General features: G+C 46.5%; 2 protein-coding genes across 4 annotated transcripts; one reads left to right on the forward strand and one right to left on the reverse strand.

The window, feature by feature from the left end:
* Positions 1 to 1936: 1936 nt before the first annotated feature.
* On the forward strand, positions 1937 to 50092 carry BMP2K (BMP2 inducible kinase). Of its 2 annotated transcripts, XM_005531746.3 has the most exons (16): positions 1937 to 2322; positions 19151 to 19269; positions 19614 to 19719; positions 21383 to 21525; positions 21796 to 21917; positions 22918 to 22999; positions 23636 to 23768; positions 25971 to 26074; positions 27488 to 27567; positions 28372 to 28532; positions 29815 to 29975; positions 30584 to 30679; positions 31365 to 31546; positions 32361 to 32518; positions 35525 to 35638; positions 44908 to 50092. In XM_005531746.3, exons 1-16 carry the CDS (start codon positions 2175 to 2177, stop codon positions 46335 to 46337), a joined length of 3339 nt encoding a protein of 1112 aa, XP_005531803.2. In that variant the 5' UTR covers positions 1937 to 2174; the 3' UTR covers positions 46338 to 50092. The 2 variants fall into 2 exon arrangements, with proteins under 2 accessions (XP_005531803.2, XP_014115871.2); XM_014260396.2 differs by lacking the exon at positions 35525 to 35638.
* Positions 50093 to 50724: 632 nt separating this feature from the next.
* Positions 50725 to 57430, reverse strand: PAQR3 (progestin and adipoQ receptor family member 3). Of its 2 annotated transcripts, XM_005531764.3 has the most exons (7): positions 57152 to 57430; positions 56906 to 57068; positions 55734 to 55889; positions 54827 to 55024; positions 53390 to 53480; positions 52935 to 53083; positions 50725 to 52525 (listed from the first exon to the last, which is right to left on the reverse strand). In XM_005531764.3, exons 1-6 carry the CDS (start codon positions 57334 to 57336, stop codon positions 52941 to 52943), a joined length of 936 nt encoding a protein of 311 aa, XP_005531821.2. In that variant the 5' UTR covers positions 57337 to 57430; the 3' UTR covers positions 50725 to 52525; positions 52935 to 52940. The 2 variants fall into 2 exon arrangements, with proteins under 2 accessions (XP_005531821.2, XP_087913070.1); XM_088056944.1 differs by lacking the exons at positions 56906 to 57068; positions 57152 to 57430 and adding an exon at positions 56595 to 56878.
* Between the last annotated feature and the right edge of the window lie 83939 nt (positions 57431 to 141369).

Raw genomic sequence — 141369 nt, forward strand, 5'->3', positions numbered from 1 at the left:
GCTCCTGGAGATTCCTGACAGGAGACCAGCCAGCCCTGCAGCCACGACACACTCACAAGGGCAGCTCAGTGTGCACTGCTGACACACTTATTTGCCAGCTATGCCCAGGAGCAGACCTCTGTGCTCTCCAGGATGCCAAGACAGAGATTAGCAGTGTTAATCCCAGTGTAACAAGAGGGTTCATTTTCTCCGGCCTATAAATAACTCCGGCAATAATTCAACCTCTTTAAAAAGAACACATGGGTGGGGATGGGGACCCCAAAGCCAAATAAAAACTCACCAGGTAACCTAAAAGTCAGTCCTACTCTCAGTCACAGTGGCTTTTAGCAAATACGTTATTTTTACTGAGGACCAGCAAACTCCTAGTGGTCAGTGGCACCAAATGCACGTGCTCTTAACCTAGCTGCATTTTTTCTCCAAGAGAACACTAAATATCTGAGAGGCACAGGCATATCTCACTGTAGGAATGCCCTCATTAATACAACACTGCTGTTTATGTCATCCCTCTCACAGAACTCTGTTCCTTTCATCTGCACTGAAAATACCTTTCTCTCCCAAGGAAAACAGCAGATTAATCTCTGTGTGCTGTTGAAAAACTGATCTGCTGTTACTGAAAGGCTAGCAGCGACCTCAGAAAGGGGGCTGCTCATGCCAACAGCTTATCAGCACTTTCCATATGTGACAAGTTGTCTCTTTGGTACAGAAACAGTCATTTTCTAACCTACTAAGAGTGTGGTAACATGATTAAATTTAAACTAATTTGGTTACCAAAACACCATCCTGAAGATTTGACTTTGGATCTCTCTAAAGTTTTTACTGAACCAATGGCTGTGATATCCATCCAAAACCTACATGTTCAGTGGGAAAGGTTGTTTTGTTAAATTACCACCGTCAGTACCAAAAATCCAGCTTTGTTCATTCCTGTGAGAGATTAATAGATTGTCCCTTGCCTGTTTTGGTCTTACTGTATGTTTTCATTTGGTAAGGAGAAAAAAAAAAAAAAATCACAGAAGTACCACATTTTTATTTGCATGGGGTTGGGGGACTCCCAAGGTGTGATATCAGCCTGGGCACTGTGAATCAGGGCTGGGAAATTCCCTGGTTTGTTTTGTCAATAAGTAAACTGTATCTGATCAGTACACTTCAACAGTAGGGAAATGCAAATTTTAAATTTCACTGCTGATGGTTTCCTGTCCAGACCCATTCTTTTATCCCTTCTTTTCAATCACTTTCAAGCCTCTGCATAGAGTATATGTGGAGACATACCACTGGAATTCATACTAGTCATCAACGAGGTTTTTTTGTTGTTGTTGTTTGTTTGTTGTTTTTTGGGTTTTGTTTTTTTGGTTTATCTCTGCCAGATAAACAGATTTTTAGGCTAGGTTTGTGAGAGACCTCTGGTGATCATCCCTCTGCCAGGGCAGGGTCACCTCGAGCAGGTGATACAGGAAGCATCCAGGTCAGTTTGGAATGTCTGGACGAGGAGGAGACTACACCACTCCCCTGGGGTTTCCCTTCTGGAAGCACTCCACAGCCGCAAGAGGCTGTACAGCCCCGGGCCTGCAGAGCCATTTTTACCACCGCGATCATTACCACATTGTCCCCACGCCGCTTTGCTACCCGCAGGCTCCTTCTCGAGGGCATGTCCCGGTCCGGGCTGGGTCGGTGGAGCACGATCGGCGCCGTGAGGGGCCAGGCTGAGGGGGTGTCTGCGGCATGCGTGTCCCCCCGGGCGCGTCCCCCTCAGCGCTTCCCGCCATTTCCCCTCAGGCGGCGCGCGGCGCCCCAAGAGCGGGAAGCCGCGCGTGAGGGAGGGGCGGGCCGGCGGTCTCGCGCCGCGCCTCGCTCCCGCGGCACGTGCAGGGCCGGCCGCACTTCCGGCCGGGCGGGTGCTTCTGTGTGGGGCGGCGCCGCGCGTGCGCCGTGAGGCCGCGCGCCGGCGGGGCGGCCGCTCCCGGCGCAGCGCGCGGCGTCCCCTCAGCCGCCCCGGCCGCCCGGTGCTCTGGCTGCTCCTTCCTCCTTTCCCCTCCTCCTTCCTCCTCGTCCTCCTCCCCTCCAGGAGCCGGCGGCGGGAGAGGAGAAGAGGGTGCCGCGGCCGGCATGTGAAGCGGAGCACCCCCTCACCGCCGCTTGCCTCCGGTTCCTCCCCGGTTCTTCCTGGGGCTCCGCTCGCCATGAAGAAGTTTTCCCGCATGCCCAAGTCCGAGGGGAGCGGCGGCGGCGGCGGGACGACGTGCGGTGGCTCCGGGAGCGGCGTGGCCCTGGGCAGGGCGCTGCTGGTGGGGCGGTACCAGGTGACCCCCGAGGAGGCGCTTGCCGAAGGTAAGAAGGGGCCAGGGGCGGCGGGGACGGGCCGGATCCAGGCCTTCCCGGCCCCTCGGAGCCGCTCACCCGAGGTGAGCCGCCTGCGGGGCTTCGGGCTGGGCTGCTTCGGCCGCTCCTTGGGCCAGCGGCTCGTGAGGGCGCTCGGAGTTCCCCCGCTCGCTGCCTCGGGTGAGTGAGGCGGGGTGAGGTGTCACCGGCGCCTCCGTCAGCCTGCCTCTTTGGCTTTTGCCCCTTATTCTGGAAGAAAGGAAAAGAAAACAAAATAACCCACCCGACGAAATGAAATTCCTGGTCTTCCTTGGTGTAAGGCAGCAGATTGGTGTCACGGTCACGAGTGGAGGTGCACTGCTGGGAGGTTGTGCTGTGGAGCCTCCCCTCGCTGCAGGGTGCTCGGCTTGTGCTTCTTGTGGTGAACTTGCACTTCTTGTCGTCGGACTTCCACCGGGACCGAAGCAAGAGTTGTGTGATTTTTTTGTAGCCACAGGGTTGGCTGGACTTTCTTAACTGTACTGCTTCCTTAGGTGCTGGCATGGGACACCGCCAAAACAGCCATTTTTGAGTTTTGCTCTGTGTGTGAGTGAAACAGCGTGGTGTTCATTTCCCAGAGCTGGTAATTGATGTGATGTGTGAAGTGTAATTCACTTCCCAGGTCACTGAGCTCAGGGCTTGTCCTCTATATTTCATAGTTACAGAATGTTTGTTTACAGCACACTGCTTCGGGTGTTGTGGGTAAAATAATTCATCTCTGTCCCTTTCGTCTGTGTGTTGCTTAGTCTGTGCCTAAGTATATTTATGCAGCGGTATAGTGGTGAACTTTTCACTGATCATGTGCATTTCTTGGTGGAGATTTAAGACACAATTTTAACAAGTGCATGCAGATGATATTACTAACTGGAATGGGAGCATATGAGTAGCATTTACATTTTCATTGTTATCTAGAAATGATTTTCATAGAAAAGTGGATTTGGTACTCAATATTTAGAATACAGTATCTTGTTTTGGGGGTATGAAGATGGTGTCGGGAATTAGCCAACTGCATACCTGGTTGCCTAAAGTCTGGCTGGTCCTTGCTGGGAACTACTTCCAAGTCATTATGGTCTGATAGAAGGTCATGTCTAGGCAGGGCTGATGGCAAGATAGAGACTTAAAAAAAATAAATAAAAAAGAAGACAATAGGCTCTTGAACAGTTTGAGGAGGGAATACAGAAAACGTATGTGGTGGAAAGGAGAGAAATTGCATAGTGCTTTGTTTAGTGTAGCACATCATTAAAAGTTTTCTTGTAATGTTCTGTGTGTAGAGTCACTATAGATGATGTTTTTTTCCCTTTCTTCAGCTGGCAGAAACAAATTGATAGCCCTTGGGGGCAGGGGAAGTCCAGATTTTAACATGTGACGGTTGGGTGAATTAACTTCCTACTTTTGAGTCTGAAAGATGTTTTCTACCGCTTTTTTTTCCTAAGCTTTTATGTGGCCTGTCAAATATGGATGCTTAGGATGGGAACTGATAATGCTTGTGGCGGTGCAAATCTGCCGCAAAGGTTGTCTTGAGAAAAGTCTCCAAGCTCCCCCTGGAGCGGGTCAGTAGGCCTGGAGGATAAGAAAATAACAGGTGGCACAAGTGCAGGGTTGGGGAAACCGGGACACACGGGGCAGTCTCTCCCAGCTCCCTGAGGGTCGGGGAGCAGCTGGGCTGTAACAAGGTGTGTGTGCCACAGGTGTGAGGGGAAAAGGGCGCTGTGACTGCGTGTCCAAGTGGCACTTGTGTGCTCCTAAGTGACACGAGGGTTGATGGATCAAGAGAGAGTTTTTTTGTTCAGGAATTGCTTGTTGACAGTCAATCCCTTGCCTCAGTAACAATTAATAGTAAGAATTGTGTGTTACTGCTGTTGCATTAGTCATATCGCTACCTGTAATTAATGCTGAACACTTTTTACAAATCCCCTGCTTCATAATCTTTCTCTTGGGAGGAGAGAGGAGAAAACTTTTTTTTTCCTGTCCTTTTTGCGCAAGGCGTTTTTTTCTTTCCGTTTCTGAAACCCAGTTTAGCTGAGGCTTATAAACTTGTCAGGTAGTTCCTGTTACTCAGTGATGATGAAATAGCGTTTAAGATGCTAATATACAAGTTAGAGCTTGTGTTATGAAGCATTAATGATAGATTAGATGAATTAATCTAAATAACTTAACAAATGTATTCACTGATTTTTATTTATTTATTTATTTACACAGTGCTCTGTTAGAAGAAGTGTGGTATATATTATCTTTATTAGCTGTGAGAATTAACAGCATTTTATGTCTGTTTTATGCAAGCTGTTTAACCCCCATCCTCTTTCCATATTTTGTTCTGAGTAGTGTTAGGAAGGCAGCTGCTGGCGTTGTCGAGAATTGAGGCTCAGCTCCTGGTAAGTAGAGGGCTGGCAGCAGTGATACCAAAAAGCTCAGGTTATGACCTTCCTAGGCTGCAGTGATGAAGCTTTGGGTAGGTTTCTCATGTTGCCCTCGAGATGCTTTTCTGTAGTTTTTTGACAAAATGGTTTTATTGCAGTGTTCTAAAGGCAGAAGTGCGGAGCATTATAATCCAGTTGTTTTGAATGAAGAATAATGGTATTGAAAGGAAATGCATCCTTTTGATGAAAGAAGGTGTGAAGTTGAAGAGCACTAGTTATTAGGCTGTTAGATGGTTTCGTTTGTTCTAAACACACCTGTTTTGTGGAGACTTCTTGGCCTCCATAACCTAGTGGTCAGTATGTTGTTGGATGGAGGTATTTGTTTTTACTTTTTACTTCTCAGGGATGGGGGAAAAAGCAGGTAATTCAGTTTAAGGTTTGATGTAAAAAATCAATTCCTGTCCATTTTGAGGGCAAGGTAGAAATATGTGGAATAAGTGACTGATACAGAGTGAAGGCCTTGTCTTTCCTTTTATTGAAGCAGAGTGTTTGCAATGCAGCTGAAGTTTGGAAAGTGAAATCTAATAAAAGTATGGGGAGTTCTCTGTTGAAAGTTACAGATGGTGCATGGGGAACTCCAATATTGGAAAAGACTTTACAGTTCAGAAATTGCAGCAAACTGGAAGTGGCCAGATATAAAACATGTTCTAAAAATTATCTCAAATGCCAATGCAGAATGGTTTATGTTGTCAAGTGTGAAAAGTGTAAATTAGCAAGTTTGCAAAATATTTTTGTCTTATAAGGGGAGGAGATAGAAAGCTGTGGCTTGACATAGTGATGCTACTTAGTTGTTTGCCTTGACTTGGACTTCACTAAGTCCTTTTTTCTTAATAACTGCAGTAAAAGTGATTTTTCTGCTTTCTATAAAGGTAGGCATCGGAAGACACGTTACTGGTCTCGTGCTATGACTTTTCTTGGCCCTGGTGTCTGTGGAAAGAAGGTTTGTCTGTGGGTACAGCGGTTTGTGTCTCACCAGCCGGGCTGATGAAGCGGCGAGTTCGGAGCTGTGTGGCGTTGAGCCTTTGCTGCTGTAGCTCAGGAGGATGTTGCTTTTCTAAGTGACCTTGTGTCTAGGACTAGAGAGGCAGGGAAAAAGCCACTCAAGTGGTGTGAAGTTCACTTGTTAGGTGCTTCATTTAGTACTTACAAGTTCATTAGTTCATGTTTATGTAATAGAATGTTTTTAAACGGTAGTTAAAGCATAGTTTTCTGTGAAAAGGGGCCTCTCAATAGGAAGAGAAAGTGAAAAAAGCTTAATAAAGCTGGAAATGGCATGCTGTCTTTCATATTTTTTCTTACAGCACAACCTCTTGGAGTCATTACTGGAGAAACAGCTAGAAAGCCCCAGCCCACTTGGTAGGTTTAGGGGAAGGTAGCTTGATGCCTTCTGTGGTGTGTGCAGAGAAGCAGCCAAATTCTCAGAAGCTTCAATAGCAAACTGGTTATTAACCCACAGAGGGTCCGTGGCTTTCTCCCCATTTACCCACTCTGGGGGTCAGCTTGATTTCCTGTCAGAGAAAACCTTTCAGCAAGTCTGTGTCACCATGGACTGTGGGTCAGTCACAGCCATTTTGGGGCAGGGCGGGGAGGGAGTTGGTCAGTGCCATTGTAGTGTGGACCAGAGACTGACAGAGCCTCAAAGGGGCAGGGGGGGAGCAGTGGCTGGCTTACCTATGCTGAGCTCACCCTGTTACCTGCATGCTTGCCACCTGGTTATTTTGGGCCAGTCAGCCATTCCTCCAGTCTCCTACACTGGTGAATAAATGAGCTTCTTGCAAGTTTGACTGTCCTACTTTAATTGTGTATAGTCTTTGCAAGTACTTGATAACTCTTATGGTTTGGTTTGCCTCTTGCATTCATCCTGTTCTAGGCCTAAGTGAAATGTCACCTTAATGGAGAGGAATCCAGGTCCTGTTTTGTGAGCTCTTGTGCTGTGCATTTGTAGACAGTCGTGCTGTTTACTTAAGTTCTTCCAACCTCTCTTCATATTAGGGCAGTCTTGAACGTTCTGTTGTGTTTTTTGTTTTTTCTACCTTATGTCTCAGCAATAACAGTTCAGTTTGTAATCCAAATTAACAAACTTTGTGTTGTGCACAAGATTGTCTTTGCTTTTGTTAACCCCCACCTCAATTAACCTTCATACCATCATTTTTGATCCCCAGAGCGAGGTATGGTGAGGATTGGCAGCGCCAGCAGCTGCTGTAAATTCAGAAGCAGGCTGCTGTATAGCTGACACTGCTTCATCTCCTGTCAAGGTGGGGCTTGTTTGTTGTTCTTTGTTCTGGAGCGGTAAATAGAGAGAGGTGCCATTGTAATGGGTCTGTGGACTTTAGTACTTCCAAGTGTTTCCACATGGTGTGGCCCTGGTTTTTAACTCTGGGAGAGCCTATTTGTGTGCCAGGTGCTATGAATGTGCGTAGTGTGGGGTGACTTGTGTTGTGACTGTGTTGTGCTAGTTTTCTCCTGTGAGCCAGGGTGCTGTGTACAGTACTGGTTTTCATTAATTTGGTTGGTGCATGTGACTTGCTGCTCTGCGGAAGCTGCTGTTTTATTTTCAGTTGTTTAGGTGGATTATGAGCTGGAAGGCTGTCTGGAAAACTAACTTGGGGAATTCAAGTTGGATTGGGTCACGTCAATTTTTTTTCCAGAGTGTAACATTTCTGAATCTGTTTGCACATGACTGTAAAGGTCAAGCCTGTCATTCTGTCTCAAACAGTTTTGCTTTGCTAATATTGGAGTAGCAGATACCATTTGTTCCATTTCAAGATATGAGGGAGAAAAAGCAGAGTGAGTACTTGAAACTGACTTTTGTTTTGGCTGAAAGTATAATACAATACATGTGAATCTCTTCTACACTCTCCAAAATAGTCACAGCTGCCTTACACCGAGTATATCTGCAGACTGGAAGGTGCTAAGATCCTAGACCAGCTTTTGATTTGTGGTTGGTGAAAGACAGGAAGCCTGTGCTGTCATGTGGGGGCATTTTTTTGGGACTTCCCGAGCCTCGTGCAGGCAGCTCACGGCATGAAAAAGTGTTTGGCTCAGCACGTAGCTGTGTTCTGTGTAATGACCAGGCAAACCAACCAAAAGCAGTTTGGGCATTAGTGTGTGACCCTTGTATTACACCAATAGGCAGGGAAATGTCTCTTTTCCTGTAACATAGCTCACAGAATGAAAGCTCTAACTCGATCACAGTACAGTGTGTGACCACTGTGGTGGCACTTGGGTAGAGCAGTGGCTCTTGCTGTGCTCCCCAGGGCTCCTGCGTGCCTCTGGGACATGGGTGGAGAAATGAACAGGTTGGGAAACATCTGTAGGCTGACAAAGGCATCCATTGTACAGCTAGGGCCAAGTTCAGCTCCTAGGACATGTGGTCTAATGCTCTTTGATTATCTATTTATTAGTCATTGCATGCCCTGCGGATGCTCGTTCCTGCATCGTGTGTATAAGGACGGGTTGTGTTACACCTCTCTTAACTGCACACAGTCATATTCTCTTTTGAGAATGTTGTCCCTTTAATTTTTGTGTTGCCAGAAGTAGTTAAATAAAGAGGAAGTACTTGGGAACCTAGTAATTCTGAGCTAAGTTTTCAGGCTAGTGGCCAAGAGTTGGATGGTTGCAGGAGAAGGAGCTTGATTTGTAGCAGTATCATGTTAATATCACACACAAACTGAGGCCATCTTTCCTTTGCCAAATTTTGAGGAAAGACATGTGCCAGTGCATCTGCCATCTACTTGCCTTGGATTTTGGTAAAGTATGCTAATGTTACAGTAGTCATAGGAGGAGGGTATGTGTGCAGATGTGTTGCAGGAGAAAGCTCTTGGACACCCTCACAGGATAAGGCAGCATGGAAGAATGAAGGCTGTGTTAGCTGTGTCTGAGAAGGACATGGCATAGCTTTGAAAGAAGCTGCTCAGGATCTTAATGTGTTTTTGGTGTGCTTTACTGGTTTAACTGAAAATCTGGGTTTTTTTATTACATCTCAGTGTTTTGCATGTCAGCATGGAAAAGAAAAATTGTTGGATAAAAGCGGTAGAATTCCTTTTCAGACACACATTAACTAGGAACCAGTAATTGTGGGCAGAGGGTGTGTGTTTCTCTGGGCTGTTGTTAGGGTAGTGGTGGAGCTGTCAGTCAGTAAACCTGTATGTTTCCCATGGGAAAGGGGTCCTCCAGTGGGTCTGTGCATGGAGTGCTGTAGTTAACACCAAGGGATGGGGCTCAGTGTCTAGGGAGCAGCACAGTCACTGCCCCGCTTGGCTTTTGTAGCAGGGAAGAAGGAGCATGTGGTATTGCATAAGCATGTTAACTGTGTGAGCTCAGCTGCTTTTCCAGCTGTACATGTTGGTTTCCTCTGTAAATGTGCACATGTGCTCTTGGACGGGTGTCTCGCTCGCAGCTGAGTATTCATCACCTCTGGTTCAGAGGGGAGATGCTAGAGGTGCTCAAATAGGTTGTGCCGCCTGTCTCTGGCATTGCTTTGGTTTACAGTGTTTTGTTTGTCTTCATTCTCCTAATTCCTTAACCTTGTGCTATATTTTACTTGCTGCAGCTATTTTTTGCCTCTGTGATATTCTGGCTAAGCAGGCTGCCGCAGTCGAAGGAATTGGTGTTTGTAAGCTGAGCTGTGTTAAGTGACACTATGAATGCTCTGTGCCTGCCAAAGGGCAGTGTGAGAGCTGGGTGACAGCTCGGGGACTAACCCAGAGCACAGCTAGGGTCAGTCACTAGCCGGATGGTAATTTGATTGCTTCAGATGCTGTCCTTCTCCAAAGAAGCTGTTAGATTTGCAGGCATCTATTGTGAAATGGAAGGTTTTCCTCATTTGTGTTCATAGGCTTGGTTTAAAAACAGTTGATGGGCTGGACGAACAGCTGTTTCATGGTGTGTTTGGGATATTTGCCTATTAATGATGCCTGGAGCTGGAGTCTGAGGGTAGTTTGCAGGTCCCACTGGTGCAGGTGGCATCATCTCTGGGCTGTTGTTGCGCTGTGGCAGAGACGGCCTGTCCTGCGTTTTCTCCTCCAGCGGATGGAGATGTGAGGCGATCCTGAAACCCTTGCTCTTCCCCATTGAAGGGTCTGTGTTTCTCTGCATCATTGTCTAGCTGCTGACAAGAAAGGAGCCTGAATTCCTCTTCTCCTGCTTTTCTGGTTGTCTTGGGAATGGATTTCAGTCTCTTTCAGTGTTTGTCTCCTGATTAATAAGGTAGGAACCTTTCCCTGCCTCTTCACATTCACATGCTCCTTGCTCACACTTGTCTAGGTTGGTTACTTGTTTCTAGTTCCAGTGGGATGTCTTGGGTATGGGTGGGTTCATCTGTGAAACTGGGTCTCTGAATAGAGGCAGGGTGGAGGAAAACAGCAAAGTGAGGGGTGAAGAATAGAAAAGTGGAAATAAAACCCAGCTTTGATCCTAGGGGACTGTCTTAATGAAATAAGGAATACTGATTTTGGTTTGATGGCAGAAAATATGCTGCTTTGTCCTTGAGCATCAGGTGTTAAAGCACTCTTGTCTAATGGAACTGGAAATTGGCAACCTTGGTGTGTTCTCCTTGTTAAAGGTAGAAGAGTCTTCCCTTAGCATTGCTGGTCACTAGGTCTGCTTTGCTCCTAAGGCTAGCGGTGAGAGCACTGAAGGAATGATTTGTAGAGACTCAAGTGAGGGTCAGCATCTCTGAGCAGTCTTAAACTTGCTGTTCAAGAGGTGTCAAAGCTGGTATTGCTGCGAAGAGCTTCATCAATCTTGGGAGAGTCTTCACTCCACAGATGGAGAAACAAAGATGAAAGGATTTTCCCTGAATCGTGAGTCTGTACAAAAGATAAAGGTAGAGTTGGGAACATCCTGGCTCTGTGATGGCTTCTTCCTCATGCCTTCTGTAACATGCTGTGCCTAGCTGCCATACGCAAAACTAAAGTAGGAATTCTGATGTTACAGGGCTTGAGGAGTTTTTATTCAGACTTGAATATGGTAGGTTTCCTTCTAAACTTCCTTGTTCTTTTAATGGGTGGATTTGCTCCTGTGGTGCCTAGAAACTTCAATAGGCGAGTCTCTACCAATTAATGTACCAAAACATAGGCATGATCCTATTCCTGGTTTATTTCAGTTCTGTTGAACTGACTAATTTTAAAACATTTGTTACTCTGGCTGTGGTTTTTATCTGTGCATCTTGTCTTTCAGTAGCAGTTGTAATGAGTAATTGTTGCAGCATTTTGCTTCTTATGAAACAAAAAATAGCTTTGGAAGTCAGTGATTAATATGACATTTTCTTATGTTCTTTTGCAATTCCTGCAGGTTGAAAAATTGAATGTGCTTTTATTTAGAGAAATTGTTGCTGAACAAGTTTTTTCTTGTTCTGGATAATTAATTCGCATAAAACTGTGAAAGTGGTGCAGAGCAAATAGATCATTAAAGAATGTAAGATGCTGCATTGTACTCTGATGACATGTGTGTGTAAGAACCTGACCTGAATACCTGTGTTCATGAGACTAGAATAGGAAGAGTGAATGAAATTACGTGTGTCAGCATTAGAAATGGGATCAGTTCTGGTTTGTGTGTGATGTGCAGGAAAAGGAATTGTTTGGAGAAAAGCAAATGAAATAATTGCATCCTTTGAGCCTTGCTATGTCTCCCTAGAGCTCAGTGGCACAGTCTGCATCTGTAGTGTTGAGACCTTCAACTTGGGGTGAGTTTAGATGGATTGTCACTTGGCTTTTACTTTGTGAGAACTTGTGGAAGCAACAGGAGGAGAAATTGATCCCAGGAGCAATCCAGAGTCTCCCTAGGCAATCTGAAGATAGAAAAGCCAGTTTGTGTTGTTTTGGCAACTCAAAAGGAAGCAGTGTACTGCATCTTATTTGGTTTAGTCTTGTAGTCTTCAAGTTCCATCCATCTTGGTGTGACTTTACAGTATTATCCTCCCAGCTTTGTGCTTTCTTCAGATATTTGATTTCTCTGTTAGATGTTTTATGCTTTGCTTATTACTTGAGGTTTTATTAAACTGACTTCAAGTTTTAGAGCTGCATTTTTAAGAGGAGGCTTTTGCTCAGGGACATCTTTGAGTTTAGACGGTAGTTGGGTCCTAACACTTTCATTGTCTGAGACATCCCCAAACCCACGAGTTCCCAGATCAGGCATTTAATAATTTTATCATTTAATAAATAACTGCCTTGTTCTGAGTTATCTCTGTTGACTGGCTCCTTGAAACATTAGAGGTATATGAGAGATACTAAGTGATTTTGATAGTCTTGACTCTGCTATCTGGAGTCCTGTTGCCCTTGCAGCATAGTTTGTTCATTTAAAATTATTAAGCTGCTTAGACTGTTATGAAATTCCAGTGTATCTTTTAAAATTGTAAATGTTACAGTGTGAAGTTCGGAATCCCAAGCACAGAAGTGCTACAAAGGTTTGAGAGATGCTTTATATGCAGTTCGAAGTATTCAAATATTTTCAGCATGTACCAGATAGAGGTTCAGGAACTGCCCGTCCCCATACAGGTGCCAAGGAATTATTTTTGCCTAAAATGGCTTACAATTCTATTTATTGGTGTGAGCTGCTTGGATCTCAGATGTTGTGCACTTAAAGTTTACTGGTCCCCTGTTGTTCTTGTGCCGGGTAAGTCTGTATCAGCATACTCCTTTGGTTTGCCAGAGTTTAAACATGCACATAGGTACACACACATATGGATCTGCAGACAGCTAAAGACTATGAGGTAAGATAATGAAACTCCTCCTTAATTATTCATATTGGGTGTTTTAGCACTAATTCCAAGCAGTCAGTCTAATTCTAGTCATGCTTCTGGATGAAATGGTCAGTGAATTATGCTCGGATGTGAAGGTGAGTGAGACTGCAGGCTCTCCCTAGCAGTGAAGAGATGGGCTCCATCCTACTAATTGATATGTGTAAGGTGTCTTAGAAGAGGAGGGAACCAGAGAGTGTTCCTGTGCCATGTGCCTCAGTCTGAAGTGCCGCCGGCATTCTGAACGGCTTGGTTTGTGTCTGCACAGCCTGGTGGCTCTTGTCTTTGTGTGGCAGCCAGGGGTGGCACTGGGCCAGGGCACCATGAACCAGCCGCTGCGCCGGAGCCGGGCACTGTGTGCGGGGCCTTGTTCCCGTGCCACGGCGGCTCAGGGGCCTGCAGAGCCCTGCTTTGCTCTGCAGGCTGGCCTTCCATGTGGAAATCACAGTTAAAGCAGTGATTGCAAGGAAGGTGAAAGACCAACTAGAGAGCGAGTAAGAGTTTGGTAAAGACGTGGTGTTTGTTTTCTCAACTGGTTGGTAAATGTATGGTATGACAGTTGAGTTCAGTTCCAAAAAAGTCATGGTATCTGCACATTGGCCATATAATATCTACCTACTGATTTAACTAACTGGTAACTATATTTGATTTTTTGATTATACTGTTCCTAAAATCAAGTTTTATACAAAAAAAGGTAGGGAATGATATTTGAAATTCATCTATAAAACAAAATGAATTTGTGCTCTTAACCTCACCGTTGTAGAATGGCAAACTCTGTGTTGGTCTGCATGCACAGATGATGTCATTGTTGTGGTTTTTCAGCTCACTCTGTTTTCAGGTCAGACCAAGTTACAGCTGCAGCTGAGTTCAGTGAACAAAGACATGAGGTGGGGAAGACATGTAAAAGATAAAACTACTGTTTGAAGTTTTCAGGTTTTGGGATTTTTTTTGTAAACTGCGCTAGTGGATTCTCATTGTAGGTGTCTTATCAATGTCTGGGGTAAGTCAAAAAGCTTTCTCATGAAAAGCACTGGTGATTAAGTAGAGGGTAACAGGAATTTTCACAGTCAGTAAATTGAACTGTTGGTGATCTCCTGGTCATGTTCTGTGGTCTTTTCCTTACAGACAGGAAAGGAAGTATTACTTGACTTAAATACAAACTTCTGGTAAATGTAGTTGTAGAGGTAAATGCATTAGATTATCTTTTTTCAGTGAAGAGAGAGAGGTGGTGATGATGTAATACATGAAAGTAGTACAGTGGTTGTGACAAACTCTCAAGGAGCTTGATTAGAAATACAGAGAAGTATTTGGTCTTTTTCCAGCCAGACTATGATAAGGCATCAGCTTTACCCTAAGAAATAAAATCTTTTGTCTTGGGTGCATAAGATCTATTCCTTGAAGGGTGTGTCAAATCCTTGGATTTTTTGATGTTAGTTTTTTTGGGGTTTTTTTGGGTTTTTTTGTTTGTTTTTAAGCATGCATTAAATGAGCTTTTAAATCTTTCATCTTCCTTAAGCTTAGATTACTGCTGGAATTGCATGTGTGTTAGGAGATGTATCTGCTTTAGGGAATGGGTGTTTTATGTTTCTCTACCAGCCAAGTAGCCAAGGCTGTCAGGCAGAAGGTGCCATGGAAGCAGTAGCCAAGCATGGCTAACAAGTCGCCTGGACATGAAGAAGCAGGTGGGTGATGCTGGGCTGCACTGCAGGACACAGAACTCTGTTCCTGTTGCTGTTCACTGGGCCATATCAAAAGCATCTCAAGTTTGGCCCTTGGGTGCACCGGTGTTAATAAGAACAGCTCTTTTCACAAAAGTCTATAGCAGACCTTAATTCAGCTTTCCCAGCTTGCTCAGTAACTTAAATGTGTTGGACTCCCCCAGGCAGTCTGTGGTGCTTCTGTCAGAGCTTTTCCGTGAGGCTGACCCACAGCTGCTGCTGGGAGAACTGGAATCCAGCATACATGCCTGTGGCAGGGTAACAGTGCCATTAGCAGAGGAGTGTGTGGCAGACCTGCCTGCTGTGGCTGCACAGGGATGTCCTGCTGGGATGTGATTCACAGCTGCTGTTTTCCCAGTGCTGCCGTAGGAGCGGATACTGATTTGAGAAAAACAGTGCTGCTTGTCCAAACTAGCCCTGATAGGCAGCTTGTTACATGGTGGGAATTTGTGTGGGCAGTGGGAAAGGGAGCAGTGGTATGTCCCTTGGAATGCATTGTCTGCATGCTTAAAATAAAGTGGAGAAATGCTGAACACTGAAATGTGTGTGTAGAAATATGGAGTATTTTAGGGGTAGGGAGCTATTTCTGGTTTTGGTTTGGGGAATGGGAGCAACATCTGTCAGATGTTCTTCCGGGTGGAGCTGTGTCTCAGAGCCTTCATGCCTGAGGCTTGTGAGGTAGGCTTCAGTAAAAATATCCATGCCCGTGTGCAGGCACACAAAAGCAGAGATGTGAATGTACAGAAAGGTGTATATGTGATGGGTGTTAGTTAACGCTGCCCTTTTTCAGTGAGATGCAGTGAGCACACACACAGGTGTTATGGCTTGGCTTGGCAGCCCCCCAGCACGATGGCACCTTCCCAGGGTCTGGAATATTCAGGGCTGCCAGGGAAAGGGCACTGAGGCAGCGGTGTTGGAGCAAGCAGTGTGGCAGTGTTCTGGGATGGTGAACACTGGGTGCTCCTCAGCCTGCAGTGTGGAAGCTGGCATGTGGCACGAGGGACCCACCAGCTGCTGCAGGAAGATGTGTTGCACTGTAGTAGGACAGCCCCTCATATTGTCATGTGGAGGCCCTTCAGGAATTGGAAGACATAACTGTGGCTTCGTTCTCTGGTGAAACTTGGGACAAAACCTAAATGTTTCATGAAAAAAAATTCATAAAGCTTGTAAAAGGCATTTTAAGTTTCAATTGAAGGGTTCTCCCTCAACAATCACACAGTGTTTGGAATCTGATGAGAAATTCAAGTGTTTCAATTCTGTGCATTTTTAAAGGTTTTGCTGTCAAAAATAGCTGCACAGCTTCAATCTGGAACGCCAAAAAGCCTGACCTGGTATTTTAAAGGAAATTAGCTTGTGGATGGATGGCTGTCTTGGTGCAAAGTTGGGGAAGAAGAGAGTGAGCAGGATATGTGTGGGTAAACGGGTCACAGGGAAATAATTGCACTTGACCCTGTTTCTCTAGCTTTGTGGTGAGGGACACAAGGCTATCTCCCTGACCAAGGTCATGTGAAGCTGAGAGCCTCACTTGGCAGCAGGCTTCATAGATAGAAATAAACTATCCTTTAGGTTGTTGTTGGGCTTTGTTAAGAACAGCTTTCCACAGGGACTGTAAAGCCAGTGTGGAACTGTGCTCTGATGGAGACAGTCACGTTGGCCTTGGAACCCTCTTAGGGCTCACAGCTCCATGGCTTTATGTCTTCAAAAAGTGTCCTCCTGAACACAAGATTATATTGAGTTGTTGAGGAAGTTCCTAAATACCTAATTGTATATTCATATTGCAACTTAATATTGTGTAGGCACATGAGATTGACTAGGATCTCTCTATGTTTATGCATTTATTTCTTCATTCATTTCAGAATGACTTTCATTCATTCTTTCGTTTGTTTCAGAATGACTGAAATGTACAGAAAAAGCAGTTGTAAATACTGTATCTGAAAATGTAATTTTATATAATCATTAGCTTTATCAAAACATATTTTTGAGTATTTATTTGTCTGAATGGGAATGGATGCTAAAACTCAGTCACCTCTCCGAAACAGCCGAGTTGTGATGGATGTGTAAGGAATCATTTATAGTGTAGTAGCTACCATTCCTGTTTCAGCCGTTAGAGATGTGGTTGGTGGTTGCTGTGTGTTACTGTAGAGGTAAAATCCTTCTGTGCCAGAAGTTGTGTACTGTTTGTCTGAGATTTAAAGAAGTAGTCAAGGGATTCACTGCTTGGAGAAACAGCATTTGGTGCTTTTGTATGTTTCAAAAAAATGTGTATGATTTCAAAACCAGCATTGTCTGCATATACGTAATATGCCTAACTTTATCGGAAGTATCTTTGTTAAAATGTTTCTAGACCGTCTCCACAAAATGGCTCTTGGCAGTCTGAAAGATGGTGAAGTTCCTGGAAGATTTTTTGGCCTTATTTTGTTTTACCTGAGTAAGCAAATAGGGTAGTTAGAATTCTGACAGCTCCGCTCTTTCCTGGTTGGAGTTTCAGGAATGTAACATGATAAAGTGTAAATGGCATGTTGCAGCCTGTGAAATTAGTCAAGGTTGACCTTAAATACACATAGGAAAAAACCAAACATGTGTGGCTGATGTAGAATTTCATTAAGAACAAACAACATAACTAGCCCAGAAAAAAGCCCAAATCCTTGCTGGTTAGCTGATAATAAGATCCCAAAAGCACGTAGTTAAGGTGACAGAGAGACAGTTCAAGGAAAGAAAGGCGTGTGAGCTTTTTAAGGAGTTTAATTCTGCTGAGTGTTGGCTTACATAACTATAGATGCTGTAGAGAGGCTTCTTACTAAGCATTCCAGGGGCAAGTGCAGTGTGGCTGTTGTTTGGAGTGATCTTGGTGGAAGTAAGAGACTGAAAGATGAAGCTCCTTGTTGTGTTGAACACCAGACAGCAGCTGAGCCCCATGCTGGGCCCTGGGATGGGGGGAGAACAGGAAGGGGAGCAGTGAGAAAGCCCCACGAGCTGATAGCAGGACACTTCACCTGCTATCAAGTCGGGTCTTGCTCAGGGTTGTGCCACTTGTCTCCTGGAGGAAAGGATTTTTATAGCGGCGGTATTTACTGATGGAAAACCATTCGAGGTCAGGGGTCTGCTTCCTGCCAAAACAGCACCAGGTCTGCTTTTTCAGTCCCTAGGGCTCAACTGCTGGCTTGTATCGCCACCTAATGGCAAGAGCAGCACTCGACGGAGCATTTAGGGGCTTTTTTCTGCTTTCCACTGATGGGCTCTGCCTAGACACGTCTGCTCAGGCTACATCAGAACAGGTACACAGGGAAACTTGAAATCTGGAGTTCTGTTTCGTCTTACTGCTAGTCAGAGAGAATTTCAATGCTATAAAAACTGGTTAAAAGTCAAGAAGTGATTATTACCTTATAATCATGCGTCTCTTGCTTTATCTGACTACTGCTTCATCTTTTTTGGTCAAATATTAGTGCTTAAAAAACAGGTAGTTTTATTGTGAGGAGAGTACAAAAACTCTTCTGTTAATGAAGGTCTGCATATCACTCTGGCAGAATTCCCCAGGCTGGAGCCCTCTTGGATCATTTCAGTCCCAGCTAGAGTTCAGTGCCAAGAATTTGAGCTATTAAGAGTGGGTGTCCTGTGGATTTTTTAGGAAGGCCCTATATAAACTAGGGTGAGGCTGTTGAATTCAACTTGGCAGTAATTCTGCTTTGATAGCCCAGCATGTCATTTGACTAAATGAGAATTAAGTTAAGAAATAATAAATACTTAATCTTCAAGAGAAATTATTTAATAAAATCTAGCTTCTTGACTGGCAGTGATTACGTGCTTGTTTGCTCAAGCGTGTGAGGCTTGCATCAAATGAGGCACATTATACTTAATAAACACAGCTTGCAGGTGCTACTGGGTACCATGAAAGTGTGCATTTCAATTGGCTGCCTGGTTATCTGAGTAGTTAATCGTTTTAATTCACATATTTGTGTCCTGATGATGTACCCAAGTTCCTGCCCTAGTACAGAGTTCCTATGGAGCTGGTTGGCTTGGGATCAGACAGCACTTAAGCTGGGATTTACATGAGCCCTCCTGTGAGGTGGATTTCCTGTAACTGTGGGAAAGCTGTGCATGTGAGCCTTGAGGTGATGCAGTGTGGCCTCCTTGAGCAGCAGGCAGGACTAACAGGAAGCAGCTGAAACAGCAGAGCGTTGGGTTTCCTGAGCATTGGGAAGTACTTTCTGTGTAGGTTGTTTCACTTGTGTATTTCCTGCCTCCTGGATTCTTCTCTACCAGTGAAGAGAGAAAAAAAACCTCATACTGGGAAGTAGGCTCAACTGTGTGGTTCCCAGTTCACGCCACTTTTGGACTGAGAATGTTCCTGGTAGGGCTGGTTGTAAGAAAATGCTTAATTCTACTATGCACACATTCATTGTGGTTTAAATAAAAACAGGTCTCTAGGGCTGCTTGCTTACGGTGTCTGGGGCTCCAGGGAGGCGATTTAAGCTAACCTGAAAAGTCACATGACTTATACAGTGTCTCTCAAGTCTTTTTCTAAATATTTTATTTTTTATATATTATAATGTGGGTTTAGGGAATTAATGTACCTTGACTTGATTGAGGTTTTTGAATGACTCTTAAGTGCTGCAGGGTTGATGTCTCAATGCGTAGTTTTTCTGTGCTTTATGAATTCATTTGAATATGAAAATGCTTTTCTAATGCTTTCATGTAATGTTGTAAGAAAATAGTAAGACTTGGGTGGTTTTGTTATGAATAGTTGGTTTCAATGAAATAGGTTGAGGTAACCAATATTTAACTTCTGAGGTGTTTGTGACTGGTCACTCAATGACAGACGTAGTCTTTGTTGTTCTACTGTTGTACTACTTAGCATGTAGTGATGTTGACTAGAGAAATACCAAGAAACTCAAGCAGCTGCTTCTTTTTGCACTTGTGTTCTCCAGGTGGCTTCTCAACTGTGTTCCTGGTGCGCACCCCCAGCGGGACCCGCTGTGCCCTGAAGCGAATGTGTGTCAATAATGTGCCAGACCTCAACATCTGCAAGAGAGAAATCACCATCATGGTAAGAGGGCCAAGTTATCTGGAACTGGAGAATGTGTCGGTTTCTAGTGTACGCACATCAAATGCCTCTCCGATGTTTCTAGACACCTCTTGGTCTCGATCCTGTGGTCCTGATTTTACACCAGTACTTACAGAAGCTAATGTTGGCTTTAGGTTCATGTATCATTAATTTCTGAAGGGATTACTCAAATATGTATTTGATACCTCAGATCCAATGTGTATATTCTCTTTGGTCAGTACATCTGGTTCCCAAGCAGAAGCAATTTATTCCAGTGCTGCAGCAGCAACTGAAAATGGCTCTTTATTTTCCCAGTACTGAAGTGTAATGTGCATTTTCTTTTTCAGAAAGAGTTATCTGGGCACAAGAATATTGTGAGCTATTTGGATTGTGCTGTCAACTCGCTAAGTGATAACGTGTGGGAGGTGCTCATCCTCATGGAGTACTGTCGAGGTAAGAGTCATTGCCTAGGTTTCCAGAGGAAAATGTTTGTGCTATCACCTGTGGTTTTACTTAAAACTTCCCTTAATCTAACAGGTTAACACCTGTGTGTCACAGCTGGAATCCAGCAAGTTCCTTTCGCTTTCCTGTTGGCTTTGCTACCTTACCTAGGCACTGGGCAAAATGTAAAAGTTCCACAAAGCTTCATAATGAAGTATGGTTACAAACAGGGAAATTAATTCTCCAGGTATGAAGTGCAGTTGTGCTGTTCTGCTGGTGGTGCTAAATAACATGTACCTGGAACACAACTCGATAGGGAAGATCAGCAGATTTTCACCACTCCTCTCCCTCTGCTATTTTTGTTTTAGATGACAGCATTGAAGAAGCTTTACCTGACAGGTGATTTGCTACAAATGCGCATAATCAAGGTTGATAGTGCTGTCCAAAAAGATGTTAGCCCTTTGTTTCTGTTAGACAATGTAACTTTGTTTGAAACAATACCTAAGTCAGGGACTGTCTGTTTAGGGCTTTTTTTCCCCCCAGGTCACATATTTGTGGAATAAACTTGCCAGTGAGTTTAACTTGTGGAATTGGTTTAAAATCTAGGGAGACTGAGTGCTGCTAGTATGAGATGGAAGTTGTTCCAGTATCACCAATTACTTGGGTTAAGTGCTGCAAGTACCAAGTAAATACTTTGAGCCTAGAAAGAACCCATCCCATGGTCTATACTGCTCAACAAATACTGAGCTGAGGTGTACGTGGGTTATATTTGCTGCAGCAGCAGTGAGCATTACAGTTTGTGCAATCTGTACCACGAGGAGCCGAAGACAACCCTAATGTACGTCTCGGGGAATGGAATAAAGAGTATGTGATAAATAAGGCTGCATTTTTGGTCCTTTACCCTGCTTGTATTCGTGAATTTCTGTATCTTTGTGGGAGCTCAGTTGTGACTCCTTGTTGGTAGTACTCTTTCCCTAATGATCCTGGTGAATAGCCCCATGGATGTCAGCTGTCTGATCATTTGACAGTGATTGGCTTTCAGTGTTCTAAGCATCCTTGTTTGACAGAGTGCCCATCAAGGTCCTGCTGTGTCTCTGCAAGAATCCCACTTCATCTCAGTGTGTGGTGAGCATTGTGGTAGGAAGAGCTTAGTGGTGTCTGGTAAAATTACTGCTAGAAACAGGAGTGTATTGATATCCAACCTTAAAAGCAGCCTCTGAAAATGGAGAGATCTTTGTCCTTGGAGGATGGGTTCAGGGTTTTGTTTGCTTCCTTCCTTCCCTGCCTCCGCTTTCTTCCTCCTTTGTCTCCCAGAAAGACAGAGAGGGTGTCTAGAGAATGAATTCATGAACTCATTTGGTTGACAGAGTTTGGGATCCTAGAGCAAGAGACAGTTTTGAGGTCACATATTGGTGTGATGGATGCTTTTTGTTTGCAGTGGTTGGTTTCAAAAACATTTCAGCCACACAGACAGGATTGTTTTCATTTGAGCCAATAACTTTTCGTTTAGGGCAATACAAGAGTGTGCAGTTGGAAAAGCAGGTTTGTTTTGCTCAAATACAGTAACTGTGGAAAACATACTGGCATCATATTTGTGGGCTTAATGCATTTAACTAGGTCTTTACTTCTGTACTTGATGGGAATAACGTGAAAGAAATTTCTCCTGTTTCTTTAGCTGGGCAGGTTGTGAACCAGATGAACCAGAGGCTGCAGACAGGCTTCACCGAGTCAGAAGTAATGAGAATATTTTGTGACACCTGTGAAGCTGTTGCCCGGTTGCATCAGTGCAAAACACCTATAGTTCACCGGGATCTGAAGGTATGACCTTCACTGTAAGAAAATCCAGGCTAAAATCAGTGATCTGCTTGAAAAGGATTGAGGATACAGGAGGTTTCTAGATGGGAGCTTGCTGTTGGTGGAGCTGTAAAAAAATTGTAACCCTAGGACATTATTTATTGCTAAAATGAAGTTTAGCAGTTGATTTTTTGGAGAACTTCCTGTTTGTGTGTGAGAACATTGAGTCACGCTTAACCTGGAAGTTAATGCTTTTGTATTAACCTACTTTTTGTGTGTTGACTTTCTTTCAAGGTGGAGAATCTATTGTTAAATGATAACGGGAATTACGTTCTCTGTGATTTTGGCAGTGCTACTAACAAATACCTGAACCCTCAAAAAGATGGTGTTAATATGGTAGAAGAAGAAATTAAAAAGTAAGTTTACTTTTAGGTGATCTGTCATAAACAATGACTGTGCTGCATAGAAATTCCATGTATTATAGTGTGGTGTGCATGTATCACTAATGAATTGAAATTAATGGCTGATCTTGAATTTATTTTGGTGTGAATACAGTAAAAGACTGGAACTATTTGATAAAATTTCTTCCATTTATTCACAGATTGTTTTTCAAAATTGAGATTCTTAAAATAAAACTATTGGGAAATGTGCAAGTAAGTTGTTCAAAAATATGTGTCAAAAATGGCTCCTGGCCATTTTAGGTGTTGGATATTTTTAATTTGTGCTGTTTTAATACTGCTAAGAAAATACTTGCTAAGATACCAAGAACTGGTGTAAATAAGCCCTGCAATGGATAAATATAGAGTCTCATTTGCAGAGTATGGTCCATGTCTGTTCTCCTAAGGCTGATAAGAAAAATATTTCAACTTTCCTGAGACGCACTCTTGAAAGCATGTATTATTTTGGTTTTTCATTTCTGGGCTAACTCTGCAGAGGGGTAAATACAGGCTGCTTGTTTTCAAGCCATGAAGTGAGTGATACAGGCTCTTTCCAGCTCTGAAGTTTTTGAGCTCCCAGTTTAGCAGTTGTTTTGGGATGTTAGTGTTTTGAAATCTGCATTGTGTATGGTTGTGTGAGATAGGGAGAGCCCTTGTAGGACTCTGCAGTTACCCCCTGTCAGGTGCCTGGCTGCGTATGCACGGGCTCTCCGGCAAAAGTCTGTGCTTTGGGGGAGTAATGCTAAGAGCGAATTTTACCTGACTTAATTCTTGTTCTGGTGTATGACAGGTCATACTGCTGCTCCAGGTGTTATTTGTGATGCTGCAAATGCAGTAATGACTTGGGTCACACAAGACAATAATTCCAGGTGCATGTCTGAAACTCGTGTGATTGGTGTGTGCATGGCGGATCGGGAAAGCAGCCTCTCAGTTCTGAGACAAGATTTTTAGCTATGTCCTCTGTGTTTTATGTTGCTAGGTACACTACACTATCATACAGAGCTCCTGAGATGATCAATCTGTATGGAGGAAAGCCAATTACTACCAAGGCAGATATCTGGGTAAGCAAAAAATTGGATAGTGTGATGTATGGGACTGGTTAAGGAAGGGGAGAATTAAAACCAGCTTTGACTGACTGAAAAATTAATTACTGGAAGATTAAATATGTTGGACAGCTATAGAACACAGAAGAGTAGAGATATCTTGGGTAGTTACATTTTTGTAAATAAAATTAATCCTATGTTTGATCCTTTTTTAGTTTAAAGGAAGAGGGATGCGATTTAGAACATGTCTTAAATTGGCTCTAGTTTCTGCTTGATAGCCTCCAGTGATTTTTTTAGGGAAACCTGTTGCCAGCATGATCAAGAAAGGTGTTTTTATTAGTGGATGTGCAGAGAAGAAACAAAAAGGAGTTTAGTGCAAAGCATGGTGATATCTGTGGTGATACTACACTGCAAATGCAGCTCTTGGTGCACTCTGGTTTTGTACTTGGTGTGCTACAGGAAGAAGTGGAAGAGCAAGTGTTGTTAGAGCTGCTCTTGATCCATCAGCTTGTCACGTCAGCTGTGTTCCCAAGTGCAGCTCCTGCACAGCGTGTGAACATGCACTGTAGCCAGGGTGCAGCATCCTATTAGAGCTGCCCTGTCGTAGCACGGGCTGGCCCTCATCCCCTCACAGGGCTTGTGTTTATTTTACAGGCGCTGGGCTGCTTGCTGTATAAGCTGTGCTTCTTTTCCCTTCCCTTTGGAGAAAGCCAGGTTGCCATTTGTGATGGAAACTTTACTATCCCGGATGGCTCGCGATACTCCCACAGCGTTCACTGCTTGATAAGTAAGTACACAGGCCCTGGCAGCAACTCTTCCATCTCATGAAGCCAGCAAAGCACAGCAAGTGCTGCTAAGCACCACTGCTGTCAAGATCTGCCACGTTCAGCTGTGCCTCTCAGTCCCCCAAGAGAGTTGTTGAAGCTCCAGGAACCTTTTCGTTTCTTTGGGGCTCAAGGATGATTTTTTTTCCTTAGGTGTCCATAAATCCCGAAGGAATAGAGGGAATGCAGAGACTGCTTGTATTTATTATTTAGCTCTATTTATTAATTCTTTGTGCCCTTAAGTGTGTATTTTCTGTGGAAGGGTCAGAGTGTTGACAGTATTTTCTGTCCAAGTTGGACAGTTGTGCTTAGAGAAATTTGAAGTGCAGCTTTAGCATGGCAACATCAGTGTGCTGAGGTTAATTGCACTGGGGAGAATTTTAATAGTAGTTGCATGATTTATACTGGAACAAAAGTCTGGAAAATCTTGTGCAACCCTAAGTGTCAGACACAAACTCTGGCAAAAGTTTGGCAGCATGAAGTGTGTGAAGGAAAATTTTGGCCAAGAAACAACTCCGAGGCTTGTGATTCATCTGTTACTGAGGCACAGAGATGTGAGAACTAATATTTGCAGTAATCATCAGCGTATTGTCTTTGTTTTCAACTTAGAGTAGCCTCACTTGAAAGAGTGAGATGGACAGCATATGAAAAATTCAAAAGGTTTGAATAGGAGCTCTTGTAACTTCAAGTTATGGATGTGTTGACCATGTAGTTTATGCTTTTATATAATAGGCCATACCAAATCCAAACCACTTTTTGAATGCACATTGATAATTGAGAAACAGCTGTTTTTATGGTAAGCACTTGTCTTCTGCCAATAGTGACAAAATGAGATGAATTTTCAAATTACTTAAGTACTTTCCTCTGTCAGTGTTAGGTTTTCTTTAGAAAAGTATGGGTTTTAATCCTTTCTCCTAGGTATGAATGCAGATTTTTTAATTCAATGGATGGCTGTGCCAGGATGAGCAATACTGACATGGAGTGTATGTGGGTGAGGCAGAATGTCCTTATGTAAACTTCCCTTCTTTCCATTTGGAGTGGAAGTAATAAAAAGCTGCACTTGGTCGTGGAAGGTATTTCAGGGACTGTGGCTTCATCTCTGCTCTTTTACAAGGCAGGGGCTGGGGAGGAACAAGCTGAACACGCCCTACCCCATGAATTTTTCATTTCAGAATCAAGTGACAGAAGTCACTTGAGTGAGTGTCCTGCTTCCATGTCATGGTGCTGCAGCTGAGTGCTGGAATCTGTTATTTTGTAAAATCTGTTGAAATTTAAACTTGCAGTGGAACTGTATAGGACATGAAATAATGGCTTTGGGTAAAATTCTATGATCTGTCCAAAATTATTTTTTCCACCTATGAAGCATTTTTTTGTAAAATGATGTGTAAGGTTGGCTGTTGTACTGAGCATTTGGCAAGTGTAGTTCACCTTGCTCATCAAGTGAGATGTTTTATTATCATCGTTTGTTGATTTACTTCATAGAAGAACATATTTTTAGAACCTTAGGTTTTTTTAGGTCGTGTATTTTATTGTTTATTTAGGTTCTCTGGTTATCGAGGCAAGATTGCCTGGTTATGTGTACTGTGTTATATTTGAGACAGTATCAAGTAACTTCAATTTCTTGGGAAAACACTGAACCTTTTAATTTGGGAAGCAAATGTTTGAGAGGGAGCATCAGGAATTGTGTGTCTTGTCAGGGGAAGGTCCTTTTTTTCATTAAACTGTGGTTTTTTATATGCAAAATTGTTCACAGTCAGTGAAACCTACAGACAAAAGTCTTAGCATTAAATAGTAAGAGCTGTCAATCTCATTTTAGCTACATGGAATTTTGTTTTAATCTTGTAATATGTTAGTTTGGTGAGTTGATTTTGTGTTGTTTTTCTCTGCAATTACTAATTCCTACTTCAGTTTAGCTCCCTTTTGCACAGCTGAATGTCAGCTTATCAAGCAGCATACATGTTCTACAGCTGTTTTTGACCCTGTAAACTACTTGACTTTACAAAAAGTATTAAAAAAATCCCTCAAACCCAAGATAACAGTGTAGATGATGGTTAGGGTGGAAAGCTGATTTGATGCAACTGCTGGATTTTTTCCTTGCTGGTAGCATACTGTCTCAACAGGCTTTTTTGTAATCTAGCAGTGATAAGTCTTATCAATTTTTGCAGGATATATGCTTGAACCAGATCAAGAGCAGAGACCTGATATCTTTCAAGTATCTTACTTTGCCTTTAAAATTGCCAAAAAGGAGTGTCCAGTGTCTAATATTAACGTAAGTACTCTTGAGTTCCCTCTGTGCTTTCAGTGTGTTGTATCACAGTGTAGGTAGTACTGAGAAGTCTGTCAGATGAGCTGAGAGATCACATCAATTCTGCCATGCCTGGCTCCTAAGTGGAACACAGAGCAGAGAACACATCAGGTTGATGTTGTGTGCACGAGATATGAGCTCTCTGTAAACGAAATATGCTCTTAATTTTGAGGGCATAGCTTCATGGACTGTATTGATACCATACCAGTACCTGGATTAGTATTTTAGCTGTCGGTTATCTCTTAATAAAATCAGTATGAAATTTTCAGGTATTAACATTGTTGACCACAGAAGGCTTAATGTTGTAAATGGAGTGTCAAGAGCATGGATAAGCCCTTCACTTAGGCATCCTTAGCAATTGTGTTAATGCATTGGAAGGACTAGAGTGAGTTGGAAAGCAAACAGAGCCGTAGTTGAGTCAGCCTGCCTTCTTACCCTTGCTTTCCATGGGGGTCTGAGCTTGCTCTCTGACATCTCTTGCTTCACAGATGTAATGACATCTGCAGTGCAGTGGAATCTGGGGACATCTAGCTACTGCTGAGTATTATAAAGTGAGTCTCAAGACAAGTATCAAGAGCAATCCATCTCAAAATTGAATTTACAACAGGTTGTAGTAATGTCTGTCTTCAGAGGCAGACAAGTGAGTTTTCTGAGATCCCTTTGAATTCCTTGTTTCCTTTATCATTGTAGAAGGAGGTTCTCAGTAAGTTTGAGTGTTGCCTTTTGGAAACACAGACTAAAACAAACCAGGAAGTCTTGAAATAATTGATAATGAACTGTTTGTATTATTTGTGACCAGATATAGATTTGCATTCATTATGTGCATTTGCCATTAGAGATGATGGATTTCCTCCTTTGCCCCAAACTGCCATATTCCTTGTAAAACAGGGTCTAGGTGATGTGGGATTCATTCAGGAATGTGACTGAGGTGGGGGTAAGGTAAAAGCCCATCGAAGCTTTGGCGCTGTATAGTTGTCTGGAATCTGTGTTGTGGTGGAAGAGCAGAGTGTGCTAAGAACAGTTTCTTCAGAAGATTGGGCTTTGCTTTAGAGCTTGAGGCTGAAGTAAGTCTCTGTGGAGTCACACAAAAGTGCTTGGAGAACACGTACCTTAGTGCTGATAGTTGGCAGTGTAAATGAAGTGAAGCAGTTGAAAAAAGAGTCAGACCAGTCAGGTCCCACTTAACTTCTGCAACACTTTGAGAGGATATAGAGATACTGTGAAGTTAAACCCTTTTTCATCTACATCTGTTGAGTTCTGCATGAAGCCTTGTAACACGTGGAGGTCTTGAATCCAAGCATACCTCTTCAATATGGAATGAATTTTTTTCTTTCAGGATTTTTGTTTTTTAATTGATTCAAATTTGTTTTTCCCAAGAATTCTCCTGTCCCTTCAACTCTTCCTGAACCCATGACAGCTAGTGAGGCAGCTGCTAGAAAAAGCCAAATAAAAGCAAGGTGAGCAGAGGATGTGACTGTACTTTTTCTTTCTTCTAATCTTAATAAGCTGCACGTTTGTTTAAAGTCTGTTTTCATATGCTTGTTAATAAATGAAATATTGCCACAGTGGAAATCATTAGATAAACTGTTCCCAAGAGCTTCAAGTCTATTTGGATTCCACTCTAACTTTTCTCATTTTACTGAGAATCCAGGGAGAGAAACTATTATTTTGAAGGGAAGTGGGTTTTGCTATTTTTTTTGACAAATTGAAACTTTTATGGAAAAATATTCACTTTTTTGTTCTTGTTTGTAAAAACATATCAAAAACCTTGGAAATTCCTCTCCATGCTTCTGATTACTGCTATAATCTAGTGTGTATGTGCTTGAGGCACCACTAGATAAATCCTTTACCTTTTCTTTCCTTGTTAATGGAAGTTATTTGGGTTTGGGTCTACCAGCATGTATGACTTGGTTTCCTATACATTCAGCTATAATTATCAGCTCCATTTGCAAAAAAAAAAAAGAGAAACAATAATATAATAAATCAGTAGAAGTAGAAATAATTTGACCTAACGTATATTTTTCTTTCTCTTACTTCTTGTACATATGGACAGTAGTCCTGTTTGGAATTACAGGGTTGTGGTGGACTCAAGTATGGGACTGGAGTTTTAGGAAACAAATTTTAACATCTGTGCAGTGCAGAAGTAGAGTGGAAATGATTAAGATATAACTCAGTTATTAAGAACTGTACCATGTCAGATTTGAAGTAGAAATAGTAGTCTTTTTCTCAAGTATCTTATATGGGAAAAATTGCCCTTTCAGAATAACAGATGCTGTTGGACCAACAGAAACCTCAATTGCACCACGACAAAGACCAAAGGCCAATTCAAGCACTGCCCCTTCCAGCGTGCTGGCGATCCAGAGCTCAGCAACTCCTGTCAAAGTACAAGTTCCTGGGGAATTCGCTCATCGTGGGCAAAAAGGTAATTTAATCTTTAAGGATGGACCAAAATAAAGAAGGAACTGTGCTTCCATTCTTCCTCTTGCTCTACTAGAGATAACATGTAAAACTCAGTTTTATCAGTCTTACTTTTTATATACCAAAACCCAAATCTTCGTCATTTCTGAAAGACTCTAAATGAGTGAGTAGTAAATTCGAGGGGCCACAAAAACTAAATGCAGATTGAGAAGTGAAAGTGCTTTTCCCTTGTGCTTCACACTGGTTTCTGAATGAGCTTGCCCACTGCAGACAAAAGTTCACACTTGTTTTGACTTGTGAATAATGCACAGAAAGTACAGAGCCCTTCTGTATGAAACTGGGGTTTTTTGTAGTAAGATAAATATTCTGAAGAAGTTATGAGATAGCACCAATATGTTGGTGGTATTTGTAGGCTGGAACCATGTCATTTCTGTCATAACTGACAGATTTGTTCCACATGGCACTGTGGATTCAGGAGGAGTAAGGGGAGAGTCAGTTGAGTGAAAGGGGTTTTTGAAAAATCCTTCTTCCTTTTCTTATTCAGAAAGAGTTTTGGTAAATATTCACACAAATAGTTGACATTTATACATTGCATTTTGTGCTGTTAAGTGTCTGCTGCAGGAAAGGAAGAGTAGTTTCAGGGATGGTATTGGAAAAGTCTCAGAAGGCCACAGAATGTGTCCCGGATATGAGTACTTTTTACCAGGTGGTGTCCATATAACATCCATCTGAAAAAGCTTTTTTTGTTACGACAGGAACAGATGAGGACTTCAGAATATAAAACACATCATACGAGAGAGAAATGTATGGTAGTACCTGTCTCTTAAAAGTTGCAAAAGAAATTGAATGGTAAAATTGATCAGATGTTCTGTTTAAGGGAGTTTGATGGATGAGCTAATAGTTTCCTTAAAGAAAAGAATTCAAAATAGGTCTGTGTTGAATGCATGCAAAGCTGTATGCTTTGAGATAGGGGTTTGAGGTCCTGCAGTGTGTAACTTAAGTGTTAGTGAAGCAGAAGTCTGGAACCCAGCTTGCTGTCATGAGACCGGGGAAGCTTCCAGCATCTTGCACATAGAAATGGTTAAATTTGCAGGCCTGGAATTACTTTTAAAGAAATTGACTTGGTATCTACCAGGTGTCCTGGTAGATTTTAAGAAATCTAAAAGAAATCTGGTCATAGTGGGAAGAGAAGTTGGCAGACAGTGTCAGCTTGAGGTGAAAACCTGCCAGGGAAGGCTCTGGCTGAAGCTGAGGTGTCTGGATGTCAGTAGTGTTGTCTGTCACAGGAACCACGCGACCAGGGAATGGACAAGACATCTCACAGTCCCAAGGGACCACTCCACAGCAGCACAGGGTCCTCCAGCAGCTGCAGCAGGGAGACTGGAGACTGCAGCAGCTGCACCACTTGCAGCACCAGCCTGCCATGCAGGATGCTTATATCCAGCAGGTACAGTCAGATCTGTTAGACAAGTGTCCGAGACTCATGGTGTGTGTTAATAACCCTTGGAATCGTGCCAGTTCAACACTTGGGCTGTTGCTGCCTGTACTTTTCCAGCTAAAAGAACACCTATCCCTTCTTACTCTTGCTTTGTCCCTTCATAGGCCCTGCCATGTTTGTCCTAGGGAGTTGCTTGCCTTGTGCTCTGTTCTTGCAGTTTGACCCTGAATTCTGTCTTGCTTTGCATCACCGCTGTGTGACTTCAAGGCTTTACCCATGTGTAAAGGAGCTCAGGATATATGTTAGGAGTCATTATGGCTGATGATGTTATGCTTGCAGTACCTGATTGTACGTGCACCAGGTGCTGAATTACTAAAAATAAAATCTGATGGATTTGTGGTTAAGAATTGATTGGGGAGTGGGGGAAGGAAAAAGCTTCCTACCAGAGTGATTGAAGTGCAGTGACTGAATTGCAAGCTGGTTTTTGCTAATATAATATCTTAATTCAAAAACGCTGTGGAGTCATACATGTGGTAGTCAGAAGAAGCATTAACTAAATACTTGCTTATTTTTGAGGGGGTATCATTACTTTTTAAAGCTCTTTTTTGTCTTTCCAGTATCACCAAGCAGTGCACCAGCAGATGGTCCAGCAGCAGCTGTTGCTGCAATCTGTGTACCAGCAGCAGCCTGCCCAGTCACAATATCCTGCCATGGTATGTCACAAAGATGGTAGAGTCTTAAAATACGGCCTGTGCTTGTAAATCTCTTGTGTAGATGCAGTAAGAGAAGTGCCTGGCTAATTGTACTGAGATGACACAGTTGATAGCATGCAGTTTGGCATCTAAAATAATATGTGGTTGGGGGAAAGTTAATCCAAGCTAGCTTGTCTGGAGTTGCACTTGAGTATTAATAATAGGATAGGATCTATCCCAAGTTTCATGAGAAGGTCTGTGCTCATTTGAAACATACTTGGTTAATGTTTCCAGTACTAGCCACAGCAGCAAACAGATGTTGCATGACAGAGAGTGGCTGAAGACAGTGATGTGCAGTTCTTACTTGAAAAGCAAGAGAGCTAACTGCCACAGCCTGTTTTTTAAAGATCAGGAGAAGTTGTGCTGGAGTATTGTATTAAGATTTAAGAATAGACTGTGATGAAAAGGCAATTAGCAGTGCTGCAGTAGCACATATTTGGGGTGCAGTAATTACAGAAATCCGAGTGGTAATAATAGTCTGGAAAAGCAAAGCAGTGGCACTGGCTTGTTGGAGCGGTGTCTCTGTGCCTGTGTGTTCTGGAGGGTGGCCGTGGGTGTGTTTGGCTGCAGGAGCAGCGCTGATACTTGGCAGAAGAGCTTCTGCTAGCCCATGTGTGTTCTGCTAACACAGCCCTGATTTCCCCAGGTGCAGCAGTACCAGCAGGCTCTCCTGCAGCAGCAGATGCTGGCTCAGCAGCGGGCACAGCAGGCGCAGTCCCCTGAATATATCACTTCACCACAAGACTTTGCACCAGCCTTAATCTCCTACCCCAGGTCTCTCCCAGTGCATGGCGGAACAGTGGCAGATCCTCCCTACCCTGCAAACAGGTGAGAACTGTGGCTCAGCTCAGCCTGGGGGTTACTGGAGCCTTACATTGACTAATTGTGGTTAGCACTGCCAAATCCTTCTCTCACAAGTTACTTGCTTTGGTGGTAAGAGATTACTTTGAGCAGTTGGACAGTGGGTGTTCAGTGGTAAAGGATATTTTGGGAGCAAAGTGAGACAGTTTGTTAACAGATATCAGCCTGGTACAATTTCTTAAAAGTATCTTTTCCAGTATTTCCTTTTCATGGACTTACTCCAGGAACTGACTGCTGACCCCTTCGCTTGGGATGGTCAGTAGCATGTGTTGAATGATGTTATGTGCATCTGAAAGGAATTTCAAACACGCTGTTAAGAGCAGCTTTGTAGTTGGCCTTGATGTGCTAGGGCTGCCTACTCCTGCGCTCAGAGGTGTGACCTGAGCGTGTAACATGATGTACACCTCAGAAGAGATACAGTCCCTAAGCAGTGGCCCTCGGACCTGCCTTTGCTTAATAGATGGCAATAAATGATGACTTTTGCATTAATTCTTGTGAACAACAGAGTATGTAATAAAAAATACCTTTCCTCTCTGATTTAAAAATAAAAACAACTTTAAAATCTGTCCAGTTTCACTGATGTTAGAAACCAGGTTATGTATTTGTGTAAGTTCCTATTAGGCTTCTTTTCAGTTGGCCTTCAAATTATTTTGGGATGAGCTCTTAATGCATGTGTGCTGCTTGGGTGTAGGATTTGGCCTTCTGGAGGGTGTCTCAGATTTTGACCCTGATAACCAATCCTGTCTATGTTTCTATTTGCTTCCTCAAACTGACTCCACAGGTCAGGTATTCCTGATGCTGAAGCGATTGCCAGTTACCCAAAGCAGAACATCAGTAACCCACCTGATATGTCAGGTTGGAACCCGTTTGGAGAGGACAATTTTTCCAAGTTGACAGAGGAGGAGCTGCTGGACAGAGAGTTTGACCTGCTGAGATCAAGTAAGGGACGTTTGAAGGCTTACTTTGCTTCCCAGTAAATGAGGGCTCTGATTGCTCAGCAGTTCCAACACCTGCTTGTCCGAGGACTGTGCAGGCTGTGTACAGAACATTCTTTCTGAGCATTTGAGGGCACAGTTGGGCCTGTCTTCCTTTCCTTTTCCTTTTTGAAAACATGTGCACTAGGAACTCACCGTCTGAAACTGGTAGTTACTGGCTCAATTACTGCAGAAATGGTAGTGTCTTAGCTCTTCTCCACTGCTTGTGTCACCTTCATTGCCACCAGGCTCTCAACAGCAGAGGTATGTTGTCAGATGGGAAGAGAATTTTGGCTGCTTGCTTTATTCCTTTCCAGCTTTTTTCTTGCACACCAGAGCAGAAGATTGTGTGGGTCTGATATGTCCTTTGAAAATGCCTGAAAGAAAATTGATCTATTACATTATGTTAATGTTTTGTACTGTCCTTTTTGAGTGGCTACATGTAAGGGCTGGTTTATTGTACTGATATGGCAATAGTTGAATAAACTTTTTCCTCGTGAAGTCAGTTATCTCCATGGTTTTTACTTGGAATTACTTTCTGTTTTTAATTGCTGAACACATGCTTGTTAGTTGCTCTTCCTATAACTGGTTTTGTTGAGATCAGATTTATTAGGGGGACTTGGAAGATGTGACAATGTTAAAAAACAGATTGTATATGCTTGGCTGTCTATCAGCAAGTTTCTTGCAATTAAAAGTACAGTAAAGTTGAATTCTGAGTAACTGAAAAAAATACCTTTGCCTTCAGTTGAGTATTTTTCTTATTGGATATGCACCTTACCCATTAATCCTTTAGGGAAGTGACTGGGTGGGTTCATTTGTGGAACTCTGGTTGTTAGTTTTCCTTTGTGTCCCGTGTGGATCGGATCAGACTCCTGTTTTTGATGTGGGAATGGAGCCTGCGCACATTTTACAGTCAAATGTCTCACTGGTAGCTGGGAAAAATGGCTCAAGTACTAGCTGAAATTAAGCATTCCTTCCAAATGCAAGTTAAGGATTTGTTTCAGTAGTAGAATTGAATATCTGGAAGCCTGCTCCTACCACGTGTGGCCCTTAGTCTTCTGAAATAACGCACTGGTGAGTCTGGAGCAGGTTAGTTTGTACTCAAGGTCAGCACAACACCACCCGCTTTCAGAATCTGGGGCTGCTGGACTGCTGGCACTACTATCGTAAGTTGGGTGAGATTGACTTGGTTAAGCCACAAGTTTTGAACAAATGCAAGTACCAAAGAAGATGATAACCAAGGTGCAGTTTGGGCTTGCTCTTGGAGGTAGTTCAGTGCACAGGAGAGCGGGGTGTGATCACACACCTGCTATGCTGTATCTGAGAAGCAGGCTAAACCCAACAGCACAGCTCTGCTCAGTAGGAACCAGCATTAGGGGCTTCAGTCACTCCCACAGGGGGAATGCAAAAATAACCCTGAATTACTCCCTTGCCTGGAGCACACTAGATGGCAGCCTTGTCTGTACAGATGGGGGCTGCCTTACAGCTGCTCTGAGCTCCTGGGGCTGGGTGTCCCTCAGGGGAGGGGGAGCACGGGTGGTTTGTGTCTGTGTGTGCATGTAGATACACACGTACCTTCAGAGACCTGCTAACTCGGCATTTTGATACCGAGGGTGTTGTGCCAAAGATCGTATGAATGTACTTGGCAGTGATCATGCCTTTGCTGCAGTCAAAGCAGAAATAATTATACTTCCTGTTGTCTCCTGGTACTTTCTCAGACTTGCCTGGAATAATGAGAGGGCAGGAGATTTGTTGTAAAATTAAGTCTTGTGCCGATGAAATTGTCTCTAACTGCGTAAGACTTACTGGAATTTCCTTAGATACGTATTAAACTTGAAGGCTGAGTTCTCTTTAGATTTAGGCTATCTCCTATGAGGGGAAAAAGGCTGTTGGGTACTAGGTAACTTTTTTGCCATCTAGAGAAAAGAATATTGCAGATGCAGATTTGATCAGTGGTTCTACTTTTCTGTTACTAAAGCCAACTGCTGTCCTGTACTTCATAACTCGCATACAGTGGTGTCTAAGTTCGTGGTGCTGACTAGTTCTCAGAACACGAATCCTTTCTGTCTCTTCTCAGAAGTCTAGTTTGTATTGTTGAGATGATACTTTATACATAAATTAAAGATGTTTCTAAATCTGGCAAGTGTTTTTAAGGCTTATGTGTTTATGACAGTAACACCTAAGTAAATGTAGAAAGCCTTTGGTAGAGGATGAAGATGTTGCCACAATTTGTCAGGCTGGCATTACCATCGCGTTTGGTGCCTTGAGAGGATTAATGTCAGTGTGTGCAGTGATGGGTGCTGCTGGGGTTATTAATCACTTCTCTTGTAAAAGGGGATCCAATTCCTAGGCCGGAATACATTGCTTATGCTTGGTGTTTTTCTACTAGAATAATGCTGGTTGTATTAAAAGGTAATGTGCAATTGGGTGAATTTCTGAATGGAGCACCTTTGTGGGGAGCTGTGACACAGAGTGACAGATTGGAGCTCCTGGCTCTTATTGTTTCTCGTTGGTGTTGCTGTGATCATCAGTTAGTGATGGGCCAGAAGTGACATTTCATGCTGCATTTCTGACAGCATTGTGAAGAAGTACATTTCTTAAACAGCTCCTGTAACTACTTAATCATCAGTGCGGAAATGGGAGCCAAGAAAGTGAGTCTGCTTTTTCACTGGGGAAAAAAATCCCAGCGCTGCTTTCATAGCATTGCACAAAGGCTCGGGATCACCCCGGTGCTCCAGTAGGGACAGGTGTGGCTGCAGAGCCTCCCAGGCGCTCTGCCTGTCTCCTGCAGTCGGACCAGCTGTGCAGGCAAGAGCTGTGCTTCTTACAAGCCTTCCTTTGTCAAGCCCCCTGCCAGAGAAGATATTCCTCCCTCACCCTGTACAGTGCATAGCTTTGCATAGGTGTAAGTCCTGCCATTTTTATTTTATTTTACTTTAGTTTTTGTTCTGTTTCATTTTGTTTTTTACAGACAGGCTGGTGGACAGGAGAGCATCTTCAGATAAGAATGTGGAGCCACATGCTGCTCCACAGACAAGTCCTCCTGAAGATCCCTTTGGTTCTCTTCCTTTCCTTTCTCAGCAAGGCAAGTTCCATCTGTGACGTGATTACCTCGTAGCTGTACGCATACCTGCCTGTAGGTGTATGTATCTGCTGAAGTATGCACAGCAGTTCAGGGACCAAAGAGTGGCAGAGGCTGCCTCTAACTGCACATGGGTTGAAGGGATGTGTTGGTGTGTTGATTACCTCCAGTTAAAACCACTTGTGCATCCAGCTCCTGGTGCCTGTGAAGCCTTGGCACAGCCTGTGTAGGGTGTGCTTCTGCTGGGCCAGTGCCAGGGGCATCACTGGGGCAGAGCCATGGCTGTCTTTGCTGAAGTCAAATTCCTTACTAAGGCCAGATTTTGCTACTTCCCTGTAGTCTGCTTCTGAGTCACACTGCTTCTGTAGTATACTTGTCCAGCCAAGTGAAGACAATAAGCCTCTATGCGCTTAATGCCCGGTTTTGGTACAAGTCAAGGACAAACATTTTATGTTGCCTATACACGGGGAGGGTCGGCATTCCTTATTGCTTTTCAGTTCAGCTTTGACTATGTTTACCTTGAATGGAAGTAAAAATAATGTGTTATGTGGGTGTTGTGAGTGGGAAACTGCATCATCTTGCAACTTAAGCAGCAGTTTTAACATTTGGTTGATCAGCACTTTAGTATTTATTTTGGTACCTTTGACAAAGCCTGTGTGGTAAAAGGAGCTGAGTCAATTCTGGAACCACTTGGGTTTTGTTGTGAGTTCTTGTGTGAGAAAGGTGCCTTAGTACAACTTGTAAAGACTGTTTTTGTGCAAGTTCAAAAGCTCAGGTAAAATGCCTTAAAATAAACCAGCTGGGGTCAACCTAAGGTAGTATCTGTGTTTTCTTTCACTTGGATCTTGCATTCTTGGAGATGCTCTGCTAGGGCTGCCAAGTGCTCCAGTGCTCCACATGGTGAAGGTGGGACAGGGTAATGCTGTTGTGTTCCAGCAAAGCCTTTGGTGAAAATCCCTCTGTGCCCATGGCTGCTCCTGTCCCTAGATCTGGATTCATTCTGTTTGCTTTAGGACTGTGTTCTTAGTTTGTGGTTTTGTTGCACTCTCTCAGGAAAAGTTTGCTGTCTGTCACCTTGTTCATGCTCAGTGCCATGTGAAAGCCATTTAGTGAAGAAGGGTTTGCTCTGTAGTTGCTCTTCAGAAAGGTTTCCCTGGCATCTTGACTCAGAGTTTGCTTTGACTTGTAGGTGAGCCTGAATTCACATGCAAAACAAACAGGAATAGTTTACACTCCATTTAAGTTGGGAACCATCAGGTACTCAGTCTCCAGCCAAGTATTTGTTACCCTTGTGTCCAGGGGTTATTTTATCGCTGTCCTCACTTGGCATCTTGGAAGTGCATTTGATTGTTGCTGGGTTTTTTAGGTGGTTATAGTACAGCTTTAGATTGTAACAAATGTCTTCACTGTATATTATCACATGCTTTATTTTTGTTACTTGGAATCCAAGCTCTAATTCTTGACATACTGAAAAGAAAAAAAAAAGGCAGTGGCTTCTATTAAGGGGAGGAAAAATCTCCTGAAATTCAGTCATGGCTGAAAAACCAGGTTGTTTGGGACATGTTGAGCTGGTTATGGACTGACAGCTGTGGCACTGGGAAAAATGTTGTGCACTTTTCAATACCCTTTTTTCCTGTGGACTTGGAAATGGCATTTAAACAAGAGTAAATACTGGCTTGGTTTCAAGAAAGGTATTGCTAATTATCTGTTAACTGTGAATTGCACTTACAAAACAAATCAGGTATAATAAATCTTTAAATGTTAATATTCATCTTTTAAAAGCTGGTTTGTGTTCCCCACTGAACTGTTCTTGGTAGTGTCTTGAAAAGCGGTGTTGCAAGACATCAAAGAAAAGGAGAAAGCTGTTGACTTGGACATTTTTAATTTTTAGCTGAAGGCTTTCTGGGACAAACTTGACAAACGTCCCTCCCTAATATTTTGATTTCCATTTGTACTTAGCACTGCTGTGTGACATGTTCTTCCTGATTTGTTCCTTGTGATTGTGAAACGTGTAACTGAGAAGCAAACTACCTGTGTCTCTTACTCAGGGCATCCAAGGGCAAGTGGAACAGAGGTTTAATACCTTGAGTTCAGTTCCAGCATTTGTGAGAGAGACTCTGGGATTGTGTTAAAGCACAAGTTTTGTTTCCTTATTGTAACATGTCTGGGGCCAAGTGGGGGAGTGTGTTAGCACTATTTGGCCAGGCCTCTGACCCCACTGAGTTCTGACATGTTGAACTACCATGAGATGAAATGTTGACCATATAAACACAGGGTCTTGAAAGTAAATAAAATTTACTTTGTTGAAAAGTGGCTGTTCTTACTGAAGTTGTGTTCTGCTGTATTGACCACAGTTGCAGCTCAAAGGTTTTCCTTGTTCTGGCATGGGTCTGAGGTATAAATTGTGTGTGTGGGCTGTGGCTGAGTAGAGTCACCCAGAGGATTACCCAGGTTTTGGAGGCTTAAGGGTTCTCTGCTGAAAGCAGCTCTTCACTCGGTAATGACCTGACTCCTGTCACCTCCTGAGAGAACAGCAAGATGAGGAATATCACGTGTCACCTTTGGACTTGCCAACGTCAAGTGCTGGTAACCTGGCCAGGTGTCACCAGGTATGTGAACCGGTGTCCGGAAGGTGAGGCAAGGGAGAGCAGAGGCTGCAGTGGGAGGCCTTTGATCATCGTTGGGAAAGCCTGTGGGCTGCTGTGACTTGGGATATTTCCTGTGGAGCTGAGAGTGCACGTCAGGCTGGCACTGCTGCAAAGGTCACCAGGAGAAGAAACCTGGAACTGGATGGACTCTAGCTGCTTGTCTGTTAGGCCTTCTGTGCTTATTTTTGTCCTGTGGGAATGGAGAGCCAGCAGCAACACTTGTGTCCCTTGGTGTGCCCCGAGGGAAAGGGGTGCAAAACGAGCTCACAGATGTTGGGTTCCTCTCAGTCTGGGGAATAGGGAAGCACTGTGGAAGCTCTCGGTGTCTCTCACCCTTGGTGTGTATCCTATTAAAAGCATTCTCACAAGTTAAGTTGCTACGCACACTACCTTATGCCTGGATTTTTGTGGGAAATAGTAGTGCTCTAACACCTGAGATGACTGGAAAAGAAACTTGGCCTGGGGAAGAATTCCGGTGCTTGATCTGATAGAAGCAAACTCTACATTGCCAACTTCTTAATGAAAGAGAGAGAAGACAGCACAGTTAAATAGCCAGCACTGGGGCACCTAGACATTCACATGAGGAAAACAGATCCTGGTTCTGGAATGCCTGAACTGGATGGTGACAGTGGAAGAAACATCTCCCGTGGTCAGCCTTTTGGAATGGAGGTCTTAGATTCAAGTGTGTGTTAACCCCTTGTAATTATGTTGTAATGCCCTTTGTTATTATCAAGTGTTTCAGAAGCTCAGAAGAAACACTTTGTGCTGCTCTCAAATGTAAGAAGGAAATGTCATGAATATAGTACAGTTGGCTGGTGAGTTGTACTCGGTGCCTTTGGTCATCTTGCATTTATTCACACTAATGATTTGTAGGATGAAGCCAGCCTAGGATGGCCTTTTGCTTCCCTCAGCTTAATACTGCGATTCCCAGAAGGAATACAAGAATTGAGGTAACACTCAGAATCACATGGATGGGCTGTGTGAGGAACGGAGGTGTTGGGAAATGTTTCCTCAAGCTGTTGCAGGCATTTGGCTCCTGTGGAGGAATCTCCATGAGCTGTCACCTGACTTGGATCTCGGGATAGGGTTTTGGTTCAGGTCATCTCGTTAACAGTTCTGCTGGCTGGTGTACAGATCATGTGTGATGTAGTTGTGATCAAGTCCCTTAGTTTTTGTAGCCTCCTTGTGTAACCCCTTCTGAGCCAGTGCAGGCCTGTTATCTGTGCAGAGACTGAATAAAAGCAAGTCCAGTTCTGTAACAGCTTCCTTCTGACTTCCAGATTTCCCACACTCAGCCACGTGCTGGTGTCTTCAAATGGTCACTGCAGGTGTCTGTCTTGGAACAAGAGGTGCTTTCTGGTGTGGTGTGTGTTGTCCCAGCTGTGTGGGTCTTGCAGAAAACCAGCTGGCTGTGTGCCAGACAGCAGTGCCAGGGGAATCATCCAGAGCCTTGGAGACAGCCCCGAGAATGCCCTGTTGCAGTAGGTGCTGCTGGATATGCACAGTGTCACAGCAGAAACATGTGCTGTCCTGGCAGGGACAGACATGGGGGATGATTATTCATTCAGCTGATTTTTGTGTATGCCTTCTAACAGGGTTTCAAACCACTGCAAGTTCGGTACTACAGCTGTGGAGCCCTGGGACCACTGCAGTTTGGCCTTTAGATGAGACACAGCTTGCTAGAATTGAAGAAATAATTATTAATACCAGACCAGAAGAAACAAGAAAGACTTGAGCTGCTTTTACAACTTGAAAAATGCTCCTGCCAACTATTCATGTTTCTTTGACAGCTGATGTTGATGGTTTAAAGATGGCCAGACCTGTGCAGTGATCTCTGCAGTCATCTACTTCAGGTTTAGGTAACTTGGCAGAGTGAGTTCTTGTCAATATCTGTAGTCATTGAAAGCTTTGCTGATGTTACTCTGTACCTTCTTGGCTGTGGTTTCAGTTATTCATGGTGCTTGCTGAATGCAGGTTCAGGATATTTCCCCGTATTGAGATAATCTTAAACTTCAGCTATTCTAGATAGCACTTCCTGAGTAACCTGAAGTTGTTCACTCATCAGAGGTATAAATGATATGTCTGGGCTCTGCCAAGGGTCTGCGTTTTCTCTCCAATATCTTCTACTGATTTTTTAAAAGTTTTTTCAAATCTTGCAGCAGTCATGGACACATTGCACTCTTATTGTATTGCACTTGAATCTCTTACTGGAGTAATTATTTAAAAGAATGTCAGCAATAACTGCCAGACACAAGTGTGGTATTCTTCCTTTTTTGTTCCTCTTGAAAATAGAGGTGGTAAGATGTGTAAATCCATTACAATGTTGAGCAGCTGCTGCCCTGGCTGTTGTCAGAGAACTGGTGCAGATTTAGTTGCAGCCTGCCGGTAATCCTTGGGCTGACATGTGGCAAATTGTTATGAAATGATGGTGGCAGTATGTTCCCAATTCCAAGGGAGCTTTAAGCTCTTAGGCCCCACTCTTGGGCTACCCCCGCGATACCCTAAAATGAGGAGCCAGCAGAAGGCATGTAATTACTGCAGTTGTTCAAGGGAATTCATCCTCTTATAATCCTGTGTCTCGAAAAAGAACATCGGAACAGAAGATTTCCTTGAAGATTGAGATCTTCTTATATGATTAAAGATGTTCCACCTGGCTCACATTTGAGCAAGGAACAATTGTTCCCTACAAGCTGCAAACCTGATTAGAAGTGTGGTAATCTGAGCAGCACATTGCAAACAGATGTTGCGCACCAGAGTGCAGCACTGCTGTATAAATGGGTATCTGGAGGTCTCTGCAGCAGTGTAGCCTGACAAGATTGCATGAAATCAATGTGACACAACACTTCACTTTGGAAATCTGTTTGGCCAGAGCATTCAATTGTCACTAGGTGGGGGCTTTTCCCTTTGGGGGGGGGATTGTTTCTGTGTGTAGCACTCTTTATTTCATTTGCTAACTTCATTAGCAGTGAAACAGGGGGGCAACTGTAGTGTAGAAGACCGAACTATTCCTATCTTAGTTTAAAAAACAATAGTTCTAGGGAGGGTGTTTTTGTGTGGTTGGTTTGGTTCTGGTTCTTGTCTGATGCTGTTTTAACATCAGCCCTAGTTGCTGGGGCTAACCTGAAGCCACTGCAGCTGCCAAGGTAGGTACACAGATGATTTGTTCCCTCAGGGTTGGCCAGGTGGGGCTAAAAGCGTGCAAGATGATTATCTTAGAGTAGTTTCTGCTTGGAGCAGGTGGCTAACCTCAGCACACACAGAAGGATAAAGGAGGATACTTGTTCTTTGCTGACACACTCCAGTGTGGGAGCAGTGCTGTCGCCATTCTGGAAATATTCCTCGGAGTGAAAGTGTTTTCTTCAAACCCACATATCAGGAGCAGTTGCTATTCACAGTGTCATTGCTGTGTGCCACCTGCTTTCCAGGTGACATTGTCAGTGTAGGACCATACGTGCTGGCTCTGCACCTCTGGAATAGTGAGCTGTTAGTGGAGGTTTTGAGTTTCTAGTCACAGCTGGGTAGTTCCCAGTCTGTACATAACACCTAGACACTGGTTTCCTGCTGCAAGAAGCAAATCACGTTGGTAGCTCTGGCAAGGAGTCTGGAGAAGGAGGAGTCTCAGCTGAAGAGCTAGAAATTTGGAAACCTTCAGAAACCGCTGCTGAGCTGAGATGCAGTTACTGACTCTGCTGTGATGGTGTTAGAAGGGGAAAAAGTCTTTTTGCTGTGTCTTTGAGTGGCCTCAAAGATGTTTTGGACTGTGTTTTCTCACGTGCAGGGACAGATGCTTACAAATCCACACCTTAAGCTTCCCTTGCCTGCAGGCTGTCTCATTGCTGCCAGCACAACTGCTGGGGGTGTGCTATATCCAGCGAGCCATGGCATTGCCCTCAGTGGAGCAAGAGCCCACAGAACTGACCGGGGCCAGGACAGGCTGCTGTGGGCCAAGTAAAAATCAACAGGTATACCAAACTTTGGTATTCTCCTTGCTGTTCAAGCACTTCCCCTGTGTCTGCCTCCGTCAGCCAGGAAGGTGCTCAGCATTTTCTTGAAGAGTGGTTCAGAGCTCCAAGTACAGGGGGGAAGCACCTGGCTTCTGTGTTGCTGTGGATGCGTGTCTCCAGCAAGAGGGACCGCTCAGTCAGTTGTTCCTGGCTTCATCTCAGTTCCTCTGAAGACTGTACTTGTCAGACTGAAGAGAGGAAACCTTAGGGTGGGGAGGCTGGGCTGTCTGGATGCCTGATGGCCAGGATCATTTGTGTGTATTGCCAGCAAGAATCACAGCTGTGAATAGCAGGTGGGTCTGGTGGGATGCTGGAGCAGCTGGGTGCCAGGACATGGAGCTTGCTGTGGGAAACATCCTCTGGAGAGGTGTGGGGCTGAGAGCTGCACCTCGTGTGCCTCAGACATTCCCTTAAGAAGCTCATCTGCTCTTGGTAGAGGTTGAGTGTTCTGTCTCCTCAGTGCCTGTTACAGTTGGTTTTCCAGGGATGCTTGACTCTGGCAGCACTTAAAAAATAACATTTAAACCTTTTGGTAAGTCAGGTTAAGATAACACTGTGATTCAATTCTTCCTTGGAAAAAAAATTACTTTATCAGTTGTTTACTGCATGTTGAGATGAAGTGCAAAGGTCTAAGCATTCTGTGGGACTGTAAACTCTTGTGGGTATGGACGCTGAGAAGAGGTTTGACCCTTTTGTTGTGTAAGTGGTGTTAACATCTAACCTAGAAGTAGTCCTCTTTTCTTCTCTTAAATCTATTTGCATTTATGCTAACATCAGTGTTCCAGTAAATATTGGAAACAGCGGGATTTGGAGGCTAGGGGGGTTATATAGTGCAATGTGAAGGCTGTACCTTTGGGAAATCTAAAGTAAGCAGCAGAATAATCCAGATTCTAATTTAGTGGGTAAAGCAAATATGTAGCGTTTAAAATTACAGTAGATAAGAAGCAATCTGACACCAGAAGGCAAGAAGAAACAGCTCAAAGCCCTAATCACCTGATGTTTTTAGTCATTCTGGTCATCTTGTTTTTAAATCCTTACATGAATTTTATTGCTGCTGAATTTTGATTATTTTAAGTGTAACTGCAAAGGAGTGAGGAAGCTGATGGATGAGGAAGTCCCTGTTAATTCCCTTTAAAACTGGAAGAAATGGCTCTCGTAAACTGGAGCATAGAAAGAAAAGAATCCAACTTGGCCTGGAAGTTGCGTGCTGGTTTCCTTGTGAAATAAGGAATTAACTGAGTAAATCTTTTATATATTGCAAGAACAAGAGTTATGAGCTGGATTCTGGCTGAAGATGATTTTTGGAGAAATATCAGATGCCTGTAGCCATCCCTAGCTTTTTCAGTCCTTTGAACACATGGGGTGGGTTAAATGTCACTGTTTAGATAACAAAGCTCTAAGAGAAATACATCAGTTTTGGCTGGGTGAGGTCAGGGGTCCAGTGCCATGCTGTGGCTGGAGTTCTCTAATAACCGCTTGAGCAGGAGCAGCCCCGACCCCAGCAGGTGTCAGATGCTGGAGGTGTGAGGAGCTCATTGCCGGTGCCAGGGTGCCTGTGGCAGCCTCTCTGGGCAGAGTGGCACACAGGCTTTGGTCCTGTGCCTGCCAGGAGGTGAATTCTCGCTGCTGTTGCTGGCACCACGTGGAACATTACACACCCTGTCTGTGTCCAAGAGGATGCTCTGAGGGCAAATGTGCTTTACCCAGTGGAGACTTGAGTGTTTTGATTTTCCTCCTGCCCCTTCTCTTCCAGTAGAAATCCAAGTCAGTTACACCACTGAGAACATCTCCCCACATGATGGGGCTCTGACACAGGGAGGAACTGGGCTTGCTTAGTGACAAGAGCGGTGCCAGTGCCACTGTGCAGCCTCCCCTGCTCTGCCTGCTCTTGCCATCTCCTTTTTGTGCTGCTGCAAAATTTTTACTGCTTCCAGTGTTCCCAAGGCAACTGCACCACAAAACACTCATCAGTGAATTGTTCTTTCAGTTCTAGTTGTCAGTCAATAGTGGGGAGGAAGCTGGCAGAGGAAAAGGGATAGATTTCCTTGCCATAAAGAAGCTGAGCTGACAGGTTGCATGTAGACACAAAGCAGAAAGCATTGCTCTCAAACTTGAGGAAAACCAAGAGCTTTTGTGCCTCGGCTGCTGCAGAAGTCAGAAGGAGCTGCTCTCGTGACTAGAGCATTGTTTGTCTGAGCAGACTATCAAAGCCAGAAGCATATCAAAAAACAGCTTGTCTGCTTAAAATAAATATAATAGAGAAAATTGAAGCGTTTAAATCCTACTGCCTCCTGTTTTCCCAGAGGAAAATGTATAATGACTGGGTTTGAAAAGCTGTCTCTAGAGATCAGCCGTGTCCCATAGCCCCTTCTGTGTGCCCCCAAATACTGGTACTGTATGTCCAGACGCCTTGTGCTTTAGGAGTAAAGCTGGCAGCTCTGCCTGTTGATTTTATGACTGTTGTTTGATATGTCAGATCTGATCTTTAGCTTGTTTGCCTCCCTAAGTACAGGATATATGTTTGCATCAGTTCCTGGAATGTGTGGCTGTGGGGTGTGTGGAGTAAGTTTTGCCTTCATATGTTTTAAGTTTTCATTTGCTTTTTTCTTTGGACCTGCAGGTTCCCCTGGAAAACAAGTGGATAACTCAGCCAGCAATCAAGGAAATAACTTAGGGACCCCAACCAAGGCTGGAAAACTGAGCCATGCATTTAGAGATCCCCGGGCAGGGAGGAAAAGTGCAGAGGGACATGTGTCAAAAGGTGGTGAGGAGTCAGAGAGTGATTTTGAATCTGATCCTCCTTCTCCCAAGAGCAGTGAGGAAGAAGAAGAACAGGAGGATGAAGAAGTCTTGCATGGAGAGAATGGGGACTTCAATGATGACAATGACACAGAACCAGAGAATTTAGGCCACCGACCTCTTCTCATGGATTCTGAGGAAGAGGTGGAAGAAGAGGAGGAAGAAAAGCAGAGCTCTGATTCCGATTGTGACCGAAGCAAGCAAAAATGCATGGAAGGGCTCCCGAGCGCTCGCTTCAGAGATGGTGTGGGCAGCGGTGAAATCACCGAGCCCAGTTCGGTGCCCATGTCCCCGCCTGAGGTGCCAAGCGCTCTGAACAACTCTGGCCAAGAATTTGATGTGTTTGGAGCTGTGCCCTTTTTCACTCTGCAGCCTCAGGCAAGAGGCAAGACAGACAGACCTGTTTCATCTCAGGCGCCTTTTCCCAGCCCAAGCCAAGAGCAGGATGACTTCGATGTTTTCATAAAAGCTCCTTTCAGCAAAAAAGTGCCCCAGCAAGGTGGGCAGGGGTCAGGGATGGAGCCTCTACTCTCCCCCAGCTCTCCGCAGGGTGTGGATATCTTTGGCTGCACCCCATTTCAGCCGTCCCTTCTCCCCAAGTGTGCTGGGAGTAGAGAGGACCTGTTTGGCTTGGTTCCGTTTGAGGAGATCACGGGGAGCCAGCAGCAGCAGAAGGTGAAGCAGCAGCGGAACCTGCAGAAATTGTCTTCCCGCCAGAGGCGCATGAAGCAGGAGGTGCCCAAGAACAACGGGAAGCGCCACCACGGCACCCCCACAACCACAAAGAAGGGGCTGAAACCCAGCTACCGCACCCCGGAGCGCGCCCGCCGGCACAGGAAGGCCGGCCGCAGGGACTCGCAGAGCAGCAACGAGCTCCTGACCATCTCGGACTCCAAGGAGAACATCAGCGTGGCCCTGACCGACAGCAAGGATCGAGCCAACCCTCTGCAGACGGACGAGACTCTGCTGGATCCGTTTGGAGCCAAACCCTTCCACCCGCCGGAGCTGATGCGCCATGGCCAGCACCAGGGCTTTGGGGACAGCCGCGGGGACCACGGCACCGTGGTGGTGCCTGGCAGGCCGAGGCAGAGCTCCTTGCATGGGGCCGTTCACGGGGGGGACGGGCTGAAAACAGATGACTTCGGTGCGGTGCCCTTCACAGAGCTGGTGGTGCAGAGCACGCAGAGCCAACCGCAGCAGGCGCTGGAGTTAGATCCCTTTGGAGCAGCTCCGTTCCCTTCTAAACAGTAGAGGCTGCCAGTGGGTTCCCCCCACTCCACCTCTCCAAGTCCCTTAATAAAGGTTTAGTGGAGTAACTTATGTGGTTAAAATGCCAGGGGCCTGGGTTGTACAGCTTGTTCAGGTTGAGGAGGCAGTGGCCTGCGTGCGTGGTGGGATTGCAGATAATGGCTAGTTCTGATTTGGGTCTTTTTGAGAAAAAAATCAGGCATGTTGTTTCCTTGTGGCAGATGGCTCCTGGAATGAAACAAGGAGCTGGATGTGGATCCTTGTCACTGTCTTGGGGCCCTGGGACATACTGTCCTTGTGCACTTTGGTGTTGCCTTTCCATCCCTCTGCCCTGTGCCCCGGTGGAGCGGAAGAGGCAGGGAGCACATGGAAAATGTTTTCCATATGTACAGGGGGGCTAATGAACTGCAGTGCTTCTTCGTGTCTCAGCAGACCTAAGAACCAAGACACACTGATAACCAGATCATGTGCTGGAAATAGCCAAGTCTTTGCTTCCTAGGTGAAAACTACCTTTATTAATCATAAAAGTAAAGCAGCCACATGCTCAAGGGGCTGTGGCCCAGAATTCCAGAGCACAGCTATGGCTTGGGACCTTGCAGACATCTATGCAGCTGCAGAGATGAAAGGCAGACTATTTCTTTGTGTGCCTAAATGGTCAATTTTTAATTATTTTTTTTTTTATAGTAAGTGCCATTAATGAAAAATAGCAAACTGATAATGTAGAGTCAAAACTAAAGAAGCAGATAATTTACTGATCTGTGAGAAGCCTGAATGTGTAGGGGAGTGAGCCAGCAGGGACATGGCTGGGATTACAGCACTTGGGAGACTCCTCAGCACACTGGAAGAGGGGCTGTCCTCGGGCACATACAGAGTGTTTCAGATGACTTGCGGACTTGACTGTGAGGTACAACCATTGGAGTGATTTGATTACAAATTGGGATTTGTGTCTTTTCCTCTTGGGTTTCTACTGCGAAGAAAATGTGTATTCTCTCAAACCTGTTGGTTTTTTAGCACAGCAGTTTTATGAAATGACTGTAACCTAATGTTCTCTTAGGGTTTGCTAAATGCACTGGGCTTTGGAGACGTTTCCTGCCCCGGTGGTGTTCCAGCAGGACCTGCTGGCTGCCAAGCTGCCTTTCATCCCACAGAACCTTTTGGGCAGGACCCCTGTCTTGCTGCCCAGCACCTCGGAGGCCGAGGAGCTCCGGGAGGTGCCTGGGCTTGACAGGAGGAGGTGTGAATGCTGCCGAGCACAGGGTTTGCTACCTGTGGTACAGCAGGTGGTGCTGAGTGGAGGTGGGACAGCTTTGCTGCCTCACAGCTTGTCCCGAGCCACAGCCAGCATCTGCAGGGACGGCACTTCTCAGCCCAGCCTGTCTGCCTGGCTCCCATGGCCATCCTCACGGGGACACGGGAGGATGTGGCTCCTCGGTTTGGCTCCCCTTTCTGTCCTTCTCCACTGGAGGCTCAGGAGTAGGTAGCTGGGTGTTTGCACATGGAGGACATCACTGTTTGTGGCCGGGTGTCCTGATGTCCCCCCTGTCACAGGTGAAGTGAAATATGCAGGGTTGTGAGCTTTTTCCCCTGACTGCTGGATGTACAGGAGATCTGTGATCCTGACATCTCTGAGGGGGGTGGATTTGGTCCCTTACAATATACACCGAAAACACATTGAAAATGAATTGTGGACGCCTTTGGGACCACCTTGATAAAATTCCCCCTAGGACATATGTGAGATGGCTTCCCCTAGCCCTGGAATCTGAACGTAGCTCACAGTGATGGGGTATAGATAGCTGCTGCCTTTATCTTCCTCGGTTTCATTTCTCACAGGGTGTAAGTGGAATATTGCAGCTGTGCCTGCTTCAGCGTGCCTTTTCCAGGCTTAGAAGTTAAGCCCTTAGGAGATTAAGTAGCAGCATTTCAACACAGGACTTTCCAGCCTTTATTACTGCTCTTCTCACCTGTTTGGTGCCAAAGGCTGCAAGAAGCACACGCCAACTTTTGTAGCATTTCTGACACTCAGGTTAACAGTCATTTTCCTTTTTTTATTTTTCCCTCTGTGCATGCTTATGGAGCTGCCTTTCTCAGTGTCCTTCAGAGCTGTTACCTGTGTGAAGAGCTCTTGGAACAGCATGGGATGACAAATGGGGCAGTGGGGTGGACACAACATGAGATAAACACTGTGGTCCTAAATGTGGCTGGTCCTCACCAAAGCCATGCTGTTGCTGCCCTCCCAGTGGGAAAGCAAGGGTAAGGATTAACCATGCCCATGGTGCTGGGGCTTGGCTCCAGGGCCTGGAGGAGAGGTGGGGGCTGTTGGATGTACAGGGAGGAGGCTGGGCATCAGCAGACCCAGTGTGGCAGAAGTGATCAGGTAAATTAAAAATAGGAAAGGCGTTCACGCGTTGTTGGTTTACCCCGAGACTCCAGGCGGAGGAGGGCTGCGGGGGGCTTTGGCAGAGGGTCTGGGAGTTGTTGTATTGCAGCACAGCAAAGCTCAAGGAGAGAGGTAAGGCAAACTGCAGACCCCAGTGACTCCAGAGCTGGCAGGAGTTATGATATTTGCCTCCTAATGGCCTTAACAAACCTGGTTCTTTGTACTCGAGATACCAAGCAGGTTTTTGATTAAATGTAACTTTTTTGTCTTTAGTTATTTCATCTTTTTTCATGGTCCATGTGAGATTGGTGCACCCCGCTAAGCTGACTTTGCCTGGTGTATGTAGTAATGCACAGCTGAACCCAAGTTCTGGGTTACCCACTGTCCACTATTGAAAGGAGGTGAAATGTATGTCTGTCAGGGCATGGGATCTCCTTTGCCTTTTTTCAGGGGGTGTGGAGTGCAACGTGACCGTACTTGAAATCAGGAAAGCCCTTGCTGCACTAGACATGTATGTGCTGCCTGTGGTAGCAAGAGGGCAGGGTAAGGGGTTGACACTTCCCTTCCAGACAGAAATCCCAATGGGTTTTTGCAGCTTCTCCTTGAGCATGCTGAGGGACTGAAGCACAGACCTTCTAGGATCAGCTGCTGGAGAGAGCATCTGTCCCAAGGTACTAAGCCCTTAAGGGTTGTGGTCACAGAAAGAAGAACCAGTTTGTTGTGTTTGTCTGCGGACTCAAAAGGCCCTGAGGTGTGTAATTAATATAATTAAAGCTTTGGTTGCCCTGTGTGTGGCGGGGGGCTCTGTGAGCACCAGCGTTGGAGGAAAAAGCTTATAATCATTCTGGGTGTCCCAGTGAGTAAAACCGAGTACTGTGAAAATAAGTTGATATATTTGCTACTGTGAGAATAAGAGTTTATCTGGAGTTTTTTATACTATATCGTGTATTTTTATATATAAAAAGTATATATAAAATATACACATGCTCGCACACATCACGTACCCCTTGGAGTTGCTGTGGTTTTGGAAACCCAGCAGCCACAATCATGTTTGTGACTTGAGTGAATATGAGTTAAGCATCAAGGGTGGCTGCTGTATGTTCCACAGTGCTTATCTTGAAAGGAAGTCAAGGAGATTGTGTGCATGGCTAAAGTTGCGACTGAGGCATCACCTAGTATTAAAGAGCATAAAAACTATTTTAAAATTGCTGGCATTCAGCTTTTAAGTGCACTTGCCTGAACTACACTTCCATTTCTTCTTAGACTTGGAGTTTCTAAAGCTTTTTTGTGTACTACTAAAGCGAGAACTTTTAACTTTTTTTGTGAAGCTGATGTATATCATAAAATCCTTGGAGTTATTAAATAAACAAACCTGGTAACAGTGCCTTTGCAGGTCTCTTCAACACTGCATCGTGAAGTATTCGTGTCTAGGCTTTCGTTTACTCATTATAAGCAGTGCTGCTGCTGCTGACTGGTTTGGTAGCTGTAAGCACCTGTGACTCTCTTAAGTGTTGTAAGTAGTTGTATTTGCTGCCACATCTTGCTGTGTCCAGCTGGTTAAAAATCTGTGGAGCATGTGTTATTTTGAATTCCTTTGGTTCAGTGCTACTCCTTAAAGCCTTCCTGCAGAAGAGCGTGTGCAGTTCCCAATGCCACTGCTGTGGACTGAGCTCTGCACTTCTGGACAACTATAATGTGGTGTGAGCCCCTTCCTGCAGCTGTTTACTGGAGCAGGTTTTTTGAATGCTCCTTGTATTGATTTTACTCTTGGGTGAGCTGAAGGAAGAATGGAAATGGTCAAGAACAGATGAAGCGACAGCAGAACTCTGTTAACGAAGAGTAGTGGTAGGGGGCTGCAAAGCTGAGTTCATCAGCAAATTCACCTAGAGATTCTCCCCCCAAAATCCCAGTCTCTGTAACCCCCCAGGATGTGGCACAAGTTCTGAGGCTGAGCCATTGATATCTGTGGTTTCCCTGCACGAGATGCAGGAGTGATGTTACTCCAAGGAAAAAGCCAATGAACTGGAATTTATTTATCAGTTCGGTATGTACATCAAAGATCATCATGCAGCTTGATAAATTGTGTCAGGTAAAAATGCACAGCTTGGCAATCAGTTTCCTTATCTGGTGAAAACTGCTAGAGTAGATGAGAGTTCCCATTAAAAAAATACATTAGCAAATGCTAAAGTCAGTGTGATTTCAGAGCACAGACACATGGTTCGGGTATTACTGTACATATAACAATGGGACAGGCTTTGATACTCGCAAGTTCCTTGTCAGGCTTCAGTAGTAGTAATTAGTGCACTTGAAACTTGCTTGGCTGTCAAGTAAAAAAAAAAAATCATAAAAAAATCAGTGTTCACACTGAAAGGCTTAAAGCTCTGGGAGCTGAATCAATAATGCAGAGGCAGTTTTGCCAATACTGGTTTCTGGAGGTTAAAAAAACCAACAAAAAAAGCACCAAAACCACCCTCTGAGCTAAACAGACAGCATCCCTGTCCAGCACATCAGGAGGAATTCGTATGCTGCCTTCTCCATGCCCTGGGAGTTCAGGTGCCTCTCTGTAAGCTTCCACCTCCACTCCAGGTCACCTTGGCACGTCCTGACAGAAAAGCAAGTCCTGCTCCTCTGCCTTAGCCCAGGAAGAGGCAGCTTTGGGCAGCTAGCAGCGCCTGCCTGCCTGCCTGAGGAAGTCCCTGCATGGAGCCAGCCTCTCCCAGTGAATTACAGGGAAGCCCTCTCCACAAGGACACAGCCACTCAGGATTAGTCCCAACAGCATCGTTGCCTCTAGCCCCAAAGTCCAAAGGATTTCAGTGCTGTTTGGAAGACTGGCACCCCTGGAGCTTAATTGTGCTGGGCTGCAGCTACGCAGTGGCCAGTGTATTTCATGGCTCCTCGGTGCTGGTTTTGTAAGAGATCATTCCACAGCACATCCTCAAATTCCAAACACCCTTGGCACTGTGGCAGGATGCTGGCAGCAGGTCCTTTTGGACAGCGGTGTCTGCGAGTGCAGTATCATTCTGCACACATGGGAAGGCCAAAGGTCAGGAATCTGCATCCCCAGCAGGTTCACTGTGAAACAGCAACAAACATGGACACACAGGCTTACTGCTACTCCTGGAATATTCCGGAATACCGATTCCATATAACTGATGGGATTTACAGAAATATCTCCAAGCAATGGCACAACCCCCTTTGGGGGAGGCTATTTTAAAGACCTGCAATGAAGATCTAGGTGTGCTGGATGTCATGTGATCTTATCTCCCAGGGAATGGGAAGAGCTCATCCAGAGCAGGATTCCAGTTCACGCGTTCCTGTGCCAGCGCTGAAGCATAAGCACATCTTCCACACAAAGGCCGAAGGATGCACCGCCCACAGGGCTGTGGTTTGGATCCAAGACTGGCTCCCACAGTTGCTACAGTTTCACAGGCACACTGCCAGAAATGTTCTAACTGTGCACACCACCTGAAAACCTGGTGTCCAGGCCTGAGCACCCTTGGCTGAACCATTTGTGTTTGCCAGGCAACAAAACATCCTGCTGGGATCTGCATGCCAGGTTAGTTCAGCCTCCTGCTGTCCCGCTCCAGCGAGAGCTGTTTGGTGCTTGACTGCAGAGTAGGAACTGCCTGAGAAGGAAATGCCCCTCAGATCCCAGGCAGTGCTTCTGTGTTTATCAAAGCTTGCAGGAACGCTTTGTCCCAGCAAGGGGGTGACATTCCAGGAGTCAGGAAAGGAACTGCCTCAGTCCTTGACAGCGCAGCTCATCACATGAGGTCCAGACCCTCAGAGTCACAAATCCTCCGATGCTGCCTCTGAAATAGAGCAGGGGAACAAGGTAAATCACCGTGCACATGGAATTGGCAATTCATCTGATTTCCACAGCATCCAGATCAATGGTAAGACTTCCAGGCAGACTGAAAACCTGACAAAAGCCTGAGGAAAAGGACAAGTACGATGATGGTTTGAGACTGCTAAGACTGTGACACTGAGCTGCAAGGGATCTGGCAGGGCTAAGTCCAGCCTGCTCTAAAACTGCTCAAGGGCCCAGCAGCTCCACAGAGCCTCATCCAGTGCAGCAGCACAGGTGAGCAGTGCCTGGCATCACATCCCTGCTTTTTGTTTGCACCAGTCAGGACCCACGGTGGGGCAGCGACCTGAGGCCAGGATTCCTGAAGCCTGTGTTTAGAGGATCCTGTTCCCCGAGGATGCCAACAGCCGTACCTTGGCTCACAAGTCCACGCTGTACTCGGGGCAGGGCTTGCTGTGTCGGTACTGCATGATGTACACTGTGGACTGGTGCCACCAGTAGAGCATCACCACTGCCAGGATGTGCCACACCTGGTGGCTCGAGCCGAGGTAGTTCAGCTGGCCTGTGGGGGAGAAGAGGGGCACGGAGTTGAGCTGTTGAACACGGCCACAGCACGGCAGTGCGATCAGAAATCAGCCTCCTGCAGAGCTCCGCCAGACCCTGCCCGTCAGGGGTGACAGGGAGTTCTTTAACGAACTTGATGGAAGTTGTCTGCCTCTTCACACTTTTACTCTGCTTGGGAACACTGCATGGGGAACATGGTCAGCCTGTTCTCTCCCAGGAAGCTCAGGACCCACAGCAAGGACTCTGACACTATAGGAAGCTTAACTGCAGAGGAAAAAACCACAGCCAGAAGAGAATTTCCTACCTGGGAAGTATCTTTCTGGAACTTTGGAAATATAGAAGAGAAAAGCTACAGCAGCGATGAAGTACATGACAAATACCCGCGGAGCAAACTCCTGCAAAAGAAAAGGAAGCTCTCCTATTCTGTTAGAAGGCAAAAATGAAAAAAAATTTCCCTAAAGATAAAAAAGGAAAAGGCATGACAACGCCAAATCTTCCTTCCCTGCCTGTGTTAGCTATGCACAAATCAATGGGGATGCACATGCCAAACTCTGGGAAAGCTTGAGTGAGAAGAAACCTCTTTTATCCCAGCCTCTTGCTTCTACATGCAAGCTACTGAGTTCAGCCAGCAGCAGACACAGCACCTGTGTGTGGAAAGTCACCTGCACACAACCACCAGGGCAAGGGACACCGCACTGCACGTCCCACGTGTGCTGGGATTGCAGCCCATACGACTGCTCACATGGGGTGGTCAATAACCAGCAACTCAGTCACCAGGTGGATTTTGTTAGCAGAATGTTTGGTTACCAAACTGGGCCATTTTTCTGAATTATGGAAATGAAATGTGTACCACAGACACCATCCTGCTATCCCAGGGGAAGCCAAATGGGGAAGTGTGGGGGGCACAACTGCTATTCGTATGATTTTTAGAGGGCCAGTGTGAAATTTTCTGTATAAAGGCCACATTTATTTCTGAGGGGTGCTCTGCCACATTCCACAGCAGCTCTGGACAAGGCTGAACCCTCACTGCAGGGGACAGCCATCCATCAGGCCAGCCCAGGCCTGTGCAGTTCGTGCTCAGTGTGAAAAGGAAGTGTTTCCTTCAGCACCATCAGGGGTGCCTGGGTGCAGTGATTTCAGAGTGGCTCATACTGGGGCACACTGGACTACCTTTAACTGTTCTGGGCTGCTGCTTTCACAGCATAACTCCAAGTGGTGAGACAAACAGGAAAGCAGTAACGTGAAAGAGCTGTTAGAGGATTGTGTAGGAGACAGAGGGCTGAGCAGCTAAATGCTGATTTTTGCTGCCATCCTAGGGAGCAGAAGAGGAGACAAATAATCGTCCCATCATCCCACTGTCTCCTGGTTGCCCTGTGGAGCTGTGGAGGTGGCCAGCCCCTAGCACTCACGCAGCCTGACAGGCTCCTTCTTGCTCCACAGCCTCGGCTCCTGGCCCCCGGCCCTGGCGAGGGCGCGGTCTGCCCGCACAGGCTGCTCCGTGCCCAGGCAGACACACCTGGATCTCCTGTACAGCTTTAGGGCAGAGTGAAGCTTCCCAAGCTGCCTATCCACGCTCAACACATTTCTCAGCGTTCCCTTTTGGATCATATTGACCAAAAGAATTCTGTTCTTAGAGGAATTTTAACTCCTGCTTTTCCATTGTTTCCCCAAGTGTAAGAGGACTCGAGGACAGCAAGTGAAAAGCAAAAGGCAATCTTACTTCCTTCCCTTTCTTTTTTACCTGTACAATGGATGCACCGACGCCGCCATTGAGCCAAACCCAGTGGAGGGTGGGAATGATTCCGTAGCCAGACACAGAGCAAAAGATGACGGAGCGCAGCCTGTGCCACTGCTGTGTGAGGTAACTGGGGTGGATCTGAGCAAAAAACACTGCCAGGATCATGGCCAGCACAGTGATCAAGTACACCTGGCGCCAGTACTGAGGGCAAAAAGAAACAAAGGCAAGGTTGTGGGTTTCTTATCACGTGAAAAAGTCAGCTGTGGGCAGAAAGTTTCAGTGACTGAGCACAGCGATACCTCAGCCTGTCCCCGCTGCGAGTGCAGGGCCCTGTGTTTGTCAGCTGGCACTGAGGGAAAGGGACTCTGTTGTTCAAGGGCACTACATCCTGTATTCCAAGCACGACCTGCACAAAATGTTTTCAGTGCACCTGTGCCTCCCCAGCCCAGTGCAGCTCCTGGACAGCCAGGTCCACAGCAGGCCTCGAGAGGGAACTCATTTATTCATTTTCAATTAGAGGGAGAGAAAGCAAAGGTGGTTTTGCCTCATAGCAGCTACCTCACAGGCAATGCTGTTTGAGTAACTGCTGTGGTGGGACACATCCCATGATCCAGTGCTTCAGGCACTGGATACAGGTAGGACCTGTAAAGTTTCCCTGCCTTGAGAGAAATTTAAATATTTTCTTGAGGCTTGTGCAATGAACAGTTGGAAAGAAAAACCTGTATTTGCCTGTCTCTTCAGCCAGCACAGTTCTGCTGAGGTCAGAGGGACGTGTTCCAGTTCCCATCCCTGTCTCTCCACTCCTGTTCTATTTGGACACCTGCACTGAACCCCGCTGCTGCAGCACGGAAACCACAGTGAGAGCACACAAACTGAACAAACCCTGCAAGGACACATGCTCCTGACTCACGTTACTGCAGTAGAAGGCATAGAACACGCCTGACACGTAGCAGCCCAGGATCCCGATGGAAATTCCCGCATAATCCAGTGCCATCCAGCGCCGGCTGGTCTTCTCGGAGCGGTGACAGCAGAACAGGTGATATCCTACTGAGCAAAGCATACAGACCTGCACAGAGGAGGAGGAGGGTTAATTCCTTACGAAGGAGTAGGGGGCACAGCAGGTTTCAGCTCTGCAGCCAGAGCAGGTGCCCAGCCTGTGACGTGTTGTGTGGCACACCTTGGTGCAGGCACTTGTGATCCCTGCCAGCCAGCCAGCCAGCAAGTTTCACTGGCAGTGGGGAGGAGGAGCAGGACACTGTAAACCATGATAACCAGTTGCACAAGTAAGGAAAGTAGGCTCGTGAGGCTCGGCGAGCTGCCAGTGCTCCAGGGAGACACATCGGCACCAGTGCAGGGGGAGGATGAATTCTGCTGGGCCAAACTGCCCCAGGCAGAGCCCAAAGCCCAAATCTGCCCTGACTGCCCAGCCACCACGTGCCTTTACTGAGGGAACACACAGAAATATAACTCGTACACACAAGCTGCTTGTTTGCTCCTAGGTTGGCTTAAAATCTTTTCCCTGAGAAGTGTTTTGGTTCTCTGTGACCTGCTGCAGGAGCAGGGAGGAGCACTAGAGCAGTGTTTTCCCAGCCAGGCAGGGAGTTCTCCCCACTTGGGGCTGTACGAAGGCATCCTTTGCCAAGCAGAGAACACAGCCGGTGCCTTTAGCTCTCTGTGCTCTTGCCAGGACAGTGCACTTCACAGCAGCTGCAGCGGCCCTGCACAGACACGCCTGAAGTCTGCCGTGGAAACAGATTTATCTGACAAGTACCAAGTCAGGCCAGCAGCCCTCCTGCCCTTCCCGACCATCAGGCCATGGCTGATCTCCTTGCTCCGGTGCTTGGCCCTTTCCAGCAGCAGCCGGTGCCGCCTGGAGCCGCGTCCGCGCTGTGGAGGCTCTGTTTGCCACTGACTCCCTCCTATGCCAGCCGTATGCGGTTCAGTCTCCCCCAGCTTATTCCAGGCCAAATCCGAGCCACCCGCAGCGGCTCTGCCCTCGAAGAGCGCCGCCGTGCCCGGAGCGAGCCGAGGCGGCCCAGCGGGAGCGGCCCGACACCGCCGCGGAGCGGAGCCGGGGCCCACCTGGAAGCAGAAGAGGCAGACGGAGCAGATGACGAAGTCCTCGCGGGAGGCGCCGGCCGCCGGCAGCACGGCCGTCAGGTCGTAGATGCCCAGCGTGAAGAAGAGCAGGAAGCCGAGCAGGTGGCTCCAGATGTTGACGGTCTCGTTGGAGAGGATGAAGAGGCTGAGGGAGAGGAGACACAAGGCGGGGCAGGCGGTGAGCGGCGGCGGGGCCGGGGGAGGCCCGGGGCCGCGGGGCGCGCTCACCTCTTGATGCAGAGGCGTGAGGGCAGGTAGGCGCGGTATCCATCGGTGATGTAGGGGTTGTCCTTCAGGAACACCGGGATCTGCTCGTACGTGTAGAGCCGGATGCCGCGGGGCACCAGCACCGGCCAGTACTGGTAGCTGCCCAGCTCGATGTAGTGCGCGCTGCGCAGCAGCTTCTGGTGCATCCTGCCCGCCGCCGCATCGGACCGCCCCAAGCCGCCCTCACGGGCCGAGGGCCGGCAGCGGCAGCGGGAACGGGAGCGGCGCCGGAACGGCCGTGATGACGTCACCGCGCGGCGCTCGCCGATGGCGTCACTGCGCGGCTCCGCCTCGTCCCGGGCCGGCAGTGACCGCCAGGGGGCGCCCGAGAGCCGCCTCAGAGCCCTCAGAGCTCTGGGATGGACCCCGGCATCCTTCAGAGCTCTCAAAGCCTCGGGATCCCCGCAGGAGCCCCTCAGACCCCCATGGAGCGTCAGAGCCATCACACCCCCGGGGCCCCTGAGAGCCCTCAGACCCCTGGGAACCCTCAGAGCCCTCAGACTTCTGGGACTCCCTGAGGTGCCTTGGAGTTCTCAGGGACCCCTGAGGTGCCTCAGATCCCCCAGACCTGCCAGAACCCCCCAGGGCATCTCAGTCTCTCGGGGCCCCTCAGAGCTCTCAGACTCTCACGACCCTCTGAGATGCCCTGAGGCAGCTCAGTCCTTCCCAGACCCCTCAGACTTCCAGGCTTCCCTGAGGTACCTTGGATCCCTCACAACCCTGCGGTGCCTCACACTCCTCAGACCTTCCAGGACCCTCCAGGACTCCTCAGAACCTCTGAACCCACGGGGACCCCCTGGGCCCCCCCGGGCCCTTCGGCCCTCCGAAACAACAGAGATGTGCCTTTGGGCCAGTCAGGCGTTCTCTCAGGTAGGCCCGAGTCTGCAAACCTCAGTGAGAGAGGCCAGGAGCACACCTGTCCAGCCTAACAACACCGAGGGCTATCATTCCCTCTGGGAATTGCAATTGCACTGCGTGAGAGCAATCTCTGGTTAATTGAGATCATGATTACTAGCATTTTGAGGGTTTCTCTGTGTACTCTAAGAAGTACCGAAAAAGTCTTAGCAGTGAGGAAGATTCTTCCAAGAGTTTGCATTGACTCAGTAAGAAAAGTTATATGTTGTGTACCAGCTGCTTTTAATACTTTTGGCAAAAAAAAAAAAAAAAAGAAGAAGAAGAAGAGGAAATAGTGGGGGAATGGAGAAAATAAGTAATTCCCTGGCTATAATAAAACTTCTGGTTTAAAAGTTGCAGACAAGTGTGCCACAGGGTAATCCTCCTGGTTCACTTGGCCCTCCCTGCCAGTACTGTGCCAGGAAGGCGCCTGCAAAGGTCTTTGGTCTCATTAAACCAAACGGCTTGAGGAGTGTGTGGGGTTTTCCCACGGCAGAGATGTGTAATGTGAAGTAAAAGATGGGGATGAGGGGAGTTGAAAATCCACACCGACAGTCAAGGCCAGGTGTTCAACAGAACCAGCTGTGCTGCGTGACCCCCAGATTTGTGTTACACCATTCGGTTCCCCAAATTAAGTTGGATTTGATCAGCAGCAGCCCTTGATTATTTGTCTCAATCAATCATACACTGAGATTTCTTCCTGTTCATGTCCTTAGAGTGCTGTTGCTGCTGCCCCTGCAGACCTGCTGGTAGCTCCTCCTCCCTCCTGCTCGGTGCACTGGGTACCTTTTTCCCCTCAGGTAACCCCAGGGCCCTGGAGTTTCTCAGAGGAATCCTGTTCACAATGATAACTGAGCAGGCTTAGCTTTAAGTTGCTGGTTGTGTTTCAACTTCCCGGGATGTATTTGGAGCCTGACCCGGAATAGTTAATTTCTGTTTTACTTGGTTTCTGTTTCCTGTTCCATACTGCTTCTCTGGTTCAGGATTCCCCATTCACCCAAGCTTGCTACTAATGGAGTTAGTAAGACTGATTTAGGAAAGAAGCACAGAGAAAACACTTCGTGCAGGGAGATCCTCAGCCGCAGCTCTTGCGGCAGGAGCAGAGAGCCCCAGATCTCAGTGAGGTGGGGGAGAACTGTGTGCACTCCTGCCAGCTCTGCTGACAGACCCAGAGATGTCTTCTTTGCTCCAGTGTCAAACCACTTTCTTCAGGCCAAAGGGTGATCAGAAAGTTGACACCGAGTTAAAAACCGTAATTAATCTTAATCGTCCATTGTCTCATTAGCTTACCGAGAACATTATACCTGCAAAAAGCGCTTTGGTTCTAAGCCCGGTGCAATTTAAATGAACTCCCAAGTGCTTCAAGGGATTCAATCAGAAGAAATCGGCGATGACAGCACTTTTTTTTTTTTTTCTCCCTCCTAAAGAAGCTTTAATTGGCTGTTAAGTTAGAGCTTTGAAGCTTTGATAGGAGGAGTGTTGTAGGTTAAATTAATAGGGAAAATTGAGAAACAATTAGGGCAGCTTTAAATTAATTACTTACACTATTTATTTTGAGCTTATTGAACAATTGTGTTGTATGTGCAAGGGATTGAAATTAGCCATCTGTGCGAGGTAGCTTTGACCTAAATTGACCTTCCTGGGTAAGTAAATAGCTTGCCCTAATTCCTACACTGGATCTGGAATTTTAACTGGCAGATAAGATTAATTGGGAGGAAAGATGAATGCGCTTGAGAGGTTCCATGGTTTCCTGTTGGGACTGAAGTCAGCTGTGCAGACAGAGGTAGGGAAGGCTTTCAGAGAGGTGCCTGAGGAGGTCACCCAGGAGCCGACCTGTCCCTGCTCGCCCGGCCCGCCTGCTGAGGAGCACACGGAGAGCCGGCAGCTCAGGGGGCAGCTGCAGTGCCCGGGGCGGAGGAGTGGCCGGCGCCCTCGGCAAGGAGCCGTGACCTGACCCTGGCCAAGGGCTCCGCGGCTCCGGACCGGAGAACGTAGAGAACAAGAGGGGTGGGGCTCTGCCACTGGAAACCTAGAGTCGAGCCGCTAAGGAAACCTGGTTGGACTATGTGAGATCCCAGGATCTGTTTGTGCCCTGCTCCGTTTATGCTCTGGTCTTCCAGGCAGCAACCCTGGGGGCAGAACAATGATCCCAGCCAGATATGTCGAATGTTGATAGCAGAATGTGAGCAGTCCCCAAAGTGGTTCAATTTTAAACCCGAAAGGGTGGAAATAATCTCGGTGCTGATTTTTGAGGCACTGGAACTGTTTTTTCCTTCCCTGCTTTCCCTGTGTGTAGCCGGCCGGTCCCGGCCGTGCTGCGGGGCGGGAGGGGGTGGCTGAGCCTCCTCCCGCTCCTGCCCAGCTCGCCCTGCAGGTGTCAGCCTCGCTCCACGCCACCGCCCGTCCTGCCGCCGCACCTGGCCTGCCTCCCGCCAGCTGCCTCCTCATCCTCATCCTCACTCCGTACACTTCGGGGCTCACCCCACTGCAGGCCACTAGCAGTGCACATCGGGGTGGTGCTGGTGTTCCTAAAATTGCCGTGGCTCCCAGTGTGGTCCTCTTCTGAAGTGCCCGGAAAAATGCCTCCTCCGAGTTTTGTTCGGGGGCTTTCCACGTTACAAGTAAGGAAATGGGAGGTGCTCTGGGACTCCTTTCCCCGCTGTTGGAATCCGCTGCTCTGGGAGAATTCAGCTTGCTCTGAGTTTTCCAGAAAAGACAGATTAGTGCCCAGGGATTAAACGTTTTGTCAGGCTGCCTTAGGAGAATGCACCTGGGAGTGTTGGTGGAAGGCACTGCATGTCTTCCTCTGCATTGTGCCTACAGCAGTGCTGGTGGATAGCTCAGGGGTTTCTTGCCTGTGATAAACACAATTATGTTTTCCCTGGGGACAGGAAGCAGAAGGGATATATCGGAATGCTTTGTGCAGCAATTTGGCAAAACTTGTGGATGAAGCAGAGGCGCTGTTTTATGGCCACAGAGACCATGAAGCTGTTCTTGTGCATGGAGTGTCCACGAGCACCGGGCCATTGTGACATCGGGAGGGGAGATATTAAAGCCCCTTTTCGTGTACAGCACAGGAGTCTTGTCTCCAGCTCTTGGAAGCAGCCACAGCAGCTGTGCAATGGATTCCTGGATGTTGGTACGCAGTGGAGTCACATGTAAGAAGCTAAGACTTGTATCCTTGTAGGAGTCAAAGAAGCTTTGAAAGAGAAAGTGTGTGTACGTGTGTGTGCGTGCAAGAACAGAAATCCCAGGACAGCCCTGATCCACCAATTCCCTTCATGACAGCCCATTAGGAATGCAAGCATCTTGTGTTCATTAATGACTTTAATGCCAAGAAAGCTTGATTTCAAGATCCTCTTCCCTGAAGGACTTCTCTCACTGTCCCCACAAGGAGGAATTTTGTCGCCAAGCTCTCTGTGGTTTCCTGCAGCTCCTCGGTTTAGCACTGAGCAGCTTCCAGGAGTGCCGCAGTCAGAGCTGCTGGCATCTGTGTGGGGGCTCTGCTCTCTGTCCTCTCCCCATGGAGTGATGCTGTGTGATGTGTGCACTTAAGTGACTTGGTTTGGTAGGGCTCTTCCTAGCTTTCTTTTTTTTTCCCCCCCCCCCCATTTTTTTCAGGGGTTGTTTTTGTTTTTCGAATCAATCCCTTTGGCTTTCAGCTCCGGCTTCTGAATCTCAGCATCTGTCAGTGGTGTGATAAATTCTCTTTGGTGATAAGAGAACAGCTGCCAATAGCAAGAGCAGGGATGGCATTTTGGTTTTTCCCTGCTGTGTGAGCCCTTGCAGTCAGCAGAACCACCCTGTGCACACACTGGAGAAGGCACCTCTCCTGCCCAGCCCACTGCTCTGCTGCCAATTGAACAACCTCTTATCCCCCCACGTTAAGCAGATGCACACTTAACGGAGTCCTGAACTGAAAGAACCAGAAGGAATTGACAAATGGCTTTTGTCTGGATATGTTCTGAAGGTGGAAGTGGTATGGGGACAATAAAGAAATTTTTTTGGGGAACTTTAGGGATTTTTAGGGAAAGAGAGAAACTGCTTTGGAAAGATTCATAATCATGTGGGTGGTGTTTCCTAGCACAACAGTCTGCTTCCAGTGAAATTGGTAGAGGAAAAGAAATTGGTGGAGGAAAAGGTCCTTTCTGTGGAGTTATGAATTTTAGGTGCATGATTTGGGTTTTTGTTTTTCGTATTTAAAGGTCTCTTAGGCTCCGGCCTGCCTAAAAAATGTCATCACACCTGGAATTCATGCCACAAGAGAAGGCATTTTGAGACCAATTATTTTGACTAGAGATGTTTTGTTTCTCTAGTTGGGGTAAGTTTAGTTGATGTATTCATAATGAAGGTGAGACTCCAGGAATTGTGGACAACTTTGGTCCATAAGGTAATTTTGGAGAAGTACGTCAAGAAAGAACCAGTTCCTGTGGAAGTCCAAGACTCCTCTCACCTGGCTGGGGTCTGACAACAAATTTACTAAAGGGGATTGTGTTTCTAAGGCACTTAAAAGTCCAACCAGCCTTTCTGTAAAGTCATCCTGTGAGTTTTGCCATAAAGCCTCCCTGGTGCTCATGGATAGCTCCAGGTATTTGAATGTTGTTGAAAGTAGGATCACAGATACACGTTCTCATTTGGTTCTGATGAGGATTTCTATGTTGAAATCAACCAGGCCTTTTCCAAAAACTCCTTCCAAACTTTTAGTGTGCTTTTTAATCTGATCCATGAAGCACTCTTTAATCCCAACCAAGGTCTGGGTATTGGCATTTGGGATGATCTCACTGCACTTCCTTTTGGCTTGCTTTTTCGTCATCTGCCAAGATGAACACATGCAAATCGCGTTTTTCTCCTGTCTGTGTTGCTGAATGCCACAATCTCTGCTAAGTAGCAGTGGTGTCATTAGAGAATTGGTGATATCAAAATGAAGGTTTGCCTTGCCTCCAAAGATAGGTTTTCCTCGGTTGTTTTGATTACTAAAATTGGAATTCCATGATCTTCTGAAGATACAGGGGTCATTTTGCCTCTCTTATCCTCTTTCTCTGTCTAGCTTCATTAAATCATGGAGACTTTTAAGTGCCGTCCGTGGGGGAGGCTGTGTATTAGGAAGTGCTGGGAAGTCAGTGAAGAGCCAAGTACAGTGTAACAAGTCCTGCGATTGCATTTAATCCCTTATTTTGTAATGTCATGTGTCTGTCCACTCTTCATGCTACTAGATGTTCCAGTCCCACCTCCATGTGGGCCTGGGAGACCTGGAATGCTCCTTTTCCAGCTGTTACTTGGACTAACATTCTCTGCAGAGAAGAGAGGGAAGGGAATCAGTACTCTGCTTTCCTACCTAATTTTTCCCTTTTTTCACCAACTTATTTGACCATGTCCTCTATTACTTCCACATATTTAAGCTAATGTGTTGATTTTTGTAAGTTGTCAAACATTAAGCAAGGTGCACAGAAGATTGTTTGCCAGTCTTAGAAGAATCTGTTGGAATTTTCCTCTGCTCTCCAGTTGCACCCTCCTTGCCATTTCCTCCCACAAATCATGCTGTGTACTGCATCTCATCGGCCATACAAAACTCACCAGCATGTCCCACAAGTGGCTGCAGAGCACTTGGATTTGACCACTCTCGAGAATTCTGTCCTGCCTCTGCTCCTCCTTTCTCTGCGACCTCGGAATGACAGTAACCCAGTGTTCTGGGAAAAACGAGGCAGTGATTGAGCTCCCTGTCTGTGCTGTGCACATTGAGCCGTGAGGAGTTAGAATTGTGCTACTCTTGCCCAAAGCCCATCTTGATCCTGTTTCCTGTTTTCCTACAGTCTGCTAGGCTGATGGATGCCTTCTGACGGTGTTCTGCCGTCGGAGTGGCTGCTGGAATGAAAGCTTTGTGCTCCGCAGGAGACACAGTGCTGGAGCCGCAGTTGTGTCAGCCTGTGCTGTGTCACTGGGAAGCGATCTTACCAACATGTGAAGTGTGCTCTTCCCCCGCTGAGATCTGATTCCCGCCGACGTGCCGGATGGCAGGAGTGACTCCTGAAAGCCCGCAGATGATCCAGGCTGCCGGGGCGGGGTTTGGAGTGGGAATCCGAAAGCAGCGTGGGGATGCGGAGCTGTTCGCAGCTCCTTTGCCTGTCCCAGGGCCATGTGTCACGGAGAGTCGCCGGGCTTGGCTACTCTGGGTATCCCTGGCAAGCTGGGACTTTTTTCAGCAGCTTCGCAAGGAGTTGAATGGCCGCAGATGCTTCCTCCTGACTGGAGCTGGGAGTTTGAAGGGCAGCTGAATTTGCTAATGTTGGTGCTTTGATGCAGAGTGTGAGAAATGGTGATGAGGCATGAGGCAGAACAGCTTGCTCGATTGCTGCTGGAGTGACTCCGCAGTGCTGACAGTAGTTAAAAACATGGCTTTGGTGCATAGGCTTAGTTAATATATAGAACTTGGAAGGCTGCTCGGAAGAGCTACGGGCTCTCTCTGTCTGTCTCTTTTTAATCGTCGCTTCCCTGCCCAGAACTGCACTTTAATTTTCAGTCCCTTTAGGGTCATTAGAGAAGACTGACATTTTGGGAACATTGGTACCCTGTGAGTAGGAATAACAGTATCCATGCTTTTTGCTGCAAGGAGATGTGCAATGCAGCCAGGGTTATCTTCCTGTTTGTTAGCAGCGGTGACATTTTTGTTGCAAGTACAATACATGGTGTTCTTTTTGCTGGAGAGTTAGTCCGAAGCAAAAACTCAGTTGGGACTAGAACCAGGACATACTGGACAGGCTGTGCTTTCTTGGGACCATAGGACACGATTGGGCTAACTTCCCAGAAGAACCTCTCCTGCAGTAGGAAAGTGACTTGAACAGCTTGGCCCCCTTTTCTGCACATGGAGTAGGCTCTGCCACCTGTGAGGAGTCTGGCTGGGTCTGATGGGAGAAAGACCACACGGAACATCCAAGGTGTCATCCTGCTTGTGCTCCGGCAGCCTGCTCTGCCCTCCTCCTCACCTCCTCGGCTATCCAGAAGCTGTGTCAGTGGTTCAAGAAGGGAGACCTGTTAGTTGCTGCCTGGCCTGTTGGTCCTGCTGCTGCAGGAAGCAGAATCCCAAGGGAAGCATGTCTTGCAGGCAGCTGGGAAGGGCTGTGGTTCCTCAGGTCACGGTGAGACCTGCTGCTGCCAGCCCGGGGGAGAGCGAGCTGCAGGAGGGGCAGCGACAACCCGGGAGAGCACAATGACCTTGACTGCACATCCACCTCTCGGTATCCCAGTCCTTTCAGCTTTGTCAGAGCTTTTCGGATAATGTTCTCAATTAACTGTTGATGTGCCAGCTGTTTCAGAGGTGGCATCAGATGGGGAACTCGGTCACTCGTGTTCGAGATCAGTCCCTCCGTGGGGGATCCCGCTGACTTCAGTGGGAATAGTCACTGAGGAGGGAGATTCACCTGGGACAAAGGGGATCCTTCCTGTGCAGTGCCAGCACCTCTCCTTACAGAGTACAGGCAGAGGAATGGTCAAAGAGACAGCAATCTTGGTTTTTTTGTTTAGTAGTCATCCTTGTGTTCTCCAGGTTGACATGCATCACCTCATGGAAGTGGATGCCAAATGCCCCTGGAGTTGCTGAAAGAATATTTATCAACATTTCTCTCTTCACCACATTTCATTTAAAAAAAAAACAAACCAAAAAACTACAAAAAACCCAACTGAAAACCTGCAGCCTCATTATTATTTCAGTGTAACTTGTGCCATGAGGAGATCAAGCAAGCATGTCAGTGTGTGACTGTCAGCGTGAAGAGACCAACTGTGGCTCTGTGTGTGAGCGAGTTCTGGGCATGCTACGTCAGGGGCACTGGTGAGTTTCTTTCAGGCTGCTGGAATGCCTTTCTGGGGGTTTTTGTTTGCGGGGGTTGTTTGTTTGTTTGTTTGGGGTTTTTTTGATGGACTAGTAAGTTATTAGGATGTGGACTTGTCAAACAGGCTCGCCAGGTTTTCAGCAGTCATCCCAAGTGGGCTGCCTAAAAAAGGGCTGGCACTGCATCACATGGAATGACCGATGATATGTCATATATTTTTAATGGGCAAAATGTTTTAATAAACATTCTCCCTCCTAAAATACTGGATTTTAAAATAGGTTTTAGCCTTGAGCCATGTAGCTACCCAGCTGTGAATTTTATAAGGCAGCAATCTCCACACCATTAGATGTTATGACTGATATGCCAGTGATAGCAACAGCAAGTATTTCCACACATTAAAAAAGTTTCCAGTAGCAGTTAAAGGAAGTATGGCTCTACTTGGAAGATTTTCTCAGCTCAAAATTAAAGCAATTTAATAAAATTATGAAGTTAGCCACGTCCTGCCTTCTAGTGAGCTGCAAGTTCTGTGTATTGAAGCCATGCTGATTTCTGTGCCTGACAGCTTTAATCGCATCGCCTGATGCGTTTGAACATCAACATTATTTTTCTTTTCATGTGATTTCTACATCCATAGCTACTCAAAATTGAGCTGAAAGGTTGCACAATGGGGCAGATGAGACCCTGACATGATCTACCACAGCTGTCTTGGTCTGTAGGAAATCCTGCTTGGGTTTTTTGTGATTTCTTCTGGGTTGCAGCAGTTACCTTGTTTTATTTAGAAGTGTTTGGGACCAAGTCTCAAGTTGAAAGGTGATCCAGTGATCTTTCTTTGGGTAACCCAAGTCCCCCCTGTACAGTGACTTTTGTGCAGTGATCATTAAATCACGTAGTCTGTTGGAGACCTGTTTTCCTCAGCCTAAACCAACTAGCAAGTCAAACACCCCCTTGACAATGTCTCAGCTCTTGTCCACCACAGAGAGTGAAATCTGAATGTTTGTGTGTGTCTGAAAGAGAGAGCTGATTGTGGTGAGCTTCTGATCTTTGTTGTCCTTTCTTGCCTCCTCTGTGAGCTGTAGTGATCCTTTTCTTACACATGGACTAAGGCAGGTTATAAAGTTGAAAACAATCACCATTTATGGGCTCTTTGCAGTCTGGGGAGGGATAAAGCAAATGTGTTTTTTGTGATTAATTTTAATTTGGCACCAGGGCATTTATTTACTTTACAGAAAATCCCCTTTTTTCAAACCAAAGTTATTGGCTAAAATTCCAGTTGTCATTTAGAAATTCTGCACAAAGTCATTCTTTTAATAGTTTACAATTAGTTTGAAGCTGTAGAAGGTGACAGCAGGCTTTCTGTCATGTTCCTGTAGGACAGAAATAGAAGCACAAACAGGGCTTGAAAAATCTGATGAGAACTGATACCAGGGTGGTGTTAATCCTTTGCAGCCTGCACAGTTCCATCCAGTGTTGGTGCTGCCAGCTCTCTGGTGAGCTGATAGAGCTGTAGTGAACAGTCCAGTGGCTCAGCTATGTCCTGTCAGGTTTTTTTCTCCTGGTGTCACTAAAAGGTACTCACATTTCTAGCAATGTAGGAAGGAACTTTTCATTACTGCTCACGCAGTGATTTGTTTTACCAGCAAATAAGGATTCCATATCACTAGACTTTTCAGGTTTGGTATGTCTCTGGTTTCTCTTCTGAACCAGAAGACCCTAGAAGAGAAGTTAAAAAATTGCTTGTGCAGTGTTACATCCTTTTTTGCATTTAGATAGATGGTGGCCTTCCTTCCACAGAGGAATGAGTTGCTGTTACTCCACACTTACGGCATTCTCTACTGGTGACGGCCAGGGAGAAGGGAACCCAGAGGTCCTGGGTGCTGGCTGCTCTAAGAGTCAATGACACCAAGCAGCCTCTGCCCAACAGGTCTTTTTGGTCCAGAAGATCCATCACAATAAAGGAACTAAAATACCTCAGACTAAGTCATTGAACCAGATCTCCACTCAGGAGACTCTTGGGTTCACCTGGTGCTCTCATGGTGCTCTTAGCAAAGGAGTGGAGATAACTTTGCCTGATGCTGTGGTGTAGGGTAAGGTTTTGGAAAGGCACGTCCAGATGCACCATTTGGTGTCTCATTTGCCATTTCTCATACTTCAGAGCAAGTGACAGCACATCCCCAGCTCTGAAGTTCCTGTGGTGCCTAAAACTCTCCCAAGGATTTGTGCAGCCTTATCACCTGCCCTCCTGAGCAGGCTCAGGGATCTGCAGGGTGGGATTAGGCAGCCAGCAGGATAAAGCCTTCCTGCAGGTTATCTCTTGTGCTGGGATCTTGTTTCCTGACACTAGCCACGTGTCCCACTCCCATACCACTCATCTCCCTGTTCCTCCTGTGATGTCTGTAAGGAGCAGTTAGTTAAATGGCAAATAAATCTGATTCCTCTTGGATGAAAAATCGTGTCAGGTAAGTTGCTGCTTGTTTAGCTTTGACTGCTGTGTCTATTAGGCAGTGATTTCTGGCACTTTCTCCTCGCTGCTGTCACCCCTCATAAACTCCTTTCCCAGGGGCCTGACAAAGTTGTGTGGCACCGGAGAGCAGCGTGGCCGCCCTGCCGCGGGAGGCTATTCCTGCCCCAGCTGCCCGGCCTTCCTTCCCCCTGGAGCTCGGGGCCGGGGGAGAGCTGCGGAGCGGGATGCTCTGCTCTGCCACTGCAGGGAAGGCCACAGCAGGCGGTGGGGAGCAGGGGGCTGTGCCGGGGAGGAGAGCCTGGGGTTCTGCCTGGGCTGGAGGTGAAGCAGTGACCTCATTCCGCGTTTCTCTGTGTGCCAGGTGTCCCTGCGGGCTGAGAGGAGCCCTTTGCTCATGAGGACAAGGGCAGAGGGACCCCGTGGGTGTGGTAAGTGCCATCAAGGACCGTCTCCTCCTCCGCAGCGCGCTGAGAAGGGACAGGTAATTCTCTTGGTGGCCGGGGGCAGAGGCCCCGCCGCAGCCCGTCCGTCCCGTGTGACAGCACACGGACCCCCACGTCCAGGGGAAGCGACAGCGGGAGGGCAGCGCCGCACAGCGCTGGCGCCGCCTGCGCCGGGATCCGCTCGAGTCTTGAAAGACTTTGTGGGTTATGACATTCCCCTAAATGTGCTGAGCTTTCTTTAACCTTTCATAAAACATTGTGATCTTTATGGACTGTATCATATTGTGCAGTAATGTGCTTTATTGTCCACAGAATAAGCTTTTCTTAAAGATAATTGGAAAGCTGGAAATGGCTGCTATCGGCTGATTTTTTTTTTTTTTAACACATTATTTCTGAAATGGGCCTGGTGTAATAATGACCCTATCTGTTCAAGATTTAAGATTTGTCTTGGCAGAGAAAATTGATCCATTTCACCTTTGTCTAATGGAAATTTTTATCTGGGATTATCTGTTTATGTAAATGAATGTTCCTCTGAAAAGAGAACTTGAGGGGGCTGTAAATCTCAGTGACACTTTAGTTTCATGGGGGGAAAATTGGAAAGGATTCTAGTATTTATCTGACTGAAATTGGTTATAAAAACAGAATTATCTTCGTGTACCTGCTGCATCTGATGTTTCCTGGAATTTCATTACCTTTTTGAATAATGCAGCATCACGGTATATGCAGGATTCAGTGTGATTAGCCCCGAAATTGTTGGGGGGGTGTTTGCCAGCACTGTAATTATCAGGAAAATGCAGCGTGTTTGGGGCAGTGGGATTCTGATTCCTGCCCTAATGGGTACCAATTAGCTCAGTCACATTATTCAGGGGCTCGGAGGAGAGCAAGGGATATGTACCACATGACTGTTTTTCCTTACAAGTTATGTGGGGCTTTTTTAAAACTGAGGAGTGAACCTAATTACAGAGGAAAATGTCTTCGGGTAATCAGCTTTTGTTTACAGTTTGCAGAACAGGGCTGTGAATATAGCATTTAAACTAATATTTTAAACAGCATCTTTAAACGCAGTTTTGCCATTAAAGAGACAGCCTAGGGTTTTTTTTTTGCCAAGTTTCCTCTTGAGCTTTCACATGAAGCAAGGCTACTTTGTACACGTCTGGTCCTTGCCCTCTGTGGCAACCGAAAAGGATTTTGTAGGTATAAGGACAAGATGACGTCCTTCGTCCGTGCCCAGATGGAACATACACGCAGAGAAGAATAAACACGCATTTAACAGGTGAAATTTTCTGTTGCTATTGCTTAGCATGAAATTCCTGCTCATCTGGAGCAGAGGAAAAGTGGTTTGCATCTAGGAGCCATCAAAACCACACTTCAAGGTGCAAAACAATGCCCCGTATTTGTACATCTAATTAAGTGGCCTAATTTTCAAGCATCTTTGGAAGCTTCTGGTTCCTCAGAGATTTCCCAAATCACTCCCCTGGCCTTGATGCCCAAGTGGAGGATGGGAGCCTGATTTGGGAGGTGGATCATCCGAGTCTTCCTGGGCTGATTGCCATGGGAATTACACCTAAGGCTCTAATGAAGAGGGAATTTCCCCTCTGCAGTTGAAAATCACAGCTCCAGCTGATGCTGTGCAGAGGTGTAGCAAGACTTCTTCAGCCTAACACAACAGTAAGCACTAAAAACATTTTTTAAAAACTATTGAAAACAGAAAATCAGCGCTTAACTATGGCTTTCACTCTCTTACAGTTCCAGGTCTTAATGTTGCTCAGTTTATTTCCATAAAACTTCATGCAGCAACATTCCTTGTCCAAGTTCTTTACTTTTGTGACTTTCCACATTTCAGGCAGTCATTTCAGTTGGAAATATACATTATTACCAGCTCATTAAATCCAAAGTAAATGAAGTGGAAAATTACAGAACTCCATGGATTACAGTGCACCCAACTCAAAATAGAAGTGTGTGATTAAAAACAAAATGGTCTGCATTTTAAAAATGGATTAATAGTTTTGGGCCCAGCTGGCAAAATATCACATGAAATGTGTTTTCAGACTAGGAGTAATGTAAAATAAATGTCACTAACGGTGCTCAAGGTGGGCCTCTACAAGCACAGGACTTTGCAATGTACAGGCTCAAAAAAAAAAAAAAAAGAAAAAAGGAAACCAATAAATAGATGTATTTGTAGTGTAAAGGACTGAAATACAGGGAAGGCACTTTAACAATGTAGGGAGGATGACAAGGCTTTGCTTTGCCTCAGCTGAAGTATAAAAGCAGTTGTAATTCCTGCAGAACTGGAGCATGGTCAGGTTCTGCGGCCTTGCTTGTTTGCTTTGAAGGTAACAGTGATGATAACCAAGAAAAATAACCACAATTACTCTCCTAGGCAAAAGAATAACAACAAATACATTCCTAGACAAAAGCCCTGGGGCTCGAGAACAGTTTGGTTGGCAGCATCAACAGCCCAGCATTAGGTAGCACTGTACCGGAAAATTACCTCCTCCTTGCAGCACAGGCGGTTTGAAAGAGGCGGTTTTTGAAAGAGGTGAGTGTGTGTACAAACAGTTGTGTCTTTACTCTCTGCTGTTTAACTCATTTCCCCTGCTCTGGGTCCTGTTTCACTAGAGGTTCAGAGAAATGAGACTAAATGGGTGGTGAAACAGGTCTGTTTTATCTCGTGTTGCTGTTTAGTAGTGAAGTAGAAAATGAAGAGTTAGGAATGTGAGAAAAAGCAGGTATGTGTTTTGCAACAGAAATAAAAGTGGATTTCCCCGTGGCACTTTACCAGATCTTCCAGGCTTTGGAACTATTCTCAGGTTGGGGTAAGTCTTATTGTTCCTCATGAGGTGCAGAAGAAGAGAACATTTTGTAAAGTCTGACATAAAGTATTTTAAAGACTAAAGGAAGAATCAAGCACAGTTAAAAGCTCAGCAGGATTTTTTCCTGGTTTGTCCTACAACAGTTATTAACTGCTGCTCTCGGGCTGTGCTTTGTGTGCGAGCCAGACCTAGAGAAAGGGACTTTTGGCTGCACAGTGGACAGTTTGGAGGTTCAGAATTGGGGTTTCCTCACTTGTGTTGAATTTAATGTCTGGCTGGCTTGTGTTGCAGAGCGCAGCAATCCTGCATCCCTGCCTCTGTTCTGCAGCCTCCGAGAGCTGTTCTACACAATGGGGAAGGGAGGAAGGGGGGAAAAAAGGGCCATCTGTAGCTGCAGATGGGGATTTGTGGACGGGGTACAAGTTGCAGTCACTGAGTAAGCAGAGATGCCCAAAATATGTCACCTAAATTGACCAATCAGGCTGGGAAGGGGAGCATTAGGCTGTTTGGATGCGTGCTCGGACAGACCCACCCCAGCAACTGTGCAGCACACGCAGGCAGCCAGGCACTCCGTCAGCTTCCCGCTGCGCCCCGCAGCCGGAGAGACGAGCTGCGCTTACCTGGCAGCTTGGCTCAGACCTCCTCCCACTGGCAGGTGTCTTTGGGCTTGTTCAGAACATGTTGCAAGAAGTCTTTTCTTTTAATGTGTAGGGTTTTTAAATGGATGATGTGAGATCTTTTATACTGTTTGTGAGCTCTGAGATGCGGTTTGGTGACCAGGTATTGTGGTGCTGCAGTTGGTGAATGGATTGTGTTTTGTTTGACCAGGTGACAACTGGACTTGCTCCAATTGCCTACATTTCTTTTCTGCTCTAGGAGATGACAAATGCCCTACAATGCCTACAATTCACTGGGGAGATGAGTTATAAGGAGAAAAGCTTCTCTGTCCTGTTCTTGGAGAAAGATTTTCTTAGGGTAGAAGCTGTATGCATTCCTATACACCACATCCGCTCAATATTATTGAAAGCTGGTGAACCTTTTCTTTGCATTTCCTTCCAAAAGAGCTCATCAGACCCAGCCTGCTGTCCGTAGAAGTTTTTTTTTTAATTTCTATTGAGTGTTCCAGGTTGCTGTTGACCTGCTTCAGGAGAGGGTAGTGCTGCAGAGCTGAGAGGTGGCGGTTTGGCAGAACTTTCTCTCAAAGCAGGCTGGCCAGTGCAGAAGGGACAGGTGGGTTCCCTGCACCCTGATGGACTGGTCTGGATAGGCTGATAGAAATTAGGTAAAAGGAAGCCTAAATTGAGCCAGTATGAGTTCTCTGTATGAGGAAAACCTCAGTGAGGGTGATGAGCTCATGGAGCAGTATCTGAGGTGGAAATTTTGCAAGTAGGATCTTTTAAAGCCAGGGAACTTTCCATGAGGATCAGGCACTCGTGCCTTAGAACATCTTTCATGCTGATACGCTTGCCCTAGCTTATGCTCATGTCAAAAAAGCCAAGCTGTGTTCCCTCAGAGGATGTTCTGAGGAGGCCATTGAGTCCTGTCCACACTTGAAGGACAGGAGGTGGGACAGGAGGTGGGACAGGAGGTGGGACAGGAGGTGGGACAAGGTTTGTAGCTGTGAAGAGCACTGTGTAGGGTGGTTGGTCGGTAACTGTATCCAAGTATGTGGCAGCTGGTTGTCTCCAGCCTAGCCTGGTGGCAGCCCCATCCGTTCTGCAGTGAGGGATCTGTGTCTGCTGAAATGGAGTAGCTCTAGGCCTCCAGCAGCACAGCTGAGGTCACAGGTGCTCTGGGCAGGCCACAGAACACAGTAACCTGTACGGCCTGTCCAATGCGCTGCTCATTGCTCCTCCCCAGGGGATTTTAGGGTGTCAGTGTATGCTGCCTTTCCTAGGGAGCTCTTGAGATCGCTGTAAGAACTGGTGTGGGGCAGAGAAGGGGAGAGCAGTGCGACTGCTTTGGCTGCCTTTCCTTAGAAGCAGTGGCAGACAGGTGCTGGATGCAGATGTAAAGCAGAGGCAAGGGGAGGTTCGGCCACAGGCTTGGGGTCTCAGAGCAGCTTTCCTGCAGCTGCGGGCTGGGATTCACACTGCCATGACTGCTGCTGAGGGTGCGTTGGGGTTTCAGACCTCAGCTGACAGGCTGCACTTTGGCATACTGCATTTGTCTGCCAAGCACCCAGAGCCAGGTTTTATTTCCGAGAGGGCAGTTGTGACCGTGGTGCTTCAGCCTTGCAAGCGTTTTCTTCGTCTGTATTTCATAACACTTGTTCTTTGATAAGGGCCCGGTGTTTTGTGAGCTGTAAAGTGTGGTGAGGGCTGCAGAGCAACAAGCCTCCTTGTAATGCCTTTCAGGATGGCTCCATTATTAATGGTGCCACTGAAAATACTCCCTTTTACTTGGGGGCGAGGATAGTCTGCTTCACAAATCATCCAGATAAAAGCTGTATGCACAGCAGGTAGCATTTTCTTTAAGGTGTGTTATCTTTCTCCACTAGCTTTAAAATTAACACCTACCCACTCTTCCCCGTTTGGGGAGCTGGCACAGGAGACTGGTGTGGGCTCCTGGCTGCTCCCATGTTTGACAGTAGAAGTGTCTGTGTTTCTGACACAGACCGTGTGACCTGGAGTCATTAAAACTTTATCCCTCAGTAGTGTATGAGCAGTGAAAAGAGAAACTCAGGTACCAGTGTGCTTGGCAAAACAGGTCATGGTGACAGTACCTTCAGTCGTGTTGGTGTTGCTGAGAATGAGGGCCTTAACTGAAATGCATGTCAGGGTTGTCAGGCAGCTCTCGCCTCTCCTTTCCTGGAGGCTGTTCTGTTTTCACAGGAGCTGTGATTCCTGGGAGCTGGCACACAGCTGCCACCAAGCTGTCTGCCTGCCCCAGCTATGTTTGGCCCCACTTGTCCATTCTTGACACTGACTGGAAGTAGAGGTTCTTCCTCCCAGCCCTGCTCTGACTGTGGCTCCCTGCAGTCACTACGTGTCTTTGCCTCTGTGCAACCTTTGGCTGTGGGCCCTGCTCTACATCCAGGCAAAGACTGCCTCAGCTTCTAGGTGTTGCTGTCCCCTCCCACTCTTTCCTTTCCCTGTACTCCTCGCTCCAAGTTCCCCGACTCTGTGCTTTCCCCACACCTCCTCCAAATTCTCCCTCCCCTTTCTCCCTCCTCCCCTTCCTCTCCCAACAAAGTCTTAGATTCTTCCCGCTTGTAATTTGTCGCTAATCAGCTGTCAGTGTCGGAGCAATGATGAGAGGTTCATCTCTTGCTGAGGGTAATGGCCTTAAAAGTCACCGAGTCAATGTCAATGGGATCGCTCCAATTCAATCAGAGCCCTGGATGAGGAATGGCCCCCGCTGACATTAGCACTCATTTTGAGCCCAAGCATCTGGGCCCTAGTAAATAACCATCAGTGGGTGGGTCCGGGGGACAGGTCATTAGCCCCACGAAAAATAAATATCGTTTCCCTTGATGGCTGCGAGTAATTTAGCTCAGACGAGGAAATTTCACCCTAGATTAAGTATGATGAGCCAATATCAGTCAGAGGAGGCCAAACAGTGAGAGCTTGATGAGATAGAGGGAAATTTATATGCAGCTGGCTGAATGCAAGATGAGTTTAAAGAAATTATATTCTCTTGTCCATGTGCAACGCCAGGCACTGCGTTCCCGTGGCTGACACCCCCTCCCCACGCCCTTGGGGCTCCCCCAGCGCACAGGCACACACCTGTGGGCTGCAAGGTCCACCCAGTGCCATCCCTGCCCTGCCCTGCAGCAGCAGCAGCAGCCCCTGGAGGCTCTGGTGCCAATGGCTTTCAGAAGCGAGGCCTCGGGGCGGCAGCGGCTCCTGGGGAGGCCCTGCCATGGCCCTGGGCTGCCCTGGCCCTTCCAGGGGACAGAGGGGCTCGGTGGCACAGGAGGCTCTGCAGGCCAGTGCCCGCTCCTTCCCTCCTGCCTCCCTCTGCGTGTTTGCTCTGCGTGCTTTTTGTGTGTGTTACTTATTTAAGCCATCAATCCTGCATACGATACGCTCAGCAGCTATTAATTCCACCCCTCCAGCCCCTCTTTATTGGGAACACACATTGGGAGTTGTGTTTTATGTCTGCTGGGAACAGCAAGCAGACAGCGTCTTTCCCTCATTGGTCCAGCTCTGTATCCTGGAGCCGTGGCTTGGAGGCTGGCTGGGGTCTGTCCTCCAGTTGTGGCTCGGAATACAGATCAGACGTGCTGCAGTAACCCGTGCAGCTCTTCCTCTTTGCCAGGCTTTTCAGATGGATCCCGGGGGGACTGGGACACGAGTACAAGATGACCCCCGTGAGCTGGAATGCCAGAGGAAAACCAGAGCAGGACAAGAGCAGAAACCAATGGAAGGCACATGGAGAAGCGGGCTATTTTGCTGAGGCTTGAAGGAGGGAATTAACAGTGGAAGGAAGCAAGAGGCCTTCTACAGCTATTGCACAATTTGGCTGTCTCTTGGAGGCCAGTTTCTTTGTGTTAGAGCCCATTAACTGTGCTAAGAACAGAATTCAGACTAATTATGTGATACAGTTTGGTGTCTTTTTCCTTGATTTTCACTTACCTGGTGCATTTCATTGTGCCTGAACAGTTGTCTGGCTTCGCTTAAGTTTTCTGCTCACCCGGTGAAATATGTCAGCCAGGAAAGACCAAATATTTAGCTTGTCTGACAGAGAGAAAAGAAAAAGCTTGATATAGATGGAAAGTAAGTATTTAATTCTGGAAAATGTTCTTAGATCTAGGTTTTTTATCCCAAACCAGTGTAAAAACCTGTCCCTCTCTCTGTTGGTTTTTCTCTCTATCTGACTGTTAATATATTTATTTTTAAATACTGGAAATTCCTGAGGCATGAAAAATCACAATTTTTTTCTGGTGATATGATATTGTTAGCTGAAGAGTGAGGCTGCTCATTGTGGAGGGAGCAGAGATGTTTTTTTTTTCATGGAGGTGAAGCAGTAAAGCCAGCAAAAGTAACTGCAGTGCCTGACCTGGGATCTGTTTTCAAAGGAGCGAACATTTTTCTGTCCTTCTACCAGAACACTGAGGACATGGTTTTAACATACAGTGGTTCTTGGTGATGGAGTGAAGATGAGTCTCTCTCATCTCTAAAGCTTGTTTTGCATGTTCTTTGCCCCATCTCTTAAACTTCTCAAGTTCTTGGTGTAGCAGAGTTGCAGGCTCTGTTCCTATCACAGTAAAAAGTATTAATAATAAAGTGATGTGTAGTTCATATACAATAGCTTTTTCCCACCCTTGTCCCTGTTGGGACAAACCAAAAAAATTGCTTGGCAGGATGTCATGGGCCTGAGTACAGAATCCTTTGGAGGGTGAGGGTCTGTGTTTGGAATGACTGACACCACATCTGTCTGTCCCTGGGGTGGCTCTGGCTGTGCCTGGGGTAGCTGGTGGCTCTGTGGCCTCTCGTGCAGGCAGCAGCAGTGCACAGCAGGTATAGGTGTGCCTGTCAGCTCTCAAACGGGCCAAAATCCAACCTTCTCTGCAGCAGGATATGTGGAGCAGAATTTGGAGCTCTTTGCTGCATTTTCCTACAACAAATGGACTTTTCCTTACTACCGGCTCTTGCTGGGGTGTTTCAATCTTAAATATTTTCTTTGTGTTGTGCATTAAGTTCCAGCAAACCTTGGTGGGCTAAATTCTGACCTGCATAGGCAGGTGGAAAATTAGCAGAGTTACAGCCCCTTGGGATAACCCTGCCTTTGGCCCTAGGCCCACCCTGCTGCCTTGCCAAAGCAGAAATTGCCAGTCCTGGGTTTTTTCCTTTTTTTTTTTTTTCTCCCTCTTTATTTTTTCCTGCTGTGTGATCATTCTCTCTGACACAGTATCTGTCTCCTGATCTCATGTGTTGGTGCATGAGCAAATTGATGAGCAAACCATTGACAAAGTCCTGATGGTGCAGGGACTGATGATGAATTGGAGCCCATTACAGCAGGTATTGTGCACATTCTACCAGCTGACACCGAACTTCCCTCCTAATGCCAGTTTTCTTCTATCTGGGAAATGGATTGGATGCCGGCTTCTTCCAATTAAAGCCAGTGAGGTCATACACGTCCTAATTACAGGCTAGCCTTTTGTGTCTGAATGTGACAGACATGTGCTTGGGAAATTGCTTTTAATGCCTAAATAAACATGATGAACTCCACGGCAGATTTGAATCGCAATTGGAAGTGCTCAGCCTCTGGAGTGCCGGGCTGACGTGGTGACAGCCACTTGTGCTGCTGACCCCTGCTTGGGATCTTTGTTCCTGGCACAGCACTGCCACTTTGTGTGGGGGCCCTCACCCACCCTTCCCCTCACTCTGGACAGGACTGTTTCACAAACATATGTGGCAGGAACGCTCAGGAGAGTGACGCAGCTCTTCTGTAAGAGGAGGAGAGGACAGGGACCGAGGCAAATTGAGTTTACACCAACAGCAGGGGTGGATGAACGAGCAGGTCTAAGACAAATCCCCAGTACAACACAGGGGGGTTAAATGTGGACTTGGAGTACTCCTGAGAAATCGCAAGTGACTGCCATCACCATCCAGGCTGGGGAGTGTCTCCACATGGGCAATTCTGCTCCCAGGTACTTAGGGGGAAATCTGGACTGTTTCCAGACAAGCAAAACCAGTCACTCCTCATTGAGACCACAGGCATAATGTTGCCCTCCTGCATTAAAGCTCTGAGCACAAGGGGACAAGATCTGTGTAGATATCCAGGAAGAATCTTTTGGGGATATATGCATATTAAATAATGCACTTAGCGCTGGACCAAAGGCAATGTAAATGTTGTGCTTTATTTGACACTGGAGGCAAAGTGCTCTGCTTCCCAGGCAGCTTGCTCTTGCTTGCATATGTATTAGTTTCTATTGGTAGTATTCCCTGCAGGATTGTTTAAACTGGCTAAAACCTTGCTTGCTATTCTCCCGTATTTTATAATGGTTGGCAATACTCACCAGCAGTCACACATACCTGCTGTGCCCGGCTCTGCTTGTTTGTTCCCTAGGGCAAAGCCTGTGTGCAAAGGTTGGAGCCTTGGAAACTCTGATAACCTGTGAAAATCGGTAACCCTGTTTGTGGTGTCCAGAACAGTGGTGCTGTTGCAGAATGAGTATGTAGGAGAGGTGGCCATAGGCACACCTTGTCCTTGAGCTCTCATGATTTCTGGCCAGGCACTGAGGTGTGTTCCAGGCTGCAGTGTGATAGGAAATGTGCTTGGGGCTCGGCCTGTGAGGATGTGCCTTGCTACAGTACCACCTGAACTCTCTGAACCAGGTTGGACTGGCACCCCACACAGCCCTGAAGCTTTACCTCAAAGAAGTCTCATTGGATCCCTTCAAACCCAGGGATCCTAAAATCCTTCCCGGGTCCCAGGCACAGGCAAGTGTTCTGCCCATGTGTGTGTTGGAAGGGGACCTGAGCACGCTCTTGTCTCCCACCCTGATTTTCCAGCAACATGCCTTGCTCAGTGTGTGGATGCCATCAGTGCTGTCACCAGAATCACACAGGTATCTTGACCTCAACAAAAAGTTTTCTGTCACAGGTAAATGTCTTTCCAAAAGCAGGATGGAGGAAAGGTCTTGGGGTTTTAAAGTGTGAGAAACATCCAAAAGCCAAGGGTTTCTCTCAGGTCAGAGCCAATAAAAAAAAATTAATCTTTAAGGACAAAGGACTTTATTTAAGGAGTGACTTAGGTTTATCTTGCCTTCTAAGCCATGCTTAGATCAGGAAAGGCTCGGCTCAGGAAGGTGGGTATTGGTGATGCCTTGTATCCCTAACTTTTAGTGTCCAGTTGCCATGTGAGCCTTCAAGGCTGTACCCTGTTTGACGAGTTCCATATATTTGCTGGCTTTCCATAACAATCTAACCAAGCCTTCTATTGTTCAAAAGTATGCAGCCTTCCCTCAGGACCAGGGAGAGAGAATTTAAAACCAGTGCAGTTGGCAGTGGGTAATGGGCATGGTGGCATTTGTGGTGCAGGGCAGACTGGGCCCCAGGCTGGCTCAGGCCAGGGATGCCATTTGGGCTGCTTGAGGCACTGTGGTGAGGCAGGGGCTGGCAGAGCCTGGTTTAGCCTGCCCTCGTGGATGAACACAGCATCATAAGTACGTGCATAAATTGAAATTGCGAGCAGCTCTCTTCAAGTGGGTGCTCGAGGTTATGTGCTGGCATAGGCACCTAGCTGGACTGAGACTCAGCCTGACAGATACTTTCCCATGGAACAGATCAGCATATTTGCCTGTGTGTCATGGCCCAAATCTTTTAATGCTGCCTGAGCAGAGAGTGCTGTCTGCCTGCTCCGTGGTGGGGCGAGCGCCCTGGTGCAGGGCCGGAGCGATTCCCTCGGCAGGCTGTATTTTCTCCTTTGAACTGACGGGTGTCAAACCCACAGTGGTGTCAAGACAGATGTGAAGTGCTCAGGGCTCACGGCAATGTATCATGCCCTGTTGTTTTATATTGATAGCACACTGGCACAATTTACGTCAGCTATTCTGCCTTACCTTGAACTGTAAGGCACAGCAGCTGTTGAGTTTATATTTACAGCACTGTAAGTGTTTAGGCCATGCTTCTGACAAAGCACACACATATTTCATGATGCTCTGCAGCCTCGTGGGCTCTGACAGATCCTTCGCATGGACGGATGGTGAAGCACTTGGTGAAAGTCAGAGAGGGGTCTGCTCTGAAGATGGGCTGTAAATTGCTGTTGAAGTAAGATGTTGATTCTCTCCAACCAGCAACCTATTTTCATGATCCTTGCAGGAGCTGAACTGTCTTCAAATGTGTCAGTTCTCTCTCAGGTTTGGTTGCAGCAGACTGGTCTGCACAAAAGTTACCTGAGAAGTGGAAAGTACAGAGTCTGAATGGGTTTTATCTTCCCTTTCCCTTTAAGCCTTCCTTTCCTTTCCCTTTCCTTTTAACCCTGCTTTAATCAGTGTTAAGGGTTAAAAATGTGAATAAAATCTGGGAGCATTAATAGCAAGACTAGGTGGGAGTTGTTGTGGAGTCAGAGCTGAGTCTGGATACGTTGCTGAATCTCAGCCTCAGCCCAGGTGAGCTGAAGCATGAAATGAAGCCTTTATTACCCCGGGATGTGTGCTATGTCCTGGCACAAGAGAGGGCTGTTGGTTGCAGCTCTGCAGAGGTTTTCTGTCCCCTGCAAATGATGTGACATCAATGCCTTTTATTTGGCACAAGGTGGGGATATTAGGGGAATAAACAGGTCTTGCCAGTAAGAGCTTCATTCCTAGGGTGATTTGTAATAGCATCAACCAACCCATTTTAAATGACCTGGCTCCCGCAGGCATGGGGCTTTCTGGAAGACGAGGAGTGCTTGGGCAGCCAGAATAACAGCTCTGAGCTCTCTCTAACTTCTTGGGAGGCTGTGGCAGTGCCCTGCAGGTGCAGGATGCTCCTCTCATTCCTGTTTGTCTTAGCAGGCATGAGAGCAACATTTCCCAGAGAACATGGCAGGTAAGTCGGCCCTGCTGCAGGCTCCTGGTGTGAGCTTGAGGTAGGCCAGAACCCTCAGATGTATTTGTACATTGACTCCCAAGTGATATCCTGAGGCTGAAGTGTCTCAAACAGTCTGGGTCCTGCTCTCCTTGGCTTCACAGATACTTTGCCCTGCCACAATCAAGATCTATCCTGGCAAACCTGCTCCATCTGCAAAGACTGTTTTTCCCTCCCTCGTCAGGGTGTTGTGAGGATAAACACAGCAGAGATTGCCAAGTGCTTATTGATAATAGGAGCCATATAACTACCTGACATGGACATGCTGCTCTTTTGTTTATGTGCCTGGTAAGAAAAGTATTATTTATCCCTGCAGCATCCTCTGAGAATGGAGAGCTCCCTCTGGGCTGCACCTGATGCATTCAGGCTGATCACTTCTGTCCCTGCCATCGTCCTCTACCTTATTCCCACACCCTATAACCCACCCATTAGCTGTTTTCTTCACTAGAATTCACTTACAGTGGGCATCATCTCTGCCTCATGCGTAGGACCCTTCCCCCTCCCTCTGCAGAGCGCTGTGGTACAAAAGCAAGTTCCTGGTGGGAATTTGCTGTTCCTTTTCTGTCCAGATGGCCTTTCTGAGCCCCACTTGACCTCTCACGAACAGGCTCTGGACTCAGAAGCAGGAATTAGCAGGCTTCATCCGCTACTTCACCACGAACTGTGAAGAGCTTGGGCAGGAGGTTGGCTTCAGGGGGAGGCAGCGTTTCGGAACACATTGGAAAAGCCACCTCATGCGAGGAAATGCGGGGAAGCAAATGAGTGATTGCTGTCGTGCCTGGAGCTGGGACTCGCTTTCCAGCAGGGCTGGGGGGGCCTGGAGACCCCCGCTGAAACAGAGAACTCCCTCGGGTGTCTGGTGTAAATGTCCGTTCCCAGGGGTCCCTTCCTCCTGGAGCGGGCAAGGGGACACTCCTCAGTCCTGCTCTGGCTGCCCCTTTGGAGTTTGTCCCTGGGAGCTGCTTCCCTGGGCCGGGTGGTACTGTGGGTGCCCCTTGCTGTGCCTGTTCTGTCCGTGCCAGCAGTGGCTGTTGGTGGTGGCTGTGGAGGGGCTGGAACCCTGAGGTTGAGGTGCACTGGCACCTCCAGGCTAAGTGACAAAGGCACACAGTTGAGGTTTTAGCAACAGAGGCCAAACGCGGCCTGCGTGTAACAACACGGGCAGGTTTGGTTGGACAACAACCTCACGTGCAGGGGATGAGTGGTCTGTAAGCTCTTCCAGGTAAAAGTTTGAGGTGGACTCCTTGGAGCATCCCTAAATGGTGGCGGAGAAAAGTCATTATTGGCACTGCCAGCAGTGTGTGGGTGCTGGAGTAGGGTCCACCTGAGAGTAATTCTACTGAATTAGTGTAGTGCTACGTTATGGTTGGGTGTTCATCTGTTTTGTTCCTCTGTTTTCTCCTGGAATGAGTCTTTGAATTCTTTCAAGACTAAGACAAAATCACAAAGTGTAAGAAGGCCTACAGAAAGCCTAAAATGCATGGCCACTTGATAGTCCTTTGTGCTTTTTTTTTTTCTTAGTGACAAAGAAAATATTTTAAGTTTTTAAATACTAGAAAATTATGATCTAGCTATTTTTATAAAAATAGTCTTTTTTTCACAATTACATCATTCAGCCCTGATTCTATGCTGCTGAAGGCAGCTCAGAGGCAGTTTCTATTTGCTTATTTCTCTTCTCTCATCATAGCAGAGTTTTGGATCCTGCCATATCTATTTTTCCTCCTCTTGCCTGATGACTGTTCACCTCAGCAAATCTTCATCAGCACAGTTTTGAAATTAACGCTTCAGAGCCTACTCTTGCTTTTAGGGCATCCAGTTCCAGTGACATCTCTGTGGAATGCTTGTCACTGTAATAAGTTTCCAGTGGGTGTAAATCCCAAATTTGACCAGTTTCCCCCTAAATCTCTGGGCTGGAACCGGGTACAAACTGTTTACTAAAGCTGTACCTGCCACTGTTCCCAGGCCGAGGTTTTACCCCAGCAGCTGCTAGTAAACTCTGAGGGTTCCAGCCCTTGGCCCTACGCTGGCAGCACCCTCGAAGTGCAGGTTATCAAACACAAGGCAAAGGCTTCAGAGCAGACATTCTCAATTCCCAGTGTCACTGTCAGCAAGGCAGGATGGCAGTGCTGCCTGGGTGTCAGCTGTAGGAGAGGAGCGTGCCTGTCCCTGAATCGCCATCCAACGGAACAGCGAGATCATCCTGTTTGTGAAATGATGGCATTTTAATCCACTGGAAAAAGCAGCTTGAGCTGGCCAAGTTCCTCTTCTTTCTCCCCCTTTTTTTCCCCTCCCCTTTCCAGCTCTCATTCACTGCAGCTGAAAGGTGGCCAGAAAGACTTTGCTGAGTTCCCTTCCAGCAATATTCTCTCCAGAACCAAGGCATCCTCTGCTTTTTACTTCTGGCAGCAAATTTTGAGGAGTGATTTATAAAGTTCAAGGCCTGGGGGCTTTGTAATGGAGACACTGACAGACCCTTAACTGGAGCACTGTGGAATGCAATACCAGAATACATCGAATAATATTCGTGAATCTGCCATAATGCTGGATATTATCACTCATTATCATTGTAAGAAAGGGGTGATTAAACTAATAGTTACTGAGAGACATTTCTGGTGACAGGAGGCAATGATGAGAATGAACTGACTTCAGTATACATTTAGAACTGGGAATAATGGGAAGTGGCAGGAAGCCAATAAGTGAACATGGCCCACAGCTCGGATCAATGAATTACTTTTTTTCTGCTTTACAGCAGTACATGGTGTTTAATGAAAAATCAATAGCCCCCTGTAACTCAGAGCCGTAATCAATCGTTTGACCTGAAGCTTTCCCTTTTTTCTTTTTCCCTTTCCTCCCTCCCCTCCCAGGGATGGTGTCCTGGGCTGATGACACAATTCAGTTGCGAGGGGCAGTACTTTACCAGGCTCACAGAGGGAACCTGACAAAGCCCCACTGCAATTTATACCGGTAGCAATGTAGGTATTTATATGGAAAATCTGGGGATGGATTCGGCCAGCTGTTGCTGCTGCCTTTTGCAGAGAAGTCAGAGCCATGCTTACGGCAGGTAGGTCATGTCATCAGGCCTTAGGCCCCTGGTGCCTGTCAAGGATGTCCAGGGGGGTTGTGTGAAGATCAGGGAAGGGAGAACATCAGTGTTGGAAGTTGGTGGGAAATCCACCCCAGGCAGCAGTGCCTGCTGACTTAAGAAGGAGGATCCATAATGCTGGGTGTTGGGATGTAGTCTGTGATGTATTCCAGGAAGAAGTTGCTGTCTGAGTTGTGCAGTGAAGTTGAGGAGATGTTGCTGGTAATGCTGCGGGGTCTCTGCAAGGTCTTACTGGGCTGCACTGACAGCAGGTGTGATGTGGGTCTCCTATGATTGCTCCTGATTTGCATCAGTGAGGTCAGGAAGGAAAATCACTAATAAGCCCCTCATCTCAGCAAGTCCCTGGAAAGGACTGATTTTGGAAAGCTAAGGCTTTAAGAGCTACTTGGCTGGAGGTTTGGTCAGTTGATTGGCTGGTTGGTTGGCTGGGGTTTTTTGGGTTGTTTGGTTTTGGGTTTTTTGTGTCTTCCATCTCCCTCGCTGGCTCCTTGCTCTGGTCTTGTTACCAACTGCCAGAATCAAAGATGGTCTCCAAGGGAAGGAAGTGAAGCGTTGACAATGGTGAGGACCTGTTTGCTGCAGGATTGTTCCCAACAGCCTGTTCCTGATGGTGTTACTCAGCCTCCTTCTGAGTGCCTCAGAGACAAAAGGGCACCTTTTGCCATGGCAAGGAAGCCCGCAAGTGGCAAGGTTTTTGCTCATAACCTGAGCTCTAAGTTATCACCCCAGTCTGTTGGTTTGGGTCTCTCTTTAAGCACTGACTAAGCACTTTTCTTTTTTGATGCATTGAAAAGATCAATGGGTTAAACTAACATTTCCAGCATCTCGCTGCTTCCTCACTCCCCCGGCCCCCTGCTCCTTGTTGTAGCGAGGGAGGAGAAGAGAACAAGCGTGTCTCTGGGGTCTGACGGCTCCCTTCTGCTGCTCCGTGTCCGTGGCTGCTGCTGTGCCTGCTGGCTGAACGGCTGATTTCCTGGCACCGGCACAGCGCCGGGCCTTGGCGGGAAGCGCAGCTCACGCAGGATTGCCAAGCTACTCTTTCCAGGGATTGTGTGTGCCACGACTCTCGCTTGGCGACACGTGCTGCAGCCTTCTGAATTCCCTTTCCATGCGGCTGAAGTGTGGGTGCCTCGGGGAGAGAGGGGGCATGATGGGACCTGGGTGGGCTGGGGGAAATGCTGGGGTGGAGACGGCAGGTTTTCTGAGGAACACGGATTCAGTCATGCGTCTTTTGGTCTGTTTCAGAGCTTTGGGTGGAAACTGGATGGGAAGAGAATGTTCCATGTCAGAGCTGCACACTTGCCTGTGTCCTCCTCTCCTGGGAGTGTGGATGGCTTCCCTGTCCACGGACATACTGGGACAGTGTCTGTCAGTGCCCTCTCCAACCTTGGCTGGACAGGCAGTTATGGCCCCAAGGTAGGCTGACCTCAGGGGAAACCATGTGCTCTGAGCATGTCTCCACAGCAATGATGTGCATTCCCACTCCTTCTCCTTCATTCTCTCACCAGTGCTTTGCCTTTAGTGACTGGTCTTCCCTGTGGTACGTCCTGCTGGCCTCTTTGCTTGGAAAACACACTTTGGGGTTGAAGACAAGCTCCTTGTACATCTAGACTGCTCCTGAGAGGTGCTGGGGGAGGAAAATGCCTACTGTACTGCGTAGGAATGTGTTTGGGTCTTGGAGTTCTCTGTTCCGAAAGGATTTACAGGATGATTCCTTGCCCTGCTCTACAGCTCTTGAGATTTGGAACAAAGGGAGTGGGGTTTACTTAGAAAGAACATGTTCTGGGGTAGCTGAGCAGCAGTCATTTTGGGACTGCTCTGAAACTGTTCTGGAATTGGGAGAGAGAACTGGATGCAGCACTCAGAACACTAAACTGGTTTTGCATACCATGTTTGGCTCTGAAGACACATTTATTGCTTTTATTCCTCTGTCATCCCAGTTGTCACATTGTTGTGCTGCTGTGGGTGCAAGCCAAGCAGACTTCACATACTCTTTTCTGTCCTGTACCTTCCAGACCTTCACCTGGTCTGAAAGAGGACTGGCCGAGTGCTTTGGGAATTGGCCTCAGGAGAGATGATGCCTTAAATGCAAGGAAAAGGCAGAGTGAAACTCTTTGCTGGAAATCTTGCTCACTCCCCAGCACCACATTTGTGGTTCTGAACTGCCTTCCCAGTTGCTGGCATGCTGGATGCAGCAGGAAGCAAAAATGCTGCTGTTAACAGTGCTGGGAGTCAGAGGGCCCATGAAACTCCCAGTCTGGCTGATGCAAACCTCCTCCTGCCAGTGGAGCGAGTGATTCCACAATAACCCTGGATTGCTTCAATGGCAGCTTGGCAGGTGGCTGTGGAGCAATGAGGAGCTCTCAAGCTGTGGTAGAACACTGCATGGCAATGCTGTAACAGCCACATCCCACCCGAGCCTATGCGCTGAACAAAAAGGACCAGCTTCTCCACGGGTGTAAACTGGGGGAGCGGCACCGACCACGGCGGCTGAGGCCTCAGCCCTGGGGCTGCTCACCCACATCTCGCCATCAATCTCTGCAGTGCCATTTGGAGATGAACCTGTATTTTACCTTCTGCTGCTTGTCTTAATTGATTTCTATTTTTTTAAAAATTCTGTTTGTTAATTCACGTAGTGTCTTTGGCCGAGCAATTATATGCATGGCCATATTGTGTGACTGCAGCAGTCTGGTGTGGCGCAAGGAGCGCCACATCATGTGAGATGTTTCATCTCCACGAGTAACCTCGGCACCGTGGCAAATGAATACACCAGCACAGTACAGGCAGGAGAGATGAGACGCATTGACCGCTGCCCCTGCTCACCAGAGAAATGTCATTCTTTCAGAATTTTTTTTCCCCCCTTTCTTGTTTTCCCGACACATTTTGGTCCCCTTTTCGCTTCTCCCCTTTTCCCTTAAGTAGAGATGACACAGATCAATACCTTTGATGGAAAGTAATAATCAGGCCTATTAAGTGACAAAGGTTTACTCTGTAACAGCTGTGCTGGCGGGAGAGGAGAGCTTGTCTGACTAATGAATCATGAAACAATCAGGCAGTAGCCATTTGTGTTTAGATCTGTAAATATGGTGTGGTTCAAGTGCCAGACCATCTCCAGCACTCCAGCTGGGGGCACAGATGGTCCACATTCAGCACAGCACAAGTGTAAAGAAAAGCCTCCCTCCTTCCCCCTCTCCTGCCTGTCCCACAGTGCCCCTCCCAATGGAGAGAGCAGCCAGCTTGGGGATACACTTGGGCTGTGGATATGAATCCTGAAGTTGCCCTTCCACACTCAGCAGCTCCCAGCAAAATGCCTGCTCCCTTGCTTGTCCAAGACACAAAAAAAAACCAGGAAACCCCTCAAAATCTATGTGCTGTATAAGGACTTTAATGTTTTGGGCTGAAACATTGGAGTTTATTCCTTGCTTTCCATCCCTTGGATTTGTTCCTTATGCTCTGCTGATACCTTTCCTTCCGCAAGCCATCATGATGTCCACTTGTCCTGAAGGGCAAGTGAGTGACACAGCAGGAATTCAGAACTAAATTGCAGGAGCAGAGCCTGGTGAGAGAGGGAAGGAAATAAAGTTGTCAGGGATTTCAGACTCTTTCCACTCTCTTGACTTGAGCTGGGAGTGCTACTCCCAGTACTGGGGGTTGAGGCAGCCCCTTCCTCGGCCTCCTATGGGAGGCTGGCTGTCCAAGGCACAGGGGTGCCAAAGGCAGAAAGAGCTGAGCATGCAGGTAACCCATTGCCTGGGGTTGGTGCTTTTGGGGCAGTGAGGCTGTGCTGCTGAGATATATTTTGTTTGAGATATATATATATATATATATATATATGTATATGTATATATGTGTATATATATATATGTATATATTTCGGTCCTTACTCTGCTGGAATTACAGGGTGTACTCAAAAGCGTTTAATAAATGTTTTGTTGTCTTTTAGTCTCCTGACAGGGAGGTGGTGGTGGGACACCATTATCTGGATTGGTCTGTGGGAGGAAATGATGGATTATTAGCGCTGTGATCTGCTTTTCAAAGGCCTCCAAAGAAGGCAGTACTGCTAGAAGCAGGGGAAGGACTTGCCATTCTTATTTTGGTATTTATGTCTCCTAGGCATATCCAGTTAGCTACCATCTCTGCTCATTTCTGTTGATTTCTTTTAGAGATTGTTATTCCCTCAGTAGCTTCCCACCTTCAAGGAATACTCTTTCCAGTGGTTCTGGCCTGAGGCTCCAGCTCTGTCCTGTGGGGTTTTGTTCTGTGCTGCATCTTCTGTGCTGGTCCTTGCTCACACAGCAATGTGCTGCAAATGAGAGTCAGGGAAGGCATTTCTCTGCTTGGTAATTTATGCCCACATCACTCTTGCTGTATATATAACTCTATAGGACACTAGCCAGTGAAGAGACACATCCCCAGTTTATGTGAATCACAGGTAGGTCTCTGTGCCTCCACTACCTTCTTCTGACTCCTGCAAGGGCCTAGAAATGCATAAATGCTGCTCAGGACAAATGATGTAAAATATTGTGGGATTCCCCCTTATCACCTGCCTTTTGGGCTGTAACTTGCACTGTGTGAGTTGAGTTATGCTAAAGAACTGTATACAGACCCATCAGAATTTCAGAGGTGTCAGCAAGAGAGAGTGAAGGTTGGCTTTGCTTGAGGTGGTTTTCAACTCTGGTCCTTTTTCTCTCTCTCTCTGTGAAAAGTGCTTTGAGACTGAAGTTACAGACCAGCACTGCTCAGTGCAGTCCACTGACCAAAAGTTCCTGAATCTAGAAGCAAATATATAGTTTTTATGTCTCAACATATTTGGAGAGGTGTGTGAAGCACTGGAGAAACCACTTGAATTCAGAGGACTTCAAAAAGAAAACTAAAGTGTAGAATGAGGCCAAGGTGAGCAAAAAGCACAGAAGAGGCAGGTGAAGACTGTCTGAGTGCCATAGCTCAGCCCTTCAGTGGCTGTGGGTTGCAGGGGTGCCCTCAGTGCAGGAGAGGGGGAGCTTCCAGTGCCCTGAGGGCTCAGTGCATGGCATTCACCTTGCTGGGCTTTTTAACCAGAGTCCTGAAGCCCTTAGCCTGGGTAACTCAGGATGACAGAGTCTGAAATAGGGAGAAAGGACAAAGAGGACAGGGAGCAGACTTTTTCATTCTCCTTTCATTTCTTAAGCCATTATTTTGTGTGGACAAAGCAGCAAGTTTGCCAAAACCCTAAGAAATACAGAGTTTTTGGACTTGAGCAATAGTACCATTCTTGCCATAAATCACATTATGCCCCATCTCGTTTGAGCTCTTGAATGGTTATGTCGTGCAAGAAGGTGAATGAGGGAGCAAAGCTCCCAAACTCTTCCAGCTTGATCAGAGCAATCAGTATACCTCACAAAGATAATTATTCTGATATAAGGCCTGCTTCTCTGTTTGCAATGTTATTTGCTTGCAGTGACCAAAATGCCTTTGAGAACTTTGAGAAATTTAAACTCATGTAATAATACATGTAAACTCATGTAATAATGTCTTCATCCCTCTCCTGTCCAATAACCTCCTTTCCTTTCTTTTACTTTTGGTGAGGGGGATTTTTTTTTTATTTTTATTTTTTTTTCTCAGAAGCTAGGCTGAATTTTGCTTTTTGAAGGCATCTTCTTAGAAAAAGCAACTGGGATTGTGCACAGCTGGCTCTTGAATATGGAGTTTCTACTGAAACTTCCCTGCAATTATCTTGACAATGTTATAATTATCAAAGCCTGCCAATATTAGGTGTGACAGTGAGTGCTCACGGCAGGGAGGAGCACAGCCTGGTCAGCAGAGGAAGGGGGCCACTCACAGTTGTGCCCCCTGTTGCAAAAGCCATAATAATTTAATCTTCTCATACTGGGATCTGCATTTCCTCTGGCCTGTGTAGAGCTGCTGAGTGCCTGGTTTGCCTTGGCCAAATCACAAGGGCCATTCCTTGAGCATTTGCAAGACTTCAAATAGAAGATCATGCTGGTAATGACTTCAGGGCAGGATTGGGGGTTATGTTTTTATGTTTTTGTCCTAGAAAGAAGTGATTTAACTATTAAAATGAGGCAAGCTTCTGGCTTTTGCTTGTAATTCAGTTCAAGGTTGTGTTAAATACGTTACTAGATCAACCACTCTCCTCTTTTGCCAACCTGCTTAGCAGAAAGCAGGGAAGGCAAATCAGCTCAGTGTTGACTCGGTGGATATGAAGTGTCACATACTGTAGCCATTAACTACCAGCTGCATTATCTGGCTATGCATTTTACTTTTTAGCACTTTGTTTGTTCTCCAGTCCATCAGCATATACTAAGATATGTTGCATATTTCACTGTAAAGACAACTTGGCAAATTGGTCCATGAGGTGTTCAATTTCTTTGCACAAATCTGCTTGCTCATAGAGAAATCAGGACTGCCATCTTCCTGGAAGAACTGGCCCTTCCAAACCAGTTGTTACACAGCCCCCTCTGAGTCCTCTTGGGATGTGCAGAGAAGGAGCTGTACAAGGTGAGCTGGTCCAAGCTGGCTGCTGATCATGAATTCTCTGGAGCGTGTGAGCTGCTCCCAGCCAACGGAAAGCACTTCACTGTGTTTAAGCAGATTTAAGCAGAGCACAGCAAACAGAGCCCTGGGCCTAAGCTGCTGTCCTCAACAAGGCACAGATTTGCCTGTCTGTAGTATGAAAAGGCCCAGTAGCAAATTTTGACTTATTAGCTAAACTAAAGCTATACACAAAAAATCACAGGCAGCGGCTGCTCATCCAAACGCTGTTCTGAGGCATTCTCTCTTCCTCTCTTTGTGCTCACCTGTCTGTATCCAGATTGAGAATATCTTGCAGAGAGTGTACACCTGGAAGTGTTAGAGCCAGCTTTGGCCAAGCTCACCAACAAACACAGTTAATTTTAAACGCAGGCTGGAGATTCCCATGACCACAGGGGTCCTGCCCCTTGTTTAGCAGCCTGGTGGTCCGAGGCATCGGGGTCAGAGTGCGTCTCTGGGGCTGTGTGTCTATTGTCTGCCCTTGCAGCTTGGGCTGGAGAGAAGGATAATGGAGTCTGAGCAGTCCCCGCCGCCGAGCCCTCGCCGCTGGCCGCTCCTGGTTGTGAATTATCACAGGGAGCTGCTGACACTGGGTGGCCACCCAGGAGCAAGGAAAAGAGGCCTCTCCCTTGGAACGTGGGTACCGAGAACAAGGTTTGGGTTGGGCCAGCTGGGGCGGCAGGGTTAACACCCTTGATCTTCCTTTGTTGGAAGCTGCGGTATTTTTGGCAAGAGGAAAGCCAGGGATGGGAATTGCTGCATTTCCCTGGGGCTGACCAGGGTCCTGGCAGCAGGGACACCAACCCCTGTGTATACAAGGCTGGCAGTCATTTTTATAGGAAGGCAGGAGGTGTTCTGCTGCCGCAGGTACATATCAGATGGACAGTGGGGAAGCACAGACGGGCAGGACACAGGGAGATGGAGAGCGTGGGGAGAAGCAGTCAGAGAGATTTGTCTCTTTGATATGCCTGTTGTCGTGGAGACCGGGAAAATATTTTGCTGTTGTTCTTGTGAGTAGCTGCAGTCATCCATTCCCGTTTTCCTTTGGAAGTTGGTGAAGCTACAGCTGGGTTCAGCTGGAGAAGAGAGCAGGATGGTGTGGGTTGTTGCTGGCGACTAAGGGGATGCTTGAGGAAATTGAAAAGCCATATATGGCTTACAGAAAGAGATGATATGCTCTTTTGTACCACTGATCTCAAGCCTTTGTTACAGTCTGAAAACAGGGCTGCAGGCAGAAGGCACTTCTTAGCTATAGATGTTTAAGGTAGCCACTGTGGCTGCAGTATCCCCAAATTGCCCTGTTCTGCCCTCAGTAGAGTGGTCTTTTGGGCTTTGTGACTGTGTGTAAGCTGTTCACAACTCAGTGCAGGCTCCTTCTGAGGACAGGTTTCTGTTGCCAGCCATCAACAAGGGATACCTGTACCTTGTGAACCTGTTGTTTTTGGCTGCTGTGCTTGGCAGAACAGCAGGCTAAGGGGCCCTCTGCTTACTGCATGGAGCAGCAGGTTAAACTCACACACTGAACTTCCTCCAGAGGCTGGCAGACTTGCGTTGACCATGTACCTTGCCCAGGTAAACGAGAGGGAGCTGCATTCCTCTTGCTGCCTTTGCAGATCCCAGTTCTGGGAAGGCTCAGCAGGGTCTTTGTACTCTCTGGTATTTCCTGTGGCTTTATACTGAGCCACTGCTTTCTGAGCAGCTGCCTAACATGCTGCTGGCATGGTGGGGGTTAACCGGGACATCACCTCCTGGTCCCACTAATTGTGCTCATTTGCTGTGCTGTGGCTCCCAACACCATTTCAGACACTCGAGGATGTGAAAAAGATGGAGCGAAACCGATGCAAAGTGGGCTTGAAGTGGCTGCTCTCCTAAATGTCAGCTGCCCAACTAAATATAACCCCGGGAGTAGAATTTATGCTTTGCACTCCTTCGCTTTTTATTGTGGGGAGAAAAAAGCCAGGAGCTCAACGGGCTGTAACTTTAATAGGTCATTCCAGCCAGTGCTTACCTTTACAAAATCCTGCTAACGCTGGGAAGACAATACAGTGATCAAAAGCAGTGATGAGATTTTTTAGCAGCATTAACCGTCATGACCTAGCAAAATGAAAGAAAATGGTTTAACAGAACTGTCAGATCCAATATAGCTAATAAAGGCATGGATAAATGTTTATTACATACCGGAGACAGATCATTTCTGTACAGAAATTGAGAATGACCTTTACTGATAACTCTTATCTGCCTGATATCCTGAATAAGAAAAAGAGAGGGGGAGAGAGGGCTGCACTATTGCTGGTGTTTATGAAAGGTGGCGAAAAATTACCATTTGCAGATGATGGTTTTTAGACAAGATACAGAACTGTTCATTCCATGCAGGGGGCTCCAGGCTCTGACCTGCCTGGATCAAATGTAATGAGTGTGTCCAACTGGGGCACTTTATGGAGACCTGATTTACATACATTTTATGTATGTGCACACACACATTCTTGTATGTTTGTATATGAGTCTGCGTTTAGGGCAGTACCCAAGTAATGCTGCCCTGAGCCGCCTTCCCTCCAGCTGGGTTTCTGTGCTGAGCACCAGTAGCTGAAAACAGACTTCCAAGGGAGGCCACTTCCCAAAAACTCCTGCTGAAACCCAACAGCCAGACTTCTGGAAGAAATGGGAAACGGAAGCCGTTTATTTTGAACTGTAAATGTCATGTAAGCTTCTTGAGGCAATCCGCCTTCTCTGTTCCCATTCCATACAAAGCAGCACGTGAGGATTTGAAACACAGGTAATTGCCAGTGCTGAACCTGTCAAGTGAGGCTGCAGAAGTCCCACCTGACCTGACAGCCAGGTAAACATGGGAGTAAAGGAGCAGACAGGTCAGCAGGCTGCCTGAAGCACCAGGAATGGGCTAGCAGAGTTCTGCTGTCAGGCAATCAAAGAACAAGTTAAATGCAGACTTCTTTCCCCTCAGCCTAGAGTTTAAGCCCCAAAACCCTTGCTTTCCTGGTGTTCTCAGCGTTATGTAGAATTGATACGCTGAAAACACAATTGTAGCCATGAGGGTTAGCCTCTTCCAGCAGGGAGACATCACCAGCTACCTGTCAAACAACTGCCTGGAATGAGATGTGAGTGAAATCGGAATCAGGCCTAGTGCATGCACTTTATCATAAATAATGCTGTCTCGGTAATGGCTGCAATTAGTTATGAACTTCAGTCATTCCTACCGTTTCCATGTTGGCCAATTATGCTGCAGGAATTACCAAGTAACCCATAGCACATTAGCTCTCTGTACTGCCATTGTGGGGAGGGCTCAGGTCACCGGCTCCTCGCAGGATGAATTAGCACGGCTCTCCCTGCACAATGGTGCTAGGCTGATTTACAGGGCTGGAAGCTGCCCCTTTGTCTGCTGGGGGTGTAGCAGCAGCACGCTGGAATCACAGCTTTGCAGGGGACACTTACCCAGCCTTACAGGAACAACGGGAAGTGCGTTTTCTCTGGCTGTGCAGGTGGCTTACTAGACTCTGCCAGTAATTCTTAGGTCTGGGGGTGGTTCAGTAATAAGCTGAAATCAGACTTTAAATAGTGCAATTTGAAGCTGGGAAGAGGAACAAAATTAATGGGCTCACCTGACTCTGAAGTGTAAAAGATAAGCAATTTCTTGAACTAGTGCTGGTGAGAGGCTTAAAAGTTCCGTGGGCACCTGCCCTACAGCTGATTGGAATGCCTTTTGTTTTGGTTTGCAGAGGTGTGTAGGACTGCTGAGGACTTCTGAGGACAGGAATGCTTGTATTCCTGTGGGGCATCACCTGGCTGTAAGCCTCGGCCAAACAAGGCAGGACAGTTTGTTCCTGCTCCTACGGTCCTTGCCTTGATGCTCTGTCACTTGATTTCTTCAGAGGACAACTGACTTGGCTCTTATGTGAACTTTTGTTCGTCGAGTTGTTTGGAAAATACTATCCTTGACTGCTGAAAGGCATTTCTGTGTTGGTAAGCGTAAAATCCGTGGTAGCTGAAGTGTTTGAATACTTCCAAGCTCCCACACCAGGCCCACAGCCACACTGTATTATTTTGGGTGAGAGCAGTGCTCTAAAGGCTCTTTTTGATGAGATCTCAAATTCTGAGTTCTGTTACTCTCATGGGTGCTAAGCCTGTAGTTTGAAGGTCTCATACCTGGTTCTGTGCTCTGGGGTTTCAGAAGGAATTGTCTTCAAGCAGAAAATCCTGGGGAAATTTGCAGTTTTGCAAAACTGCAGTTGCAGTTTTGAAACAGAATATTTTGTCAAAATCAAATTTATTTCAACGAGGAACAATCACTCTAATGGCTGAGAAGAATGCAAAGATTCAATGAGGTATGAATAGCTGTAAGATGGTACAATTACCACCTCAGAAACAATATATTTGTAAAGTTAATTCCTCTTGAACATGAACAATCTCCTTACACTTGACCCCTCTCTATTGCCTCTTCCATGCTTGAACTCTCCTTGAACTTTGTAGATCCATCTTGAGAGTATGATATGGCCATCTCTTTTGCATCTGGTTATTTTAGCTCCAATTTGCAGCCCTAAAATGGCAATTATGGTGATATATTGCTCAAGTCACCCGACATGGATGAGTATCGGGATCAGTGCGTTTATGCACAGGAGTAGTGAATGGAGACTACAGCTATGATTTTAAATGACTTGATTAATTCTGAAACAACACTTCAGAGTCCATTACATCCAGCAGGTGTTGGGGTTCAGCCTGCACTCCCATTGCATATTCAGGCTGCCTTCCCTCAAACTGCACAAGCATGTAATCTTTATTGCCCCCTCTTTTTTGTGTGTGTCCAGCATTCCTTTCCTCCCCCTTGCTCCTCCTTTCAGACTTTTACAGCAGGACAGGAGGGGCAGGTTTGGGATAGAAGTGTCCCTGCTGAGACTGCTGGCCTCTGTCAGTCTGTCCCTTGTCCCGTGGGCAGTACTGCCAGGAGGGAGAAAACGAGAGCACAGCACAGAAATCATCTCAGCTTCAGGGCTGACTGAATCCGGATAAAGCAGGGAGCACCGGGCCGAAAACTCTTGCCATACATCACTCCGTAAGGACAGCCTTTTGTAAGGATCAGTTGTCACGGGGCTTTATTATGTGCTTGTTGCCTTTATTGGAGTCTTTGTGGCCTGATCCCGATGCGCTCTCTGTCTTGTTTCAGCCAGAATAATCGCTGCAGTTTGGGGAGTTCAGCCCAGCAGAGCAGCGGGCTCCGACAGAGAAACAAGACCCTATTCAGGGAGAGCACTGGAACGACTGCTCCGTGGCCGGGGTGCTCCTTCCCATGAATAAGGGGACAAAAGTCTGGGGCTAATGAGAAGCCCGATATTGGAGTGTTTGTTTTAAAGACAGTGGTTTATTCTGCAGGTTGTGCTCTGGAGGCAAGGGAAATTCTCTCTGGGATCAGGAGTCTCCCAAAGGAAGGGGCTCCTGTTTGCCCTGGATCTGTAGCTCTTCCCAGCAGAGGTGACAGTGCATGAACCTGCTCTGGAGTCCATGGAAATCACTGGGAGCCTGTCTGTGTCACAGAATGTGCCGCAGTAGGACAAGCACAACGCTTGGCTGAAGTGTATGGGAGGATCTACTCGGAGACTTTCCTGGGGGATGGAAGGGGTGCAGGGCTTGCCGTAAGGCTCTGTTGGAAAGCATTCCCGGCTCAGACGCACTGAGGCAGGGGAGGAATGGTCTGTACAGAGCTCTGGAGAAAGCTCCTCAGGGATCAGAGGAGAATAGTCCTGGACATCCTGGGGGGGCAGATAAGAAGGAATTACGTAGTTCTTTACCGTAACTGGGGTTCAGACCCCTGTGAACAGCCTGTCAGGGAAATATCTGGCATGGCCTGGAAATGCAAAAGGTTGCATTTGTGGGGTTTGGGTTTTGTTGCTTTGGGAAAATAGTTTTTTCTTTCTTATTTTCCCCTTGATATTTGTCAGACTTTCATTTCATCTTTAGGGTAGATGGAAAGTAGTGTGCCAGCCAGCAGCAGAGGTGACTGACTCTGCCCAGTGCCTGCTCTGTGCTGGGAAAACCATTCCTATGGAAGCTGTTCCTGTTCTGTGCAGTCTCCCCGCTCCGCACAGCCTCTCCTCCCACCCATGCCAGCGAGGAGGCTCCTGCAGGGGGGCTCAGGCAACTGTGAACATTCACTACAACAGCCAAACCAGGGGTTATTTATATTCCAAATCCCATTTTTCAGCACTGTCAATTTTTCCCTTACGGGCAAACGAAAAGACAGTTAAAGGGACTTTTGGTGACATCCCCCCTGTTTAATGAAGCTTGGAGTTATGGGCAAGTGACTCGAAGAGCCGTTATTATCTGCATGAGCGGGCGAGGCCGAGGGTCCAGCAGTGTGCACAGAGCTCCCACAAATATGCCCATTGATCATGGCTAATCAGAGCACCCGGGTCAGGGGGGCTGCAGAGATGGAGAGTGCTGAAAAAGCTGACAAATGAAGCAGCAGAGCTTTGGGTTAATGCGATATTCAAACAGAATGAGCTATTCAGTTTCTTGGGAGCTTGTCACTTTTCTTTTCCTCTGACATTTTGCTGGAGACTGCAATGGGGAGACAGGGGGAGTGTGAGAGTGCATGAGAGAGCAGTGTCTTAACTGGGGGGGTTGGGGGGGCAGGAGGAAGTCCTTCAAGTGGTTCTAAAGAGCAGAAGGGAAAGGCACGAAGGAGGGCAATTCTCCTGTGTCCTCCCCACTTTAATTTTAGAGTAGAACACTTTTTGGTTGGTTTTTTCAAAAGGTGATACTGCTTTGGGGCCTTTGTAATTTCTTCATCCAACATTGATTTGTTAATTTGCAAAAAACCTGCTCAGGCTGGAGTGTAGTTCAAGAGGAGATGTTTGGGGTGCTCAGGCCCAGGCTCAGGCCAGAGCTGTGCTCTCCCCAGGGCTAAGTTCAGCCCTGTAAGAGGCGAGGAGCTGTGTGGGATGCTGATATGCTTGGTTGGTTGGTTGGTTGTTTTTTCAGAAGCACTGCATGGAAGGCTGCAGGCAAAATATATGTGTCAGAAGCAGCATTATTGCCTTACTTGGGCTTCTTATGACTCTCTGGTTTCTTAATAATAAATGCCTCACCTGCGGGCTTCTAAGTATCTGTTAAAAACTCCCTGTATTTCCAGCTCTTTGCATGCTGGAAGCCCGGCTGGAAACACACAACAATTGTACTTTAAGTGGCATAAATGGTATCTTCCGGCTCCTGTGTGGAACAAAGCAGACCACAGGTTTGGGGGTTTACTTCTGTCATCCCTGCAGGGCAGCAGTGGGGCTGGAGGTCCCTGCTCCCAGCTCTAGGCTCTCGCCAGAGGAGTGGTTGGGTTATGGTACAGTTAAGGCTGGTGTATGCTGAAGAAAATAGCACCTCATGCTCTAGGGAGCACTTAGCAAGAGCCTGCCTGGAATTAACAGCTGGAGAGATTTATTTGGTGCTCTCTAGGTTAGAGGGACATAACGCTCTAAGGAGTGAGAGAGCATTGAGGAATGCAGGGTCAGAGCTCCTGGAAGAGCTCTGCCGATTCAGTAATCCTGTGGGCACACAGTGCTGAGCTCAGCTCCTGGGAGAGGACTGCCCCAGGAGAGCAGGAGATCCTGGGAAGTGCTGCACAGCTTCCCAGGGAAAGTGCAGCTAAGGACCACGCACTTGTACTCAATAGCTTGGGCCATCCCTTCTCTGTGCAGCTGTTGATCAGGAGATCATCCTTGAAAAATTGATCAGATTTTGCTTTTTTAGTGGAGTTTCAAGCCTCTCACAGAACTTTGATTCCTCATGTTTTACTTTGTTTCTCCCTACTCTGTTTCCTGAGCATCTTCTTCTTGGAAAATCTGGGAGTTACTTTTTTCCAGACTTGCAGTTACTTCAGCATTTACAGGGGGCCCTGAAATGGTTTTGCTGTTCCATCCCAGATGCAAATAACTCAGAGTCCCCCAGCAGGACATTGCAGGGCTTGACCAGGAGAGTGTGTGAGGTTGCAAGAAGAAAACCGTTATACCAGCACTGCGGGGAACAAGGAATTTCTCTTTCCAGGCTGCTCCCTGGAATAGCGTCACAATGAAGTTGGAAGGAGAAGGGCAGAGTGAGAGGAGGAGAAGCAGCACATGGCTGTTTGCCTGGTGCTTCTGGAGTGCATGACAGCTCCAGTTCAATAGCGCTGAGAGCAGCCTGGTAACGTCACCAGGCTGGAGGCTGCAGCCTCTAAAGCTTGGGACAGCACAGCTGACATGGAGCTGACAGGAATGTGTAAGAGCAACAATGCATAACATAGCAAAGCCCTGAATTTCTTTTTCTCCACACGCTGCAAAAAGCACAACAGATGGAAGGAAGACCTTGGGGAAACAGTCACAGAGCTGGGGCTCAGGACATGGGAATTCAGCCACTGGGGTGGTACAAGACCAGGGATAGGCAGATGATCTGCCTCTCCTTTGTTTTGCAGATCATTTCACGATGTTTTTCTTTCTCCCCATCTGTTTTGACTCTCAGGTCTTCGGGGCTGACACAGTTTCATATTATCTCCCTTTTTTGAGAGGAGCATTTCTTCCTTTCTTCCAGCATGAACCTGTCCTGAAGTACAGAAGAACAACACTGACTATTTGTTAATGCCGACAGCAGAATTATTTAATCTTCCCCTGCTCTAACCAGTCCTGCAGTCTGCTGCCGCCTGCCATGTGAGGTACTTGGCAACATTCTTCTACAACAAGCTCTCTCTCCTCATCAAGCTTCTGTCTCGGAGATGCATGTGAAGCATTTCAGTTTTTTCGCCCTTTAATCAGAAGCCTGACCTGTTCTGAACAGTGCTCAGCTTATGACCTCTTCCCAATAAACAAGTTTCAAACAAGCTGCCACATCAGATTTTGTGCAGGAAGGACTGTGAGACAGCAAGGAGAGCTGATCATGCCAAATAGCGCTCTTTGGGCCAGACCTCGCTCTCCTTCCCTGCAGGAATTAATTTACATTCTAGGAAAAGCACGACCATCTCACTGAAAAGAAATTATATTATTTCTCCAGCACCAAAAGATCTGCTGTGCTGTGGAGAACGGAGTGTATTTAATTAGGCAAAATATTCCTAGTGAGTTGTCCTGGGATGAACACTGTCCAGGGCACTTTGTTCTGCTGGAGTTATGCGTGATTTCAAGGGTGAAGGAAACACCACAGTCACCTGGGCCACAGGTCCTTTGGTCACAGAGTGTCACAAACTCCCTGACACTCTGCTCAGGCTGTATGCTGGAGTCTCAGAAGGAGGCAGTGTGCGAGTGGGGAGCTCAGTAACTTAGAGCTGGGTCTCGGTGTTGAAAGGTCTCGGTGTTGAAATTATTTTGGATTTATTTTTCCTCTCCTTTGTTCCTTTAATCATAATAATCAGTGGAACTAAAGAAGGAAGAAAATGGTGATTTTTTTTTTTTGGTGAACTCAGTCATTTTGATCAAAACTATTACCATCTTTGGGACACGTGTTGGCAGCTTCTACAAGAGATGCTGAGGCTGGGTGAGTGAATGACTAGGTGACACTCACTGTGTGGGCAATGGGTGCAAATGCAGGTACACAGACAGGATCCTGTGCCCAGGGTTCCCTCCTCATCCCCAGGCTCTGTTACTAATAACTCCTTTCCCTGCTGCTGAATGCACATTGCCCCATTTTCCCTGGCAAAGGGGAAAAGCATCCTGAGACTTTGCAGTGCTGTTCTCTGCAAGGGTGGTGTGCCAGAACAAGGGTGCCAGCTGGGGCAAGATGTAAATATTGTCCATCAGAATCCCAGTTCCCTTGTGTTTGAACAGACACTTGCCTGGAATGTTCTCTACTTGCTGAGCTGGCCACTGTGCGAGTACCTGCACTGCCTTGGCCTGGGAAGGACAGGAGCACTGGGAAGGATTACAGGTAAATATCTCCAGGTGTGTCACAGCTGGGTGCTGGCTTCACTGTGCAGTTGAGCTCTGTGCACACTGCAGGGACCCGTGACAAACAGTGACGAGGCTTTACCCCTCAGCTCCACAACCCAGTGTCCAGGACATTTGTTTGCTGACAAATACGGTTTTTCAAACTTCATGAGTCTGCAATGTTCATGTAACACTCAGCACACTCAGGCTCTCCAGACACCCCATGGTCACGATACAATTTTAAACACAACTTGTTTTTTTTTAAATTAGCCATGAGTACTTGGTGGTGGGTGGTTCTTGAACACCTTAGGGTGTGTTTGCTGTTGGTAAGATTAAAATAGGATAAAACAGTTCTTTGAGACTTCCTAGGGTTTAAAAAGACTTGGTCTGTAGTTTCCCTCCCCTGGACTTGAGAGTTTAAAAGGGGCAAAATGCTTCAAAACATCTTGTAGTTGCCCTCCTGAGTCATAAATATTTTCCCCATCACTTCAGTTTCATTATCTCTCATTCCCAAGAGAAATAATATTCAGCAGTGAAAGCCAGGGCCAAGCCCTTTGCTAAGAGGTCAGGGACTATAAGAGCAGCATCCCTTGAAATAGGATCTGTGGCAGGAGACCACAGCAATGTTTGCTTGTTTGCTCAGTTTCATTTTGTTTTTTGCATTTTATTTGGTTTTGGTTTTGTTTTGTTTTGTTTTGGGTTTTTTTTAAAATATTTTAAATTTATTTTTTTGTGTGAAATGGCTTGATTTGGGGTTTTTTTGTGTGTGAAAGTACCTGTTTATGCTCCATGTGAAATATTTACTGTTGTCTTATTTACAGGAATTTTAAATGCCGTGGCACCCCTGCTGCTGCCGGAGCGACAGCCTGGCCCGGGCGCCTCGCGGTCAGTCGGACAGCTTGGCTCGCACTGTGACTCCAGCACAGCCAGGCACGCCCTGACCTCTGTCACCTGCTCCTCTCGCAGGCTTTGGATCTGCACTAGCTCCTGAGAGGGTTCCGCTCCAGACAGCAGCTCCAGGCACAGAAGCGGCGCCGTGGGCCCACCGGGACGCGCTGGCACCTGGCACACGTGGGCCGGGGGCCCGAGCTTGGCACCCCCTGGCACCCGGCACGGCTCATCCGAGGGCTGTGTGCCCCTGTGCCGTTCTGGGGAACATCTGTGTGCTGGAACTGCACCACCAGCCTTTGGGAGATGGCCTCTGCTGCTGGGGAAGCAGTTTGAGTGTTTATCGTGGCTTTAAGTTGAAATGGGACATTCAGATTAGACACCAGAAAAACGTTTTCACTGTTTGGGTGCTCAGGCACTGGAATAGGTTGCTCCGGGAGGTGGTGGATTCACCATCCCTGCAGGTGTTCAAGAAGCATCTTGATGTGGCACTGGGCGATGAGGTTTAGTGGTTTAGACCCCGGTGGTTCTGGGATTCTGTGACTGTATCTCTTGCTCTGTCCTTTTCCTGACCCCTTTTGGGAGGGTTCTCCTGGGCAGGGCCAGTGCACAGCCTGGAGGCTCCGGCAGCGTGGACAGCGCAGGGCAGCAGCGCCGTGCCGTCGGGACGGGAGCGTGTCCCACCCAGCCTGCCACCAGTGGCTGCTTCAGCTCCCGGGGCAGAAGCCTGTCCTGGGTCTGATATTCCTTACTTGAATTTTTGGTTTACAGGACTGTCAGGTTCACTTTACAGATGCTTTGTTTTGTACACCTTTTTTATGTTTTGTGCACCTTTTTTAATAAGCAGTGTGAGGAAGTACATTTCAATCGCTTGAAATGCTGTTTGTGAGAACAAAAATGACCCTTTCCCCATGGTTCTGGTCTCTTTTATTAATGAAATTTTAAGATTGGCAAATATTGAGAGTTTCCTCAGTTTAAAAATTCATCATCTGAAGCCAAAAGAATATTGGATAAATATCTAGTGGTTTCTTGCTGACTGCCTTCTACTTGATGTATAATGTCTTGCTATTTAATTCCATTTGTGAATCCAGGCCACAGGGCTTCAAGGCTTTCTTAGGCTTCCCCTGTGTCAGTTCCTGTACTGCTTTCACTTTGTTTATTGATCTGAATGAATCTGTCGTGCTCTAGTACATTTCTAGTCTCAAATATTAGGATGAGGAGGTCGGGTATTTTATCCCGCCATTTCGTGCCCGGCGCCCTTCGCGCCGGGACTGACCAGCAGGGGGCGCTCACGTGCCCCTCACGCTCCCGTCACGTGGCCTTCGAACCGAGGGCACGTGCAGTGCCCTCAGGTGCTCGGCGGGAAAGTTCTGCTCTCAGGCACGCGCTGCTCCCCTCAGAGCGTGGCGGGAAAGTCCGGTCCGGTCCCGTCCCTCAGGACGCGGCGGGAAGCTCCGGTCCCGCACGTCCCGTCATCCCTGGGACTCCGGCTGGATTTTGTTGGTAAGAAGGCTTTACTTGCTCGGGAGGGAATTGTTTCCTGGGACTTTGAGCCGCTGAGGGGTGCCTGGCCTGGGCTGTGGCTGCCCTCGGGATGGGAGTGTAGGCCGTAGTTGCTTAAGCCCAAGTGACGGTCCTGTACCCTTCCTGCTGCTACCGGTCTCATAGGCTGGGTTTGAGAAAAACTGTGAAAAACTTTTTTGCTGTGTTGGGAAGCAGATGGATTTGGTTCCAAGGGGCAGCTCAAGGATTTCAGGCGCTGCCCCAGGCTAGAAGCCTGTCTCACTGTCTAGCTGGGAAAAAAGAGGTTTATGTTCTGTGGAATCGTTTGCAAAGTAGGTGGATTTTGCCTGATATTGTGCTAAAAGGTTTAAGTCTCAGTTTCTGGAGAAGTACGTTTTTAGTTTGTATTTCTGTGTTGTGCTTTCAGGTCGGTGATGTTTGTGCTAAGGAGCTTTTCCTCTAATGTGCTCCTCAGATATTTCTGTGTTACAAAATAGGTTTTTCTCTTAGTATTTGTTCAGTTTATCAATATTATGTGTATAAACGTGCCGGGGAACGGATTTCTGCCCTGTGTTCCTTCCACTATTACTGTTTGTTAAGACAATGGTAACTCGGTAATTCAGAGCAAGAATGTGCATTAACATAGTAATATTACATTAAGTCTACCGGGTTTGCAACTATCTACACAGGTTGCCTATGAAACCTATTGTGCAGCGCTTTCTGAAGAAAAGGAGTGGTTCATGCGGTTTTTGTTGGTGGATATACAAATCGTTGAGGCTCTTGGGGTTTTTTGTTCGTTGGGATTTTTTGTTTTGTGTTTTTTTATGTAGCTTTATCTTTTCATTGTGGTTACTCAGCTGGCAGATGGATTAATGCATTAAGTGGAGGTCGGGTAGCAGAGGGCGTGTGGAGTGCACTGTTAGATGTTCTCTTCCAAGCAGTGCTTTGTTTTAACCATTACCCACGGCTGTGCCCCGCTCGGGTGCCTTTGGTGGCGACATTGGGGATGAGCGCAGCGCTGCTGCGGCGGGTGAGAGCTCCCCCAGCTGCGCCGAGTTCGCATGACGACAATTACTTGAAAGGATGCACCTGTGAGAGCCATTTATCACAGGCCATTTACAGGTGTTCCTGCTTGTTGTGTAGTGTGTTCTAACCAGCTTTGAATGCAGAGGTTAAAAATCAGCTCTTAACTGCTGATGACATATATCTCACCTGTATCACAGCTTGGTTTCAAGGAGGATCAATAGCTTTAAAAATGTGAGGTTTTACTAAAAAAAACTCTCAAAACCCATCAACAGAAAAAAAACCCCAAACCTGCATAAAACCCCCAACATACAGCAGAACCTGACTTTACCTTGAAAGTACAGCATCTTGGTTCTAGTGCTTGTAGTCTCCAAGGATGATGCTTTGCTGGCTCTCGGGTGTTTAAAAAAAGAATTGGTTTCTGGCTGACACTGAAATGAGCAAATGTTTGGGGTTGTTGGTTTCATTTTGATCATTTGTTAGTTTTTGGTTTGTTTCTTGTTGGTGTGGTGCGCCACAACAGAAAAGAGTAATTGAAGCCCTGGGAGCACTGAGCTTTCAGGTGCTCCTGAGGTAATGGAGCCTCTGGATGTTGTAATGTGTGTAACAAGGTCTTCTACTAAAGATTGGGAAACAGTTGCACCTACTCGTCAAAGAGCAGGCCTTTAGCTGGAAGGGTTCTTTTGCTGTCTCAGCCTCTCCACATATGGAATGTTTGGGTCCCAGTAAGAGTCGCATTATTAGGAAGGGGCTGCAGCACTAGTTCTTCACTGGCAGGGAAGCAGAGGCCTGGGGAGACAGACAGCAGCATGTTTTGATACTGAGCTTTGGAGCAAGGAAATAATTATGACTTTATCAGTTAAGTGTCAGTCATTCTGTCTCTCGCTGTTTTGACATGTTCAATTCTAGTGACTGGTGGTAAAAGACACGAGAGTGTTAGGGGGGTTTGAAGGGAAAATTTTAATAGAGGGAAGCAAGGGGAGAAAAAAACCTGTCGAAGACAATTTCTGGCAGGCAGTTGGGTTCCTGGTGCAGACAGATTGGCTGATGTTGATTGTTGACAGCTTCTGCAGCTTGCTAATTACAACTGTAAAAAATTCAGGTGAATGACAGGAACTTGAAATGTTAATTCTGCTTTTATTATTTTGCAGCTGCAACTGTTAGTTGGCTCTTGCTGTAATTGATGGACACTGCCAGTTGCTTAGACAGATGGGAATTAATACTGGTGTTCCCATTAGAACTCGCCATCACAGTCACGTTGGCTTTGGTCTCCTGCAGTGGGTTGATGTGTGCAAGAGAGTATGCGAGGAAGGAGCGAGCATGGCTCCTGCCTGCAGCACTTGCCTTCCAGCGTATTGGAGCCGTCCATCCAGCACAGAGCAGATGAGCTGCTTGCCAGGTTAGTACATGCAAGAGCAGGCCCTCTGTTTGCCCTGAACTTCTGGAAAAGGTTTTATGTTGATAAATATTGCCATAATAGTGTAGGACTCTTAAGACTTGTGTTAAGTTTTTCTGATTGTTCCTCATCAGAAATGCAGCTGTTGTCTTGGCTGGTGTCTCTGAGTTATAGTCACCTGCACGCCATGTGAAAATGCTAGAGGTAGGGTAAGTAAAGCAGTTAATAATGTCAAGTAGCAGAGGAAAGTTGGAGCAGATCAGAGTTTTTCCAAAGTGGTGGGGTAATCTTGTAGGTGGAAGAAACAATGAAGAGGGTTGTAGTTGTTTGACTGACCTGCAAGCGGCCCTGCTTTCCAGATGGGTAAAATCCTGGTCTCCAAGTAGGGATTTGCTTCAGCCTTGGAGGGTTGGGTTGCTGAGGAAAGAAGTGGCTCGGTTTGTCCTTCTGAGAACTTGTTCCTTTGCAGATGTTCAGTCTGTAGGAGTGAAGCAAGTCAGCGTGTGCAGAGAGCTTTTTGTGTGGGCAGGGAGGTCCAGCTTGCTCAAACCTTAGCTGGTTTTTGACCAGCAAGGTAAGTTAGTAAATTCCAAGCCCTCAGAAGCTTGCTTTTTTTTTTTTTTTTAGCAGCTTGCAAAACACGTGGCTTTGAGGTGGTGAGGAAAATGCTTCTTTGCTGGATGGTGAGAGATTGCAGTGAGTAGGACTCTGATCCGCAGAGGTGTCTGTGAGCTGTAGATACAGGTATGCTGACAAAACAGGTGGGTGCTCAGCTGGGGGTGCCGATGTCCCTTCGTGCTGGTTTGTTGGTTCCATGCGGGGCAGGTCATGCACACACAGTGCCCTCTCCTCCTCCCAAGTCTCCTGCCATCAAACCCATGCCTGATGCTCAGACCCAGCAGGTCTGGCTGCTCGCTCAGCCTCGGGGCTGAGGTGTGAGCAGTGCGTGGGAGCCCCTCCCCGAAGCCAGCCGCAGCGCTCTGGTGCACGTGGCTTGACGCTCAAGGTAGGAGCGTGTTGCCCACTGCTATGCCAATTACTGGATATTAATGGCAGGATAGCATGCATATGCCTAAACTGGGAAGCAGAAGGTTAATAGACGAACAGCACCAGAAGATCCCATTTATCAGTTTCTATTTATCTCTCCTTGGGAGGTGGCAGGTTTACAGTAAATACCTTCTGTCCTCCTAATTTCCTAATGATGGGGATAATGATGGAGAATGGTGAAGTCATTAACTGGGACAGCCTCTGTGCATCACTCTGTCAACCACATCTCTCCAAGACCTGCAATGAAAAGTGATAGGCCCCAGCTGTTCACCAGATTCTGTTCCCTTCCCCCTTCCCCAGTTGCTCAGCCCCAACTGCAGGCTTAGCAATTAAAAAACAAGGGGAAAAAATGAGACCCAAAACCTGAAAGACAAAAGCCAGTCCCTTTCTCTGCTATGGCAACAGTAGCCTAGTCTGCCCTGCGCTTGGGTGTGGGTTGGGCCCCATTCCAATGCTCCCAGTTAAATGCGGTGGTATCCCCGGGCTGGATGGTGTCATTTGGGCCAGGTGTGCAGTCTGGGAGGGAGGAATATGAGCTGGCATGAGTGGAAGCCAGAAGAAGGTTGTCCTTCTGGAGCAGAGGCACTGGGTTTCCTTGGTCTTGCCTCACATACTTGCCTTCAGTGGAAGAACCTGTTCAATGCCTGTAAAAACGGCACCAGTTCTCTGTGTCTGACTCTGTGTGTTGGGTTACTGATGGATTTTGGGGTTTACCAATGGTCATGTGGAACTGTGGGGGGTGCTCTGGTTCTAGATCCCACTTCACAGGAAAGGAAAGCGTTCCTGAAAGAGGAACCGAAGTTCAAATGAAGATGCACGTAAGTAAAATACTGCTTTGAAAAGATGGTCTTTTTTTTTCCCCACAATGATGTTTCTTTGTAAGTGACTCTTGAGGTTTTTTGTAATTGTTTCACATTTGGACAGTGGTTGGGAGTTGATGACTGTTTTCAGAGAGTTAAGAGAGGTTTGCCATTTATAGCAGCCATGTGTTAGTCCAGTGAGTGCCTGTGATTGTAGCCAGCCCTGTTTGGGGTGGGCTGTGGCCTGGAGTACCACGTGGCAGAGCCACCCAGCTATCCTGCGGGTGGTGCCTTTTGGTCCTGACTGCCTCTTGCTGTGCCTGAGAGTCTGGCCTTCTGCCTGCGTGAGTTCTGAAAAGAGAGGCCTGCCTGAAGTGAGCTTTTCCTGTGCATCCACGGTGTGCTGGGCTCATAAAAGAACTCTCAAGCTGTGGGAGCTTCGTGTTAGAAGGGTTCATTAACTTTCAAATGTTTCAATTGAGAAATTTTAGAGCTCTCAGCATAGACCAGGGTGGCCGGCTCAGCCAAGAGTGTCCCCTGACAGTCAGGTACAGATGTGATTGCTAGTCAGAGCACCGTAAGAAACCTAATAGTGTCCCAGCAAGTGTCATACTTGAGCTGGAAAGGATTAAACCAGATAGCCCGGAGACGCTGTAAATAATTTTTATTGGGCTTTAAGCACTAGGGAGACAAGAGGAGCCTTTACCTTGTAGCTTGCTAGGAATTGTGCCTGCAGGGCTGCGGAGTGTGTGCACTGGTGAAAGAAAGGATTCTGGGACTGGTCTTAATCTGAGCAGGTGCTTAACTGTATTCCAAAGTGCCTTGGGACAAGGTAGATCATGGTGGTACAAAGGGATGTTTTTCTGGCTGATGTCTCTGGTGTGTAAACGCAGAGACATGAGAAATGAAAGGCAATGGGAGACTTTGCTGTTTGGGGGATGTGATGTTAGCTGGCTAGCACATGAGACAAATGGAGTGTAAATGTTCCCTAAACACTTCCTGCTGGTTTATTTTCAAATTCTAGATGCTTTTTTTGGCTATTCAAACCTACTGAGTTTGTTTTTTGGTTTTTTTTTTTTTTAATTCATGCAGAGCTGTCTGCAGAGGAGTCTTCTCCTAAGGGAGTAGAGTTAAGTTGAACACCTCTGGTATCACTTGGCTAATAACTATGTGAGCCCGGTCACAAATTTTGAGGCCAGGGAAAGGGGAGTTTGATTTCATGTGGAATGATTCAGGACCCTCTGTTTAACCTTGTTATCTTGGCATAATAATAAGGTTTAGGGGCTGATGTTTGACCCTACGTCTGTCCTCCAGCTTTGTTTTAGACACTTGAGGAGGTGCCAGTTCAGTGGATTCCAGCCACCCTAGGACAAGCTGCAGGGGCTCCTTGATGGTTTTGCAATCTTGTGACCCTTGTTGGATTGTTTTCTGGCCAGCTGGCCTTGCTTGGGTTCTCCCAAAGACAGGCTAGCCCGGTGTTCCCAGTGAGGCCAAGCCTTGTGTGGACTGCAGCCATCCTGTGTTGCCATGGTTCCCATAGGAGCTCCTAGCCAAAAGTTAGAGTATTCTTGGTTGCTCATGTCTTAACTTGCTCTGGTCTGTCTATTGCAAGCCCAGTGGTCCAGGGATGAACTCTGTGCTTTTGTTTCTGCTTTTTGACAGCTCGAGCTTGACACAAACCAGGCTAAATAGAACATGTGATATTACACAGCTGTTGGTTTCTAAATAAGGAAAATCATATTAGTCCCTCTATAAGCAATCTGTATGGTAATTTCAGGAAAGCATGATGTGGCTGTTCTCCCTGAGAAGAAGGAGCTGATAAATCTTTTAACATATGTAAACTAACTGTGTGAGGAAGACATCGGAGTCTAGCAAGCAGGAAAGTTTTACTTCAGTTATGTTTGATGGGAAAAATAAAGGCAGAACCAATTGCCTATCACTGTGGAAATTTGTTTGGGTAGGACAATATCTACAGCTCCAAATCCTGAGGAGGATGGATGCTGTTACAGATATTGCTGGTCAAGTGAAAGAAATGTCAGTGGAGCATTGTAATAGCTATCTGAAATAATTTTTTCAATTATGTGTAACATGCAGCAGTGGATGACTTAAGAAGTTATCCTATCTGACAGGACAAAGGCAGCAAAAATGTTAGATTTAAGACCATTTCTAAAGGTGCAGGATGTACATGCTAACCCTCTGGCTATCGAAGGTTGAAAGGAAGCAGGAGCGGCTGTTGGCAGTGAGCATTTAGCTCTTTACGACTTGCCTGACTGCGTCTGGTTCTGGCTGCTGCACGCAGCCGCAGCTTCCAGAGGGAAGCGTAGCCGTGCTTCTGCAGGACATTATGGATAAACCTAATGTTTTATATGGATTTCAGTGGACTCTGGCTTCCAGAAGAATGGTGTAAAAGGAAGCTGTTAATGGTGTTTTCCTTGAGTAACTGAATTGTTCCTGCCTCTGCTGGAGGAGGCACGTGCTCCAAGTGGCAGTGCTTATTGGGGCTGCTCTGTACTGCTCAATATGGGAGAACTCATTGCCAGCTGTGGGGAAATGTGAAATACAGACAGTTCAATAAGATGATGATGGCTGTTTTAAGGAGAGGCAGCTGGGTGTCCAGTGTATCCCACTGACTGCCTCAGCTCAAAAGCAATGTCCAGCGCTCCATTTGCTATGGCACTAGGGTGTTTAAAGGAAATTCCAAGAGCTACAGAGAGTCCTGGCCATCCACCACTTCTCTCTTCCAGAAGAGCTGTTGTGATTTGTTTTGGTATGAAGGAACCTCCCAGTTGCAGGTGTCAGAACCTGCACAGTATGAATCTTCCCCTGCTGTCCTTGATATTGACTCTTGAAAGTCTTATGATAAAGAGCTATTAACCTCTGGTAAAGAGCTAAGCTTTCACTGAGTTGTATTTCTTTTGCCATTTTTACCTTTGATACGGTATTTTCCTTACTCTGCATATGTCTTTCCCCTTCCCATTTTTGCTCCTGCTGGCAGAGAAAATCTCTGCAGTTCTGTCTTGCTCCCATTTTTCAGATAAACCATTCATGATACCGAGAGCTCAAAGCTCAATGGACTGTGTGTGCTGCGTTTTTGGGGTAACGGCTGTTAGAAATGGGCAGCACTGTGGTGCAGAGCTCTGCCTGTCTGTTCCCAGGGTTCTCACTCAGTCATGGAGTGTGTGCTCACATACCCTGTCAGCTGCTGTTGGCTTGGCTGCCTACACAGGCTAAATGCAAGGCTCCCAGTGAACATTTCTGTCACTTTTGCTGTTCTGGCCACTTTGCTTAATCAAAGAGCTGGAAGGAAAGCTCTCATTAGAGAGGCTTTCTCAGTTGTACAGAAGCCTCTGCTTTGCTAATTGAGGCTTTAGAGAGCTCGTGCTTCTGGTTGGGGTTGGTCTGCTTGATGTGATCTGGGCCTGAGGCAGAATGAACTGAGCAGACTTCTAAAATGATGTCTGAGCAAACATGATGGCTGGAGATGAACAGGGTTGTGTTCTGTAAGGCTGTTGCTCAGAGATGACGGTGTTTCTTGCTGAAGCTGTAAACTGCTGGAATGTGCTGTGGCTGGAGAGGTTGTTGGGAACATGTAGGTGAAAGTGGGAGTCTGCATAGGGTCAGTTGATCGCTTTCTGCTTGCATGTTCAGTGGCTGGAGCCCATACCCCTCGTATCATGTGTTGGAGGAAACGAGAGTGCAAGGCAAGCTGGGCTGCAGAGCCTGCACTCTTAATGGAGGAAGCAGGCAAATGCCAGGGAAAAAGGTGTAAGGGGTAGGGGGACACTGCTAAGGACCCTCCTGGCTAATGTATCTGTAGTGCTGGAGGCTCTTATGCTTCTGGAGCAGTGTAGCCTAGTCTATTTTGTATATCTTACAGACTCTGTATTTTATTAAATTTTTTTTGTGTAGTACATGAATTCATGATCCTAAAAGTTGACACCTGAGAATGAGTGAACAAGGGAAGTTATTCCAAGGGACTTGTTTTAAATTATATCAGTAGAACTTACGGCCTTAATAATTGGTGTCCTAGGGAACTGAGATGGAGGAGCTGAAAATGAGCACTTGCTCTTTTAGGATATGGGAATTCTTCCTCTGTGGTCAGTGACTTGAGTAAATCACACATGAGCAGGGTTCCTCTGTTCTGGGTGAAAGGCAGTGGTCTTAATGCTATGCAAAATCTGGAGTTGCCAGGCTTGCTATGGAGGGCTCTGGCTTGTAGGTGGATACGAACTGCATGCGCCGGGTGGTGAAGAAGTGGAAGAGCAGGATGGTCAAGGTCATGTGTTCAGCTGCTGGTGCTGAAAGCCAATCTCCATCCCCAGCAGAGTATCTGAGCAGAGGTTTCAAGCTGATAAATTGCCTTCTGCACCTTTTGGAGAATTGTGTTGCAAAGGATTAAGCTGAGCTTGAAAGAGTTGGAGTGAACAGTTGCCGCTGGTTGGGAAGTGTTGATCCTGGTGCCTGGGCAGAAAATCTCTCTGCTGTCTGAGCAGTGTCTCTGGTCATGTGGCAGGGTCCTCCTTTCCTATGGGGAAGGAAGTGGACCAGCTACCAAGTGCCTAGAATTAGTAATAAAGCTGCCCAGAGAAAGGATGCAACCCAGTGCAGGTCAGTTATGAGCAGGGTGACGAAGGAATCCATTTCCAAGTGGATATGGAGGGAAGGAGAAAGTGGAAGGGTCAGTGGGGTGTCCACTGGATGTTTTATCAAATTCCCATGCAGTGTTGCTCTTTGGGCAGGCCTTGTCAGATGTGTCTCAGTAGGTCTGGCCTGTCAGAAGTCAGTGCAGAGACAAAGGGACAGATGGGGAAAGGAGACAGGATATCAGGGAATCTACATGATGTTACCCAAGGGACATGTTAACTGTGAGTTTCTTTGTTACTAGTTTGATGGTGTATTAGTGTCTGACCTTGCACTGAGGATTTGGCCATTCCCTCCTCCTCCCCATTTCTTTTGCTGTTTGCTTTTCATCTTCTTGCAAGGCAATAAAGATCCTGAAATCTGGAGAGTCCCTATGGGAGTTAACTCTTCAGATACAGCATTGCTCTGTGAAGAGAGATGGAGGAAGTTGTTAGGGTAGGAGCAAGGAGGTTTGTCAGGAAAGCTTGGGTGAGAAGCTGAGATGACTGTGAGACAACGCAGTTGGGAACAGTGCTGGGTGGTTGCCTTGCTCGTGTTGTGTCAGAATCTTCCCACACCACAGCAGGTTCCAAGTGTGTGACAGAACTGTGCCTAAGACTGAAGGATTCTCTGTCATACATCTGCTGTCTGTCTCCCACGTATGGAGGGGATGGGACCTTTGTTTAGGTGGTAGAGGATTCTTGGGAGAGCTGTCTGCTCTGATCTGAGCAGATGACTGTGCGCTGGAGTTGAAGGTGTGGCTGAACAGAGAGGCAGCCAGGAGGGCTCTGGGCAGCCGAGTGAAGGTTTGCAGACAGGCCTGACTTGGCTGAGTGATGGCTTGTCAGGCAGGGGTGAAGTCTGAAGGAGTGCCTGGAATAGAAACCTGTGGGGGATTGTTAAACACAAAATCTGTCCTGAGCTCAGGTAGTCCCAGAGTCGCACGTTGTTAGGGACTGGGCGCGTGTCCTGAACGAGCGTCCCTGTGGGCCTGCTTTATTCTGTGTCCCTTGCTGAGGTGTGTGCTGCTGGCCTCTGTCAGAGTGTGCTGGGCTGGATGGTTCTTCGGTGTGAGCTGCAGCAGATGTTTTTCTGAAAGAAGCTACTGCAGAAATGGTGTAAAACAAAAGGAGCTGAGATTTCTTAAAAGTACATTGATGACTTCTTACTGACTTAGCTAAATTTTCCTGGCTCACTGGTGGTTGAAAGGAAGCTCTCTGGTCTTTGGGCTTTAGAGGAGAGGGGCAGATGACTTTTCCCCTGACTTTCAAGGATCCTGGGCCCATGGCAGTGGTAAATCAAGGTGGCATCTTGAAGGCATAGCAGGATAATGGAGTTAGTAGATGACTGGGAGTATGCAAAAGCTCATAAATATATCTGAGCTAGTCATGAATAAAATGTGTCATGTTCTGATTCCCTAAACGACTCTGAAAAGCTTGATTCAAGACTTCCTTCTTGCTTTGTAGTTGTGGCTTTGTCCCCAGCTTTGCAGTGGTCTTTCACTGCTCACCTTTCTAATAAGAGCGGTCTTTTCCATGGAATATGTGTCATCTGTAGCCTCATGAGCACCAAGGTGTGGCCAGATCTGCCCATGGAGTCCTGCGCTATCATACATGTAAAGTGCTCTTGGTGGATTATGTGGGCTGCAGTTTTATTCCTTGTTACCCAAACACTTGTTCAGAGCCTGGCAATCTCCCAAGGAGCAGGCTGCCCTAATTGCGGTTGGGGGAAGGTGAGGAAGCCACACGCAGTGTTGGGTTGGTCTGGATGGAGCTGCCATTGCTGTCATTGTTTCTCTCACATCTCAGTGAGAATGGTACCTAGAGTAGGATGTGGTCTGTCCTTTGTGAAACCTTCTGTGCACCTGCCCCCATGGTGCTGTCCAAACCAGCAAAGGGATATGTGATGGTTTTGTATCATGCAGCCAGCAGGAAGGAAAACAGCGTCTTAAATGACAGCCATTAAATCCAGTAAGGAGACAATTTATCATGGATGTGGAGTCATATTTCCTGTCAGCTGGGACTCTGAAAAGGTGCTTGTGGTAATGCTTGCTTAAAATATGTCTCACGTTCATAAGGACATTTTGGATTTTTTTTTTCACCCAGGTAAAGATCTCTGTGTTACAAAGGTGCACTGGGATATAACATATTAAGAGCAGTCAGCTAATCCTAAAACTTGCCTCTGGCATTTGAGTGCATGCTAATGTAAGTAACTATATGTACTGAAAGTGAGTATGTAGTAAATTATGGACTGCTTCAAGAGCAAACTGGCTAAGGTTGTGTAGAAGTTAGAAAGCAGGGAAAATAACTAATGAAATAGAAAAAAACCAGTTGCCTAAATAACCATTGTGGGCTTTAATTTAGTTTAATAAATTTAATTTATTATTTAATAAAGATACTTCAGAAGCTCCTAGAGGCCCAGAATATGAGATTCAGCAGAGGAGTTCTGGTCCATAACAACATCTGGAGTTACTTTTCTGTAGGAGAGTATTCAACCTGTATATACCTGGGAGTTACTTAGATCGGGAAGAAAAAGTGAGGGTCCGAGCTCTTGAGCTGTATCTGAATATGCCCAAGCTGAAGCATGTGTTGGCTCTGTGCATCTCACAGGGAAATGCCGTGTGACCTGAAGGATCTCACCTGGCCCATCCTTGGATTTCCCACCTGCTCTGTAGTGAGGTAGAGCAGTAGTGCTGCAGCAGATTCCATGCATTGTTCAGGAGTTTCCAGCTTCACACAACTCTGCTCTGTGGAGGAGAGTTTGCATCATGGTAAATTAAGCTCCTGCTGAGGTCAGAGGGCAGGAGCTAATCTGTAGATGAACATTCCTCAAACTCTAGTTACCCATTGGACCTTTGAGATCAGCTCTAACAAGCGTAATGCAAACTGGATTAGTTTGTTGTATGCCACTGGGAAATTAAATGTGTCTTCCAAGTTCTTGTCACTTAAAATTTGCTGTGACATTTACTGTGTTTGACAAAATGCAGGAAAAAGAGGTTCCAATTAACTGGGACATCAAATGGTGTGGATGGTGCAGTTTATTTTGGAGGCATGATACTCGGAAAGGTCAGTCTCTCGGTCAGCTGACCTCAGTCGTTTGTAGCGTTGGCTGTGGCTAATGAGCACTCTGCTCAGTCCATAATGGGAGCTTTATGGAGGGCAAATCCAGATAATGGATGTGTGTGGGCAAACTGGCTCTTTATGATAGCTGGGGGGGATGTGCAAACTCTCTCTGACAGAGAAAAAGGGGCTGAATGCGGTGTTTAAGAATCGGGAATGTCACCACAAAGTCACACCTCACACCTGAGAGGAATTTGTTGCTGTCTTAGTGCTTCTGCTTGAGCTTGTGAAATGCACAGAGCCCATGTGTAACAGGGTGGTGGTTTCAAGCTGGAGTGGAGTAGTAGTTCCTTGGGTATGGTAAATGGAAATGTATAGCTGCATCCACACAGTGCAGTCAGTGCTGACAAAAGACTGAGGGAAAGTGGTCAAGTCTCCTCATAAGCTGTTGTTCTTCAACTGCTTTAAATGGTGGTATCAACCAGTTGCAAGTCACTCATTACTTGTACCAAAATCCATGGCAGCCGCTGGCCCTTTATGTGGGCTGTTTACAAGTGTCAGCACTGAGGTGTATTATTTCAGCCTGAAAAAAATTAATCTGAAAATTAGACATTTGGGCAGAGCTTCTATAAATGAAGCTGGATTTATACCAAGTTGACCCCCAGGAAACTGTTAATGTTAAACTGGCCAGTCACCTTCATTTCTGCTCAAAGCTTTGGGTGTTCACATTAAAACTAAGTTATTTCTCTGTGTCCCAGCAAAACCATGTTTTGCCAAAGTTTTAAAATGCACTGCAGCACAGTTTTTTTATTGTTAAATGAAGCCTGAGAGGGCAGTGCTGGTTGGCAAGTGGTGGCTCTTGGAGGTGATCAGCCTTAATGCAGCCCACATATTTGAACACCCCTGGTGCTGGCCAAGTGTTTGGGAATGCCCATCTGAAAAAAATGAAAAATAATTCAATATGCTGATGGGATCTCTCTGAACTTTATGTATTTAAGAGGTAAGGATTCTTTGCTAGATATTCCTGATTCCTAATACTGTCTGTTTTCCTTCATTGAACTCAATACCCTGTATCCAGAGTTTCAGAGGGGTGTCCAGCAAGTACCTGGAATAGACTGTGCTGTGAGCGAGGCATCCTCTCCTATAAGCAACATCTAGGATTTACCTTGTCTGCTTTGCACTGGGCTCTGTTGAATCCAGTGGGAGTGGGAATCCAACTTCCACTGGAGTTCCATTGGGAGAGGGGAGGAAACAGTGAGAGCAAGACTGTTGGGAGAAAGCTTGGACTGTTGTAAGTTGCTGGCCATAAGATCACAGGCCAGAGAAAGAATAAGATAGTTGCCTTGAGTTTCCAGGAGGAAATAAAAACAAGAACTTGGAATGGTGGAGCGTGATACTGTCAGGCTTTTGGCTGAAGCAGACTTCCTAGGCACAGTGCAAAAGAAATAATTTCTCAAATTAAATAGAACTCCCTGCATAACTGAAGTCATAGCAACAAAATGACCTCACTGCAACTTTACTCCCCCCTCCTTGTAGTTGTTTCTTTAATTTCGTACAATATGTTATTCTTGTTGTTTGGAATCATGGGGAGGAGGGAGAGAGGGAAAACCAACCTGTGTAAAAATTAGCTTTGAGTTATTCCATCTGTGGACTCTTAATTTTGTCATGAAAACAGAGAAGCCTGGCAGGAAGCGAGCTTGTGACTGGCTCCATGTATCCTCTTGTCTGGAGCTGGGTAAGAAGTGTGGCATTTAGAATGAAAGCAAAAGCTTCATTTCTGGAACTCTGAGTGTTTGCCCAATTCTTTGACCATCTGTTTTTGTTGACAACCACCTCTTTGTGTTGTGCCAAAGTTATTTTGGCTTTTATAATTTGTAGACGTGTGTCTGTGTGTATATGGTGGAGTGGTTGTGTGTGTCTGTGCGTGGATCATTAGGGTGCTGCTGACTGGGTCAGACTGGGGGAAGTAGGATGAGTAAAAGTAGTTATTTTCTGAGGATTGAATTACCAGGAGAAATACAGTGAGTAATCCTGGCTTCTCTCAGAGACACTTGAGTCCTATCTGTGTTACCCTGTCAAAAGCTGCCAGCTTCTAGTGGCTGTCCTTAAGTAACTTTGGTTGCATCACAGCCATTTAGAGTACGCAAGTACTTGCCTCAGAAATCACTGCTGGGATGAACAGTCCTGGTGGAGAGCCCAGCAGCTGACTGAAGGTGGACAGCAGATGGGTCCCTGTGCTCCGCAGAGCTGGCACAGAGGTGCTCAGCCACCTTAGCCTCTCTTAAACTGTGCTTCTCTTCCATTCTTGGTGTTGGTTAGGGGGTAGTTATTCATTGCCCGTATCCTTCATATCCCAATTTTATCCCCAACTTCTGTGGATTGGAGATGCACTGGAGCAGCTGATGTTGAGAACTCTATCAAGGAACTGCAAAAGCACTTGGTAATTCAGCCTCAAAACCTAGCATGAGACACCTTTTTGAACATATATGTACATTTTTAAGCCTTCATTTTCTGTGTACTAAAACATCTTTGTTTTCTTCTGAAAGCTATGTAGAGAAGCTGAGCACTCTATGTGCTGCTTTCCACACTGAGTTTTTCCTGCAGTGCCTTCTGAGCTCTTGTTGGCATGAGGGTAGGCCGGAGTAACATCTACAGCCCATGACAGCAGCAAAATGAGGCTAACAAACACCCTTCCGAGGATGCAGCGTGACAGCTTCATCCATCCCGCTGCATTTGCATCGGGAGTGCGGAATGGCTGCGTGTCATGGGCCACTGCCACTGCACACAGTCATTTATTTAATAACTCGTGCACAGGCATTAAAGGGGAGCCTGCAAGACATCAGTGTGGGGGAGACAAATAAGAAATTAAGAGATGGCTGCGTTTAGAAAAGTCTGGTTCGTCCTGTTCCATCATGGTAACTTTCTGTTTAGCAGTGCTTCAGGTATAAAGTGAATGGAGTTTTTATGGATCATAGTAGGGTGTGTGCTGTGGTGTGGTGCAGGGGTTTCCTGTGTTTTTTGCTATGCTCTGGGTTTGAGGGTGGCCGTTTTCCCTAGTCCTTTGCAATATAAAGTGATACTTATGCAGTTTGCACAAGATGTTTCTGGCATATGAACCAGGTAGATTAAGACCACTTCATATCTGGGTGATTATTTTCTCCAGAGCATCATTAATTCACATGAAATTGAGTCTCTTTGTTTTAGTCAAGATTTTCCAGAAATAACAAGTGCTGCAATTCCATCCTAGGGAGAACTGATTTAAACTGGAGTGCCTTGAAATCCAGCTTCTTAAATACTTACCTGGAGAGAAAAAAGGAGAAACTGAAACACATGGAATCAGTAGTCACTTCTGAACATCTGTTCATAAGCATAAAATGAAAATCCTTCTGTCATTTTAGATGGCTTTTCAGGCATTGCCTTCCCGTCCTGTGTTTTTTGTGTGCAGATGAGGTGTCTGAGGTCTGTGAGATGTGTTGACTTGTACAAATGCTTCTGGTGAGTGCTGGTGCAGTTGGCAATGAACATGTTATCTCAGAAACAAAACTGGAGTTACAGCAAGAAGACCAGGGCTGAATTCGGGTAGGGACCCTATGTAATGCTGAAAAAAGAGAACAGCAAAGGTTCTGTGAATGTATAAATAGATGGTGTTTTTTCTGTGAAAAAATGATGGTGTTTTTCTGGTTTTTAAATGGTAGAGTGCAGATGCGAAATTCCTAAACCCTGTGCAGGCACTTAAAATGGTTGCTTTTTGCTGCTATGGGAAGGAACAGTCCTTAATTTTTCTTCAGTTGTAACAGCATAAAAAATATTTCATGTTGTCTGCTCTAAGAGTAAGTCATCAGATTAACTAGAGAGGAACACCAGAGGTTGTCAGTCCCCCTTAGCATCAGCGGTGTTTTCCTCACAGCCAGGCTGGTTCTAACCCTTCAGTTCTCGTTTGCAGAACTCGCTGTGCGCGGGAAATGTCTCTTGGGTCGCTTTGCTTAATAGCAGTTCAGAATAAAGGGCCCTGGAAATGCAGCGTTCAAAGCATTTCTGTTCTCAAAAGGCTGGAGAAAAAGATGTTTGAAAAATAAAAAATGCCAAGGGCAGAACCTTCATGGAAGAGTAGAAAGAAGGCTCAAGCAAGAGGGATGACTATTCTGTTGCATTCTCACTGACCTAGCACCCTGTGTTTCCTGTGTTGTTTTTACTGATATTGCTGCCACTGCAGTACAGGATGGCTGCAGAGGTTATGACTGCCTGCCTGGTGGGGGAGCGAGTGTCTCGGTCGTGTCTGGAAACTGGGGTAACTCAGCAGCTGTTCGTGTGTGCAGCTAGAGAGAAAGGGGAGCTCTTGGGCCACATGTGGGGAAGGGTCACCTGTATGTGCATGTCAGACACCTGAGATGGTTCTGCTGTTGGCATGTTGCTGAAAGGTGGCACATGGAGAGCTGAACTGCAGAGTCCTGTGCATCTGCTGTCACTTGCTTGCACTACTTAGAAACACTGATGTGAAGAAAAACGTGCAAGCAGGGTTGGCCACTTGTGCCCTCTCCATACTCGGAATGCACAGGACGTAAAGAGAGCCTGTTCTGCAGCTCTGGGAACCCTTCTTTAGTCATTGCTCAAGATATCTGTTGGTAAAAATGAATGCCACCTCATGGATTTCAGTGGCATTATCATCCCTGAAAGCAAGCAGAGGTAGCAGTGTTGGAGAAGGCATGTTAGAAAACCAAAATGTTCCTGTGGAGTTGTGTTTAGTGTTGTGGTGTTGCCTTCTGGTGATATTTAGAGAAGACTGATGCTTTTAAGACCTGCTGTGTGTTTTCTAGATGGCTACGTAGTTAAAAAAATACCAGAAGTACAAGAAAGGCACCATATACTCAATGGACAAGAAAAAGCCTGTACTTAAAGCCATGTGTAAATTCTGAGTTCTGCTCAGTAAAATACTAGTTCGTTTATGTTTATGAACTGATGATTATGGCTGATTGTTTCAAGAGTCGATTTTAAAGCAGAGAGCAGTGCAGAGGGAAAGAGTGAGAGCTGTGTCTGCTCATCAGTCTGCGGTGATGGATGGTGATCCAGTTCAGTGCTGGTACACAGGACCTGTTTCTCTGTGGTTTTATGGTACCCTGTTTTTTTTCAGGCTGTTAATTTGGGCAAGATTTTTAGTTTTCAGCATTATCATGAGACCACTGGTAACAACTGAGCACAACTGATACCTTATGACTGCTATTGCTACTTGGAACTAACAAATGCCTAGTTTGGAAAGCACATGAATTCAGCGAGGTATAAGTCGCTTTCATAAGATGGAGTGGACTCTTGGCAAACTCTTTTTTATGGCTGTTGGGATGTGTTTGATGTTACGGCTCCAGCTTGCCTAGCAGCTGCAGTCTAGAATGTGCAACATTTCAGATCCTGATGGGTTGGTTTGTTTCTCAGTTTCAATTCGGACTTCTTTCTGTGGCTGGAGTAGGTAGAAAACCAGGCCTTTTTCCCTTGCTAATATTGGCACCAACCCAGACTTTGCAAAGTTGATGGCAGAAGCTAATGCAAAATACTGAAATTGTAGAAGTTCTTGGGAGATGTGTGGTACCATCTCACATCAGAAGGAGTTCTGCAGTGTAGAAAACTCTGCTTTGAAGAAGGGTGGGCTGAAAGATTCTTGAGCTTCCTTTCAGCTGTAGTTCCTTGGATTTATCAGTCTTAATTGAAGCATTCTTTGTCTCTAAGGAAATACTGGAGACTGTTGCTAATTCTGTCTGGAAAGCTTGTTTTGGTCAGCAGAAATCTTGCCTGGCATTTGTTAGAAGCTTAGTGGTATATGGGAGAGGCTGATTGCTTATCAAGGAAGACTTGAGGACTTGAAATCCAAACCCCAGTTTCTTCCAGAAGGAATGGAGTCATCCCAGTGTGTGATGACCTTGATAATTTTGATGAGAATTCTACATTACAACTGTCTGATCTTCTTAGTGTGGTGGTTTGCGGTTTTGGTTTTTTTTTTTCCCTGTAAGTTTTAAACCTGATTTAGACAAGATTGAGTAGATAAATTGTGGCAGGTCAAACTACCGCTCAGTTCTGGAAGCTGTAGAGCACTTAAGTGATGATGTGGTGTCCTTAGAGGTGTGAGTGGCTTGTTGGGTCAGGTGGGACTGTTGATGGCCATACAGTGCATCCAGCTGAGAAAAAGACAGCAGCCACGGAACTTTGGGTGGGATGAGGTACTGTGAGATTGACAAGAAGGATGGAGGCAGAAGAGGATGTATGAAAATAAGCAGCAGACAAAAGCCACTTTTGTCTTTGTCTTTTGTATTGTCTTTGATTGCATAAGGCATTGATGAAGTAACCTCTAATTACTTTTTGGTTCTGGGTGAGTGCTGGGGGTATGACAAGAGAGAACAGAGGAGCAAATGAATTTAGGGGAAGGCACACAACCCCTGTTTCTCAACTTCACACTTGTTCATGAAGCATTTTGGGTTTCTGTGCAGTTTTACAGCCTGATTGGGCAGAAAGTCTGATTTGGTGCAGTTCTGCTGCTAAAAAAAGGCTACCCCTTTATGCCACTGGGGCATGACATGGTAGTTAAAATGCACTTTACTTGTAGCTCCAAAGGGGTTAAAACAGTTTGAGGTGAAACGCTAGATTGGCAGGGCTTGATTACATAAAAAAACCCAACAAACCAGAGGGGAATATTTGAGCATGTGGATAAGTAGAAATGCTCTTTTGTGTCCTTTTTTTCATGCTGCTTTATGTGTAGAGTGGTACAGAAAAAATGCTAGATTTCTGTGATGTGTTCATGCTCCACATCTCTTAAATCCATCTGTGTCTGCAGAGCTGTTGCCACACACAGGCTCTGTGTGCTGCGTATTTTGCAAACAGCTACACCTACTTGAAGGCAGCGCGAGGCATTTGGGCTGGGATTGCCAGGCTGCTGGATATTCTCGGAGCCCACAGGCGGTGAAATGCATCATTCTAACTTGAGTCACCGCTTTGGCTGAGTGTGGGCATCCGAGTATCCTCCCGTGGTGGGAGCAGGGGCAGCGCACTCTGTGTCTGACGGGAGGGTTTAATGGGGAAGGGTTAATGAAGTCACAAGGCAGTGACAGTGAAACTGCAGTGCTGGGCTCTGGCTGTGCATGGGGGTGTGCACAGGGATGGATGGAGGCAGGTGTAAACTCTGCTTGGAGAAATCAGAGCTCTCCATCTATGCCATGTCCTATTGGAATATTTGTCTGGTTCATTCTGGCTTCCCCACCATGGATGTGTTGTAAGAGTAACTGTGTTCCCCATCCTCCCTCCTCTTCCTTCCCCCCACCCCCCACAAGCTGGAGGGCCAGAAGGTGGGGTGGTACCTCAGGATAATGGTAGCAGAAGGCGAAGGAGGCAGACAGCTGGCAAGTTCTGCCCCAATATGCTTCTCTGAAAGAGGCAAGGAAAATGCAGAAGATGTGATGCCTGAATGGCTCACTTTGCAGCAAAAGGGAAGATTAAAAGTAAAATTAGTTAACATCTTGCTCATTTCAAACCACCACACGCCATCTTTTTGCTTCCCTCCCCCCGCTCCCCTCCAGCCATTTCTCTGTGGCTTTATGTTCTGAGGGAAGGAGGGAAAAGTCCAGGCAATCCTGGGACTTTGCAGAAATCTATGTAGTGAGCAGCACTGCAGAAAGAATGAGCTCTCCTGGTAGCCCTTGTGTTAACTCCCTGTCATCTGTACGAGTCTGGGCAGCTGGAGCAAACAGGCAGCCACAGCCCTCTGCCAGGAGCTTCTGTTTCCTGTACTGACACAACAGTACAGGAGTGTGCGAAGACAGAGGGTGGGGATGGAGGCTGGGGGCCCTGCAGTGGTTTGGTCTGGGAGTTCCAGAAGCAGGGTGTCGGTGCTCCTGAGGGAATCTGGGACCCAAGAGATGTTGAGTGAGAGAGATGTTGCTGCTGTCTGCATCTGCTAAATGAAGAGTGAGAGAAGGCAGAGGCGAATGCACCTGGAGGTGCCCTGTGAGAAGGACAAACAGAGCAATGGGAAATCCCTGGTAGATGGAAGGGGGAAGTTAATTCCCTGGGGCAGTAGTGAAGCATTTGAACAGGGCCAGGAACTTAAATGAACAATACCTTATGCTAAAAGGTTTTTGTTTTGGCAGCTACTGCTGCTTTGGACATCTGACCAGCACACCCCTTGCTAGCAGGGAGTTCCAGGTGGTGGGCTTCATACGCCGGTGCTGCTGGGAACAGCACTCTGCTTCAAGACAGGATTTCCTCATGCCTGTTGTGTAAGGGATGGGTGTCAGTAATCTGAGGGTCTGATGTCTTTGTTGTGTGGGCAACGGTTTTGAAGAGGTTTTTGATCCAGCCAAGCAAAACTCCATGGAATGTCATGGTGGTTGGTTTTACGTAACACTGTTGAAGCAGGACCCTCGGTAAGCAGATGGCAGCTTATTGAGCAGTTGTGAACGGAGCCTAGGTATGCACTAGACCCCTCTAGCAGCAGCACTGCGGGCTTTACTCTGACACCCGACTTTGCCAAGTAGTGCTGTGAAACTTGTACCTCTGACATAAGACTGGGAACAGTGGCTATTTGGCTCTGAGTGGTTACTGGTCACCAGCAGAGTCTGCAAAGCTCTGGAGAGGAATTGGGAAAATGATCATGTTTAAACCTTCCACCTCCCCTAGGAATACTAACTAACCAGCCTTAAATGCGTACAAAAGACTTCTTCTGTAGAAACTTACTGAAAGTGTAGCTAAATGATCGTGCAATTATTGTAGAAACATAATTTTTAGTACAGTTTATGCAGTTGAGAACATTTCCTTTGGGTAAATGTTGCTGCTGGTTAATGGAACAGAAACAGACAGATTACAGTGCAGACCACTTTTGAAGATTGCTTTGTTACAAACACCCCAAATTCTGTTTATTGCTGTTTTCAGTACAAACCAACTATGCCAGCAGCTGGAGTTGGGGAAAAGCACCTTCCAAAAGCTGTTTGGTTGGTTACCATTTGTGGCAGAATTTCTCACACTGACTCCTGAACTTTGTGCTCTGGATTACTGTTGCAGATTAGGTTCTGTTCCAGCTGGAATATAATTCTGATCCTGCTTGCTAATTCTCACGCTGGACAGGAGTCATGTGGGAAAGACAAGGAACAAGGAAGTTCTTTTTCTGGTTTTGGGCCCTAGTTCTCTGAGGTGCTTGTCCTTCCAGCAATGCCTTTATAGGTGAGGGATGATTTTTGTCAGCCTGATTTCTGCTGTAGCCCAGGGGTGCTGCTTAGTCATCAGTTCTCGTGCTCATGGTGCTAAGTGCTTTGGGCTGCTAAGCAGAGTTCATACCTAGAAGCTCTTGTTCTTAAATATTAACCTGCAGCACTGGTTCATTTACTGCTTTTCTCTTTCTTAATCTCTTAGTTGTAAAACAGGCCCAAATGATTGGTGGCTCTAGGGAATACCTGAGATGCCTCTAGTGAGGCTTTCTTTCTCTCTTGACTGAGCAGACAGGACCTAAATTCCTTGGGCTTGTGGCATTTTCACTGTCGGTATTCCAGTATTCCATCCCTGGTTTTCAGACCTTGTGGCTGTTTCGGTGATGACTCAAGTGATGTGTCTCAGGTTACTGTAAGCGGTGGGTTTTTACTGTGGTGTTGACGTGACTGTTGACGTCAGGATGAGGAAAAGAAAAGGCTTGTCACTCGCAGGCTACCCGATGTGGTAGAGGTGGCTTTGGAGTACCAAGTTCCCTCAGCTGCGTATGTGTTTTTTATATATCATATATTTGCCGGTGTACTTCTAATGGGTGGGAAAGAAAGTACAGTAATGATGGGAAGTTATTTAGTGCCGCATGGAGTTAATTGCTTCTAATCAGTGCTTACATCCGTCTGGTTTTATGGGAGACAACAAGCCTTCATTGGATGTGCTCATTAGCTGTCCTGTAAATCACAGGGATGCTCTGGCATCTCCCGTATTGTGTGCCCATTAGCTGGGTTGTGTTTCCATGTAGCTGTGAAAAAGGAGTGGTATGCACTGGGATGGGGATGGATTTGAGTCTTCAGTTGAGGTCCCTTGTAACAATTTCCAAGTAGAAGTTGTTTCCCAGTTGGCTGCTTAAGCCTTGATGAAGGAGTTCCCTGGGTATGTTGAGTTCTGTGAGAGCAAATCAGCTGTCAGGAGCCACTTTCCCAGCGGATGTGAAAATGCTGCTCAGGGTGATGTGGTCATTTTATTGATACACGGTGTGAAAGTTCAGTCACTTGTCCTGGGGGAATCTCTGAGGGGCACCCCATTCTTAAAAAGAAGAACTTCAAAATCTCAATGCAAAGGACCTTCTCCTTTTTGTCAAAATAAGCAAGTCACATCACGGAATCTGTGTTCTTTGCATATCTTGGTAAGAGCTCAGTAGTGCTGGTAAAAGGTTTTGGCTCCGCTATTCAAGGAGCAAGTTAAATAATGAGCTGGAGAACCTGCCTTGTGCAGCTGCAGAGGTGCCCTGTCCCCAGGCGTTGTGGAGCCCTGCCAGGGCCCGTCCGTGCTGCAGCGTGATGGATATGTATGGGGTGATGAATGGCGTGTGTCTGGGCACCCATTAGAGCTCAGGCACTGTAGGAAGATTAATTGGGTCGGGTTGTGCCGGCATCTTTCAGGGCTCAACATACTGGACATTTATCTATCCATCTTCCACTTCAGTTACAGCACTGTGTGCTCAAGTACAGAAACCTATGGGTTTATGAGTTAGAGCTGAGTGCAGATAGAGGGGGGCTGTGGCTGTCTGCCGCAGCTCCTGCTGCCTGGGCATTGTGAGCTCAGTGCAGGTGGAAAAGGAATCTGCGGGAGCATTGGTCTTGGATAGAAACTCGGCTGCTACATTCCTGGCAATTGTTAGTCTTTTTCCTTAAGTCTCTCTACACCCTGATCTCTCACCAGGTGGCAGCCTCCAGCATGCCACACTGGGAGCCTGGGGATCTGGGAATCTGAGCCTGGACTGTGAATCAGACAAGAAGGAGGGGGGAAAAAAATCCGAAACTTAAGCCAGTGTCTGCTTCTGGAGTTTTTAAATGTTTGGGTTTTTTTAAGTTTACCAGAAGCTGCCACCAGGTGAACGAGCAACTTGTTGGGGTTTTTTTATTATTATTACTTTTTTTAATTAAAAAAAAAATCTTTGAAATGCCATTGGGAACAATTTTACCGTCCTGTGATTGTAGAAGCCGATGCATACAACATGGGTGTTCATGGCCTGCATCTCTTGAGTCTCCACTGAGTGGAGACACAGACAGCTCTGCTCACTCGTTCAGCAAGAAGTCTGTGAGTGGAATTATGGGTATGGGTTGGGATAGGATGGTTGTGGTGTCCTAGAGACAGTGAAAAATGGGAGAACAAAAGGAAACAGTATCCAACAGCAATACTTTTGATATATAAAGTCACGACAGAGAGAAGAGGGTTGAGGGTAGGGCACTGGGAGCGCACTGCCTGGATAATAGCAGGTGAGGAAGCTAATTCAGTCACCAACCAGTGAGTATTTCCAGGGGAATGGAAAGATGAAGAAAGTAACAGTGCATTGTAGTCTACATGCCTCATAGGCTTAGCTCTAGATAATTGGTAAGCTGCCAAAAAGCGTGCATGGACAGTTGTGTTTGCCCATGTATCAGCTCTGATTACTTGGCTGATCCGGGATTGCTTAGAGCCTCAGCAACAGAAGTAAAGTAAAAGGCAAGAATCCTAAATCCACATCTCACCTCATTTGCTGGATGTATGGGAGGTAGGGCTCTAGGATTTAGTTGGTAGGGCTCTAGGAAATTGTATTATGAAGTAGAAGTCCATGTAGGCCTAAAGAAAATACCTGGTTCCGTTCCAAGTGAGGCAGCCTGAGAGAGATGTGCTTGAGAGAGAAGTAATGGAAGCATAGGAGATGGTAATAACCATTTTGGAAGAACTGGAGCTCCTAGCCTGACTGAAAGGTGTAGGGCTCGAGGCTCATGTGACAGCACCGTCTAGAGGGCTCTCCCCCTGTGCTCTGGGTCCAGTGGATGTATTCACCTGTCTGCCTGTACTCACAGGTACGAGGTTTGCCTTCCTAGCTTGGCCTACAAGAATCATGTGGCCACACATAGGGAAAAATTTGTTCTTGGAGTGAGAGTTTTGAGCTGCTGAGCACTTTGGAAAATGAACTACTTACATAGTTGCCTCTTTAGGAAAAGACTCTTGGGAAAGGTCTCTTGTGCATAATGGAGTTCGTGTGTTGGTCCATAATCCAGAGTAGGGCAGGGCAAGATGGAAAGTTAGTGTCAAAAGTTTACAAATAATGCTGTGGCTTCTGTATCTGGATTTTTCTAGCCAAGCTTGGACTCCCAGCCAAAAGCATTCAATATTAACATCTCTCCTGAACTTCTGGGTTTAGCAAAGCTCTGGAATTTCCTTTTTTTTTCAGTGTTCTGGTTTTTTTTGCCTGCCTGCCTGTCAGGCAGTCTGGACTCTTGGAGTGAATTCCTGTGCCTGTGTGTGCAGAGCTGCTAAGAGATGGCTGCCTGCACCGATGTGATGTCCCTGTCCCCTGCTCCTATTACATGCGTTTGCGGTTTAGTAATTGCATGTGGATGGCAGAGTCGGTGCCAATCCCTGCGTATCCAAAGTCGTTTGGTGAAGGAGTCCATTATGCTTGTGGCTCGCAATGATAAATTCCCTGTGATGGTGGCAGCTCACAGCAGCCTCCTCTCATAATGGCATTCTGCTCCTGTTGGCAGCCTTCCCTGGGCAGGAGACACTGCCCTGAAATAGCACAAATGATGAGAACAACAATGGCTGCGCAACTCTGGGAGACCAAAACATGGAGCAATCAGTAATTCCTTTCCTGGGGTTTCTGTGTTTAAGGAAACTTGCAGATGAGATGTCAGCCAGGCATCTGGATGTTCCCAAGGCAAAAAGCCACGGTGGACTAACCCGAGGTACTCATTCCTTAGCATGAGGGGCTGAATACAGTTCTCAAAAGTAGATCAAAGGGTCCTACGTGCCCTACTGCTCTAACTTCACAGAAGAACCCTTTGGTGCTTGTTTTTCAGATGTAAAGGATGGAGCAGGGGTCAGATAGAAGTCTGGGGGGGGGGGGGGGGACGGGACAGGTGACACATTTGAAATAAGCAGCTTCCAAATTAGGTACTGTGTCCAAATGCTTTTGGTTTTGGTGTATTGACCTTGGGAATAGTACACCAGCCCTTTGATGGATTTGTGTCTCATTGATCCTAATCTAATTAAAGCAGCACTTGCTGCTCAGCATGGGCCAAAGTGCAGCCGGGGTCAAGTGTATGTCAGTAATTTAAGGATTTAGTTATTAGGCTGTAAAATGATAAGAAAGCTGTCTTTATTGGAAACAGTTCAGTGCAATGGGTAAAACACTGTTGGATGAGTATCCTGGTATACCAGTGCTGTTGTCAGAGACATTTGATATGTTCTGCAAGGAATTTATACATGAGAAAGAGTTCCCAGAGGGTGTCTGGAGGAGGGGTTTATGCATGGACCAAAATAGTTGATGGAGAACTTATCTTTCTTCCTCTCCTTTTTCAATAAGTCAGCCCGCTTATCCTAGATTCAAGGGTATAAATCCACTTGGATTTGGACAAGCAGGTTTTTGTTTGCAGACGTGGACTTAGAGCTCTGTGAGGCAGAAGAAAATGCAGCTTTAATAATCAGGAAATAGTTAATACTGCTGAACTCATTAGATACCAATCACTTGTAGGGTGTTAGGCTGTCTCTTTCTTAATTGTTAATGTTAATTGTCTGCTTATCTACTTGTATGGGGTAAGTGGTGGGGGGGCCTTTCCACAGACCCAGCCCCCAGCTGTGAAGGGCTGGAAAAGGACAGTCCCTCCTGCCTAGATGGGTTGGTGTGAGGAAAATGAGTTGGCAGTCTGTGCCAGCGTTGAAAGAAGGAGCTTGAGTCAGTGAAGGTAGCAGTGAGTTCCTGTGCTGAGTGTTTCTGTGCAGGCCCCTTACCTAGGCCCTGAGTGAGGCACAAGAGAGCTGCAAAATTAAACCCATTGTCAGCTGCTTGGGGTGTTTTTAAAGACTCTTCTGCACACAGATGCTTGCAAAGCAGGCACACTTTTTTGCTAACCAGTTTATTACCAGTGTGAGTGTTCCTTTTACTGGGTTCTTCCAAGTCCCTCGCTTCTGTCATTTGCCCTTGACTGCGATATAACTGTAAAACATTTACTGCGAGGCCATGAAGAATCCATATGTCCGTGTGATCTGTCAGGCCACCAAGACGCCAGGGCTTGTGGGGTAGCATAAGGATATCTGAAGGTGACACATGCTGTCATTTGATGAACAGAGATGCAGAAGGGGATTCTGGCAGCCACTACCTTGGCCTTGACAACTTGTGATGGTGACCAGGTGGGGTGTGTTATCTTAATAGTCTGGAGCTCTTGTGAATTATTTGCTGATAGATGTAAACAGCTGTTATTCTTGGTAATGGAAAGCAATTAGAAACATCTGTACTCTTGGCGATGAGTAATGCCTCCCATCTTCACTGCTCCCAAGTGCCAATTGGAAATAACTACATCATCAGGATGGGCTGGCAACCCTCACTGCATTATGGCCTGGTTTGTACTGAGCTGTGAAGAACAAGAGGTGAAGCACGGTGGAATGAGCCTGTATCTGAGCTTGCTTGGGTTTGTTTCCCCCTTCAGGATGAGCAGAGGTGGGCCAGATGCTCCGTAGCTCCCTGTCAGCCTGCAGGTAATTCAGTGTTCAGGAGCTTTGGGCTGGTACGACTTCTGGAGCTGGAAGTCTGTGATGGCACTTTGTGCCCAGATATCATCTTAGATGGAACTGCAGCTATCCCTGGGGCCTCAGCTAGGCACGTACGTCCATCTCAGGGTTTGCCAACAGCTGGAATGCGGTCTCAGTTTGGAGACTCTTGAGTAGAGGAAAGACCAGGAGAAGCCCAGGAGCTTGGTATCTAGCAGCTCTGGTAAGGCTCCTCAGATATGCTCGGGAGGCCCTGGTGACAAAAGTAACCGAGTGACAGTGAAGTGTATCGTGCAGAAAGGCTGCTTTTGACCCTGAGTACCCTCTGAGGCGTGTTGTTGAAGAGCACACGGGCTGGAGTCATCCAAGTTGTCTTTATTCCTCCTTATAAATTACAGAAAACTCATTGTGGTTTCCTGTGCTTTCTAAATCACAGAATGACACCCTCGATGTCCTCAGTTGGGACTACGTGAGTCGTATTTAACGAAACAAAAAATTGGGATCATTTAATATAAAAGCTTTAGCTATCGTGGTTTTTAGTGTGTGATTTTTATTCAGTTTTCCAGTAGCTCTGGAAAAGATAAAAAACCAAAAAGGCCCCAGAATCTTGATGTACCACAGCATCTGCTTTAATCCTTTGAGAGCAAGATCTTCAGGTAGAAAGGGTCTTTAGCAATACTTCTGAAGTATTTGTGAGAAAAAGGGGCTGACAGAGCTCGATGGGTTTGGTAGTGTTTGGTATGTGATAGATTTTTTGCTACTTTTAGTTGACTATTTGTCTCTGTTATTTAAAAAAAAAATAAGGGTAGATCAGACAGCACTTCTCTATTTGTTAACCGCATAGGTGTCTTTTGCTTCCTCACATTTCTTCTTGGTTTGTTTCAGAGTGTTAACTTTTTTTCTGTCATTGTTTTCATTGTGCAGGAGTGCTTCATTTTATGGCTTTCATGTGGTTTTAAAACAAAGAAATGCTGAATTTCCTGGTTGTAGCATCTCTGTAGCATCCTGGTTAATAAACTGTAGGCTGCATCCCATCAGAACAGGATGGATCTGTTTAGTTCCTGAATTGTAGTTTATAACGGGAGAAGAAGTGCTAGATGGGTAAAAGTCTCTGAAACAGACAGTAGAGGTGTACAGCAGGTTTCTTGCCCTGTTAGTTTATTCTCATAGGCTATGTGGGTTAATTCCCCCACCAAATAACAAAAAGTGAGGATGTAATAAATACATGAACCAGAAAATGTGAACTGCAATTCTGTACAGAGGCATTTCATGCTTTCTTGGCTTCATGAAAAGGCCGAGGTGCCAGAACAATAATTAATATTTTGAAATAAGACAAAATAGATAAATTATGCAAGGTCAGGGCATTTGTTGGCTTTGCAAGAGGGAGAATTGTACTGAAGCATGTGATACATGCAGAAGCAGTAGCTGGGCTTTTCTGCTCTCTCGGCATGGGGTGGATGGCTGCAGGGACGCAGGTATGGATGGTCTTGGAACAGGCTGTTACCTTGATGCTGATAGCGAGGCCTGACAGAGCAGCTGCTTTCCTGCGCCTGCTGCTCAGGGGGACAGTTGGGAAGGACTCAGAAGTTTTGGAAAGGCCATGCTTGGAAATGAGTACTGAAGAGGTTTATACAGGCAGTCTAAATTCTAGTTAGAATGTTGAGTGGTTGTTGTCCTCCTGCCCTCCTGGATTTTGTGAAATCAGAACAAGTAACTTGTGTGTGCTGCATCTCCATGCACAGCAGAGTGAAGTTCCCTGGTGATGCTTTGCAATGCTAAGCTGCCCACATGGGGATGTTGCAGTTCATGGTGAATCAAGTACAAGCTGATTTCTTGTTTTCAGATTATCTGCAAGGAAGAGGTAAACCTTCATGTTTCCTTGTCCTTTGGTGCATTGATGTTAGGTGGGTGCAGAATTCCTACCCGTGCCATGCTCCCAAGTTTTCCTTGAGGTTTCAGTGGGAGCTAGCAAAAGGTCTTCCTTTTGTGTGACTTAATGAGAAGGGGGAGTGGAGGAGGTGGAGCTGGCCTTCTGGGTAGGGATCTCAGAACAACACCTGTGAGTGTCCTTTGATTGCTCTGTGGAGTGCCACTGGCTGTGGTATCCTGCGCAAATGGGATGTGCACTAATGGAGAGAGCAGGTGGGTGCTGGATAAGGCAGAGAGGACTTGAATGCCACCCCTGACTCTGACCTTGGTTGGAGAAGTTGGGAAGCTGATGGGCAGTGTTGGGGAAAGAGCACAAATTGTATGGAGCATTGTAGCTGTCCCAAGGACCGGGGTTTGATCAGTACGACCGTGGTTGTATGCCAAGGACAGCTGCTGGAGGAAGGATTAGGATGGACTCTGATTGCTAGGGTTTACTTTACAGATGTCAAAAAAAGGCCTTCTTCAAACCTGTTCATTCTTCCAGTGCCGCTTTTCCAGATGGGAATTACAGAGCAAGATTCAATGAAATCTGCTTCTGTGTTATTTAACAGAAAAGAATTACAGTAACCTTTACTAATCCTTTCATTTCAGGTTTGATTTACCTGCTATACTTTGATCAGAAATTTGTGTAGTTTTACAGGATTAGGTATTTTCACGTCCAGTTGTGGAATGAGTGTAGTGTATAAAAAAATTTATGATTATTGTATTTTGAAAGCTGGGATTAACCTGTGGTTCTTGATTAAAAAGATACTGTACAGGATGGGGGAAATCGTTGCCTAGCTTGTGTCCCTTCTTGCTTGGAAGAAAGCAAAACTGAAGGTGTTTTCCAGGAGGTATGCTAACAGAGTAGAGAAATTTGGAATTGGGGAAGGTAGAATTGTTCTTACCCACTCAAACACTTGAGAAGTTCCTTGTGAACAAACAGAATGGTTGATAACAGCTAGGCCTTTGCTTGCTGTGTCTTGTGCTGGGAGATGGCAGTGCTCAGTCTGTGTGTGCTCTTGCGGTTTGTAGCTCTGCTGAGGTGGCATCGGCCTCCTCCAAGTCGGGGACTTCAATATCCAAGGGAAAGCCCCTCATTAAGGCCGAGCTGATTGACATTCAGCAAGTCTCAGCAAAAAGCTAGGTTTGTGCAAGCTGCTTTATTCTGCCTTGGTGTAAAATGTCAGGGGAGGCGTTCTTAAAGCAGCCCTTAGACACTGGTGGATGAACGGTGCCATGAGGGACAGCGTTACCTGCCACTGACTGTGGGATACAAGGGTGCCTGCCTCCCACAGCCAGGTGGCTGAAGGGATGCCTAGAAATTGTGGATACAAGGAATACTTCCATATGTGTGTTTAATACAGAAATGCATTTTAAAAGCCTAAGTGTTTATATTGTACATAGCATTGTCTTCAACCTAGTAGAGAAGTGTTGGGACTGCTGTGTATATTTTACATAGAAATAATGAATAAATCCATATAATGGTGCTCTATTTCAGTTGAAATCCACCTGAAAGTCTTCTCTGGTTCTGCTGCTGTTCCCTCCTTGAGAAGGGGGAAAGCAAATAGTACAGGTCTGCTTTGCGTAAGACTGTTGTAGGAATTTTGGTGACATGATAGCATGGTGGATATCCATGGCTCTGTGAGGGCTGGATTTGTTCTCGGTCACCCTTTTTAGAGAACAACCAGCATTTATGAGGGAGAAGGTTTTTGTAGGTTTGTAAACGAACAAAGGGCAGTTCAAGATCAAGGCACTGACTGCCTAGTACAGCGGGAAGGAAAGATGCTTTGACTGGTGGGAAGCTTGCTGAGAAGAGGGCTCTGGTGGGCAGGTTTCCCTTGAGGAACAGCTTTGTGCTTTTTCTCCCCTTAAAGCTGTTGTCTGGGTAGTGCTGCCAACCACAGAAAATGTGGTCCTGTTGTGGATGCAGGAATCAAGGGGCTAACAAGGGATTGCTTTTCTCCATGCCGGGTATGAAAGATGTGGTCCCATGAAATCCTTGAGAAGAAAAGTGAGAATTGAGGGCAGACTGGAGTTGTGTGCTACCAAATGATACAGCCCTGGCTGAGCTGGAGCATAGCGTGCAAAATCAGAGCCGAAGTTCCAAATGGCAATTACCAGGCGGCTTGGTTAACTCTCTCTTCCCTAGGAAATCACTCTCAGGATTATATGGTCTCAGGAAAGATTAGCAAGGCTGAGGAATCTTCAGGTTGATAACTAGGAAGATTAGATAGAAGCAGTGGGAAAGCTACTTAGTACTGAAGTCTTTGCCCTGAGAGCCAAAAGAAAAGCTTTTAACTAAGCGCATTTGGAAGGGGCAAGCCTGAAATTGCAAGAAAAGATGGCATAAGGAGGCAAGATGACAGCTGGAACCCAAAGGAGCTTTTAGTTGCTTCTCCTTGCCGTTGATGGCAACTGAACAGGAACTAGTACCAGGAACAGACAGTGCACCATAACCCTGACTGTGTTCCTGTAGCTGAGACTATGCACAGATGAAGCCTTCATGGCACAAGGCACTCTAGGGCTTAGGGGAAGGGAAGGACCAAGCCTGGAAACTGTGTGTCCTGAATCATACAACAACCCAGATCCCTGATGCAGCAAGAGAAATGTTTCCATTCTCTGTTGACAATGGCAGTCTGCTTGCGGGGGTGTTCTGGGCAGTGAGTCTTGGTAAAGCATGTAAAAAGCATCATTTTAGCTTAAATTAGTATTTTAGTTGGATTGATTGCCACAGACAGTGCACAGGTAAGAACAAGAAATAGTTTGTGGTGAGTGAGAGCTGGTTTGGTGTTCTAACGTTTCCAGGAAGTTAGTGCATTAAATGGTTTTGTTAGGGCCGTGGACTTTTCCATCATCCATCAACGACGAGCTGTGGGGAGGCATCCATTCGTCTGCAGTGTGATCTGTGCAAATGGAAGGCACGTTGTTTCTCCCTGAGCAGTCTCTCTTTCTGGAGAGTTATGTGAGGTCAAGACCAACTTCCCAGCTGGGCTGCAAGAGTTGAGGTGATCTGGAGCCAGGACCCCATGTACTTTCTGTCCCCAGGGCACACTCCCTGCTCTGTGCCAGCACTCGCTTTGCTGCCTTGCTGAGGGATGTGCTTGGATCCCTGGGGCTCTGGGATTTCTAAGGATGGAGCTCAGGGCAGGGTCATAGCTGGTAAGTGGTGTCATGGTCCTAAGGAGAAGTGCAGGCAGAGGAGCCAGGAAATACTTTTGTGTTCCTGTATCTTTTCTTAGTATGAATTTTAAAATGGTTGGAAACAACAGGAACACTGGGAGGCTGTAAAATACTGCGGAGAACTGATAGAAAATGTATCTTGTCTCACAGCTAAGGAGTTCTCATGTCCACCAAATGAGACCAGTGGTCATTTTGAAAGGAATTCTGTTTCTCTCCTGGATCTCCACTGCTTGCTTTGTAGTTTATAGATGCTTTTTTAACTTGATCATTTAACATCACTGGTGATCCATGGATACCTGGATATAGCAGTGTGATAAAATTAATGTCTTGGAAGTGTCATATGTTCTGTATACTTGTGCTGTCAGGAAGTAATGCAGCAGAAACATGAGAATATTACGCTGAATGATGTGGCAATCCTCTGACTTCTTGCTGGTGATAAGCAGCCCAAATATTCCAGGGAAAAATTAGAACAGAAAAAAAAAAAATTCCAGAATGGGCAGTTGCAAAGTGACAGAGGCAGAATGGTAAAACCGAGTGTGAGCACATTTGATATGTGATGATGGGTGGCTATTTTCAAAGATAAAGTCTTGCTTATGGCACCTGAGATGGAAAAATTAGTAATTTTCCTATGTGATATGCTGTTATAAGAACAAACATTATTATAAGACATATATACAAACATATATAAAGAAACAAAATCAGAAGAATGTTGGATACAATGAGTTTGAACGACAAACAGCAAAAATACAAAAAACTATTTTCATCTTGAATTTGTGTGGCAGCTTTTCAGCTTTGCTGAGTGTAATCATCTCTATCATTTTCTGAAATTATGGTGTATCATTAAAGAAAAAAAACCCAAATCCCAGTCCCTTAATAGGGCACCTGTGCTCATGTTTTTGTCTGGAGCCAGGTTTCAGTAGGACTTACAGCACAGTTCTCTGTTCTTTGTGTCTGTACTTTTACAGAGACGGGCTCCTTGTCCTGCTGTCCCAGAAACCCTGGCTGAGTTCTTAGATCTGCTGTAGTCTCTGCCTGAGATTTGGCACAGGAGCGTTGCCATTACTGGTTCCAGTGCTCATTACTTACCGCTGTAATTGTTCTGTCTTTCATCTGTTCCGTGTTCCTCAAAGTCTTATATAGGTTGGACTAATCCAAATGAGTTGGTATTATCTGCATAGGTCGTCACCTCATTTCTCAGCTTCTTCTCTAAATCATGACTAATGACTGTAAATAACTCTGCTCTTAGTGTCTTGGGGCACCTCCTTGTTAATCTTGAGCCATTATATTAATTGACTGTTTGATCCTCATCTCAGCCCTACCCCTCCCTTCATCCCTCTGACTGACTCACAGCCAGAATGGTCTGTCTGCCCACAGCTGCATGATTTTTTTCGGAGGGCTTGATGAGACACTTGGAGGCTCTTTGGGAGCCCCAAGTAAGATGGCATCACACACACCTTGATGTCCTGCTTTGATGCAATTACATTATCTGGCATGATTTTCCACACTCTTCCCAGGCTCACTGGTGATTCATTGCACCACTGTGGTGGCTGCTGCTGCTGCTCCTTTTGGTGTCTTGTTGGCTCTCCAGAGGAGAGGATTGAGATGGGGAAAGAGCTTGCAGAGATGTATGTGGCAGGGGAGGAGGAGGAACAGGGGAAGGTGAACAAACCCTTTGGCTTACATGGTCGCACAGTATTTCTGCCATCATGTCACTTGGTCATCTCAGAAACAAAAGGGGAAGTGGGAATTGATTTAAGGCATTCCTGGAATAAAATAAATAAACTTACTCTAAAAGACTACGTACGAGTCTGTTAGACTCCTCTGTTACTCACCATTTTGCTATTGAGCAAGGTTGTGAAAACTAGCTTTTCCCATTCTGTGTTTCACAGTTGCTGCATATTGGGGAGTGGAAGGAGAAGTTTGGTGTTTCTTTTTTCTGTGTCTCAGCACCAATAGGCCACGTTTTAAAGTCTAAGATTGCAGGATATCTGCATAAGGAAATATAAATCTTTTTGGCATTTCAATTGTCTCCCTGGAGGTCTTGTTTTGGTGCTCAGGTGCTGGGGAATTCTGGGAGCTCCTTTGGTTATTGCTGCCTTTGTGAAAGCAGCTGTTCCATCAGTGCTGTGAGTGTGGTACTTAGCAGAAAGCTAGAGGAGTACGGGCAACAGCTACTGCAATCCAGTGCTTGTGTAAACTGCGTGTTAGTGATGGAACAAATCCATTCCGGTGAAGTCTGTCACAGCCGATGGCTCTGCGGCTCGCCACTGTTAGGGAAGTAGCTGCTCCGTGTGTGTGTAGACCCTGTGCAGTGGAGCTGCTGAGGAGATCAGTGCTCTGTTCTTGGGTCCATGACTGGTTTGTCACAGTCCCATCTCACTTGTATTTCCCTCTCTTGTTCCTGAAGAAAGAGGTGATGGAAGCAGGAGAAATAACTCAACTCTGCAGAGGAAAAAGCAGAGTTGCCAAATGATTTCTAGTGGATTGAGGCAGAGACTACATGCTGCGGTGGGGAGCTGGATGATCCATTTCACTGGTGTCGTAGCTGTGTTCAGTGAGCACTCGGAGAAGCCGTAGGTGGGAGTCCCTATATCTCCGAGGCCAGGAATTTGACGTGGATCTTAATAGGTGAGAGGTTTGTAGGTGTATTGTGGATGGACCGTGCTGGATGAAATGTTACACTGAGTCTCTTCTGCTCTTGGATCATTGTTGAGATTTTTTTCATGGGGAAATGATAGATGTGAAGATGGAAGACAGATGGATAGACAGAAAGACAGGGTCAGATAGTAGATGAGTTACAGTTGTAGCCTAATGCATGTGCTGTCTTAATGCTGCAATATTAGCACAGCATCACAGTCCCTCTACATCTGCCCCCCTTCCTCCAACTGTACCGATTTATATGAAAATTAAGATTACAAATTAAAACCAGGCTATCCTGGAGTTTTCCAGTTCATCAGCCATCCAATAAAAATGATGTCGAGCTTGTGTGCATAATTCCCAGAAGATTACTTTGTCCTTACAGCTAAGCTCTGTCCCTGATATAAAAGATCTCTATCCAGTTTTATTGAAATAAAGAACTAACATTATAATCCCAATATTGAGGTATAATCTTCATTATCTCCTGACCCTCTTGAGATTTTTTTTTTCTCCCACCCCCATTCTATCCTGATTCAGATTTATTTCATTTATAATCCCTATGTGTTTACCTTTATTCAGATAGGATTATAAACCAAATAAATAAAAACCCTTCCCCCAGCATGCCCTAACATACAGCAAATACCCTGTATTTGAGCTCCCATTCCGTGATGTGTTGGGCTGAGCTGTGGTGCACTGGGTGCGGTTCCTGCTGACTCTGTGCCTGGGGTTCCCCACAGCAGCACTGCCGGCGCACCCCTGGACCTGCTGCTCGGGACAGGGGCTGATGCTCCTCCGTGCTGGCAGGCGTGGCGGGGATTCAGTAAATGTCCATGGAGGTGCAGACAGGTGGGCTGGCCTGTGCTGGAATGCTGCTCCTTCTGAGTGCTCCTCCTCCTCACTGTACTTCCAAGTACTTGGTGGTACTCGAGTTTGCTTCTGTGCTGAATGCACGGCTGAGGCCAGGAGTTAGAATGAACTGACAGGCATTTGGTGACTTAGCCGAAACCTCTGTTGAGCTGATAAATCAGAGTGGCTTTTCTTTTCCTGGACACTTAGTGGCTGCAGGCTGTGCACTGGGCTGGCACCTGCCGTAGTGCTTAGGAAATGGGTGTCCCAGTGTTGCTCACATCGGGGCTTTTTTGGGTGCAGAGCAGTGTTTCTGTGCTGTAGGAGCAGCCGAGTGCTAAAGGTGAAATCTATACCTGCCTCCTTTGAAGTCACACAGTGGGTCTGGTGGTGGGTAATCTCATGGTCAAATTTCTTTGGCTATGTCAGAGGGCTAACACAGAGCCTACCTTTGCCAAAAGGGAAGGAAGGCTTTTGGAGACTGTGTTCCATAGTGGTGAGATAGCAAAGAGGTTTCCTTAGCACTTTGTCTTTTGACTGGAGTATTTACCTACATGGAGGAGAGAGGATCTCCAAAACATGAAGTGGGAAAAGTGGTGGTTTTTTGGGGTGTGAGCATTTACAGCATTGCAGCAGGTTGAAGATCCCAGAGGTGTCTCGGTGGCATTGCTTTAGGAATGTGAGGAACAGTCTCCTGGATAAGAGCTGTGGGCATCAACAGTACCAGTGGGGTCTAGTATGAGAAAAGGAGGTGCAGCTCCTGTTTAGGCAGGTGGCTTTTCTGGTGGCCACAGTGTCTCCCTGAGTTACTCAGTCTGTATGAAATGAGCTTGGAAATACTAGGTTTCAATGAGAAGAACTTGGAGATTTTGAGGGGAAGATGGCCGTGCAGTAGGGCATACATGATATTAGAGGGGAGAATTTCACTTGCTACAGAGAAATACCGTGTTGCATTGCTAAAATAACTGTGAGTCTTGTCCTGGAGTAAAGTATGTTCTTAAGTAGAAATCACCCAGGTAAGCTGAGGTTATTACTTCTGCGTCTCCATCTGCTAAGCTGATAACACAGAGACATATTGATGAGGGCTCAAGGAAAACATGAAATATTTCATCAGTAAGATTATACCACACAGAGACAGATGTTGGGAAGCTGTAACATTTAAAAATAAAGAGATAAACACATGCTTGCAGAAGGGATGGAAAGATTATTGTGGTTTATTGTTTTGGGGTTTTGGGTCTTTTTTTCTACTGCGTGGGCTGAGTGGGAGGAGGGAAGGTGCTGAGAGAGGAAGAGGCTGTGTCAGAACGTAAAGAAGGAGTTACTGCTTGAGGGCAGGCTGAGGAGGTGAATGCTGCTGCCTTGGGATAAGCAGCTTTTGTGAGAGTAAGGGAAGAAAGTGAGCTTAGCCAGGTTTATAACCTGTCTCTTGTTATATGGGCCAGCCATGCTGCTACTCATGGCAGGCTGTGTTTTAGTCATTAACTGTAAGGCTTTACTTCTGAACTAGTCAGACCTAGGAGACAGGTAGTGCCTGACATAGGGTTGTCAGTGAACAGGAGGCCCACGGTCTGCTACAGGTAGCATGTGTGTTGATTGTGTAATATTTGCATGTCGGTAGCGATCAGCTGAGTCTGCTCCCTTGCCTGTTGCTGCCGTGGTGTGTGACAGGCACTGCCAGCGTTCTCCTTCAGAAAAGTTCCATGGACCATGGTGTTGTGCTGTTCTGCAGCAGCTATCCCAAGCTTTGCTGTCTTGCTGACCCTCCCGTGGCCCTCAGCTGCTACGAGTCATACCTTGAGCAAGCTGTGTGTTACCCATCAGCATTGTTTAACAGCTGGAAGCATTTCCACTGGGCTGGGGCCGTCCAGCTGTATCTGGCCCATAGAGGTGTTGCTGCAGTCCCCGGTAGGTTGCATGTAGGGGGCTCTGTGTGTGTAGTAAAATGGAAGTTTTCAGCAGAAATGCTTCAAAGGAATTGACTATCAGTGAGCTTGGGTCTGTACTGTCAGGGGAGGAAGAAAAATGGCTTTACCCTTCTCTGAGGGTGTGAGAGCCTGTCAGTGGCTCCTGTCTTTAGCAAAATGGGGCAGTACCTTGCAGGTTTGGTGCCAGAGGAGTGTCCTACTGGCACAGCTTTGTGGCTCTGCAGGTCACAGTGGTGGGTCAGGCACCTGCACTGATCCACAACTCGTGTGGAATTCTGCAAGGGTATGGCTTTGTTTAGGGCCCTGCTGGGCAGTGACCAACTGCATCTTCCTTGCTTCACCCCTTGTGCTCTAGTGCTGGGGAGCTGTTGACCCCAAGCCCCCACTGACAGGGTTTCCTGTGGATGTCTGACAGTTGTACAGAGTTCCTGGGGTCAGGAAACAGCACTTGAGCTTCTCGGGTGAGACTATCAGCACAGCAGCCATCAGGTAAGGGATGTGCCTTTCTCTTGTCAGAGAGGCTTGTGTGAGGAGTAGTTGAGGAGTCTCTAATGGTGAGGTCATTCTCTTGGAGGTGAGGAGGACACTCCTGCTGCTTTCAGGGATTGTCCTGATGATCCCCAGTTTTGCTGAGTGCTGGGAGAGTTTTCCGTACCTCTTGGCAAAGTACAGTGTTTGAGTGCCTTGCCACCGGGGAGAGTTCCTTCGTAACTTTCTCACTTTGATCCTGTGATGGATGGCAGTGCCAGGGACATCCTTAATGCTGTACAACCTCTGAGGTTTCCTAAAGGTGATATACATCACGTGTAAATGTTGCCATCTGCAGAATGCTGCTTTATGAAGAACTTCCAACTCTCCCTTAAGTGGGAGGCTGGAGTGACAAAGTGATGGTGTCACTTTGCAACTGGCCCTTGAAAGATGGTCCATTCCCTTCGGGAACCATCTGTGTAGCCCTGTGTGCCTGATGGAATGTTTATTGTGTTTGGCTGAAATAAAGAAAATCATCTTTCTGTTTCTTGTGCTGTGATTTTCAGGGAGTCTAAAAGCTTTCTGAAAGATTGTTCCCTTTTGGCCCAAGGACAGTTAAGTTTGGAGCTGGAGCACAGGCTGAAGGTTTAGCTTTGCTGGCAGTTTGGTGAAACCCAGGTGTCACAAAGAGCAGCAG

Source organism: Pseudopodoces humilis, chromosome 6 (assembly GCF_049639895.1).
Source record: "Pseudopodoces humilis isolate 2021_Gansu_Grassland_sample_001 chromosome 6, ASM4963989v1, whole genome shotgun sequence".
Classification (NCBI taxonomy): domain Eukaryota; kingdom Metazoa; phylum Chordata; class Aves; order Passeriformes; family Paridae; genus Pseudopodoces; species Pseudopodoces humilis.

Coding starts and splice junctions, on each gene's coding strand:
- BMP2K (XM_005531746.3), top strand. CDS start 2,175: ATGAAGAAGTTTTCCCGCATGCCCAAGTCCGAGGGGAGCGGCGGCGGC. Junction 29,976..30,583: donor AGGATGCTTATATCCAGCAG/GTACAGTCAGAT, acceptor TTGTCTTTCCAG/TATCACCAAGCAGTGCACCA. Junction 32,519..35,524: donor GTTTGACCTGCTGAGATCAA/GTAAGGGACGTT, acceptor TGTTTTTTACAG/ACAGGCTGGTGGACAGGAGA.
- PAQR3 (XM_005531764.3), bottom strand. CDS start 57,336: ATGCACCAGAAGCTGCTGCGCAGCGCGCACTACATCGAGCTGGGCAGC. Junction 55,890..56,905: donor TCTGCCTCTTCTGCTTCCAG/GTGGGCCCCGGC, acceptor TCCTCTGTGCAG/GTCTGTATGCTTTGCTCAGT. Junction 53,481..54,826: donor TCGGTGCATCCATTGTACAG/GTAAAAAAGAAA, acceptor TTTCTTTTGCAG/GAGTTTGCTCCGCGGGTATT.